The sequence below is a fragment of the Bufo bufo genome, chromosome 1 (genome assembly GCF_905171765.1).
Source record: "Bufo bufo chromosome 1, aBufBuf1.1, whole genome shotgun sequence".
NCBI classification, from domain to species: domain Eukaryota; kingdom Metazoa; phylum Chordata; class Amphibia; order Anura; family Bufonidae; genus Bufo; species Bufo bufo.
This window is the reverse complement of record NC_053389.1, coordinates 662,855,191-662,999,369: the sequence shown is the minus strand read 5'-3', so window position 1 is coordinate 662,999,369 and position 144,179 is coordinate 662,855,191. Positions and strand designations below refer to the sequence as shown.

Sequence of the window (144,179 nt, the reverse complement as noted above, 5' to 3'; positions counted from 1 at the left end):
ACATTACATCGTATTTGTCAGTAAAAGCAAAAAGAGGAAGAGACCACTGTGGTACTCAGCAGAAGTGGCCAAAATCATTAAAAACAAAAAGATAGCATTTAGTAATTCTAAAAATAAAAAAAAACGAGGGTGACAGGCAAATTTATAAGATTAGGCTGAGAGAGGCCAAACAAGTTATAAGAGCTTCTAAAGCACAGGCAGAAGAGAAATTAGCTCAGTCAGTGAAAAAAGGCGATAAGACATTCTTCAGATGCATAAATGAAAAAAGGAAACTAAAACAAGGAATTACCAAAATAAAAACAAAAGAAGGAAGGTATATGGAAGAAGATAAAGAACTAGCTGACTGCCTCAATGAATACTTCTGTTCAGTTTTTACAAATGAAAATTAAGGAAAAGGACCTCAGTTAGGAAGGAAGACTAATGAATCTTTTGATGCATGTGTCTTTACAGAGGAAGAGGTTCTAAGTCAGCTGTCTAAAATTAATACAAATAAGTCACAGGGGCCTGATGCGATACACCCAAAGCTATTAAAAGAGCTCAGCGGTGAACTAACAAAACAAAACAGATTTATTTAATCAATCACTGGCAACAGGAGTCGTCCCAGAAGATTGGAAATTGGCAAATGTTGTGCCCATTCACAAGAAAGGTAGTAGGGAGGAATCGGGCAACTATAGGCCAGTAAGCCTGACATCAATATTAATGGAAACCATACTTAAGGAGAGGATTGTGGAACATCTTTACTTCAGGTAGATCATGTCAAACTAATCTTATAGATTTTTTTGATTGGGTGACTAAAATAATAGATGGCGGAGGTGCAGTAGACATCGCTTATCTGGACTTTAGTAAGGCTTTTGATACTGTCCCACATAGAAGGCTTATCAATAAATTGCAGTCTTTGGGCTTGGACTCCCATATTGTTGAATGGATTAGGCAGTGGCTGAGGGACAGACAACAGAGAGTTGTAGTCAATGGAGTATATTCAGACCATGGTCTTGTTACCAGTGGGGTACCTCAGGGATCTGTTCTGGGACCCATATTGTTTAATATCTTTATCAACGAAATTGCAGAAGGCCTTGATGGTAAGGTGTGTCTTTTTGCTGATGACACAAAGATTTGCAACAGGGTTGATGTTCCTGGAGGGATACACCAAATGGAAAAGGATTTATGAAAACTAGAGGAATGGTCAAAAATCTGGCAGCTAAAATTTAATGTTGATAAGTGCAAGATAATGCACCTGAGGCGTAAAAACCCAAGAGCAGAATATAAAATCAGTGATACAGTCCTAACCTCAGTATCTGAGGAAAGGGATTTAGGGGTCATTATTTCAGAAGACTTAAAAGGTAGGCAGACAATGTCATAGAGAAGCAGGAAATGCTAGCAGAATGCTTGGGTGTATAGGGAGAGGCATTACCAGTAGAAAGAGGGAGGTGCTCATGCCGCTCTACAGAGCACTAGTGAGACCTCATTTGGAGTATTGTGAGCAGTACTGGATATTGATACTTTGGAGAGAGTTCAAAGAAGAGCTACTAAACTAGTACATGTCTTTGTTATTATTTTGTTATATTAAACTAGTACATGGATTGCAGGATAAAACTTACCAGGAAAGATTAAAGGACCTTTACATGTATAGCTTGGAAGAAAGGCGAGACAGAGGGGATATGATAGAAACTTTTAAATACATAAAGGGAATCAACAAGGTAAAAGAGGAGAGAATACTTAAAAAAAGAAAAACTGCTACAAGAGGACAGTTTTAAATTAGAGGGGCAAAGGTTTAAAAGTAATATCAGGAAGTATTACTTTACTGAGAGAGTAGTGGATGCATGGAATAGCCTTCCTGCAGAAGTGGTAGCTGCAAATACTGTGAAGGAGTTTAAGCATGCATGGGATAGGCATAAGGCCATCCTTCATATAAGATAGGGCCAGGGGCTATCCAAAGTATTCAGTATATTGGGCAGACTAGATGGGCCAAATGGTTCTTATCTGCTGACACATTCTATGTTTCTGCCGACACATTATATGTTTCTATGTATTTAAAGAATTTTACAATTTTCTTCTTTTCTACTATTTTATAAAACATGCAAGAGATGAAAGGGAATCTGTCACCTCCATAACTGGTTTCACAGTAAACATGTCGCCTTTCTTGTGAAAATCCAGTCCTCTAAAACCTGAGAAATTCTTCTATTTATTTAACCAAATAAGGTTTTCGGTGCACAATGGGCAGACTACTCGATTTGGTGTACCATCGCTACGCCAGTAATGCCACCCAGAGCATCCTCCTTTGTTTGACTGACAGTACCAGAGATATCAGAACCAGTAGCGATGACACCAGAGAGGCCAGATGGAGCAGTCCTGCCGATGGCACACCAAAAATCTTATTTGCGTAAACATTTAAGATAAAAAGGAAATGAGCCTCTAGGAGAAAAGTGTAAATGTGATCACACCTGGCCCTGTCAAAGGGCAGAGGGAGCAGAGTCTCTAGTTAGAATGGTAAAACCCTTGTCGCTCCTAGAGGCTCATTTGCATATATTCTCAGCAATGCGGCACATATGAACATGGGACCAACACAGATGCCTTCAGCTGCCAAGCGCACATGTAACAGGTCAGCCAGGGTCATAGGTACAAATCTGCTGACAGATGTCCTTTAAAGTTTCAAAAAAGCAGTATGAGGATTATAGCAGAGAAATCCAGGATTTCAGTGAAGGGGATGTCCATACAGTGATGATCAGGAGGAATTGTAAGAATAGTGTATGTACTGTCATAATTATAGTAAAGAATGGTAATTTGCTAGACTGATAATTTCATTTAGCAGTCAGTGATGTATTTTCTTCTCTGAAGCAGCACCCCTGAAACGTTGCCTTTCTTCTGGAATTTTCATGTATGAAGTTACATGAGTAATCTTCAAGCAAAACTGAGGAGAGAGGGATAGGAGGGGGATGCAGCTGTAGCTTCTTATGCAGTTTTAATTAGACTTATTGATATGTTCTGCAGCATCGTCATCATGTATTACTTTATATATTACCTATCAAGTTGACCCGTCCAGGCGCCCGAGCGTAAAACAATGGTTCACAACCAAATTTAGAGGCAAACATTTCCTTCAGCCTCAGCAACCTGCAGATTTTGGAAAAATAGACATTTCAGTGTGGAAATGAAAATTACATGTATAAATATACACAAATGCACAACAGATGAGGCAGCACTTATTCACCCATGAGCAATGTTCCGGTCCATCTCAACAGGACCTTTCTCAAACTTGAGAAAGGTCCCATTAAGAAGGACTGAACGCTGCACATGGGGGAATAAAACAACCATCACTTTTTCACTATACTCTAAAGTGCTGCCTCACCTTATGGATTTTTATTTTTATCACAACGGTCAGTAGGCTTTAGAGGATTGCACTATTTATCTGCTGAAAAAACAATGGAACCCTAAAAGGACAGGTGAACTTCTCCAAAATCCCAGCATTATTTAGTTTACATAGTCCCAGTCGTTAAATAATACTAACTATGTAGGTTTCACTTAATACATGAACACACACGTCTGATTCTTGCATAAATAAGGTTCCCCCCATACAAACTCTGTGCTCTTCATAAACCAATGGGGAGCTCCACGCATACATATCTGAAGTGAAGGGGAGCAAAATAGAAAACAAATATGCAGGAAGCTCCCCCTAGTGGTAGCTAGCCTCCACTTGCCTGCTCTACTTAAGGGCCAGATCTAACCCTTTTTGAGAGGCTGTTCTTGACATGCATTTCGTAAGATATTCTTGGGGAGAACCTCTTGTGATCAGCAGCATTCTTAAAGGTAATCTGTCACCATGAAAATGCGCTATAGGATCATTATAATAATAGCAAAGACAGGTGCACTCTGCAGACTTACTAAGCCCTCAAACTGATGACAAAATTGAGAGTTTAGCCAACATGTCCTACTAGGAGGACATGTCTGAGCCCGAACACCGCGCCAAGGTTTCTCAAGTAGCTCGGGTCCTAACACTCACCTACCTGAGCCGTATGGGCAATACCAGGAGCCAGTGGGCAAATTACAGGAGCGTAAAAGGTCCGACTCACAGACAACTCACCAGTTACCTCCAGCATGAAACGAAACCATGCTAGCAATGGGAGGAGGGAGGAGTCTGCGAGTCCCACTCAAGACTGGCTGATATGGCCCAGTCCTCGCAGGTGCACCTAAATGTATCCTCGTTTGCATAAGCTATAGGCACTAACTTATAGAACAGGAGGAGCTGAGCAGGTTGATATATAGTTGTATGGGAAAAGATTCAGTAAAACCTGTAATTCATTCATTTAAAATCCTGCTCTTTTGACTCCAAGAAGGTGGTCCTATCAGTGATTGACAGCCTTCCCTCTATGACTGTGTATACAGAGATAGCTATCAATCACTGATAGGACCGCCTCCGTGACTTCAAAGTCCAGAATGAGCAGGAATCTCTATGAACCTAATACAACTTATACTGAATATCCCAAAAAAATATATATATAATCAATCTGCTCAGTTCCTCCTGCTCTATAACATGCTGTAGTGTTCCTGTCAATAACTGTAGCTGGTACCTTAGCTGTCATTGCTGGGTATTTTGGCTATAGTTGTCACCATTATTTGTAGGCCTTATTGGCCTAATTTGAGAGTACTGGTTAACATGAGCACCTCAGACACATCTTAAAGGGGTTTCCAAGTTTTACTACGCGATTGCCTATCCTCAAGATAGGCCACTACTAGCTGATCGGTGGGGGTCTCACAATCTGAACCCCAGTTGAGTTAGATGTAGCTCCATCGCAGCTGTCCACTACAAGGCTGACGGAGATGTGTAGGTCCAGTGCAAACTGCCGGTGATGTAGCTACAGCCAAACAGCTGATTGGCTGAGGTCCGGGGTGTTGGACCTCCGCCAATCAGCTATTGATGACCTACCCTGCAGATAGGCTATCACTTGGTGAAGCCCAGACAACCCCTTTTTTTTGTGTGGAAACATGAAGATATGCTGGGTGGAAGTAAATAACCTGTGAGATCATGATGGGCCCATTATCTGTTTTGGATTATGTGCATCACATTCCCAGCCGTATTCATACTCCCCAATTTGTAAGAAATCGGAAAGGTACACTGGATTAGAAGCTTTGAACAATGTCATTTGAGGAAGTAATAGATCTTGAAAAAGCTATTTTGAGTTGATCTGTGCTAGAGATGAGCGAATCAAAGTTGACCGAATGTACTCACGCTTCGTGGTAACGAATCAAATTTTTTCCTAAAATGGCTGCTGCAAGTGTTAGGACATGGAGCAAAGAACTCTGGGAACGAGGGATCACCCATAATGCCATGGATGCAGCCAATCAGCAGCCGGCCAGCCCTGTGATGTCACAGCCCTATAAATAGCCTCAGCCCTCTTGGATTCAGCCATTTTCCAGTGTGATTAGTGCAGGGAGAGATGTCCGCAGGCGCTAGGGACAGTGGGAGAAAAGACTTTAAAACTTTTATTTTGCTGTATAGAAGTTCAGGGAAAGGATAGGGGGGAATCATTCCACAGTAGAAGAACAGGGTTCACTAGGGGAGTTTACAGCCTGGGTAATAGGAACAATCCTATTACACCTTGCTGCACTGACTGGGGATCCAAATTGCCATTATACAGCTCTGTAATTACAGCAAACCGTTCTTGTTATTAGGGTGCAAGTGCTGTTTGATACAGCCAGGGCCGAATCCAGGTTCATGTGGGCCCTTGGGCGGTAAAGTCTTAGTGGGCCCCTTTGTGGCATTTTGCACGGCGCTTACAGCAATGAAACTGCATGTATTATAGATTAAATACCTTACACAGAGCAGGCTACAGAGCGGATATATGTAAATCAGTCCTTATGTGCCTACTTTAATTTTCTACCCAGTGTTTCAGTCCCTCAGGTCTACTCACAGATATTTTCCCCCTCACAGTAGATATGCCAAGATATGCTCCCTTCATAGTAGATATGCCAAGATATGTGCTCCCTTCATAGTAAATATGCCAAGATATGTGCCCCCCTCACAGTAGATATGCCAAGATATGCCCCCTCAAAAGTTGATATGCCAAAATATGTGCCCCCTCACAGTTGATATGCCAAGATATGTGCCCCCTCACAGTACATATGCCAAGATATGTGCCCCCTCACAGTACATATGCCAAGATATGTGCCTTCTCACAGTACATATGCCAAGATATGTGCCCCCTCACAGTACATATGCCAAGATATGTGCCTGCGATCCGTGCCTGCAGGCTGAATGGTGGAACAGGGAGAAGTCTTCCTGCTTCACCATTTAGAGCAGGACTGGCCTGAAGAAGGGGAGGAGCGTGGGATGCTGAGCGGTGAGTGACAGGACCGCAGCAAATTGCGCTCCAGCAATGAGTGCTTCCATCTGTATTGATGGAAGCGCTCATTGCTTCTGGCAGCTGTGCTGTGGGCCCCGTCACTTGTCCGGGTATGCTGGGTGCTTACGCCGGCCTTGGATACAGCCATTAACAGAGTTTATTACAAGGAAATATTTTGACGTCTTATTTGCCCCTGTGCGGTGTAGTTAGGTTCTAAAGCATTTTTTGGCTTGCATTAGTGGGGAAAAGGGGCTTATTAGCCGTTATGTGGTGAAGTGAGAAAATTACAGCCCTTTAAGGCGTGTATTAGTGGCACAAAAATATATATTATTTGCCGTTCAGCGGTGCAGTTATATGTTCTAAAGCCTTTTGTGGCGTGTATAAGTGGAAAAAAGTAAGGGCCTATTTGCTATTCAGCGGTGCAGTTATATGTACTAAAGCCCTTTTTGGCATGTATTAGTGGGAAAAAAAGGGCTTATTAGCCGTTGTGTGGTGAAGTGAGAAAATTAAAAGACCCCAGAAAAGTCTGTAATTTCCTTTTTATTTATTTGATCTAACAGTATGTCAGACAGAGAAGTGCCAGACCCTGCACAGGGGAGTGGCAGAGGCCTAAATGTTTCTGGCGCAGGCACAGGTCGCGGCAGAGTAAGGGGGCGTGGCAGCAGGAGTCGCAGTGAGAAGCCTGAGCTCCCGGTGTCCTCTAGCAGTCGTGTCTTGACCAGCAACCCAGCGGTTCTTGAATGGTTGACTCAGTCATCCACTTCGTCCCAACTGACATCAGACACCCGACACCCCAGTCGGTGGGTTTATCAGACACAACCCTTGGTTGGCTTGGCCTGGGAGCAGGCCCTGTGCCCTCACCCGTCCTCAATCTGCCTCTGTCCTTTTCTGTTCCTTTAGCCAGAGAAGTATTATATGCTGTGGGCTCAGCTCCACTATAAGGCGAGGATGAACTACTAGAGGACAGTCAGCAGCTACTGGCCAGCCAAGATGTGGAGGAGACATCCGCCGCTTCCTCCGGTAGGCGTGCAAGTAGTGATGAGGAGAGTGGCGTGGAGCTGGTGTTGCGAGCGGTAAGGCTCCTGACCCAGAGACCTTTGAGGTCGACATCAGTGACGTGCAGAAAGTACTCGATGATGATGATGATGAAGCTGATCGCACTTGGGAGCTGGGTGAATTAGGGGCTTCATCATCATCGGGAGAAGAGGGTGGCAGCTTGCCTGTGAGGCAGCGGTGGAGCCAACAAGTTGCTAGCGTGGCCCAAAGTAAGCAGGGTGGCAGCAGTGGGAGTTCGGGAGTAGACCACCCGCTTCACAGGAGCCTACCTGCCCGGAAAGTAGTGGTGCAGGGGTTCATGGAAGCAGCGGCGGTAGAAGTCAGTCAATGAGGAGTGTTGGGGGTTAAATCACCTACTCGGCAGTGTGGTAGTTTTTTGTTAAGCCGCCGGAGGAGGTGAACATGGCCATTTGTAGAATCTGTGGGCAGAAGGTGAAGCGTGGCCAGGGTGCCAATGTTGGCACCTGTCAGCGCAATTCATGCGCTTCTCCTTCTTCTTTGTGTGGTGCCAAATCAATTAGAAGTATAAGTATGTGCATGCCATACAGCTTTATAATGAGACCAGACACACTAGGTGGTTTCATGAAAGCATCTTCTCATCTTCCCTGAGCCATGGTAGAAGAGACCCTTTATTCACAGTACATTCACTTAAATAGCAGACATGACATCACAAAGGGGGTGTTCCTTAAGAAGAGACTATTACACCATGGCTCTGCGTCAACATATGCAGCGTCACCATAAAGTGGCCTGGGAGAACCGTAGCTCCGATGTGGTGGTCCAGCCTGCCGCAGCAACTGCTGCATCACCCAGTGGCATGCACCTGATTTCAGGCAGTCAAGGCTCCACCACCTCAGGCGAAGGGAGCTGTCTGTCCTTCCCATCATCTGCTGGTCCTGACTACTCCTCGTCAGTCATTCCGTCAGCAATCGATCACCAAAGCGATTGCCAAGAGACAACGGCGCAGAAGCTGAATGTGCTCCTGGCCAAGTTCCTGGTGCTGCAGTCCCTCCCTTTCCAAGTGGTGGACTCTGCACTTTTCAGAGTACTGATAGCTTGTGCCAAGCTGAGGTGAAGAGTCCCAAGCCGTTATTTCTTTGCCAAAAAGGCAGTACCAGCCCTGCACACGTATGTAGAACAGAAGGTGGGCCAGTCCTTGAGCCTGTCGGTGCATGCCAAAGTGCATGGCAGCGCCGACGTGTGGAGCAGTAACTACAGTCAGGAACAATACATGTCCTTTACAGACCACTGGGTAAATGTGATTCCTGCACAGCCACACCAGCAACTTGGCCAGGTGACGCCGCTTCCGCCTCCACGTTCTCACGCCATTGGTCCTGCGACAATGTCCGCCTCTGCCTCCTCATCCACCACCATGTCCTCAGCCTCCACAGCAGGGACAATTCACAGTGCCCCTCCAGCATACCACATGTGCAGGGCACGGCGGTGTCACATTGTTCTGCACCTCGTTTTCCTGGGCGAATGGAGTCACACAGGGGAGGAACTGCTCCGTGTACTTCTTTAAGAAATCAAATCCTGGCTTTCTCCGCGACAACTCAAAATCGGAACCATGGTGACCAACAATGGGAAGAACATAGTGTCGGTGCTGCGTCAAGGAGGGCTGAGCCAGGCGCCCTGCATGGCACACGTGTTCAATCTGGTTGTCAAGCGGTTCCTGAAGTCTTCCAACCATCTGCAAGACATCCTAAAAATGGCCAGAAAACTTTGCATGTACTTCAGCCACTCGTACACCGCAAAGCACACCCTCCTTGAGCTGTAGCAGCAGAACGGCATCCCCCAACATAGGCTGACATGCGACATTTCCACCCGTTGGAATTCCACCCTCCATATGTTTGACCGACTAAACGAACAGAGAAAGGCCATAAACTATTTGATGATCCAAGTGGACAGGAGTACTCCCGTATGTAATTTTGATGTCAGCCAGTGGCAGCTCAGGCATGACTCCTGCCGTTTGCTCAGGCCCTTTGAGGAGGCCACGTTATTTGTCAGTTGCCAGGACTACGGGATGAACAACGTCATTCCACTGCTTCATATCCTGGAACAGATGCTGGTAAATCTGGCTGGTCAGAGGACTGGAGATGTGGCGCCTAGATCTCCCGGCCACATGAGCCCTGTGGGGGCTGAACTGGAGGAGGAGAAGGAGGACATTGGAGCACAAGCAATGTGTAGCGAAATGGGTGGTTTTTCTACACAGGTGACAAGAGAGGAGGAGCAGGAACAGCCAGAGGAGCTACAGGGCAATGAGGAAGATGAGGCAGAGGATGACACACTGTGGCAGTATGCAGTGGAGATGGAGGCAGGGAGTCCCTCCGAGTCATTTGCACAAATGGCCCGATGCATGCTCACTTGCTTGCGTAGTGACAGCAGAGTTGTCAGCATTCGGCAGAGGGAGGACTTTTGGCTCTCCACCTTGTTGGACCCTCGATACCGGTCTAAAATGGGGGCCTTTTTTTTTTTTTTTACACCCGCTGAGAGGGAGGACAAACTGAACTACTATAGAGACATCCTATGTAGTCAGTTGGCCGCTGCCTATCTGCGCCATCGTCCATCCTCTCGCAGGTCTGACCAGGGGGGCCCTCTGCACTCATGTTCCTCTGCCATGGCTGCTGTAGCAGGGTGGAGGGGTAGGAGCAGTTCCAGCGCCATCAGCAACAACTTGAGTCTAGAGTCGCTGATGAGCAGCTTTCTTCACCCGCCTAGTGAAGAAACTACTCACCAGCAGCAGCTAGACCTGGAGCAGGACCTGAACCCGCAGGTGGTGGCATACTTGGACAGTACCCTGCCACCCCACATTGAAGATCCGCTGGACTACTGGGCAGCCAAACTGGATTTGTGGCCGCAAGTGGCAGAGTTTGCCCTGGAAAAGCTGTCCTGTCCGGCCAGTAGTGTGGCATCAGAGCGGGTGTTCAGTGCGGCGGGGGCCATAGTTACCCCAAGAAGAACTCACCTGTCCACCCAAAATGTGGAGAGACTGACCTTTGTCAAGATGAATCAGGCGTGGATAAGCCAGGATTTCCATCCAGCAATGCCTGATGCATCAGACTAGATCATCCATGGTACCACACCAACACTTTGACAAAAGAGACCGGTTTCTTCTGGCTACCTGCCTCAGCTACTATTCTGATGATGCCACACCTCTGATGCCAAGTGCTCCTTCTTTCATCCACTATCTTCAGCTGGTACTGGTATTGCCACCCACCTGCCCACTATGTCACGGGTCACTCTGTGGTCTCCTGATGCTGCTGCCACCCCCACATTATGTCACCTTGCCACTCTGTGGTCTCCTGATGCTGCTGCCACCACCACATTGTCACCTTGCCACTCTGTGGGGCCCCTGATGCTGCTTCTGACACCTCCACATTGTCATTGTGCCACCCTGTGGCCTCCTCCTGATACTGCTGCTGCCACCTCCACAGTCATTGTGCCCCCCTGTGGCTTCCTCCTGATGCTGCTGCCGCCACCTCCACGCTCTGTCATTGTGCCACTCTGTGGCCTTCTGATGCTGCCGCCACCTCCACACTTTCATTGTGCCACCCTGTGGACTCCTCCTGATGCTGCTGCCAACCCCAGACTCTGTCATTGGGCCACTCTGTGGTCTCCTCATGCTGCTTCCACCTCACTACTATGTCATAGGACCACTCTGTGGACTTCTCATGCTGTTCCCACCCTCACCACTTCATGACTGGGCCACTATTTTGCCTTTCCGCCTGGCTGACATCATGATTTATTTGACGCTTTTTCTGATCTGTCAGAAGGAAGGAAAAATGAGACGCACAACGAATCCTCTCTATGTAACAGCTGTAAGGCCTGCATGACATGGTCCCTATTTTGCATCAGAATTGGCTTATGATGATATGTTAACCAAAATATTCTATTCACGTGTCATCTCTGTTTTGGATCCACTCCTGTTTTTTTGGGCTTTAGCAATACTGATGGATTACTGACCAAATGCTGACCGAGTGAAGGCGGATGCTCCACAGACAGGATCCGTTTTTTTGGGGTTATTGTTGTGACGGATCAGAGGAAGGGCAAAATAATCAGTGACGTCAACACAAACTTACTGCTGACACCCTCTCCACAGTATTTCCACAGCAATCTGTACCCGGCTGGTTCTTCAGAATCATGTTTTAGATGTTATTTGAGTGCCTGTTACAAGGCCTAGTCTGGCTGGCAAATTTAGACTTTCGAGTTACAGGGCACAGCATTGAGGGAATGGCAGCCAATGTGAAATATCAGTTTCTTCTACTTAACTGCTGCATCAGGCCAACTGCTGCGAGCACACTGCAAAACAGTAATTAAAATGCTGCGGTTGGGTGGAAGAGATATCATTATATTGTTATTGAGCAGAATGCTGCCCCAGAATGATTTTTGTATTTACGTCATTCACAAAGACTGCGTGGTTTAGGTGCCAAGAGAAATTTACCAGCTTGTGCAATGTGGAAATCAAGTTACGACAGACGGAAAGTAAAAGCAGACAATCCGAATCACCGACACATTGTGAAGGAAGAAAAGCACTGGCATAAACTTGATAATTGTTAGGTTGTGGAGCATGAGAAATGATTTGCCATTGGTATACACAGAATTAGTAGTGCAAACAGCAATCGTTAGCATCTAACCTACAGACAATTCTATGACTCAGACTGGTACAATTCTGAAGGGAAGCAGAATCTAAGAGACCTTTAGACAAGCAAAGTTCATGTCCAGCGGCTATCTGAATGTAGAATGGACAGAACCTGGACTGAGCATTAACCCCTTAGGCTTGGGCTACACAGCAATCTTCTCCATGACTCCTGTCACACGACCAATGATCTCTGTGTAGCAGTGCGGGCATTGAACTGAATGGGATCGCAGCGGGAAACAACCTGATGCAACCGCAATGCCAGATTCTAGGGAACTGCCACCATTCAGTGCAATGGCGCATTTCCACACAGAAATTTTTAATCATCCGACGAGGCGAAGATTTCTGTTTAGCCCAAGCTTAGCCAAACAGGCAGTAGGCAAATTCTCACGCGCAGTTTTCCAAATGGACCATTGGTCCATACAGAGGGGGAAAAAAATGGCAGCAACCACAATACAGGCCTGATTTTCTTGGAAGCATTCACATGTATATATGCAGAATAAATACGGATAGCACACAAACACCGTCTGTGTATGGTCCATTTAGAAAACTTGTGGTTTTTGTGGTCCTTACATCATGAGTTTCAAATTATATGCAAAATATTGGACTTGCTTCTAGGTTTACAGTGGGGTGGGGGTCTCTTGACCAGTCTAGGGAAGCAGCCGCAGGCTCATCTCTACTTTCACTTCTATGAGACTGACAACCTGTCACCTCTACTGACACATCTGTTTTAGTAACTACTTGCATTCCCCGTGAAATAACTCTGGGGCTTTTCTTATAACTGCATGTTGTGCTGTCCCTCTATCATTACTACTCTAAATATATGATTAAATTGCCAACTGGGTATTACCAGAAACACTCAACTGGTAATACCAGAAACTGGCATAAGTTATCGCTCAAGTCTATGCCAGCTCTTGGCTGGCGTAGATTTAAGTTCTTTTCTCCATTCAGCTTTCCCTCAACCCTGACCAGTCAATCTTTGTTTCATCAGACCAGAGAATCTTGTTTCTCATAGTCTGAGAGTCCATTCTTTTCTTTTTGTTGCAAACTCTGTGCAGGCTTTCATATGATATGTCTTTTACTAAAGCCTCATTCACACATCAGTGTTCCACGTATGTGTGCTGTACGGGTTCTCCACCAACAACACACATTACGATTCATTTTAATGAGTGTATTCACACATCAGTGTTTTAGCATGATCCCTGGGTTTGTGTTTTTAGCTCAGATGTTTTTTATGCTCTAATTTGTCCGTGTTCACTGATCCATCACGCCCATTATAGTCTATGGGTCCGTGAAAACCACGGATGCAACACGGATGCCATCCGTGTTGCATCTGTGTTTCACGGATCATTAGGAGGAGATGCTTTGAAAATTGTTTTTCAGCTGTTCAGTGTCAGTGAAACACGGATGGCACACGGGCAGCAAAAAATGGACACACGGACTCAACACGGATCCTTCACGGACAGCTTCACGGATGCATCACTGACCACCTTCTCACAGATATGAGCATGGACATGTGAATGAGGCTTAAGAGGTATCTTTATGGCCATGTGGAGTGCTGCAGTGATGGTTGACCTTCTGGAAGTTCCTCCAATCTGCACATAGGATCTTTGGAGCTCAGCCAAAGTGTCCATTGGGTTCTTGGTTACCAAGGCCCTTCTCTCTTGATTACTTAGTTTGGTGGCATGGCCAGCTCCAGGAATAGTTCTGGTTGTTCCAAACTTCTTCCACTTAAAAATTATGGAGGCCACGGTGGTCTTGGGAACTTTCAGTGGTGCAGAATTTTTTGTACCCTTCTCAAGATCGGTACCTCAACACAGTCCTGATTTTGAGCTCTACAGGCAGTTCTTTCCTCATCATGTCTCGGTTTATGCTCCGATATACATTGTCAACTGTGACACCTTATATAGACAGGGCTGCGTCTTACCATATCATGTCCAATCAACAGAATTTACCAAAGGTGGACTCCAGGCAAAGTGTAGAAACATCTCAGTTATGATGAAGATAAATGGGAGGCCTCCACAGCTAACTTTCAAGTGTCATAGCATAGGGTCTGACACTGAATACCTATGTTCATTTTTGCAAATTTTAGCTTTTCATTTTTTTAATAAATTGGCAAAAATTTCTAAAATTTTTGTATTTTATTTCAGAAAAGACTGCAACATAACAAAATGTGAGAAAAGTCAAAGGGTCTGAAGACTTTCAGATTGTACTGTACATACATAGGGGGTCATTTATTAGGACTGGCATTTTAGACGCCGGTCTTAATAAGGCCCTGCGCTGGGCTCTACATACAGTTGCAAGAAAAAGTATGTGAACCCTTTGGAATGATATGGATTTCTGCACAAATTGGTCATAAAATGTGATCTGATCTTAATCTAAGTCACAACAATAGACAATCACAGTCTGCTTAAACTAATAACACACAAAGAATTAAATGTTACCATGTTTTTATTGAACACACCATGTAAACATTCACAGTGCAGGTGGAAAAAGTATGTGAACCCCTAGACTAATGACATCTCCAGGAGCTAATTGGAGGTGTCAGCGAACTGGAGTCCAATCAATGAGATTATATTGGAGGTGTTGGTTACAGCTGCCCTGCCCTATAAAAAACACACACCAGTTCTGGGTTTGCTTTTCACACGAAGCATTGCCTGATGTGAATGATGCCTTGCACCAAAGAGCTCTCAGAAGTGGAGTGTTAGTAGGGAATGTAAACTGGATGCTTAGTTCCCTGTGATATGAAACAAGCCATTCTGCCTTGGCCAAGATATTTAGCTACTGGGTCAGGGCAGTGAACGTAAGTGTGTATTTGACCTTACAGAATTTCATGTTCAATAATGATTTCTATTTAATGTTATTATAGGAATTATTTCTAATCCCCCAATAGTGTCCTGTATGAGCCGTCAGCGGAGCCTGTGCATGGAGAGCATACAGGCTGTCATAAACAGCAGCCTATATTGTGTATAGTACAACATTGTAACAATGGGATAACGCATCCACTATTTTAAATTATTAGACGTCATCAGGAGTTCCATGACCTGTTAGAAGTAGGGTTGTTGCGGGTATCGAAATTTCGATACCCAATCAATACTTTTGTCCCGGTATCGATACGATACCGGGATTTAAATTTTTTCGATACTGGGCTGCACTGCTGCGCAGCCTAGTATCACAGAGCATGAGCGCGCTGCTGTCGGCGCACTCATGTTCTCTCGGCAGCACAGGGGAGAAGGAAGCAGTGTCTCCCTCCCCCCTGTATCGCTGCTGCTGCTGCCACCAATGGGTAGAGAGGGGCGGGCGCACTGCGCCACCAATGATAACGACTTTTCCTGGGTCCAGACTTTAAGTATTAGGCTACACAGAGCGGCGCCCAGAGATGTCCCAGCACTAACTATTATTCCTGGGCGCCGCACCGTTCGCCCGCTGTGCGCCTGTGCCCCATTACTGTCTCCTGCTCCATATGCTAATTACTATGGAGCAATGGGGAGGAGACATCAGCTTCTCTCCTGGGCGTTCTTCTCCCTGCGCTGTAATTGGACAGCGCTACAGCGCAGGGAGAAAGAAAGCGCCCACTAGAGAAGCTGATGTCTCCTCCCCATCGATAGTAATTAGCATACGGAGCAGGAGACAGTAATGGGGCACAGCGAGCGAACGGAGCGGCGCCCAGGAATAATAGTAGGTGCAGGGACATCTCTGGGCGTCGCTCTGTGTAGCCTAATACTTAAAGTCCGGACCCATATAAGGTGGTCTTTAACTTTGAATAGAGGAGGCAGGTGCCAGCAGCAGAATCGCATAGCCGAAACCCTGCCTCTGACAGGGAGCGGCGATCATTGGCAGTTAAATTTGGCGCAGCGCTGCGTGGCAACCACCGGCGCCGCAACACCGCACCAGCAGGCAGCGGGACCCAGCATTCAAACAGCGCCCCCGCTGTCTGGCAAAGCCACCCTGGCACTGGCTTCACTAACCCACCAGCACAGCAGGTGCGGCACCTGAGGGGTTAACTGCTGCTGATCTGCTGCCAGTACCCGCCTCCTGTATTATGGGGTAATTATCATTGGTGGCGCAGTGCGCCCTCCCCCCCTCCCCCCTCAACCCCCCCAGTATAAAAATCATTGGTGGCAGTGGCCACAGGGTCCCCTCTCCACTCCCCCTCATTGGTGGCAGTGGCAGCTTCTGATCGGAGCCCCAGCAGTGTATTGCGGGGCTCCGATCGGTTACCATGGCAGCCAGGACGCTACTGAAGCCCTGGCTGCCATAGTCGGCTCCCTGCTGCCCTGTGCACAAAGCACAGGGCAGCAGGGAGAGTGTGAGGTCCTATTCATCCTGATAGAGCTCTATTAGGGTGAATAGCACAAGGGATCAAAAGATCCCAGGTTCTGGCCCCTAAGGGGGGAAATAGTTATTAAATAAAAAGTTTTAAAAAAAAGTAAAAAAAAAAAAACACCAAAATATTAAGTATAAATCACCCCCTTTCCCAATTTCACATCTAAAATATATAAACTATAAATAAACATATCACCACGTCAGAAAAGTCCAAACTATTAAAATATAAAAAAATCTATGCGGTGAACGCCGGAACAGAAAAAATAAATCGCCATTTTTTAAAATGCAGAATGCACGTGGCTTTTTTGGTTTCTTTTTTCACGTGGTATCGAATGGTATCGAGTATCGCAATACTTTTTTATGGTATCGAAATCGAATCAAAAATTTGGTATCGCAACAACTCTAGTTAGAAGGGTACATGATGTAAACTGTAGTGAAGGTAATCTTCTTAACAGTGACTATTTGCGAGTTATAACCTCCCTTCTGATTCTCAGCTGTGTCATGTGACCAACACTCTGACTTTCCAACTGACACAGGACAGGAAGTCAATTACTTCTCTATTTATACCTATGAGACTGACATTGAGGCTCCCATAGGAATACATAGAGAAACTGGCTTTCTGTCTGAGGATCAAAAGGGAGGTTCAGAACTCAGAAATACAGCCACTGTTAAGAAAATTACCTTCACTACAATTTACTTTATGTACCTTTCTAATAGGTCAGAGAATACAAATTTTTGTGGGAGTACATTGTTAGGCTCCATTCACACGTCCGTATAATGGGTCCGCATCCGTTCCGCAAATTGTGGAACGGGTGCGGACCCATTCATTCTCCATGGGGATGAAATGGATGCGGAGAGCACACTATTTGCATTTCCAGAGCGCGCCCCTGATCTTTCGGTCCGCAGCTCCGGAAAAAAATAGAACATGTCCTATTCTTGTACGCAATTGCGGACAAGAATAGGCAGTTCTATGGGGGTGCCGGCCGGGTGTATTGCGGACGTCTGATTGGACCCTTACTCTGATACACCCTTCAGCTGCTGCAGAAGAAATGCATAGGTTTCCATGATACTCTATAGGTCTGGATTTTACCTTATAAATACTGACCCAAAATAATGACATAAATATGCATGAGTAAAATTACCCAGGGGTCTGGTCTGCAATTCCACAATTTTTGGGGATTTTTGGTGGGGGTGACATTTTATCTGTGCTGAACAGAGACATGTTAGCTTTAGGCTTCATGCACACGGCTGTTGTTTTGGTCCGCATCCGAGCCGCAGTTTTTGCGGCTCGGATGTGGACCCATTCTCTTCAATGGGGCTGCAAAAGATGCGGACAGTTGCTCCGTTCCGTGGCCCCGCTAAAAAAATATAACCTGTCCTATTCTTCAGTTTTGCGGACAAGAATAGGCAGTTATATCAATGGCTGTCCATGCCGTTACGCAAATCGCGGAACGCAGATAGACGCCATCAGTGTTTTGCGGATCCGCAATTTGCGGACCTCGAAACACACAACGGTCGTGTACATGAGGCCTTACTCTGTAGGTCATTATCAATTATGTACTTCCCATAGAGGCAGGCTAAGAGCCTGCTATGGCGCCTGGGTAAGGGGCGTTTCTGAACTACCGTAATTCTTCTTTTCCCAAAATAAATTCACAGCATTTTCTGCAGCCACCACTAGGAGAGATCAGTGCAAATCAATGATTCACAGCTCCCATTGATATAAATGGTAACTATAAATGCCTATGCTCCCCCTAGCAGTTTAACAATATACTGGAGCAGGAGATTTATCAATGTATTTATGTCAGTTTTCCAGTGTAAATGAGGGCCATATTTACAAAGCACCTGTTTCACTTTTTCTAACACAGGTGAAGGGTGACTTACCACTCCCCAGCCCTACTGTACTAATGAGCACTTCCATAAAAGAAGTGCTTATTAGTATTAATTTTAAAGGACACACTGACATTTCCACTGACTTCAGGGAAAAAAAGGGTGTCTTATAGAGTGAAAAATACCTATATAACCTATATTTTTTTTATTTCTTTTCTTCCATTATACAAAGTTAAAATAAAGTTTGAAAATACAAAATCTGCTAAGACATGCAATAAAGAGTATACCGTAATTGACACAATACTACAATAATGAAGTGATCTGTTCTGTCTTGGGGGTTCCACAACTCCCCATTGAGCTTAACAGTACGTTTGACTCAGACTTCATCATTGTCTGTCTAGATTCGCTTTCTCCCCCCCATCTTAAACAACCCCCCCCGCACCCCATACTTGTTGTCTCGGTGGGCACCGGAGGTAGCCTCCCAAAGAGATATCCGCTGTCTTCATCTCTAACCCCCCCGTCCGATCGAAGGCCCTATTTTATACAAGCTAATTGTCATTATTACTACTTATTGCATATTCCTCATATTTCTCAAACTTTACTGATAAGTTTTTCCACTCTGTGATTTTGGGTAATCTATCAGAGCCCCACTCTCTTGCGATAATAATTCTAGCAGCCATAAGGCCTCTTGTCCAAGACCTTTTTTTTCTTTTTACCCTAACTGATGGCGGAATACAGCACAACGCGGCTACGGCCAGTTCCAATTGAAGGGATATCGAGGACTCTACATTTAGAACTCCGAAGACCTCTCTCCAGTAAGATTGCACATTTGGGCAACTCCATATCATATGTATAAAATTGGCGGCCTCTTTTTTGCATTTCCAACAATTCGATTTTCGTTCCTTATAAATCTTGGACCTGCTATATTTACGGATGAGCGACTGTATATTTCCCTTTATCCACCGTCTTCTTTGAAGAATTGCAGATTGAAAGATATCCCTCTGGAATCCCACCGACTCCCTGGTGTTGCCGGACACTGGCTGCACTATACACCTTGAGATTTCTGCGAACATCTGAACCTATTACTCATTACAAACTTGGTCGATTGAGGACCATATGAACGGGCCCGTTCACAAAGGACACTTACAGCAATAGAAGCCATCCGGAAAGGTAAAAGGCGTTTTAGGCAGCGGGGTACAGTGGGACGCCACAAATACACAGCGAATCCTTCTGCCATATTGCCTTATTTTATGACTGTTTTACAGTTCATTATATGACCGCTTCACGTTTTACTAATCTGTCCTGGAACAGAGTGGGTATATTCCTGCAGGTGGATGAACACACCTGTCGATTAATTAATTATTGACACTGGCAAACTGAACTTGAGGTGTATACACACTCACCATTTAACCACTTACCGCTACGCTAACGCCGAAAGGCGTCATTGCTGCGGCGCTCCCAGGCTACACTAACGCCGATTGGCGTCATCTCGCGTGAGCTGAGATTTCCTGTGAACGCGCGCACACAGGCGCGCGCGTTCACAGGATCGGAAGGTAAGCGAGTGGATCTTCAGCCTGCCAGCGGCGATCGTTCGCTGGCAGGCTGTAGATGCGATTTTTTTAACCCCTAACAGGAATATTAGACGCTGTTTTGAGAACAGCGTCTAATATACCTGCTACCTGGTCCTCTGGTGGTCCCTTTTGCTTGGATCGACCACCAGAGGACACAGGTAGCTCAGTAATAAGTAGCACCAAGCACCACACTACACTACACCCCCCCCTGTCACTTATTAACCCCTGATCACCCCATATAGACTCTTTGATCACCCCCCTGTCATTGATCACCCCCCTGTCATTGATCACCCCCTTGTAAGGCTCCATTCAGACGTCCGTATGATTTTTACGGATCCACTGATACATGGATCGGATCCGCAAAACACATACGGACGTCTGAATGGAGCCTTACAGGGGGGTGATCAATGACAGGGGTGATCACCCCATATAGACTCCCTGATCACCCCCCTGTCATTGATCACCCCCCTGTAAGGCTCCATTCAGACATCCGTATGATTTTTACGGATCCACTGATACATGGATCGGATCCGCAAAAAACATACGGACGTCTGAATGGAGCCTTACAGGGGGGTGAACAATGACGGGGGTGATCACCCCATATAGACTCCCTGATCACCCCCCTGTCATTGATCACCCCCCTGTAAGGCTCCATTCAGACGTCCGTATGATTTTTACGGATCCACTGATACATGGATCGGATCCGCAAAACACATACGGACATCTGAATGTAGCCTTACAGGGGGGTGATCAATGACAGGGGGGTGATCACCCCATATAGACTCACTGATCACCCCCCTGTCATTGATCACCCCCCTGTCATTGATCACCCCCCTGTAAGGCTCCATTCAGATGTCCGTATGTGTTTTGCGGATCCGATCCATGTATCCGTGGATCCGTAAAAAAAACATACGGACGTCTGAATGGAGCCTTACAGGGGGGGTGATCAATGACAGGGGGGGTGATCACCCCATATAGACTCCCTGATCACCCCCCTGTCATTGATCACCCCCCTGTAAGGCTCCATTCAGATGTCCGTATGTGTTTTGCGGATCCGATCCATGTATCCGTGGATCCGTAAAAAACATACGGACCTCTGAATGGAGCCTTACAGGGGAGTGATCAATGACAGGGGGGTGATCACCCCATATAGACTCCCTGATCACCCCCCTGTCATTGATCACCCCCCTGTAAGGCTCCATTCAGATGTCTGTATGTGTTTTGCGGATCCGATCCATGTATCCGTGGATCCGTAAAAAACATACGGACGTCTGAATGGAGCCTTACAGGGAGGTGATCAATGACAGGGGGGTGATCACCCCATATAGACTCCCTGATCACCCCCCTGTCATTGATCACCCCCCTGTAAGGCTCCATTCAGAAATTTTTTTGGCCCAAGTTAGCGGAAATTTTTTTTTTTTTTTTTTTCTTACAAAGTCTCATATTCCACTAACTTGTGTCAAAAAATAAAATCTCACATGAACTCACCATACCCCTCACGGAATCCAAATACGTAAAATTTTTTAGACATTTATATTCCAGACTTCTTCTCACGCTTTAGGGCCCCTAAAATGCCAGGGTAGTATAAATACCCCACATGTGACCCCATTTCGGAAAGTAGACGCCCCAAGGTATTCGCTGAGGGGCATATTGAGTCCATGAAAGATTGAAATTTTTGTCCCAAGTTAGCGGAAAGGGAGACTTTGTGAGAAAAATAAATAAATAAATCAATTTCCGCTAACTTGTGGCAAAAAAAAAAAAAATTTGATGAACTCGCCATGCCCCTTATTGAATACCTTGGGGTGTCTTCTTTCCAAAATGGGGTCACATGTGGGGTATTTATACTGCCCTGGCATTTTAGGCTGCAAAAAAGTGTCACACATGTGGTATTGCCGTACTCAGGAGAAGTTGGGCAATGTGTTTTGGGGTGTCATTTTACATATACCCATGCTGGGTGAGAAATATCTCGGTCAAATGCCAACTTTGTATAAAAAAATGGGAAAAGTTGTCTTTTGCCAAGATATTTCTCTCACCCAGCATGGGTATATGTAAAATGACACCCCAAAAAACATTGCCCAACTTCTCCTGAGTACGGCAATACCACATGTGTGACACTTTTTTGCAGCCTAGGTGGGCAAAGGGGAGCACATTCCAAAGAGCACCTTTCGGATTTCACCGGCCATTTTTTACAGATTTTGATTTCAAACTACTTTGCACGCATTTGGGCCCCTAAAATGCCAGGGCAGTATAACTAGCCCACAAGTGACCCCCTTTTGGAAAGAAGACACCCCAAGGTATTTCGTGATGGGCATAGTGAGTTCATGGAAGTTTTTATTTTTTGTCACAAGTTAGTGGATTATGAGACTTTGTAAGAAATAAATAAAATTAAAAAAAATCATCATTTTCCGCTAACTTGTGACAAAAAATAAAAAGTTCTATGAACTCACTATGCCCATCAGCGAATACCTTAGGGTGTCTACTTTCCGAAATGGGGTTATTTGTGTTTTTTTTTTACTGTCTGGCCATTGTAGAACCTCAGGAAACATGACAGGTGCTCAGAAAGTCAGAGCTGCTTCAAAAAGCGGAAATTCACATTTTTGTACCATAGTTTGTAAACGCTATAACTTTTACCCAAACCATTTTTTTTTTTACCCAAACATTTTTTTTTTTATCAAAGACATGTAGAACAATAAATTTTGAGAAAAATTTATATATGGATGTCGTTTTTTTTGCAAAATTTTACAACTGAAAGTAAAAAAAAATGTCATTTTTTTGCAAAAAAAAATTGGTATATTTCGATTAATAACAAAAAAAGTAAAAATGTCAGCAGCAATGAAATACCACCAAATGAAAGCTCTATTAGTGAGAAGAAAAGGAGGTAAAATTCATTTGGGTGGTAAGTTGTATGACCGAGCAATAAACCGCTAAAGTTGTGGAGTGCCGATTTGTAAAAAAGGGCCTGGTCTTTAGGGGGGTATAAACCTGTGGTCCTTAAGTGGTTAAACTTGAGGTGGATACATACCAACCTTGCTGATTCTACTACTTCACGTATTTTAACCCCTTCATGTGAGAGGATCAACTGATGTTACATTGCAATATATCGCTACATTTATTTGGATCCATTTAATGCAGAGTTTATTTTAGGACGTACATGTCCGTATTTGTTATATATGTCAGTTTTATATTGCTTTTATTGTGTATGCCTTGCAGAGAATAAATATTATTAATTTATTACCTTATATATGCAGTATTCCAGTATTTGAGTGCTCAGCCCAATCTTTAACTTTCTTTAAATACAATTGTGTTGGTTGGGTGGATCAACGGGGCTTTGTAGCACCACTCCTTCGTTAAAGGTACAGAGAGCCACTGTTACCTTTGTCTTTTCTGCATACTTGTACTTATGGTATATATGAATGTTCACACCCTAATATATTATTTTTACATTGTATGTGTGTGTAAACCTCTGCATGGGTATGATTTTTAGGTGAAATGTTTGTTTTGAAGCATTTTTACATAATTCCTGCTTGTCAAAATGTCATTTGAAGGTGGACATGGCAGTCAACAGTGCATAAAAGCATTTTCTCAAGGTATACAATCCTTGTATTGCACAGGGTGTTACTTTTTTTAAAATTTCCAGCTTAAAATGTCACGGGTTCGGGTCTGGGTACCAAACATGCCGATTTTATTCATGAGTGTGCAAAACACATTAAAACGCTTTGCACTCACGCATTTTCCCGCAACGCACCTGCATCTTGTCCGGCCCTCACACGCAACGCCCGTGTGAAAGAGGCCTTGGGGCATTTTAGGAAGGTGTGGTGTGCCTTGGGGCATTTTATGAAGGTGTGGTGTGCCTTGGGGCATTTTAGGAAGGTGTGGTGTGCCTTGGGGCATTTTAGGAAGGTGTGGTGTGCCTTGGGGCATTTTAGGAAGGTGTGGTGTGCCTTGGGGTATTTTAGGAAACCCTAAAGACAGGTTCTAGCTATGCTCAGTTACCGCTTTGCTAAGACGACTCTTTAAACTAAAAAGGCAGTGAAGTTTCACACAGATTCAGTCCCTATGAATCCACTTCTGTCTTTGACAGAAAAACCTGCAGGAAAATCTGCAGCAAAACTTAAAATAAAAAAAACTGTGTGAAGCGTGAACCTAATTCTACCCTTAAAATATAGCTGAATGTATGATTCTAATCCACTAGATGGCGCTATGGCATCACAGTAATGTATCCCCACTAGCACATTAAAATGCTGTACAAAAAATGGATCTGATGATTAACAGTATGGTGTAAATAAAAACAATATATGAAATAGTGTTGGTCAAAAGTATATCTAAAGTCAAACATGCACCTCGAACGACAGCGATTTCTATCCTAGGCTGCTTTCACATCGTGCTTTGCGGTGACTGTCCGAGGTATACTTCCAAAGGATACCACCACATAGGCACACAGCATTATAAATCCCCATTCTGGTGTGCGCTCCTGTAAGACAAGCAGTACCCAGAACAGAGAATCGCGCTCACACATGGAGCGCGATTTCTAGACTACACAAGCTTATGTGAAACAGCCCTAAGGGGCTGAGATTGTAGTAGTGGGCATCTAGCTGGAGTGCCTTGTGGTCAGTCCGCAAGTTTGCATGGCAGAGTGCTGCTGAGCCAAGGACTGCCTGTTGGCAGTGAGGAGACGCTGTGGTTGCAGCTGGGTCAGCTAAAAGGGGTCCATGTAGAGCAGGGGTGCACAACCTGCGGCCCGGGGGCCACATGCGGCCCTTGATACCATTTTGTGCGGCCCCCAACCATCTGGTAACAGACATGTATGTCTATGTCTTGTGGCTGCTTACATGTAATTTTCATGTATTTCTCCCATTAGATGGGAGTCCTGGAAGTGTAACTAGACATTAATGGTATATAATGTGTGTTCAATATGCCATAAGTACAATATTTCAGTTGTTAATACACTTTTAAATTTTAATTTCGGCCCTCGTCATTGGTTCAGTCTGGCAATGTGGCCCCCAACCAGGAAACGTTGTGCACCCCTGATGTAGAGCGATGAAGTACCACCGCTTACATGGACCTACTCTTGACAGCTGCCACTGACTGGGCCATTTGATTTGATTGCCCAAGGTGACGAGACCGTCCTGAGAAACGCAAGTCAGTGCAGAAAACTGGTAGGCCGAGCCTGATACTCTGGAGGGAGAAGCATCCAGAGATTAACCCTTTCAGGACCCTGCCATATTTCACCTTAAAGGGGTTGTCCCGGTTCGGTGTTTATTAGTAAATAGGCTGCTTTTCACTAACAGCCTACATATATGTGGGTTCTACCTTTATTTGTTTATTCAGACTGGATTTGCGGACCGGAAGTGTGATTTTTTGTTCAGCTGGTGACGTGCCGGGCTCCTTACTGGTGTTCTAAGCCTTGTCTTCCGCAAAGAGCCCGGTGACGTCACCGGCACAGAGAGGCATTCTGGAGCGCTCAAGGAGGCTGTTTTGTAGGAGGGAACTGGCATCGCTGGTTACGTCACCAGGCACAGAGGGGCGTTATTCTGGGCTGAAGAAGGTTGATTTGGAGGCAGGGAACGCTGCTGTTTAGCATAGTGCACGCCTCTCAACTGCATTTACACTCAATGGGGCCACATGGATTATGCATATTCAAATGCTGTAGGCAGGGCCGGCGTCAGCACCCGGAAAACCCGGGCAAGTGCCTGGGCCCACTGCTCCTAGGGGGCCCACTCAGGTCTATGCTGCAGATCACTGTATAGGGAATCCCCCAATGTTACTGAACAGTCAGCACTCTAGTTCCCAGCTTAAGAGTCCCTGCTCTGACTCCATATATAGCTATGTCCATATATGGAGTCAGTGCTATGAACATGAAGGGGGTATCCCCAAGCATTATCAGTATGCTTGGGGACAACCAGTGTATTTAAGTCTAATTTAGCCTATATTTCTGAAATGTTTCTGCCGGGATTTGAACTCACAACCTTCTACATTAGAGGCAAGAACCTTAAAGGGAACCTGTCACCGGGATTTTGTGTATAGAGCTGAAGACATGGGTTGCTAGATGGCCGCTAGCACATCCGCAATCCCCAATACCCATAGGTCTGTGTGCTTTTATTGTGTAAAAAAAAATTGATACATATGCAAATTAATCTGAGATGAGTCCTGTACGTGACTTATCTGACATACAGGACTCATCTCAGGGACAGGACTCATCTCAGGTTAATTTGCATATGTATCAAATCGGGTTTTTTACACAATAAAAGCACACAGAGCTATGGGGACTGTGTATTGCGGATGTGCTAGCGGCCATCTAGCAGCCCATGTCCTCAGCTCTATACCCAAAATCCAGATGACAGGTTCCCTTTAAGGTTCTTGACTTTAATGTAGAAGGCTGTGAGTTCGAATCCCAGCATAATAATTTAAAAAATAGAGGCAAAATAAAACTTAAATAGACACACCAACCTTTTTAATTTGTGTAATTATTATTTTTTATTGGGAAAGGTGGCAACCCCAACAGAACCCCTGCTCCCCTGTGAACACCATAACTTTTTTTTATAGTTATGTCTACAGAGATGTGTGGGGGCTCATTTGAGGGAAATCTGTCTTTTTTTTTACAATACCATTTTGGGGGGTGTATGACAATCACTTTTTATTCAATTTCATTGGGAGATAAAGTGATGAAAAAATGGCAAATCAGCCTTTTTTTTCAATTTTTTTCTGTTACATCCTTCACCATATGGGCTAACTTTTTAAATATTTTAATAGTATGCATGTGACGATGCCCATAATTTTATTTATTTTTTGTTCATTTTTGGGGAAAGTGGGGTGATTTTACGTTTTAGTTTTTTTTATATTTTCAAAACTTTTTTTAAAATTACTTTTCATCAGATTGCAACTTATACAGAATAATGGAAATTGCTCCATTATTCTCTATAGAAATCACTATATTACAGTTTAGTGCTGCCACCTAGTGGCCTGAACTGGGATATACTAACAGTGAGCCTGGAAGCCTAGTACAGGCTGCGGCTCATTTTCAGAACAGGGTGCTTTCCCTGATCTCCGCTGGGGAAAGGCACGTCTGAGCAGGAAGCCCGCGCTTCCGTTTTATAACACTCTCAGATGCCGTGGTGACATTTGACAAATGCCACAAGGGGGCCCACTGAGATTTATCACCCAAGGGCCCACATGAACCTGGAGCTGGCCCTGGCTGTAGGCACGCCTTCCATGTCCTTACAGATGAGGGGGAGGAATGGCAGGAAAAGGAATATTGATTAGAGGGAGTGGTTGGGATTGAGACGTCAATCTACAGAGTCGCACTGCCTTGCAGGACCCATAAGGCAGTGCGGCAGGAAATGACATAGAGGAAGCGCAGCAATGAAAACAATACCAAGAGCAGCTTCGGGGATCCGGAGGAGCCCCGGAGGAGTAAAAAAAAAAATGGGAACCTTCAGGGGGACCTTACAGATACATTTAACAGTGAATACTAAAGACTGAGTTCCCGGACAACCCCTTTAAAGGGGTTGTCTCATCTCAGACAACGGGGGCATATCGCTAAGATATGCCCTCATTGTCTAATAGGTGCGGGTCCCAGCGGCTATATCAAAAATGGACCCCCTGAAAATTGTGGAGGGTGTACTACGCATGTGCAGCCGCTCGCCATTCATTTTCTATGGGGCCGACGAAAATAGCCAAGCGCTGGGGCCATAGAAGTGCTCCCATTCACTTTTAAAGGGAGTCTGTCACCAGATTGTGACCTTATAGACCGCTTAAGGAGCGCTCTAGCATAGCAGTCTTCCTCTGCCCGCCCCGCTCTTCCTTTGCGTCCTCCTTCTCTACAGCGAGATCCCGCGCCTGCACTATCCATTGCTTGGCCGGGGCATGCGCACTGCGATGCCCATTGTGGGTGTCTCTGGTCCGCCTCCTCGCCGTTGGCCGGCGCATGCGCAGTAGCTACTGCGATGCCGTGCCCAAGATGGGCATCGCAGTGCGCATGCCCCGGCCAGGCAATGGATAGTGCAGGCGCGGGATCTTGCTGCAGAGAAGGAGGACGCAAAGGAAAAGCGGGGCGGGCAGAGGAAGAGGCTGGAGCGGGGATATGACGAAAAGAGGCAGAACAGCCTGGGCACCAACGAGGTGAACGCCGCCCTGGGCACTTGCGAGCCCTAATTTACATATGAATAAAAGTCCGTTTTTGCCTTGGGGGAACTTCACAAGAAAACATCAAAGGTACCATTAGAATCATAGACTGCTATGCTAGAGCGCTATGTAAGCGGTCTATAAGGTCACAGTCTGGTGACAGACTCCCTTTAAGGAAATCTGACATGTGTCACTTTATGTGGTTGTAACTTATGAACGCTTTTACTTATCCAAGCCATTCTGAGACTGTTTTCTCGTGACACATTGTACTTCATGACAGTTGTAAATTTGAGTCAATATAAAAAAAACCCACAAATTTACCAAAAATTTGGAAACATTTACAACTTTCCAAATTTCTATTTCTCTGCTTTTAAAACAGATAGTGATACCTCAAATAGTTATTACTTTACATTCCCCATATGTCTACTTTATGTTTGCATCATTTTGTAAATGTCATTTTATTTTTAGGATATTAGAAGGCTTAGAATTTAAGAAGCAAATCTTAATTTTTAAGAAAATTTCCAAAACCCACTTTTTAAAGACCAGTTCAGTTATGAAGTCACTTTGTGGGGCTTACATAATAGAAACCACCCATAAATTACCCTATTTTAGAAACTACACCCCTCAAGTTATTCAAAACTGACTTTATTAAACTTTGTTAACCCTTTAGGTCTTCCACAAGAATTAAAGGAGAATGTAGATGAAATTTCACTTTATTGGCCAATTTTCCATTTTAATCCATATTTTCATGTAACACAGCAAGGGTTAACAGCCAAACAAAACTCAATATCTATTAGGGCTCATGCACACCAACGTATGTATTTTGCGGTCCACAAAACAAGGATCCGCAAAAATACGGATTACGCCCGTGTGACATCCGTATTCCATCCGCTTTTTTTTTTTTTTTGCGGATCCATTGTAACAATGCCTATCCTTGCCCGCAAAACGGACAAGACTAGGACATGTTCTATCTTGCGGAATGGCCATGCGGACATACGGAAACGGAATGCACACCAACTCATTTCCGTTTTTTGCAGACCTATTGAAGTGAATGGTTCTGCATACGGGCCGAAAAAAAAAGAACAGACATGGAAAGAAAATATGTTTGAGTGCATGAGCCCTTACCCTGATTCTTCAGTTTACAGAACCATCCCATATGTGGTTGTATGGGCACACGTCAGAGTGCAGAAGGGAAGGAGGAATATATGGTTTTAGGCCGAATGCACACGGCCGTGTTCCGCGGCCGAGAGCGGTCCGTGGTATGCCGGGCTGGATTTCTGTTCAGAGCAGGAGCGCACGGCGTCATTGGTTGCTATGACGCCGTGCGCTTTATGCTGCCGCTGCACTACAGTAATACACTGTACGAGTGTATTACTGTAGTGCAGCGGCGGCATGAAGCGCACGGCGTCATAGCAACCAATGACGCCGTGCGCTCCTGCTCTGAACAGGAATCCAGCCCGGCATACCACGGACCGCTCTCGGCCGCGGAACACGGCCGTGTGCATTCGGCCTTAGGAGGCAGATTTCACTGGGATAATTTTAAATTGACATGTCGCATTTGAAGACCCCCTGATGCACCCCTATGGTAGAAACTCCCAAAAAGTACGGGATAAGTGACAGTTTTGTTGGTACTATTTTGGGGTACATATGATTTTTGATTGCTCTATATTACGCTTTTTGTGAAGCAAGGTAACCAAAAAAAATGGCTGCTCTGGCACCGTTTTTTTTTTTGTTTTTGTTTTTTCACAATGATCACCTGATAGGTTAGGCCATGTGCTATTTTTATACAGCAGATTTATGCAGAATCAAAAATACCAAATATGACTACTTTGTTGTTTTTTTGTTTTCGTTTTACATAATAAAGCATTTTTGAAAAAAAATCATGGTTTTCTGAGAGCCATATTTTTTTTTATTTTTCTGCCAATCGCCTTGTGCAGGGGCTCAATTTTTGCAGGAAGAGATGGTAACATTTTTGGGTACATGTAATTTTTTGATCATTCAATATTACACAATTACACACATTAATATTTCTGTGTTTTTTTTGTTTTGGTTTTACACAATAAAAGCATTTTTGAAAACCAAATCATGTTTTTGTCACCAAATTCTGAAAGCCATGTTTTTTGTTGTTTTTTTTCGGGCGATTGTCTTATGTAGGGGCTCATTTTTTGATTGATGAGATGATGGTTTGATTGGTACTATTCTGGGGTACATATGACTATTTGATCACTTGGTGTTACACTTTTTGTGATGTAAGGTGGTTATTTTGGCATAATTTATTAAATTTTTTTACTGCGTTCACGTGACAGGGTGGATCATGTAATATTTTTATAGGGCAGGTTGTTACAGATGCGGCGATACCCAATATGTCTGTTTTTCTATTATTGTATGTGTATTATCATGTTATCATGGTAAAGTTTTTTTTATTATTATTAAAAACACTTACGCTTAAGGGGCTTTATCTCACAGACTCCTATAGAAGGCAAGTCCTAATGCCTATGGAAGGCATCGGGCTGCCTTTCATTGGGTCAGTGTCACTGGAACGGGGGGACCTGATGGGGACGGGGAGCGAGCCCGCCCCCTCTGCAAGCCCCCTGCATGCTGCAGTCAGCTTTGACCGTGGCATACAGGAGGTTAAAGGGGTTTTGCAATCTCAGACAATGGTGGCATATCGCTAGGATATGCCCCCTTTGTCTGATAGGTGCAGGTCCCACCTCTGGGACCCGCATCTACAATGAGAACGGAGCAGGGAAATTAATGGAGGGCGCACTGCGCATGCGCAGCCGCCCTCCATTCATTTCTATGGGGTCGGCGAAAATAGTCGAGCTCTGGCTTGGCTATTTCCGTCTGCCCCATAAAAATGAATGGGAGCAGGGGCCGCGTGTGCGCAGTACGCTCCCATTCACTTTCATGGGAGCAGCGCTTGGTGGTGGACAGACCTCAAAAAATCCAGGGTCCTCCAGCCACAGCTCTCCCCGCTCCGTTCTCGTTGTAGGTTCTCGTTGTCTGCACCTATCAAACAATGGGGGCATATCCTAATGATATGCCCCCATTGTATGTGATGGGAATACCCCTTTAATACGCCGGCATCTGTGTTTTCATCAATAATGGCGTATGCAGCAGGTGCTCGGCTGTCAGTGACAGCTGAGTCCTTGCCTTTGATCGGGTGGGCGCAGCTCCTGCACCCGTCCGATCAGCGAGCCGTAGCAGCTGTAACTAAGCCAGTTTTCCTTTACACCAGTTTTGATAAATCTCCCACTGTAACCATATGTTTGTTGCCTCAATCTAAGTAAACTACTATTCAATAAAAATGTGTCCATGTGAGTTACTGTGCCATCCTCAAGAGGGGTACCATGCAGAAGTCATGGGCAACACCCATAAGTTTCTCACCTGTCATCGGTGGTTTGGGGATGATCAAGTCCTGCAAGGCTCCCTCATTACAGAGAAAACCTGGCCCAGGTTTACTAATGTGAGTGCACCGAGATTGCAGCATATATTGTGCCAAAATGTGATGCCATTTGGAACACCAAAGTTTAGAGAAATTTGTCTGCGCCTGTGATGGCAGGAACGGGCCAATAGTTGGTATAAAGTGTCTATCCCTGCACCACACTTATTATCCAGCCTGAGCCCCTGTAAGTCGGTAAGTTTGGGTGGGTTCACATCACGTTTTTCCCATCCGTTTAATGTATACAAAAAACATATACGTTAAACGGATGCCTCACACTCATACAGTGGAATCCGTTCACCATAGAGTTCCAGTGTAAAAATAAAAAGTATACATTTTTTTTTTCCCATTGTAAAAAGAGGTATACTTTTTTTTACAGGACTGTGCAGGATACAAGAATTTGGTGTCCTGCGTTTTTGTATCCCTTTTTTTCGAACATATACTTCAAACGGAGGCATAAAATGTGATGTGAACCCACCCTTTATGCCATGTATAGGATTATTACAACTGCCCCTGTATTTAAAAAATACGAGCTGGAAAAGAGAAGAGTCGTCCTCTGTGCAGATATGTGTCCATCAGGCGACAGGCTCTCTTTAGTACAGAAATAGCGAAATAACATTGGATTAGTGAATAACAATGTCATGCAAATTGTATATACTGTAATATCTATACTATAAAAATCACTGTTTGTCCATCTGTCCTCTATAGACTTCCAAATGCCTGAAATTCGGCACACAGGTACATCGGGTGTCAAATAAGGTTTTCATAAAGGTCTCCGCTCTCTAGGACGTACCATTCTTGAGATATAACCCAAAAATGCACATATAGCACCATCACATGACCTGCATTAGCAAATAGAAGCCTGCAGGTCCTTCAGTCATATCCTAACTTACATACACACTGTCAAATGACCCTTATCAGCCAATTGAAGCTCCCAGGCCCTTAGTCTCCACATACACACAGTTTTTCACCAGGTTTCCATAACAACTCAGCCATTTTTCTTCACATATCGGTCAGTGCTAGGGATGAGTAAACTTCAAGTTTTGAAGTTCGAGTTCGGGTATATGCTGAATTGCGTTATGGATTCCATTACCACGGACCATAATGCAATTCCATCACAGAATGTATAACGTAATGCCTTTAGAGGCATTCCGTCATAATAGAAGTCTATGGGCAGCATAACGGATCCGTCCGGCTTCTGTTATGCAGGACAGGACTCTCTAAAGGCATTCCTTCATGGAATTGCATTATGGTCCGTGGTAATGGATTCCATAACGCAATTCAACATATAGCCGAACTTCAAAATTTGAAGTTCGCTCATCCCTAGTCACTGCTAATGGGGCAGGTTAGTGTGGAGGTCACTGTTAAGCAGGCGGGGCACTGTGGAGGTCACTGTTAAGGAGGCGGGGCACTGGAGGTCACTGTTAAGGAGGCGGGGCACTGTGGAGGTCACTGTTAAGGAGGCGAGGCACTGGAGGTCACTGTTAAGGAGGCGGGGCACTGTGGAGGTCACTGTTAAGCAGGCGGGGCACTGTGGAGGTCACTGTTAAGCAGGCGGGGCACTGTGGAAGTCACTGTTAAGCAGGCGGGGCACTGTGGAAGTCACTGTTAACCACCTCCGGACCGCCTAACGCAGATTCGCGTTCCGGAGGTGGCAGCGCTGCGCACAGTCACGCATATACGCGTCATCTCGCGAGACGCGAGATTTCGCTCCAAGCCGGCCCGCGCATGCGCATCGCGGGCCGGCAAAAGTTAAAGAACAAGTTAGTCACCAGCCTGCCAGCAACGATCATTGGCTGGCAGGCTGGCGATTTTTAAAAAATCCAATCACAAGCCATATAACAGATCATATTAGTAAATATGATCTGTTATATGGCTTGTCTGCTCCTGTGCTGGTCCTTTTCGTCGGTTGGATCCAGCACAGGAGCAGACTTCACAGTGAGTAGCACCAACACTACACCTTAGCCCCAGATCACCCCCCTGCACCCCAATTAACCCTTTGATCACCCCTTTGATCGCCCCTGTCAATCACCAGTGAAAGGAAAAAAAGTGATCAGTGTAAACTGTCACTTTTTTTTTTTCACTAGTATTGGCTGTTAGGTTTTAGGGATAGTTTAGGCCCCTTGGTTAGGTAGTTAGCGTCAGTTAGCGCCCACCCCACCGCACCGCAGTCACTTTTATTCGCTGAATAGCGTATCGCTAATCAGCATTTGTACTTTTATAGTATCTGTAAGTGATCAAAACTGATCACGGTCAGATCTATAATAGTATTAGTGTCACTTTAGTTCGCCCTCCACCCAAAACGCAGTGTTTGCCCGATCAGGCCTGATCGGTCGCCCACACGTGCGTTCACCCACGCCCGCCCCACCGCAGTGACAAAAAATATATATTTTTTGATCACTGCACATTCATTTTACACGCACTGCGGCGATAAAAAAATCAGTTTTGATATTTTTTATCAACCGCAGCGGCCTCCGGTACTTCGCTAGCCTCCCCTTTGTAAGACAGGTTTGCTTTTTTTCTTGGGTAGTCTCAGGGAATACCCCTAAATTTAGTAGTCCAAAATGTCAAACAGGGGGTATTCTTCTGAAGAGGCCTACAGGATTCTGACCCAGTCGGATGAGGAGTGGGAACCCTCATCTGATGAATCTAGCGGGTCAGAATATGAACCTGTGGAAAGCAGTGGCTCTCTGACCCAAAGTTCGGACGAGGAGGTGGAGGTCCCTGGCAGCACCAGGCGTACCCGGCCCCATGTCGCTAGACCACAGGTTATGCAGGATCCGCTTCAAGAGCAGCAGAGTGGGGCTGTCGCTGCCGGATCACGTGGTGAGGCATACACCAGCAGCGCAGCCCTCCCTGGACCTAGTACCAGCACTGCCGTACAACATGGTGACGTGGCGAGCACCAGAAGGGCAGTTGAAGCTGGTACGGTGGCACGTGCACTAGTTACCCCGTCGCAGCCACCGCAAAGACAGGCCCGTAGAGCCCCTAGAATCCCTGAGGTGCTGGCAAACCCTGATTGGCAGTCACCAACTTCAGCCGCACCTGTAGTTCCCCCTTTCACCGCCCAGTCTGGAGTTCGGGTTGAGACGGCTCAAATCGGTTCGGCCCTGGGATTTTTTGAGCTGTTCTTGACTGCGGAGCTCTTGGACTTAGTCGTGGCAGAGACCAACCAGTATGCCACACAATTTATATCCGCCAACCCGGGAAGCTTTTATGCCCAGCCTTTCCGGTGGAAACCAGTCCAAGTTTCCGAAATTAAAATTTTTTTGGGCCTTCTCCTCAACATGGGCCTGACAAAAAAGCATGAATTGCGGTCATATTGGTCAACGCACCCGATTCATCACATGCCCATGTTCTCTGCTGCTATGTCCAGGGCACGATTTGAGGCCATCCTCCGTTTCCTGCATTTTAGCGACAACACCACCTCCCGTCCCAGAGGCCACCCAGCTTTTGACCGGCTCCACAAAATTCGGCCCCTCATAGACCATTTCAACCAGAAATTTGCAGATTTGTATACCCCCGAGCAAAACATCTGCGTAGACGAGTCCCTAATACATTTTACCGGGCGCCTTGGCTTCAAACAGTACATCCCAAGCAAGCGTGCCCGGTATGGGGTCAAATTGTATAAGCTCTGTGAAAGGGCCACAGGCTATACCCACAAATTTCGTGTCTATGAGGGAAAAGATCAGACCCTGGAGCCGGTCGGTTGCCCTGACTACCTGGGGAGCAGTGGGAAGACAGTCTGGGACTTGGTGTCACCCTTATTCGGCAAGGGGTACCATCTTTATGTGGACAATTTTTACACAAGTGTGGCCCTCTTTAGGCATTTGTTTCTAGAACGGATTTGCGCCTGTGGCACCGCGCGAACTAGTCGCGTGGGCTTCCCCCAACGGCTTGTAACCACCCGTCTTGCAAGGGGGCAGAGGGCTGCCTTGTGTAACGAAGAACTGCTCGCGGTGAAATGGAGAGACAAGCGTGACGTTTACATGCTCTCCTCCATTCACGCAGACACGACAATCCAAATTGAGCGAGCAACCCGTGTCATTGAAAAGCCCCTCTGTGTCCACGACTATAATGCGCTCATGGGAGGGGTGGACTTCAATGACCAGATGTTGTCTCCGTATTTAGTTTCCCGCAGAACCAGACGCTGGTATAAGAAGGTGTCTGTATATTTAATTCAATTGGCGCTGTACAATAGTTTTGTTCTCTACAGTAAGGCTGGGAGAACACGATCTTTCCTCAAATTCCAGGAAGAGATCATCGAGAACCTCCTTTACCCAGGAGGTTCCGTGGCCCCATCCCCCAGTGTAGTTAGCCGTCTACACGAGCGACATTTCCCCAGTGTCGTTCCTGGTACCTCAACCCAACCGTCACCCCGAAAAAGATGTCGTGTCTGTAGCAGGAGTGGAATAAGGCGTGACACCCGCTATTTCTGTCCTGACTGTGCTGACCACCCTGCCCTATGCTATGGAGAGTGTTTCCGGAAGTACCACACACAGGTACACCTAGCATAGGGATTGCATCTCACAGGACAGGCACACAGGGCTATTAGGGCCCTTTTACTCTCAGCTGCTGCAAACCTCTCCTTTCACCTGGGATAAAGTGCATAACGTACTTCGCCACATCTTTGGGCGATTTGCGCTTTGCACATTGTCCCATGGGGAAGGAGAGGTTTGTTCTATAAAGGTAAAAAAAACTAAACAAAAAAAAAATTACCGGTAAGTAAAAAAGTTAAAAAAGTTTAAAAAAGTTAATATGTTCTGTTCTAAAGTTAATAAAGTTATTGCTTTGCGGCCTGGTTTTTTCTTTTTTGTTTTGTTTTTTTTACCTTTCAGGTGGACCAACCGATCGACCAGCTGCAGCACTGATGTGCATTCGGACAGAAGCATTGTGCTGCTGTCAGATTACACGCAAGTCGGTGTATGCGGCGCTGCAAGACGAGATTTCTCCTCTGCAGTAAAAGATATGTTTGCCGAGGCATATGAGCTGAGGAGGTGGCGGTGTTCATATACTTTGGCAAACACTTTGTATATATAAAAAAAAAAATCCCGGCAATGATTTATTCATCCACATCGATTGATGTGAATGGAGAAATCTGGTTTGCCAGGGCATACGAGCTGAAGTGGGTATGGATGTTGGGCGGAGCTCCTATGTCCTGGCAGACGCCTTTCCCCTCCTTTTTCTTTTTTTGGCAGAGATTTTTTCATCCACATTGATCGATGCGAATGAAGAAATCTGTGCCGTTCATTTTTTTCTTTCAGCCCAGAGGCTGAACGGAAAAAAAAAATCTCATTACCCGTATGCTCAATATAAGGAGAATAGCAGAAACTCCTAATGCTGGGCATACATGTAATGATTGCGGAGACCCTCAAATGCCAGGGCAGTACAAACACCCCACAAATAACACCATTTTGGAAAGAAGACACCCCAAGGTATTTGCTGAGGGGCATATTGAGTCCATGAAAGATTGAAATTTTTGTCCCAAGTTAGCGGAAAGGGAGACTTTGTGAGAACAAAATCCAAAAAATCAATTTCCGCTAACTTGTGCCAAAATTTTTTTTTTTCAATGAACTCGCCATGCCCCTCATTGAATACCTTGGGGTGTCTTCTTTCCAAAATGGGGTCACATGTGGGGTATTTATACTGCCCTGGCATTTTAGGGGCCCCAAAGCGTGAGAAGAAGTCTGGTATCCAAATGTCTAAAAATGCCCTCCTAAAAGGAATTTGGGCCCCTTTGCCCACCTAGGCTGCAAAAAAGTGTCACACATGTGGTATCTCCGTATTCAGCAGAAGTTGGGGAATATGTTTTGGGGTGTCATTTTACATATACCCATGCTGGGTGAGATAAATATCTTGGTCAAATGCCAACTTTGTATAAAAAAAATGGGAAAAGTTGTCTTTTGCCAAGATATTTCTCTCACCCAGCATGGGTATATGTAAAATGACACCCCAAAACACATTCCTTACCTTCTTCTGAGTACGGAGATACCAGATGTGTGACACTTTATTGCAGCCTAGCTGGGCAAAGGGGCCCACATTCCAAAGAGCACCTTTCAGATTTCACAGGTCATTTACCTACTTACCAGACATTAGGGCCCCTGGAAAATGCCAGGGCAGTATAACTGCCCCACAAGTGACCCCATTTTGGAAAGAAGACACCCCAAGGTATTCCGTGAGGGGCATGGCAAGTTCCTAGAATTTTTTATTTTTTGTCACAAGTTAGTGGAAAATGATGATTTTTTTTTTTTTTTTTTTTTTCATACAAAGTCTCCTATTCCACTAACTTGTGACAAAAAAAAAAAATTTCCATGAACTCACTATGCCCATCAGCGAATACCTTGGGGTCTCTTCTTTCCAAAATGGGGTCACTTGTGGGGTAGTTATACTGCCCTGGCATTCTAGGGGCCCAAATGTGTGGTAAGGAGTTTGAAATCAAATTCAGTAAAAAATGACCTGTGAAATCCAAAAGGTGCTCTTTGGAATATGGGCCCCTTTGCCCACCTAGGCTGCAAAAAAGTGTCACACATCTGGTATCTCCGTACTCAGGAGAAGGTGGGGAATGTGTTTTGGGGTGTCATTTTATATATACCCATGCTGGGTGAGAGAAATATCTTGGCAAAAGACAACTTTTCCCATTTTTTTATACAAAGTTGTCATTTGACCAAGATATTTATCTCACCCAGCATGGGTATATGTAAAAAGACACCCCAAAACACATTCCTCAACTTCTCCTGAGTACGGCAATACCACATGTGTGACACTTTTTTGCAGCCTAGGTGGGCAAAGGGGCCCATATTCCAAAGAGCACCTTTCGGATTTCACTCGTCATTTTTTACAGAATTTGATTTCAAACTCCTTACCACACATTTGGGCCCCTAGAATGCCAGGGCAGTATAACTACCCCACAAGTGACCCCATTTTGGAAAGAAGAGACCCCAAGGTATTCGCTGATGGGCATAGTGAGTTCATGGAAGTTTTTATTTTTTGTCACAAGTTAGTGGAATATGAGACTTTGTATGAAAAAAAAAAAAAAAAAAAAAATCATCATTTTCCACTAACTTGTGACAAAAAATAAAAAATTCTAGGAACTCGCCATGCCCCTCACGGAATAGCTTGGGGTGTCTTCTTTCCAAAATGGGGTCACTTGTGGGGTAGTTATACTGCCCTGGCATTCTAGGGGCCCAAATGTGTGGTAAGGAGTTAGAAATCAAATTCGGTAAAAAATGATGAGTGAAATCCGAAAGGTGCTCTTTGGAATATGGGCCCCTTTGCCCACCTAGGCTGCAAAAAAGTGTCACACATCTGGTATCTCCGTACTCAGGAGAAGGTGGGGAATGTGTTTTGGGGTGTCATTTTATATATACCCATGCTGGGTGAGAGAAATATCTTGGCAAAAGACAACTTTTCCCATTTTTTTATACAAAGTTGTCATTTGACCAAGATATTTATCTCACCCAGCATGGGTATATGTAAAAAGACACCCCAAAACACATTCCTCAACTTCTCCTGAGTACGGGGATACCAGATGTGTGACACTTTTTTGCAGCCTAGGTGGGCAAAGGGGCCCATATTCCAAAGAGCACCTTTCGGATTTCACTCGTCATTTTTTACTGAATTTGATTTCAAACTCTTTACCACACATTTGGGCCCCTAGAATGCCAGGGCAGTATAACTACCCCACAAGTGACCCCATTTTGGAAAGAAGAGACCCCAAGGTATTCGCTGATGGGCATAGTGAGTTCATGGAAGTTTTTATTTTTTGTCACAAGTTAGTGGAATATGAGACTTTGTATGAAAAAAAAAAAAAAAAAAAAAATCATCATTTTCCACTAACTTGTGACAAAAAATAAAAAATTCTAGGAACTCGCCATGCCCCTCACGGAATAGCTTGGGGTGTCTTCTTTCCAAAATGGGGTCACTTGTGGGGTAGTTATACTGCCCTGGCATTCTAGGGGCCCAAATGTGTGGTAAGGAGTTAGAAATCAAATTCTGTAAAAAATGATGAGTGAAATCCGAAAGGTGCTCTTTGGAATATGGGCCCCTTTGCCCACCTAGGCTGCAAAAAAGTGTCACACATCTGGTATCTCCGTACTCAGGAGAAGGTGGGGAATGTGTTTTGGGGTGTCATTTTATATATACCCATGCTGGGTGAGAGAAATATCTTGGCAAAAGACAACTTTTCCCATTTTTTTATACAAAGTTGTCATTTGACCAAGATATTTATCTCACCCAGCATGGGTATATGTAAAAAGACACCCCAAAACACATTCCTCAACTTCTCCTGAGTACGGGGATACCAGATGTGTGACACTTTTTTGCAGCCTAGGTGGGCAAAGGGGCCCATATTCCAAAGAGCACCTTTCGGATTTCACTCGTCATTTTTTACTGAATTTGATTTCAAACTCTTTACCACACATTTGGGCCCCTAGAATGCCAGGGCAGTATAACTACCCCACAAGTGACCCCATTTTGGAAAGAAGAGACCCCAAGGTATTCGCTGATGGGCATAGTGAGTTCATAGAACTTTTTATTTTTTGTCACAAGTTAGTGGAATATGAGACTTTGTAAGAAAAAAAAAAAAAAAAAAAAAATCATCATTTTCCGCTAACTTGTGACAAAAAATAAAAAGTTCTATGAACTCACTATGCCCATCAGCGAATACCTTAGGGTGTGTACTTTTAGAAATGGGGTCATTTGTGGGGTGTTTGTACTGTCTGGGCATTGTAGAACCTCAGGAAACATGACAGGTGCTCAGAAAGTCAGAGCTGCTTCAAAAAGCGGAAATTCACATTTTTGTACCATAGTTTGTAAACGCTATAACTTTTACCCAAACCATTTTTTTTTTACCCAAACATTTTTTTTTTATCAAAGACATGTAGAACTATAAATTTAGAGCAAAATTTCTATATGGATGTCGTTTTTTTTGCAAAATTTTACAACTGAAAGTGAAAAATGTCATTTTTTTGCAAAAAAATCGTTAAATTTCGATTAATAACAAAAAAAGTAAAAATGTCAGCAGCAATGAAATACCACCAAATGAAAGCTCTATTAGTGAGAAGAAAAGGAGGTAAAATTCATTTGGGTGGTAAGTTGCATGACCGAGCAATAAACGGTGAAAGTAGTGTAGGTCAGAAGTGTAAAAAGTGGCCTGGTCTTTCAGGGTGTTTAAGCACTGGGGGCTGAGGTGGTTAAGCAGGCGGGGCACTGTGGAAGTCACTGTTAAGCAGGCGGGGCACTGTGGAGGTCACTGTTAAGCAGGCGGGGCACTGTGGAAGTCACTGTTAAGCAGGCGGGGCACTGTGGAGGTCACTGTTAAGCAGGTGGGGAACTGGAGGTCACTGTTAAGGAGGCGGGGCAATGGAGGTCACTGTTAAGGAGGCGGGGCACTGGAGGTCACTGTTAAGGAGGCGGGGCACTGTGGAGGTCACTGTTAAGGAGGCGGGGCACTGTGGAGGTCACTGTTAAGGAGGCGGGGCACTGTGGAGGTCACTGTTAAGCAGGCGGAGCACTGTGGAGGTCACTGTTAAGCAGGCGGGGCACTGTGGAGGTCACTGTTAAGAAAGGCGGGGCACTGTGGAGGTCACTGTTAAGCAGGCGGGGCACTGTGGAGGTCACTGTTAAGCAGGCGGGGCACTGTGGAGGTCACTGTTAAGCAGGCGGGGCACTGTGGAGGTCACTGTTAAGCAGGCGGGGCACTGTGGAGGTCACTGTTAAGCAGGCGGGGCACTGTGGAGGTCACTGTTAAGCAGGCGGGGCACTGTGGAGGTCACTGTTAAGCAGGCAGGGCACTGTGGAGGTCACTCTTAAGCAGGCGGGGCACTGTGGAGGTCACTCTTAAGCAGGCGGGGTACTGTGGAGGTCACTGTTAAGCAGGCGGGGCACTGTGGAGGTCACTGTTAAGCAGGCGGGGCACTGTGGAGGTCACTGTTAAGCAGGCAGGGCACTGTGGAGGTCACTCTTAAGCAGGCGGGGCACTGTGGAGGTCACTCTTAAGCAGGCGGGGTACTGTGGAGGTCACTGTTAAGCAGGCGGGGCACTGTGGAGGTCACTGTTAAGGAGGCGGGGCACTGTGGAGGTCAGTGTTAAGGAGGCGGGGCACTGGAGGTCACTGTTAAGGAGAACAGGGCACTGTGGAGGTCACTCTTAAGCAGGCGGGGCACTGTGGAGGTCACTGTTAAGCAGGCGGGGCACTGGAGGTCACTGTTAAGGAGAACAGGGCACTGTGGGGGGTCACTTTTAAAGAGCAGGGTGCTGTGGAGGTCAGTGTTATGGAGACAAGTTAAAAAAATAAAATAAACAGTGTGTAACTGCCGGGGTATATAGAGCTACTAGTGATTTCCCCGTTTAAAAAAATTTATATTTTTTTTTTTTAAAAAGAGCACACGAATTGGCCTCCTGGGCACCCACGGAACAAATCCAATAAATACACGATAGACAGAACACTTCATAGTCGGGCAGCGCCGGGTACTTTTCCTAGTATTCTGTATAGTCTCATTACTGCTGGAGTCTCTTCAGTCTGAGTTTCCAACGACTGACTGTTTAAGTCTATGTGGTGATTTTAAGCTAAAAACATGACGGTTGAGCAATATCTGAGTCTTAACAGAAGATCCATTCATACCACAGTCATGTGATATTTTACTTCTTGTCAGCACTCCACGAAAACTGGGCTGACAGTCTCTCGAAGGATAGTATAACGACTCCTAAAATTAAAGGGGTTTTACAGGAATCTAATTGGTGGGGGTCCAATTTCTGCCACCCCACCCCCACTATTAGCAGTTTGAAGGGGCCACAGCACTCTGATGAGCATTGCAGGATCTTCATAGTATACCAAGCATGGCACCGTACATTGTAGTCCACCACATGTCTTACCACCTTCTCCGCCTGAATGCAGTGGTCACCTCATCAAGTGGGATAGGGGTTGGGTGACCCCAGTTCTCAGCAATGACACCAGAAGTAACACCTGCTCCTATTACTCAATTATGGGGTATTCTATGGATATCGTATCCATATGTAATGGGAATGACCAGTTTAACCCCACATCACATAATTATGTACAAGGGGTTGTATGGAGCGAGCTCACTCCATACATGGCAGGCACCTGACAGCAGTGACCAGGCTTGGCAATGATGCCAATCCTGGTCATTTAACCCTTCAGATGCTGTTGTCAATGGCAACCACGGCATCTGTGGGGTTAGATACAGGGAAGATACTCCCTCTGTCCTCCCATCAGAGCCTCTGCAGCAAAATTGAGGGGCTTCAACTGGTTACCATGACAGGCTGGGGGATGGTGAAGGTGTCCAGGCCTTTCATGGCTAGCTGCCTGGTTTTTTTTTCCGTTTTTTGCGTTCCGTATACTGAACAATTCATTTCAATGGATCCGCAAAAAACACCGAAGGTACTCCGTATGCGTTCCGTTTCCGCATTTCCGTTCAAAGATAGAACATGTCCTATTAGGGTCCATTCACACATCCGTGGAATGGGTCCACATCAGTTTCCGCAATGTCCGGAACGGGTGCGGACCCATTCATTCTCAATGGGGCAGAAATGGATGCAGAGAACACACTATCGGCATTTCCAGAGCGTGGCCCCGATCTTCCAGTCCGAAGCTCCAGAAAAAAATAGAACATGTTGCATTCTTGTCCGCAATTTCAGACAAGAATAGGCAGTTCTATGGGGGTGCCGGCCAAGTGAATGGACCCTTATTGTCCACCTACCGGACAAGGATAGTACTGTTCTATCAGGGGCCAGCTGTTCCGTTCCACAAAATGCAAAATGCACACGGATGTCATCCGTATTTTTGCGATCCGCAAAATACTGAAAAAGCCATACGGTCGTGTGCAAGAGGCCTAAAGCTGTGTCTGAGGCACAGATCGACAAGCAGCCTGTCAGAATCCCATAGACTGCAATAGTATTCTATCGCAGTCTATGGGAAAGCAATCAGAAGATCACATATTCAAGTCCCTTATGCGGACTAAAAATTACTGTGTAAAAAATAAAAAAGGGGCCCCAAAGTAAACGAGGGTGCACTGTGCAACCACCCTCTATTCACTTCAATGGGAGGGCCGAAAATAGCCAAGCTCTGGCTCAGCTCTTTTCAGAACACAGGAGCAAATGGAGAACAAGCTGCGCATGCGCAGTTCGTTCTCCTTCACTTCAGGGGTCCCTTATAGAGAAAGGTGCGGGTCCCAGAGGTGGGACCTACACCTATCTGACATTGGCAGCAAATTCTAGTGATATGCCACCAATGTGTGAGATGGGCCAACCCCAGGGGCGGACTGGGAACTTAAAGTGGCCCCATATTGAAAGAAGTGTGAAAGTACCCACTTCACGTGTCATTTCGTTTATTGGCATAAATTACTGTTTCAAAATACAAAACTGATCTCTGCTTCATTAATGAGGCACAAGACAAGTTCTTAATATTTTGATACATCAATTTATGCCAATAAACGACGTGACATGAACTAAGTCTTGGGATATTTGCAGAAACCTTAGAAAGACCTCCGCGGAGGACATACATTTTACAGTAATACGGAGCCCAAATTATTAAGGTAGTTTTTAAAAGAATCAGGTTTGGATAAAGCAATCCGAGCATTACAACGTCCCTGAATCCTGACCTCACAAGATTGGAGCCGTTACTATTCTAGAAGTACTGTACTGAAGCGACCATGACAGGGAGCACCTCATAATACCTGACAGCAATAGTAATACTGGTACTGCAGGGAAAGGACTGGGAGTGACTGCTGAGACTTGTAGTTCAACAAGCTAGATAGCTACAAGCGGACAGGAACCTGTATGAGGAGGATGAGCTCGCGCAGCTACAGAGCGGAGGCCGCGACAACGCCCCCCACCGGCGGCCGCATCACTCACCTGCCGTTCTCAGTCAGCGGGATGTGCACGGTGGGCGGCGGTGCGGAGGCTGCCATGTCTGCTGATCTGCCGGCCAGCTTCTTCCGGCTCCAGGCACCTCACGGAAATCCTGTTCCTGAATACACAAGCGAAATAAGTGCAGGAGGCCGTGTCCATGTGTATGTGCGTGATACCTACATGTCCGTGTGTATCTACATGATACGTGTCCTGTGTATGTGCGTGATATCTACATGTCCGTGTGTATGTGCGTGATATCTACATGTCCGTGTGTATCTACATGATACGTGTCCTGTGTATGTGCGTGATACCTACATGTCCGTGTGTATGTGCGTGATATCTACATGTCCGTGTGTATGTGCGTGATATCTACATGTCCGTGTGTATCTACATGATACGTGTCCTGTGTATGTGTGTGATATCTACATGTCCGTGTGTATGTGCGTGATACATGTCCGTGTGTATGTGCGTGATACGTGTCCATGTGTATCTACATGATACGTGTCCGTGTGTATGTACGTGATACCTACATGTCCGTGTGTATGTACGTGATACTCACATGTCCGTGTGTATGTATATGTCCGTGTGTATGTGCGTGATATGTGTGCGTGTGCATCTACATGATACATGTCCTTGTGTATGTACGTGATACCTACATGTCCGTGTGTATGTGCGTGATACGTGTCCGTGTATCTACATGATACCTACATGTCCGTGTGTATGTACATGATACCATTACCTATGTGTCCGTGTGTATGTACGTGATGCCTACGTGTCCGTGTGTATGTACGTGATGCCTACGTGTCCGTGTGTATGTACGTGATGCCTACGTGTCCGTGTGTATGTACGTGATGCCTACGTGTCCATCTACATGATACATACATGTCTGTGTATATGTGATTGATGCCTACGTGTCCGTGTGTATGTACATGATACCTACATGTCCGTGTGTATGTATGTGATGCCTATGTGTCCCTGTGTATGTATGTGTCCCTGTGTATGTATGTGATGCCTATGTATGTATGTATGTGATGCCTATGTGTCCCTGTGTATGTATGTGATGCCTATGTGTCCCTGTGTATGTGCGTGATGCCTATGTATGTATGTATGTATGTGATGCCTATGTGTCCCTGTGTATGTATGTGATGCCTATGTGTCCCTGTGTATGTATGTGATGCCTATGTGTCCCTGTGTATGTATGTGATGCCTATGTGTCCCTGTGTATGTATGTGATGCCTATGTGTCCCTGTGTATGTGCGTGATGCCTATGTGTCCCTGTGTATGTGCGTGATGCCTATGTGTCCCTGTGTATGTGCGTGATGCCTATGTGTCCCTGTGTATGTGCGTGATGCCTATGTGTCCCTGTGTATGTATGTGATGCCTATGTGTCCCTGTGTATGTATGTGATGCCTATGTGTCCATCTACATGATACATACGTGTCCGCCCCCGCGGAGTACTCCGAGAACACGTCCTACCTGGCGTGCTGTTCCGTAGTTCAGGCCATGTTCACACTGGTCTGCTGACACATGGCTGTTAGGATGAACCCGTCTCTGTATGCCTCCAGTTCTGTGCTGAATGTTAGTAAATAGCTGTCAGCAGTTTTGCAGACACAAGGTGATGTCAGGAAGTGTTTGGGGGGCTTCATGAACAAGGAAGTGCTGAGAGTGTGTGGGCCCCTGGCAGGGGAGATGGGTGGTGTGTTGGACTTGTTTCATATGGTAATGGTAGGTTCATATACAGTTTTTGGGTATGTTCACACTACAGATTTTGGCACTGATTCTCAGACGGAAATGCATACACATCTCCATTGGTTTCAATAGGGAACCCATGTGTCAATTCACTCATCTCTTTTATTTTCCTTGTGGTATTAAAAAGAAGTGACCTGTCCACTCTTGGTGTGGAATGGGTGTCCAGAGTCTTACCGCTATCTCTGTATACAGAGCTGAACCCGCACATACCCACATTTTCACCCAGACAGGCCCTGTGATATGGGCATCGGAGCATTTCATGCTGTGCTGTATTGCACAGGGCAAAGGCTTCAGCCTAGCAGTGTGTCCGGTGTCGTCACCGGCACTGATGGGCGGGCTTTAGCGCTGCCCTAGCCGCTTTCCCTATGGAGAGCCCGGTGCGTCACAAAGGAGAGCGTCGGAACATAAAATGCTCCAATGCTCATATCAGTGGGGCTGTCTGTGTGAAAATGGAGACATGTCCCCTTTAAGCCTCATTCACACGTCAGTGATTTCCATCAGTGACTGTGAGCCAAAACCAGGACTGGAGCCTCCCCAGACATAGGGGTTATAAGAGAAAGATCTGCTCCTGTTCTGTGTTTAGAGCCGCACCTGGTTTTGGCTCAAAATCACTGATCAAACTGACATGTGAATGAGCCCTTAATCAGATACCACCACTGCTGATTTAGGGTCCATTCACACATCCTTATGTGTTTTGCGGACCGCACATCGCCGGCACTCTCATAGAAAATGGCTTTTTCTTGTCCGCAATTGCAGACAAGAATAGGACATGTTCTATTTTTTTGCGGATGCGGACAGCACATTCTAGCCCCATTGAAAATGAATAGGTCCACACCGGTTCTGCAAAATTGCGGAACAGATGCAGACCCATTTTGCAAACGTGTGAATGGACCCTTAGGCTACTTTCACACTAGCGTTTTCAATTCCGCTATTGAGAGCAGTCATAGGATCTCCATAGCGGATGAAAACGCTTCAGTTTTGTCCCCATTCATTGTCAATGGGGACAGAACTGAATGAAACGGAATGCTCCAAAATGCATTTCGTTCCGTTTGGTTGCGCTCCCATTGCGGACAGAATAACACTGCAAGCAGTGTTTTTCTGTCCGCGATGTGGTGCGGAGAAAGACGGATCCGTCCTGGCACACAATGTAAGTCAATGGGGGCGGATCAGTTTTCTCTGACACAATAGAAAACCGATCCGTCCTCCATTGACTTTCAATGGTGTTCAAGACGGATCCGTCATGGCTATAGAAGACCTAATACAACCGGATCCGTTCATGACGGATGCATGCGGTTGTATTATTGTAACGGAAGTGTTTGTACAGATCCATGACGGATCCGCAAAAATGCTAATGTGAAAGTAGCCTTAAACGGGTTGTCTCAGCTCCTGTCTTCAGCGCGGCCTGGCCTTCCTCTGCTCTAGGAGGGTGGCGTCTGCTAACATGACTGGCAGCGCTGGGAAGCTGCAATTCCATCCCCTGGCCTGTCCGTGCACGCTCCCGACGCTGCTAATAATGGGAGGTCCATAAGACAAACAAGGTGACGGGGAAAGGCTCTTCAGATACAGGCAATACGAGGTGGCCTGGGACAGGAGCTAAGCACGCAAGACTATGAGCACTCGCTTCCGTTATCCCAGCCACCAGAAAGGTCGTCTTTGTTCCCTTTTAGAGCACAAGCACAGCCACGGTTGATGTATTCCAGCGGTTGCCGTAACCTCCTAGAGACGAGCATTGTAGAAAAACAAGGAAAACTATGAGAAGTAACAACAGGAGGCAATATGGTAACATACGGGGTCATTTATCAAACCGGTGTAAAGTAAAACTGGCTTAGTTGTCCATAGCAACCAATCAGATTCCACCTTTCATTTTCCAAAAGAGCTGTCCAAAATGAAAGGAGGAATCTGATTGGTTGCTATGGGCAACTAAGACAGTTAGTTCTACTTGACACCAGTTCTGATAAATGACCCCAATAGAGTTTATTGATATTGGTAAGTTACTTGTATTAGGTTATTACATATCATCAATGTCACTTCACGAGATGAGACAACCCCTTTAAGTCTCCATGATCCGCCACCAAGCAGCTTATTTCATGGACCCCAGGAAGCTTGGAGAAGGAGCGTAATCAATAGATGATTTATTTTTTTATGAAAATAATACATTTCCAAATGAAGAATGCCTCCTCTTCTGCCACACACTGTGGATAGTGTATTGGCAGCTGACATCTGTGATAACGAGAGCAGGTCGGCCAAGTCAGTAACAGATCAGGGGGACAGTGGGAGAAAATGGAAAAGAAAAAAATAAATAAAGGTTTTTGTTGGCCGGAGATAAAACCGTAGCATGCTGCGGTTTTATCTTTGTCCTGATCAGTCAAAAAGACTGAACTGAAGACATCCTGATGGATCCTGAACGGATTGCTCTCCATTCAGAATGCATTAAGATATAACTGATCAGTTCTTTTCCGGTATAGAGCCCCTAGGACGGAAGTCTATGGGCTCTTTCACACTTGCGTTATTGTCTTCCGGCATAGAGTTCCGTCGTCGGGGCTCTATGCCGGAAGAATCCTGATCAGGATTATCCTAATGCATTCTGAATGGAGAGAAATCCGTTCAGGATGCATCAGGATGTCTTCAGTTCCGGAACGGAACGTTTGTTGGCCGGAGAAAATACCGCAGCATGCTGCGCTTTTTGCTCCGGCCAAAAATCCGGAACACTTGCCGCAAGGCCGGATCCGGAATTAATGCCCATTGGAAGGCATTGATCCGGATCCGGCCTTAAGCTAAACGTCGTTTCGGCGCATTGCCGGAGCCGACATTTAGCTTTTTCTGAATGGTTACCATGGCTGCCGGGACGCTAAAGTCCTGGCAGCCATGGTAAGTGTAGTGGGGAGCGGGGGAGCAGTGTACTTACTAGGGATCGACCGATATTGATTTTTTAGGGCCGATACCGATACCGATAATTTGTGAACTTTCAGGCCGATAGCCGATAATTTATACCGATATTCTGGGAATTTTCATTTTTGAGAAAAAAAAATAATTCCTACACGAATCTGCTGAAAATTAATATGTTTATTGTTAATGTGTATTTTTTTTGTTTATTGTTAATGTGTATTTTTTTTTTATAAATCTTTTTCATTTATACTTAATATTTTTGTGGTTTTTTTTTACTAACTTTTAACCCCCTTAGGGACTAGAACCCTTGTCCTATTCCCCCTGATAGATCTCTATCAGGGTGAATAGGATCTCACACTGTCCCTGCTGCTCTGTGCATAGTGCACAGAGCAGCATGGAGCTGAACATGGCAGCCAGGGCTTCAATAGCGTCCTGGCTGCCATGGTAACCGATCGGAGCCCCAGGCTTACACAGCTGGGGCTCCGATCGGAGGAGCAGGGGAGAGGGGATCCTGTGGCCACTGCCACCAATGATTAATACTGGGTGGGGGGCGCACTGCGCCACCAATGTTTTTACTATTGGCCGGGATTGGGATGGGGGTGGGGGGCGCACTGCGCCACCAATGAAGATAAGTCTATCGATCATTCATATACAGGAGGCGGGAGCTGGCTGCAGAATCACATAGCCGGCTCCCGACCTCTATCAGCGGTAGCTGCAATCCGCGGCACCTGAGGAGTTAACTACCGCGGACCGCAGCTATTGCTCATAGAGGTCGGGAGCCGGCTATGTGATTCTGCAGCCAGCTCCCGCCTCCTGTATATGAATGAATGAAAGGCTTATCTTCATTGGTGGCGCAGCGGCCACAGCCCCTCCCCTCCTCTTATGTTCTATCCCCTCATTGGCGGCAGCAGCAGCACAGGGGGAGGAGACACTGCTTCCTTCTCCCCTGTGCTGCGGAGGGAACACAGAGAGCGCTGAGAGCAGCGCGATCTGTGTTCCCCATACGTTATCGGTATATCGGCAAAATAGATGCCGATACCGATAACGTTCAAAATCCTCAATATCGGCCGATAATATCGGCCAAACCGATAATCGGTCGATCCCTAGTACTTACCGTCCGTGCGGCTCCCCGGGCGCTCCAGAGTGACGTCAGGGCGCCCTAAAACGCATGGATCACGTGATCGCATGGATCACGTGATCGCATGGATCACGTGATCGCATGGATCACGTCATCCATGCGCATGGGGCGCTCTGACGTCATTCTGGAGCGCCCCGGGAGCCACACGGACTGTAAGTATACCGCTCCCCGCTCCTACTATGGCAACCAGGACTTTAATAGCGTCCTGGGTGCCATAGTAACACTGAAAGCATTTGGAAGACGGTTCCGTCTTCAAATGCTTTCAGTACACTTGCGTTTTTCCGGATCCGGCGGGCACCTCCGGCAACGGAAGTGCATGCCGGATCCCAACAACGCAAGTGTGAAAGAGGCCTATGCCGGAAAAGAATAACGCAAGTGTGAAAAACGAACATGGAAACAAATGCACACTGCATACACTATCCCCAGCAAACAGAATCAAAAAGCCTCACTTGAATGGGTCTGCAATCCAGAAGATGAGGAGCGGAAGGCCACAGAGCACTTCCATGGATTTTCTGACTGTGCCTCCGCACCGCAAACAAATAGAAAATGCTCTATTTTTTTGTGTGGACGGATCGCGGATATATTCAGGTTGAATGGGTCTGTATCCGTCAGCGCAGGCCACACGGGCGGCACACGTTCATGTGCATGAGCCCTTAAGGACTCAGCCAATTTTATTTTTTACTCCCTGCCTTCCTGGATCCTTATCTTTTTTATTTTTCCGTTCACATAGCCTTATGAGGGCTTATTTTTGCAAGACAAGTTGTACTTTCTAATGGCACCAAATAGGGTGGAATTGGAAAAAACGCAATTCTGCCACAGTTTTATGGTTCTTGCTTTTATGGCTTTCCCTATACAGTATAATCGACCTGTTAACATCATTCTCCGGGTCAGCACGATTACAGCTATACCACATTTTTATACTTTTTCTTGTGTTTTAATACTTTCAAAAAAAAACTTTGAACAAAATTTACATTTTGTGTTTTGCATTGCCATATTCTGCCTTCTCCCCCCATTTTTTGCTGGGTGATCTGTAGCATTTTTTGATACCATGGAGTATGTATAACTTTTTTATCACTTTTTATTCATGTTTTAGGGGGAAATGTGAAGCAACAAAAAAAGCTGAGAATCAACCATTCAGATTTTTTACATTACGCCATTCACTTTACACAATAAATATTTGTAGATTTTAATAGTTCTGGTATTTTGGAGCCTTCAAAAGGCCCAAGGCTGCCATAGCAACTGTACAGCTCTCTCAATCTCGGCGCAGGGAAGCCGTTTGGTGCCTGGGAGTGCAGCACTCCTGGGAAAAGACTGCTCAGGTGCCGTGGTCACAATTGACCATGGCATCTGATGGGCTAAACGTCAGTGATTGCCATTTGCACCAATCACAGACTCTGCCTCCAGGTGTCCGCTGTGTAAAATTGCAGGTGGCCACTCTGAAGCCATCTTTAAGGCTGGGTTCACACCTGAGCGTATTCGATAAGCGCTGTTTACAGGCGTTTTTGTATTTTCTTGCTATTGACCACAGAGGCGTACAATGAAAAACAGAGGTGTTACGCACAACAATACGCCCCAAAGAAGCTCCTGTACTTCTTGGGGCGTAGGGCGTTTTACAGCGCGTTCGTACACACTGTAAAACGCTCAGGTGAGAACCATGCCCATAGGGAAACATTGGTTTTTGCCTGTTGAGTGTTTTACAGCGCGTAGGAACGCGCTGTAAAACGCTCAGGTGTGAACCTAGCCTAAAGCGCCAACTTGCACCTTACATGTACAGCACAAGTCTCAAGGGGGTTTACTGCAGCCTCCACTAGGGAAAACTTACTGCATGGGGATTTATATAGCTTTTATTGAGTTCTATTGTAGCTGCATAAATTCATATGTGCTGAGCTCCCCCTAGTGGTAGCCTCAAGCAGCCAGCTCTTTATGACTGGAAGAGTTGGAAAGCCACAAGTAAAAACCTGCAGCATAAATTGACATGCTGCTGATTGAAAACCCGCAGAGCAAGTTTATCCTACAGGTTTCCTCTGCAGAGTGCGGATGGGATTTCTGAAATCTCAGCCACTTTGCTGCTACTGTAAATGCAGATTTTCCACAGGGGAGAATGCACAGCCTTTACGTCACATGAACCCTTGTGTACGCCACATGTCCGCCATAGTTTTATGGGTTTAGCTTTTACAGCATTCCCCATGCAGTAAAACTGACCTGTTCCTTTCATTCTCCAGCAGTGCCTCCAGATGGTGACCAAAATGGTCGCCACTGCAACTTAGAATTGCAAAATGGCGACAAGGCTTTGTTGTCTTGTTGCCATTTGCGCCTAGACCCTCCGCTGCTCTGCCTGGGCTTTCATCCAGAAGACACACGCTGCAGACGTCTGCTGGGTGAAGATCTGCCCCTCACACTGTGGCCAGTGATCGTCTTGATGCCACTGCAGCCAAACGTTTTCATGGAGAAGCCCAAGGAGGCCTGGAAGCGAATGAGCCAGGACCCAGCACCTAGGGATTACCAACGCAAATGAAACATCCGAAGTCGATTCGCATAAAACATCGTTTCAATACTGTATAGAGCGAGCGCTCCGTACAGTATTAGAATGTATTGGCTCGCGAGACTTCGCATAATAACTTCAAAAATTGATTTATAATGTAAAAAAAAAACATTTCCCGAACTCGGGTTCGGTTCCAAGGTACCACTTGGAACCGAACCCGAGTTCGGGGAATGTTTTTTTACAGCATAAATCAACTTCTGAAGTAGTAGTAATAACTTTGGCTCATCGAAGCCAATACATTCTAATACAGTACGGAGCGCTCAGATATTTCATGCGAAGTCGATTCGCTCATCCCTAGATACCACATTTATATAGTTTTTCTTGTTTTTTTTATATTTTTAAAAAAGGGGGGGGCTTTTTTTTTATTATTTACTTGTCTTGTGAGAAAATAATAATAAATGCGGCACTCACCGAATCCTTTTGCAGTTTCTTTTATTTTTGTTTGAAACAATCGCTGGTGCTGGCACTCACTCAGTGACAGGCGACGACAGCCTTTCGCGCTCAGAAACTCACAGAATGCACCCTTTTTGTTATTTTTTTTGCCCTAGATGAATGGGTCTGGTAAAAAAAAAAAACATACCCGGATGCCAAAGGTCGCCTGCACATACTTGCCAGTTTTGTAAAGCTGGTGTACAGGAGAAGTAGTGCATCGTGCGAAGCATGCCGTTAAAATTTGGATGTGGACAAGCCTCTTTTAGAAGGCCCTGCCCCTTTTCCGTATGGTCCACACTTCTTTCCTGACATGTCATGCCCCCCTGAAAGCAGTTATGGGAGCCAGGGCTGTGGCTTATGCATACTTCTAGATGGTACATTTTGGACATGTAAGCACTATCCCCAAGAAAGCCCCAAACACACTGCATACCTTTTAACTTTAGAAAAGGCCAAGGAGAGACAACAGTAGCAGTATGTAATTGTAAAAAAAAAAGTACACTAGGCCAGACCTTTAACCCAACCCACTAACCCATTGCATGTCTATATACAATGTGCCACTCCCCAGGGTCTATCGGGTCCCAGTTTAAGGAATGCCGAGTGGTGTGTTTTGCCCTGATAGTTTTGTGTCACAGTGCTCTTACCTGGATACTGTCACTCCCCGGGGGTTAGGCTCTGTAGCATCAAAGGGAGTTGTAGTTGGTGGAATAAGTCAAGCCCAGACTTGGTAAAGTTTAACAGTTTTACTTGAATAAACTTATGTCATCCAAACAATACTTGCTCTTTCTCTTGGCTCCAGCAGGCTATGGGTAAACTGGCAGGTGAACTTAAATACCTTGCTTTCTCTTTCTCTGCTGTGCTAATATCTAGCTTCCACCTGGTTACTGGACTTTCTAGCAGTTCTGGTAACTTTGAGTCGGGTGCCTTTGGCTATTGACCCCCTCATCATAGTTTATGAACTGCAAGGATTTGTGGTGCTCTATGAGCTGCTTGCCGGAAGACTCCTTCAGTAAGGGGTATGCCCCCCCTCACTGCACCAGGTCTCGTCTTCTTCCAACTCTCAAGTAACTCTAGCTTCCTACAACCCCTCCCTTGCTAGGAAGCTAGAGTTTAGCAAACTTCTGCCCAAAAAGGGAAAAAAGGAATGGCAAGTTCTATTCTATCTAAAGATCTCCCTCTGCCAGATACACTGCCATCTGCTAGACATCCAGGCACAGTGCATGAAATACGATACATAAATTATATAGCAATATTATTTAACGCACAGTATCAGAGGACCTGGAATTAAATACACAGATGGCATTATTTGCTAGACATTAGTGACAGTAGCTAGGTATAAGAATGGTAGTGCCCGCTCTGGGGTACTACATATACACCCCCAGTCCCCCAACATTGTAGTTATGCCTTAATGCTCTCTTCCCAGTAGTTTTGTCCCCTTAGTGCCCCTTCACAGTAGTTATGCCCCCCTTGACAAAAATAAAGCCTGTACTCAATAAAATAACAAAGATAACACTCCCCTAGCCCCATTCCCCCCATGAATGAAGCTCACCCGGCTCTCTCCAGCAACAGGTGTGATGCGCCTGCTAAAGGGAGCACAAAAGTGCATAGATTGAGGGATGAACATCATCCCCCAGCCTGTGAGTCTAGGAGGGACGATATTACCACATTGCCAGGGCCATCTTTAAAAAGGGGTAGCTGCCCCGGGCCCAGTTCCTCTTGGGGGGGGCCAAGGCAACTGCCTCTTGAGCCCCGCTGGCCACTGGAGGACCTTTCATGGGTCTATACTTTATTAACTAAGTAGCAGGACATGTAGGGCATACATGAGGGATGTCCCTGCACTTACTATTATTTCTGGGCGCCGCTCCGTTGTGCCGCTGTGGCCCCCGTTACGTTCTCCGGCGCTGTATGCTAAGTAACAGCATCGGAACACCAGGGAGGAGACATCAGCTTTTCTCCCTGGTCGCTCCTTCTCCCTGGCTGTAGCGCTGTCCAATCGCAGCGCAGAACGTCACAGCCAGAATGTAACGGGGGCCGGAGCGGCGCCCAGAAATAATAGTAAGTGCAGGGACATCCCCCATGTATGCCCTACATTGTCCTGCTACTTAGTTAAGGGTACTTTCACACTTGCGTTGCTGGATTCCGGCAGGCAGTTCCATCTGTATGCAAACAGAAACCATTTGTAGACGGATCCGGATCCGTCTCACAAATGCATTGCAATACCGGATCTGTCTCTCTGGTGTCATCCAGAAAAAGGGATCCGGTAGTTATTTATTTTACATTTTTAAAGGTCTGCGCATGCGCAGACTGGATCCGTCGATGCGGCAACTTTTAAGCCGAATCCGGCACTAATACATTCCAATGGAAAAAAATGCCGGCATTCTGGCAAGTGTTCAGGATTTTTGACTGGAGAGAAAAATGCAGCATGCTGCAGGTTTTTCTCCGTCCAAATACTGTAAAAGGACTGAACTGAAGACGTCCTGATGCATCCTGAACGGATTGCTCTCCATTCAGAATGCATGGGGATAAAACTGATCAGTTCTTTTCCGGTATTGAGCCCCTAGGACTAGGGGTGCACCGAAATGAAAATTCTGGTCCGAAACCGAAAATTCAGGATGCCCTTGACCGAAAACCGAAACTGCCTTTTTGCCCAAATACTTTTAAAATACTTTTTTTTTAATGATTTTATTAATAATTCTTTTTCATGAATGAAATTCATCTGTGGGTGGCGCTGTTATGGAGGGGGGGATATGTGCACTGTTATGGAGGTGGGGATATGTGCACTGTTATGGGCATAACAGTGCACAGATCCCTTTCCCCATAACAGTGCACAGATCCCTTTCCCCATAACAGTGCACAGATCCCTTTCCCCATAACAGTGCACAGATCCCTTTCCCCATAACAGTGCACAGATCCCTTTCCCCATAACAGTGCACAGATCCCTTTCCCCATAACAGTGCACAGATCCCTTTCCCCATAACAGTGAACAGATCCCTTTCCCCATAACAGTGCACAGATCCCTTTCCCCATAACAGTGCACAGATCCCTTTCCCCATAACAGTGCACAGATCCCCCCTCCCCATAGCAGTGCCATAGACCGATCCCCCTACCCATAACAGCCCCGGCCCTGCTGCTCACAGCAGACTAATCACTCACTGCATCTTTATTTTACCTTACAATCCTGACGCTCCAGTAACAACTCTGCAGGCAGAGCGGAGGGCGGCGTAACGTCACTTACTCACGTGACGCACCTGCTCTGCCCACTTTATGAATGAAGGAGGCGGAGCAGGCGCGTCACGTGAGTAAGTGACGTTACGCCGCCCTCCGCTCTGCCTGCAGAGTTGTTACTGGAGCGTCATGATTGTAAGGTAAAATAAAGATGCAGTGACTTAAAGTAAACCGCCCGCCCGGCGCGGGTGACAAATCCCACACCCCATATTTTCTGCCGATATGTACCAATATCGGCCGAAATGGATTAGGCCCATTTTCGGCCGCCGGAATTTCGGTGCACCCCTACCTAGGACGGAACTCAATACCTGAAAACTTTCACTCAAGTGTCAAAGTACTCTAAGGCCTTTTTCACACGGGCGTCGCATGTGAGGGCCGAATAGGATGCGGGTGCGTCACAGGAAAAGGCGCAATTTTTCTGCACGAATGCAAAGAGCTTTAATGCGTTTTGCACGCGCCTGAGAAAAATAGGCATGTTTGGTACCCAGACCTGAACCCGGACTTCTTCAGAGAAGTTCGGGTTTGGGATCGGTTTTATTTAGATTTTATTATTTTCCCTTATAACATGGTTATAAGGGAAAATAATAGCATTCTTAATACAGAATGCTAAGTAAATTAGGGATGGAGGGGTTAAAAAAAATATATTAAACTCTCCTCATCCACTTGTTCGCGCAGCCTGGCTTCTCTTCTTTGAGGACCTAGGAGAAAAGGACCTTTAGTGAACCCACTGCGCTCATCACATGATCCATCACCATCCGGATCTGTCTGACAAATGCCATCAGTTTGTGTCCGGCTTGCCGGTTCTGGAACTGCCTGCCGGAATCCTCTGCCGCAAGTGTGAAAGTACCCTAATCAAGTATGGACCCATGAATGCGGCAGCGGCACTTGTGTTCTCCCTCTTGCCCAGGGTCCAATCAATATTAAACATAGCCCTGCACATGGCACCTGTATACTTTCCAAAGACGTTTCAGTTGGTAAAATCGGAGCGTATAAGACGCGCCCCATGGAGCATCTACTTATGGGTGGGGTTCGTGCTAGCCCTGCCAATTTTTGGCCCAGAACAGTGCAACTATGCGCCTACTGCTGGGGAGAGCACCTGCCGCTAAACGCTTGGGCAGGGAGCTAACCACTCACTTCTTCAAGGAGGCAGACTCATTTGAAAACAGGATAGCCAATGAAATCTGGGACCATCCTGCTAGCTCCAGGACGGTTGGCAGGTAGACACTGTGTGAATGTGGCCTAACACACACAAGACTACCACCTGAGGCACGTGACCTCGACCTCCCGGGAGCCCATACAGTCTAGGCTTAGGAAACGCAACAAGCACTGCTACAGCTTTTCACAGAAGGCTTTATTTCGAAGACTTTTCCGTCTGTGAGCACTACAACCCCCAGCAAGCTCCACCACACAGAGCCCTGCCGCCTGGGAGGCGTTGCTACGCTCCGCTCGCCTCCTCCTTTGGCTCCGCTTCCGACCCGCCTACGTGCGCTGATTATGATCTTCCCTTGTAAACAGTAAAGCGAGAACAATTCGTTCCGGGTAAGGAAATAATTCCGGCAAGCGCAAAGAATCCTGGGAGGCCTTTGGCTCCAATTCCCCGGCCAAGATGTCTGACATGGAGGATGACTTCATGTGCGATGATGAGGAGGATTATGACCTGGTAAGTTTTCAGCACTTGAGACACGGCCGGCGGCGGCGGCGGCTTCTTCCCGCTACTCCGTTCGGCTGGACGGCAACTCTGTCGTGGGACAGCGAGCAGCACCCCCTCCCCCCTCGGGGTGGCAGCAGGGATATCCTGGGCAGTTTGTAGTCACCTGCAGACCTGCCTGGCTAAAGATGGCGCCTCCAGAGCTCCGTCTGCCCCACGGCTCCGAGGTTGTCCCGTAGGCCTGGCTGCAGGCCGCACTCCCAGTCGTGCACACCGGCCATATATATATATATATATAGGCTATTGTTCTCTGTAAGCAGCCATCTCCGGCTGACAGCAGCCTCACATCACTATGTCCATGCTGGCTCTTCTTGTTGTAGCGCCCTCTATAACTGCCGGTAGTCATAGCAGGGCAGGTCTAGAGGAGAGCACCATGTAGCCCGTCTTCCCTCAGGATCTGCCAAGGGGTATTAAAAAAATGTCCAGGGTTGCCGAGGATTTCAATGTTGATGTGCTATCCTCAGCTGTAAAGCTCCGTCTATTGGGTAGTGGATGGAGCTTGTAATTGTGGCGCTGCGGTTACCGGCTCCGTCCTCTACGCACTGGATATATCCTGAGAATAGGCCATCAGTGTTAAACTCCTGGACAACCCCTTGAAATTGCTAAGGCTACTTTCACACTTGCGGCAGAGTGATCCAGCAAGCCGTTCTGTCGCCGGAACTGCCCGCCGGATCCCTCAAAACGTGTGCCAACTGATGGCATTTGTAAGACGGATCAGGATCCTGATCTGTCTTACAAATGCATTGAAATACGGTGTCATCCGGAAAGACGGATCCGGCATTTATTTTTCTCACACTTTTTTCGGTCTGCGCATGCTCAGACCGGAAGGACGGATCCGGTATTTTGAATGCCGGATCCAGCACTAATACATTCCGGCGTTCAGGCGAGTTTTCAGTTTTTTTGGCTGGAGATAAAACTGTAGCATGCTGCGGTATTATCTCCGTTCTGAAAAGTCAAAAAGACTGAACTGAAGACAACCTGATGCATCCTGAACGGATTGCTCTCCATTCAGAATGTATGGTGATAAAACTGATCAGTTCTTTTCCGGTATTGAGCCCCTAGGACGGAACTCAATGCCGGAAAAGAAAAAACTCTAGTGTGAAAGTAGCCTTAGTCTTGGTTTAGGAGTCATGTAGGCAGTCCTACTCAGGGATGACACCTAACTGGCTAAGCATAGAGGGAATTCTGTCAGTCACTGAAAGGACCACTCCCTGGACGCCTAAGTATAGAAATAAGATATGTAAAACTAAACTCCTGGGGTATAACATGCCGCCTGCAATCAACTGCGTTAAATGGAGCTTAACACAAGGACTGATTGACATGCAGTATCATCAATCCGCGCTCATGTGTAGAAGGAATGTTGGGTTGGTCATACACATGAGATACGATGCTGATAACAAATATAGAGGCTGGGCGGCTGTACCGTAATCCCAGAGGTTGGACTGGTGCACACCTCACGGTACCCACAATTCCGTCGGCTAAAATTTGATAATTGTATAGTGCAAAGAGGGGCACTCTGTAACTGGCAATCAGTGGATCAACTAGAAATGTATCAGTGTCATATGACCTATTTAATATTTAGAATGTATCAAATAAATAAAAACATTCAAGTATAAAAACATACAATCGTAAAACTAATATCATGAAACAAATATCTTGTGATGGATGGCGACGCTATATCAAATATCCCCCTATATCGGGGTGTTGCACATGCTGCACAATACACCCCCGTTATTTGGGCAATCCTCCCTTGATTTACATAGATCTTAGGAATCAATTTCACAGATACCCCTCTACTTGTGGGGTGTGATGTTCTCAGCAGATAGCAATGCTGACAGCAAAGTTAGACCACCTGTGGAAAAATCCGTAATTTGGCAACATGTCAGGTAAGTCTTTCTATGTATGAATGCTCACCATCTTGCCTTCAAAGGTTTCAAGTTATACTAGGCTTTGCGCCTTGAAGCGTATGGCTGGTATGGTGTGTGTGTGTGTGTGTATGTATGTATATATATATATATATATATATATATATATATATATATATACTGTAGTTTCAGTACTTTACCGCTCCACGCTATCAGCACCGTCCGTGAAGTTGATTTCTTCTTGCGCTGCCAGGACCTAAGTGGCTTTCCACGTGATCCGCAAGCCTCCACATGGTGTCCCTCGTGATGGAGGCAATGGATATTCTCTGGGTCCTAGTGTACATACCGGAAGGTGTAGTGTTTATTTGCATAAATCTTGTCCGATAACACTTTTGAATGCCTGTAGGATATACTTATATTAGTCCAGTTGTGGTCCTCATGAGTCTCTCACTGTTCTTATACCAGACGCGTTTTGGGGCCAAACATGCCCCTTCCTCAGTGGTTGAACAGTGAGTGTCACAAAACTTCCTTTTGTTTAGTACATGGGAGATAAAGCGGTGCTTGCTGGGCCAGTGAGAGAGACTCAATATATGGACCAGGAATCTCAAGCCATTCCAAATGATATGGAAAATCCAGTATATTCGCGGGTCCAATATATCTATAGATATACTATAATGCTGTGTATTGTCTCTTAAGGGATTCTATAGTTTCCACAACTTTTTATATATAAAACACAATATAATAAACAAAAACACACAAAAAACAACACAATGTAACTCCAAGTCAATCACACTTCTGTGAAATCAAACTGTCCACTTAGGAAGCAACACTGAGTGACAATCAATTTCACATGCTGTTGTGCAAATGGGATAGACAACAGGTGGAAATTATAGGCAATTAGCAAGACACCCCCAATAAAGGAGTGGTTCGGCAGGTGGTGACTACAGACTACTTCTCAGTTCCTATGCTTCCTGGCTGATGTTTTGGTCACTTTTGAATGCTGGCGGTGCTTTCACTCTAGTGGTAGCATGAGATGGAGTCTACAACCCACACAAGTGGCTCAGGTAGTGCAGCTTATCCAGGATGGCACATCAATGCGAGCTGTGGCAAGAAGGTTTGCTGTGTCTGTCAGCGTAGTGTCCAGAGCATGGAGGTGCTACCAGGAGACAGGCCAGTACATCAGGAGACGTGGAGGAGGCCGTAGGAGGGCAACAACCCAGCAGCAGGACCGCTACCTCCGCCTTTGTGCAAGGAAGAACAGGAGGAGCACTGCCAGAGCCCTGCAAAATGACCTCCAGCAGGCCACAAATGTGCATGTGTCTGCTCAAACGGTCAGAAACAGACTCCATGAGGGTGATATGAGGGCCCGACGTCCACAGGTGGGCGTTGTGCTTACAGCCCAACACCGTGCAGGACGTTTGGCATTTGCCAGACAACACCAAGATTGGCAAATTCGCCACTGGCGCCCTGTGCTCTTCACAGATGAAAGCAGGTTCACACTGAGCACATGTGACAGACGTGACAGAGTCTTGAGACGCCGTGGAGAACGTTCTGCTGCCTGCAACATCCTCCAGCATGACCGGTTTGGCATTAAGTCATTAATGGTGTGGGGTGGCATTTCTTTGGAGGGCCGCACAGCCCTCCATGTGCTCGCCAGAGGTAGCCTGACTGCCATTAGGTACCGAGATGAGATCCTCAGACCCCTTGTGAGACCATATGCTGGTGCGGTTGGCCCTGGGTTCCTCCTAATGCAAGACAATGCTAGACCTCATGTGGCTGGAGTGTGTCAGCAGTTCCTGCAAGACGAAGGCATTGATGCTATGGACTGGCCCGCCCGTTCCCCAGACCTGAATCCAATTGAGCACATCTGGGACATCATGTCTTGCTCTATCCACCAACGTCACGTTGCACCATAGACTGTCCAGGAGTAGGTAGATGCTTTAGTCCAGGTTTGGGAGGAGATCCCTCAGGAGACCGTCCGCCACCTCATCAGGAGCATGCACAGGCGTTGTAGGGAGGTCATACAGGCACGTGGAGGCCACACACACTACTGAGCCTCATTTTGACTTGTTTTAAGGACATTACATCAAAGTTGGATCAGCCTGTAGTGTGTTTTTCCACTTTAATTTTGAGTGTGACTCCAAATCCAGACCTCCATGGGTTGAAAAATTTGATTTCCATTTTTTTATTTTTGTGTGATTTTTGTTGTCCGCACATTCAACTATGTAAAGAACAAAGTATTTCAGAAGAATATTTAATTCAGATCTAGGATGTTATTTTTGTGTTCCCTTTATTTTTTTGAGCAGTGTATAAAACACAATACAAAAACAAACACAAAAAATAAAATGCATAATTATGTAAAAAAAAAAACGCATTATGCAATTTTACTCCATTTTTTTAAGTTCCCATCATATCTCACACTGCTAATCATATAGTGCTTAGTACATTTCAAATAAAAACCATAAATGACCATATCAAATACTGTAATGGCAGAGAATGCTGCTGGAGAAAGATATCAAAATATATTACTATGGATGTTTGCGGTAAATAAGAACATTGATTGTAGCCATTCGGGGGGAGGTGACCTACCGGGGAAGGGAGATCGGGGTGCTGGTAAACAGCCTGACCACGATGTCCCGTCCGAGATAGACCACCACCCCGGTGTTCTATAAAAATCCAAATAATTCCAATTCAGCATTTAGGCCTCTTGGAATCAGGGTATTGAAATCAAATATTCTTTTGGATTCCAACCTCGACATGTGAGCGATTTGGTTACCTCTCCTCCAGGGCCTCTTGACTTTTTCAAGTGCCTTTATATATCAAGGTTGATGGGTCACAATTGTGGTGTTCCTTAAAGGGTTTCTGTCACCCCATTAAACCGTTTTTTTTTTTTTTTCTTTAATAATAATCCCTATAGTGCGATCTCATGATACATAATCAAATTAATAATTTTGGTTCAGTAGATTTTGCTAAAAAACGATTTTTAAAATATGCTAATTACCTTGCTACCAGCAAGTAGGGCGGCTACTTGCTGGTAGCAGCCGCATCCTCCGATGGTAATGACGCCCCCTCGGCATGCTGATTGACAGGGCCAGGGAAGGTAATCCTTCTCTGCTGGCGCTGTTAGAATTTGAAATCTCGCGCCTGCGCCGTACCTGGCTTCAATTTCAAATTCTAACAGCGCCAGCAGAGAAGGATTACCTTCCCTGGCCCTGTCAATCAGCATGCCGAGGGGGCGTCATTACCAGCGGAGGATGCGGCTGCTACCAGCAAGTAGCCGCCCTACTTGCTGGTAGCAAGGTAATTAGCATATTTTAAAAATCGTTTTTTAGCAAAATCTACTGAACCAAAATTATTAATTTGATTATGTATCATGAGATCGCACTATAGGGATTATTATTAAAGAAAAAAAAAAAAAAACGGTTTAATGGGGTGACAGAAACCCTTTAAGGAACACCACAATTGTGACCCATCAACCTTGATATATAAGGCACTTGAAAAAGTCAAGAGGCCCTGGAGGGGAGGTAACCAAATCGCTCAATTATTTGGATTTTTATAGAACACCGGGGTGGTGGTCTATCTGGGACGGGACATCGTGGTCAGGCTGTTTACTAGCACCCCGATCTCCCCTCCCCGGTAGGTCACCTCCCCCCGAACGTCTACAATCAATGTTCTTATTTACCGCAAACATCCATAGTAATATATTTTGATATCTTTCTCCAGCAGCATTCTCTGCCATTACAGTATTGATATGGTCATTTATGGTTTTTATTTGAAATGTACTCAGCACTATATGATTAACAGTGTGAGATATGATGGGAACTAAAAATGCGTTTTTTACATAATTATGCATTGTTGTTTTTTGTGTGTTTGTTTTATATATAAAAAGTTGTGGAAACTATAGAATCCCTTAAGAGACAATACACAGCATTATAGTATATCTATAGATATATTGGACACGCGAATATACTGGATTTCCCATATTATTTGGAATGGCTTGAGATTCCTGGTCCATATATTGAGTCTCTCTCACTGGCCCAGCAAGCACCGCTTTATCTCCCATGTATTAAATAAAAGGAAGTTTTGTGACACTCACTCGCGTCTGGTATAAGAACAGCGAGAGACTCATGAGGACCACAACTGGACTAATATAAGTATATCCTACAGGCATTCAAAAGTGTTATCGGCCAAGATTTATGCAAAAAAAACTACACCTTCCGGTATGTACAATAGGACCCAGAGAATATCCATTGCCTCCATCACGAGGGACACCATGTGGAGGCTTGCGGATCACGTGGAACGCCACTTAGGTACTGGCAGCGCAAGAAGAAATCAACTTCACGGACGGTGCTGATTGATAGCGTGGAGCGGTAAAGTACTGAAACCACAGCTAGTATGTGTGTAATATAAATAATATACACACACACACCATACCAGCCATCCGCTTCAAGGCGCAAAGCCTAGTATAACTTGAAACCTTTGAAGGGCAGATGGTGAGCATTCATACATAGAAAGACTTACCTGACATGTTGCCAAATTACGGATTTTTCCACAGGTGGTCTAACTTTGCTGTCAGCATTGCTATCTGCTGAGAACATCACACCCCACAAGTAGAGGGGTATCTGTGAAATTGATTTCTAAGATCTATGTAAATCAAGGGAGGATTGCCCAAATAACGGGGGTGTATTGTGCAGCATGTGCAACACCCCGATATAGGGGGATATTTGATATAGCGTCGCCATCCATCACAAGATATTTGTTTCATGATATTAGTTTTATGATTGTATGTTTTTATACTTGAATGTTTTTATTTATTTGATACATTCTAAATATTAAATAGGTTATATGACACTGATACATTTCTAGTTGATCCACTGATTGCCAGTTAGAGAGTGCCCCTCTTTGCACTATACACATGAGATAGCTGTCAGCCAAACACTTATCTGGAGGCCCTCTCTCTTCCGACCCCCTGCTTGAGTTGCATGTGTTCTTGGTAGTGAGAGTCAAGCAGGCTGCTACCACATAACTTTGGCAGTCTCCTGAGAACAAAAGGATTGGGCATGCTGAAATCCAACAGTCCAATTCTTCCCTCCCCAGAAATTTGGGAGGTCACTGAAATCGGTGGTTTTGGCTGACCCACATCTAGTATGTATGGCCAAGTTTGACCTAATAACATCACCCTACTCCGCTTTCTTTAAAGAGTGTTATCACAATTCATGCGATTCTCATCTTCTTTGTGAGGTGCCAAATCAATTGTAAAAAAATAGCTGGGCACTCACTGGTACTTGGAACCACACAAATTTATTAACAATAAAAAATGCAACAATGGCAAATATTTTTTATAATTTTTTATTGTTAATTTTTTTTTTTTTTTTTTTTATTAATAATTCCCCCCTTTCCCCTCCCCCAGTGAACTTATGGGTCCATTCACACGTCCGTGAAATGGGTCCACATCCGTTCCGCAAAATCCGGAACGGGTGCAGACCCATTCATTGTCACTGGGGCAGGAATGGATGCAGAGAGCACAATATGTACTCTCCGCATCCACATTTCCAGAGCGCGGCCCCGATCTTCCGGAACATGTCCTATTAAGAATAAAATATCAGATTGTCTCTATAACGCTGTTATGGTACTTATCGGCGCTGCGGATCCACCGTGTGAAGTGGGTGAAGTTCACTTAAAGGGGTTCTTCAGTTTGTTTAAACTGATGATCTATCCTCTGGATAGATTATCAGCATCTGACCGGCGGGGGTCCGACACCCGGGACCCCTGCCGATCAGCTGTTTGAGAAGGCAGCGGCGCTCCAGCAGCACCACGGCCTTCTCACTGTTTACTGCTGGTCCATTCAAGTGAACAGAGCTTAGCCGCGCCCAGGCCACTGATACTAGTGGTGACGTCACTAGGCCAGCGGTAAACAGTGAGAAGGCCGCGGCGCTGCTGCCTTCTCAAACAGCTGATCGGCAGGGGTCCCGGGTGTCGGACCCCTGCCGATCAGATGCTGATGGATAATCAGTTTAAACAAACTGCAGAAGCCCTTTTAAATATCCAAAACTAAAATAGAGGTGTTCGCGCTGCCAACAATTGTCAAGTCCAATCAGGAATCGGTTCTCCAGGTCAAAGGTTCCTCACAAGGCAACCACACAATCAGAATCCAGACGTAGAGCGCACTTTCAAACGCCCAAATCCTGGAAAGAAGTTAGGTGCACAATAGTGAAGTTCCACAGGGGATCAATTCCAAGACGTGTTCATTATACTTACAAGATGGACAATAAAAACTGCATATAAAAAGTAGCTTTTCTCATGCATCCACCCGACCTAGGTTTCGCCATTCAGCTTCGTCAGGGGCGGTAATGCTACCCCTCTCAGGTGTGGTATTTAAAGGCAGGGCCTCACATTATGCATCCCGCCCTCTTAATCTGCATGCATCGATGTTCAAAATGAAAACCTTTCCATAAAACTGTCTCTATACATAAAACCATACTTTTTTTAAAACCATTTGTATGTACAACATGAAACAAATGATATTAACCTTCTCCCTTGTATGCGCTTTCACGCTGCGACGCTCCTACTAAATGTACCTCTTTTTCATTCATAAAATTCTCACATGACCCCAGTTCCGGTCACCTGATCCATTATCTCCAATGGCAAACAACTGCTTCATTCATTCATAGACTCAACTCCTCACGTGGTGTAAACAATGATCACATGGCAGAACTCGACCAATAGCTTTCTACAACAATTACCGTTACAGGGTTTCAGATCAAAATCTAGGTTGAACCCATTCGGTTTCAGTGTATCCATTTTGTATATCCACCCCACTTCTCTGCGTCGGGTCTCCGCCACTCCAATTCTCCTTAACCCTTTCTAAACCGCTGAACTTCAAACCAGTAGGGTTTTTGCCATGTACTAATTTGAAGTGGAGGGATACATTATGATCTTCCCGGCCCTTCTTAATATTGCCAATGTGCTCCTGTATTCTGGCTTTCAGTTTCCGCAAAGTTCTCCCCACATACTGGAGCCCGCAGGGGCATTCCAGTAAGTATACCACCCCCATTGTTTCACATGATGTTTCTCCTTTAACCCTATGGGTCTGCCCTCCTCTTGATTTTACTTGTTGAAGATTTTTAATCTTCTGGTCTTCTCTGGCGCGGTTCCTGCAAGCAATGCAGAAACCGCAGCATGTGAACTGATCTTTCTCCTTTTTTGCCACTTTAGTTGGAAGATGGCTAAAAACCAAAGAGTCTTGTAAGTTCGATGCTTTTTTATACATACGGTAACTGTGGGGCGGTCAGGGAGAACTTGCCCCAACACAGGATCGTTTTTCAAAATGGACCAATTTTTATGCATAGCATTTTTTTTAAAGGGCCAACCAACGTATTGAACTGGGTCAAAAACCTAAATCTCCAATCCTTAGTTTCCTTTACATTATTTCTACTACCGGTAATTTTGTTGTCCCACGCTTCCACTTCATTTCTCACTTTTTCTAAATGGTCTCGATCATAACCCTTTTCCAAAAATTTGATTTTGGATTATTAAACTCTGTTTCCTATAATCACCAAGTGAGGTACAATTCCTACGGATGCGAATAAATTGTCCCCTAGGGATATTGTTCTTCCAAGGGGCATGATGGCAACTTGCCATATCTATAAATCCATTAACATCTGTCGGTTTGAAGAACGTTTTCGTCTTTAACTGGTTGTCCTCTACAAATATTGTAAGATCTAGAAAATTTATGCTTCTAGCAAAATCTCAAATTATGATCATTAACTTTAATTTTTTCTATGAATTTTTCTAAACCTTGGCGTTCCCCCTACCATATGATCAAATAGTTGTCAATAAAACGTTTCCACAATAAAAGTTTGCCTCCCCCTGCATAACTAGTAAAAGGGGGTCAATAGCTATTTTTTCCCATGAGGCCATGTAGAGATTGGCGAAACTGGGGGCGTATTTCGCCCCCATCGCCGTTCCGTTCAGCTGGAGATAAAATGTGTCATCAAACCAAAAATAATTTTTACTCAAACAAAAGTTGAGACAATCTAATACGAATTCCGCCTGTAGTAATGGCATGTTGTATAGACATATGGTTGTAAAAAAAAGTATGGTTTTATGTATGGAAAGGTTTTAATTCTGAATAGCGATGCATGCAGATTAAGAGGGCGGGATGCATAATGTGAGGCCCTGCCTTTAAATACCACACCTGAGAGGGGTAGCATTACCGCCCCTGACGAAGCTGAACGGCGAAACCTAGGTCGGGTGGATGCATGAGAAAAGCTACTTTTTATATGCAGTTTTTATTGTCCATCTTGTAAGTATAATAAACACGTTTTGGAATTGATCCCTTGTGGAACTTGACTATTGTGCACCTAACTTCTTTCCAGGATTTGGGTGTTTGAAAGTGCGCTCTACGTCTGGATTCTGATTGTGTGGTTGCATTGTGAGGAACCTTAGACCTGGAGAACCGATTCCTGATTGGACTTGACAATTGTTGGCAGCGCGAACATGTCCTATTCTTGTCCACAATTGCGGACAAGAATAGGCAGTTCTATGGGGGTGCCGGCCGGGTGTATTGCGGATCCGCAATACACTACGGACGTGTGAATGGACCCTTAGACAAAGGAATGCACATGAGGCTCACATATCTGGTTTGCTGGTTTTGCCATCTAGTGGACAAAAATGTGTACTACAGAATGTTTACATTATATATAGAGAAATAAAACCTATATCACAAGAGGTTGTCCAAGATCACAAAAAATCTCAGACAAGCCATGAATGGTCTGAAATAATGTTATACCTACCTGTTATACCCGTCAATCCTGTTCTCCTGCCACTGCCTGTTTACAAACTGGTGCAGTCACGTGCCGTAGTCAGCAATGGCATACAGCGTCACCGCCGCTGTTTGCAATCAGGCAGCGGCAGGAGAGCTGTGCCAACGGCAAAGAGAACGGTGCTGGATCCAGACATTGTGGTTGCTGCCCCGTTGGGGTTGACTTCATGTGTGAATGCGGCCTAGTTTATTTTTCTGCCGCATGTTTGACATACTATATAATGCCATTTCTTCTCAGTTATACATATGGCGGGGTCTTCCTTCTCTTCACCTGGCAGAGCAGCGTGCAGGAGGTTGCATAGAATTTCAGTAGTGGGGAACTGGAGGGTTTCTGTGTGCCACCATAGCATGATCTGTCAGGTGTATAGGATATCTCACCGACAATATAGACCATGCCACCATATATCTCATTCATACAGAATGCAACCTCCATATGCAGTTGGAGGAAAAAAATAATGTTTCAGTTACCGAAGGAAAATCCAAATACAGCTGCATTACGTTACAATTATGGTGATAATTCATATTTTATTATACTTGTATTTTATGTGTAAAAATGTAGATATGGTGTGCCAGAATTCTACTGAAATTCTACACTCATTGACAAGAAAAATAACCTACCAAGAAGTTAGTGGTATCTAATGAATTTTTATGTCTGTGAGTGTAAGGATGAGATATGTAAGTGAATACAACAATATTAGAGCCAAAAGAGACGTTTATTGGGAAAACTGTACAAATAAAAGGAGGCTCTAGTGCCTGTTGGGTCACCTCTAGCCTGGATGAGATATAGTTGGACATTAAGTCATACAGGTTCCATATGGTATTCAGTGGCACATTTGCCAACAGATGTTGCAGCTGTAGATCCTGGTGTCCCAGCTGGTCCGATAAAGGTTCGATTGGCGATAAATCTTCCGACTGGGCAGGCCAAGAAAGTGTTACAATCTGGAGGACACTTTCCTGGGAAACCATTGATGTCTGTGGATGAGCATTCTCCTGATGGAAAATGCCAACTGGAAGACCTGCCATGAGAGGCAAGACATGTGGTCGCAGGATGTGGCTCCCAGATCATCACACCAGCAGATGGGGCAGTGTGTCACTCCACAGCAAAGGCAGGATTAAAGCACTCCCCCCTTCCCCCCTCCCAAGGCCTCCATGCTTGAACCCGCCCGTCATGGGATCCCATATAGAACTTGGATTTGTCTAAAGATGATACAGTTCCAGTCCATAGCAGTGCAGGTTTCTCACTCACGACGCCACTGCAAACAAAGGCCATGGTGACTGGCTGTCAATGGCAGGACACATAATGGGCATGTGATACCAAATTTCCCTCTGCTGAGCACGTGGGAATGGTCTGTGCAGAGACAGAGATGTAAAGAAGGTGCCGCTTGTGTCTGGATGGTGGACAACAAAACTGTGGGAGCTGCTCATGCTTGTTGGTCGTTCAAATGATGTTCTCTACTGGTGGTCTATCTGGGCCATCTGGAGGCTGTTCATTGTGTGAGCCGTCAACCACTGCTCCCAACACCTCCTAACAGCTAGGTCAGAATGCCTCAAAGTCTGTCACCTGGGCCATATGTCTTCGAGTTCATCATTAAAGCATGTCCACTACCCCAAAGTAGCCTCTGAGCCTTTTTATAGGACGCTTTTACTCGCCTTACGGCAAGTGTCTAATCGGACCACACCTGTAATCATTTACATAACTGCCTGAGCCATAACTTTGACAGGTTTTGCAGCAATCCGACATTTCTATCAGGAAAATTTTTGTTTTTGTCAATGAATGTATGAAATTCTATTTAAGGAGTAGACGGCATGCACTACATTTTATTAAATGGTTGTCCAGGATCCCCTTGATTTTTGGCTAGCAAACCTAGTGTGCTTCACCTGGTACAACCTGTGCCCTGGCTCCATTCAATGACCTTCTGGCCCTCAGCCTGTTTATTCCTCGCCAGGCTGCGGATGCGGTCACAGACGCTGCTGCAGCCAATGGATGACGTGTCCTAAAGCATCACATCACAGCTTGGTCACATTCCACTTGGGGATGTGTCACCGCTGAGGCCAGTCATTGGCTGCAGCACTGCATGTGACCCTGTCCGCAGCCAAGCTGGAAGTAAACAGGCCAGGAACCCAGAGGATCACTGAAATGGCAGGGACCAAGCGAGTATGATTTTTATATTAAAGCAAATACACTGGGGGGGGGGGGGGGGGGATGCTAAAAACCCATTCGATCCTTTATAACCCCTTTGAATTTTAGGCACCTTAAATGCCTAATCTCCTTATGTTTTAAAACTGGGGCATGACTAAGAGAAATGCTTAAAGAGGACCTGTCACCGCTCCTGACATGCCTGTTTATTAGCTTCATGCCTTCCCCATGTAATACCAATTCTGGAGCCTCTATTCTTATGGCTCTATGTTCTGCCATTCCTTTATTATTCCTTCTAGAAGTTATGAATGAATTGCTGACAGTGTGCAGTAAGGGTACAGAGGGGTGTTACCAGTTGGGGGGTGTCCCTGCACAGTTTGACGGTGCAGGTGCCAAAACAGACATGGCAGGAGCGGTGACAGATCCTCTTTAAAAGACGTTCATTTTTTTTGCACAAATACTGAAGTACCCGTGCAGCGGCTGTGAGGTGGCATGAAGGGGAAGTGTCTGATGTGCCCAGCAATTTGTCCCAATATTTGTCATGCCACATGCACCAGATTGTTAAGCTAGTCACATTTTGTTCTATTATCGCTGCATGTTGTTTTATCCTATGAAAATATTATTACATCTTTGTATATATGCATTTTATCTGTTTTTCATCTATTGCTCTCACAGGAATACTCAGAAGACAGCAACTCTGAACCCAATGTGGATCTGGAAAATCAGTATTATAACTCCAAAGCTTTGAAAGAAGATGATCCAAAAGGCGCACTCAGCAGTTTCCAGAAGGTGAGCAGGATATATATGTGTGCTTACCACGCGTGCAAGAACTAACTGGCAGAGCCTTGAAGAGGACCGGCCTCTGGCACTCCCTGACTGGAGTCGTTTTTAATCGTCGTTTACGCCTGGAAACGTGGGTAAATGTTAGTGAATTTTCCTGGGCTGAAGGCCCGATCGCCGCCACTCCCCAAGGTCGAGGGTGGCATGAAAATGAGGGTATTTAAAAAGTCCCAAAACGGGGTATTGTGACATTTGTACACCAAAAACAGTTGTAGGGAGGAAAAAGGTGTAAATGTTGGTGAAAAACTACTCTAGTCAGGGGCTGGAGTATTTTTTTTCTTCCAGGCACATAGACTGCCAAAGATGTGCCTAATTTATGATGAGGCGCGCACTTGGTCATAAATTAGGCGCATCTTTCGGCAGAGCATGGGGGTGTCAAAGACCAGCGTAAAGACTCCCGTTATTGCTAAAATCGCTCATACCTACATTGACGCTGGTTTGTAAAGTATGGGGTGTCGGCATCTGAAAGTACACCAGGTTGTTTCACCACCAGCAAGCCGAGATCTTGAGACATTGAAGCACAAGGTATATTAGAAAGTTAGTCTATCCACAGCTTTGAGAAGCCCTCCGTTTTACTTGGGATAGATATTCGCATGTGGGTGCTGAGAGAGTGTAGAACAGACCGCACCTGGACTGACTACCGACCCATTCTAGTCAGTTGGCCAATTCACACATGCAGTTTTCCGCACAGATCATATCTTTGCACAGAGAAAATTGCAATATGCGCCATTTAAGTCAATTTTCCTCCATGATCCGTGAAACACAGATGCAACACGGATGGCATCTGTGGTTTTCACTGACCCATAGACTATAATGGGCGTGATGGATCTGTTAAAGATTCCCTCAATCAGGGCTAATTACGTTTGCTCTACTGCTCCAAATTAGTAATAATCCTAGGATTTTACATGTATGGAGGAACCCACACGGACAAAATAGAGCATGCACCCGAGCTAAAAAAAACGGACCTTGCTAAAACACTGATGTGTGAAACGCATTAAAATGAATGGGGACATGTGCTGTCTGTGGAGAACACGTACAGCACACGTCCGTAAAACAGACTTGTGAATGATGCTTTAGACTGGTTGGCAGACCCAGAGAACCTGAGGAAACCATTTTAGAGCCTCCATCTGTACAGACAATGTGAACCAGTGTTTTCATAGCTCAAAGATGCTTTCAAATGTTATATATCTAAATTAGTTGCATAATGTGTTTATCATGTAAAAAAATAAAATTATAACTTCTTAAAGGGGTTGTCCTACAAGGACATTAAAAAAGCACTCCCACAAAAATGATTATTCTGTCTTGTTAGAACGGTACATGAAGTAAACTGTAGTGAAGATAATTTTCTTACCATTGACTGTATTTGTGAGTTATAACCTCCCTTCTGATCCTCAGCTGTGTCATGTGACCAACACTCGGCCCCCTCCAACTGACACAGGACAGGAAGTCAGTTAATTCTTTCCTATGAAACTGATATTGAGGCTCCCATAGGAATTACTAGAGAAATTTGTTTCCTGTCCACACATAAGATGCTGTGTTATTTGGAGAGTAAGAGGGTTGGTCACATGAAGCAGCTGAGGATCAGAAGGGAGGGATTAACTCACAAATACAATCACCTTCACTACAGTTTACGACATGCACCTTTTTAATGGGCCAGAAAATAAAGAGTTTTGTGGAAGTGCTTCGTTAAAGGGAGTCTGGAAGCAGTTTTGATAATGGTAAACTGCTAGCAACACTAGGTAGGAGCTGGAGAGAACAGGACATACATACTTTTTTTTTCTGCCAGCCTCTGTTCCCGTAAATGCACTGGAAGTGGAGCTTACTGTTGGAGTCCTTTTTTGCATTGAATGGAGTGCTGACATGGCTATTTTTGGAAGTCCCATAGCAGTGAATGGAGAAAGCTGAGCATGCGCAGCATGCTTTCCATTTACATCGGGGCCCCATTCTTGAGATAGTAGTGGGACATTTGACATATTCTATTGATCAGACAACCCCTTTAATACCGTAAAGGGAATGCAGCGCTCGTTAATTTAAAGTCATTTTCAAAAGTTATTTAGGATAATATAAAGTTTATAGTTAATTTAGGTAACATAGTATATAAGGCCGAAAAAATACATTTGTCCATCCAGTTTTGCCTGTTATCCTGCAAGTTGATAGAGAGTAAGGGGGGAAAAAAACCCTGTTAGGTAGAAGCCAATTTTCTCCACTTAAGGGAAAAAAAATTACTTCCCGACTCCAATCAGGCAATCAGAATAACTCCCTGGATCAACGACCCCTCTCTAGTAGCTATAGCCTGTAATATTATTACACTCCAGAAATACATCCAGGCCCCTCTTGAACTCTTTTAGTGAACTCACCATCACCACCTCCTCAGGCAGGGAGTTCCATAGTCTCACTGCTCTTACCGTAAAGAATCCTTTTCTATGTTTGTGTACAAACCTTCTTTCCTCCAGACGCAGAGGATGTCCCCTCATCACAGTCACAGTCCTGGGGATAAATAGATGATGGGAGAGATCTCTGTACTGACCCCTGATATATTTATACATATTAATTAGATCTCCCCTCAGTCGTCTTTTTTTTCTAAAATGAATAACCCTAATGTTGATCATCTTTCAGGGTACTGTATCCCCCCATTCCAGTTATTACTTTAGTTGCCCTCCTCTGAACCCTCTCCAGCTCTGCTATGTCTGCCTTGTTCACAGGAGCCCAGAACTGTACACAGTACTCCATGTGTGGTCTGACTAGTGATTTGTAAAGTGGTAGGGCTATGTTCTCATCACGGGCATCTATGCCCCTTTTGATGCAACCCATTATCTTATTGGCCTTGGCAGCAGCTGCCTGACACTGTTTTTTACAGCTTAGTTTGCTGTTCACTAAAATTCCTAGATCCTTTTCCATGTCAGTGTTACCGAGTGTTTTACCATTTAGTATGTACGGGTGACTTGCATTATTCCTTCCCATGTGCATAACCTTACATTTGTCAGTGTTAAACCTCATCTGCCACTTCTCTGCCCAAGCCTCCAATCTATCCAGATCCCTCTGTAGCAGTATACTGTCCTCTTCAGTGTTAATTACTTTACACATTTTAGTGTCCTCTGCAAAAATTTTAATTTTACTGTGCAAGCCTTCTACAAGATCATTAATAAATATATTGAAGAGAATAGGGCCCAATACTGACCACTGAGGTACCCCACTAGTGACAGTGACCCAATCTGAGTGTGTACCACTAATAATCACCCTCTGTTTTCTATCACTCAGCCAGTTACTTACCCACATACAGACGTTTTCTCCCAGTCCGAGCATTCTCATTTTATATACTAACCTTTTATGTGGTACAGTGTCAAATGCTTTGGAGAAGTCCAGATAGTCTATTTTCCTCATTGAATACAGTGGAGAAAAAAAATATTTAATAGCTTTGCTTTCTGCAACTCCCCCCTCATTACTCTGTAGAGGGCCGACACCTTCAGATTTATACTTTTTATCATTTATATAATTGAAAAACATTTTAGGGTTAGTTTTGCTGTCTTTTAGTTTCTAGTTTGGCTGCTTTTATTTGTTTTTTACATATTCAATTTTTTTCCTTATAGTTTTTCAGTGCTTCCGTGCTACCTCCCGTTTTAGTGATTTAAATGCTTTCTTTTTGTCATTTATTGCTTTCTTTACAGTTCTATTTATCCACATTGTTTTTTTTTTTTTTCTTGTTCCTTAACCCTTTATTCCTTTAAGGTATGTATCTCTCACAATGAGATTTTAAGATGCTTTTAAAAATATCCCATTTTGTGGCTGTATTTTTATTTTTGAGGACTTTGTCCCAGTTAGTTAGGCCTATGGCCTCTCTTAGTTGGCTAAATTTAGCTTTTTTGAAGTTTGGTATTTTTGTTCCTCCCTGTAGAAACGCTCTTTTGAATGATAATTGGAAGGTTATTACTTTATGGTCACTATTTCCCAGGTGTCCCCCAACCTGCACGTCTGTTGTTCTGTCAGGCCTATTGGTTAATACTAAGTCCAGTATGGCCGTCCCTCTAGTCGGGTCCTGAACCAGTTGGGAGAGGTAATTGTCTTTGGTTATTGCCAAGAACCTGTTTCCTTTATCAGATATACAAGTTTCAGTTTCCCAGTCTATATCTGGGTAGTTGAAGTCCCCCATAATAACCACCTCATTATGATTTGCCGCCTCGTCTTTTTCGTTTAGTAGTAGATTTTCTGTGGACTCTGGTATATTAGGTGGTTTATAATAAACTCCTATTAGTATTTTATTGTTTTTTGCCTCCATGTATCTCTACCCACAGTGACTCCACATGTTCATGTCCCTCACTTATATCTTCACGGAGTGTGGGCTTTAGACAAGACTTTACATAAAGGCAGACCCCTCCCCCTCTCTGGTTTTGACGATCCTTTCTAAACAGACTGTAACCTTGTACATTAACTGCCCAGTCATAGCTATCATCCAGCCATGTCTCAGATATTCCCACTATGTCATAGTCCTCCTCACACATCACTAATTCCAGCTCCCAGTTTTATTAGTCAGGCTTCTGGCATTAGTATACATACATTTGAGAGGTTTATGTATATTTTTTACTCTACTCCTTTCCTTCTGAACTGTTCTAGTCCCTCCTTCCATTCCTCCCCCAGTCCCACTACCTTGCCCCCGGTCTCTATCTGCACTTCCCATCCTATAACGTAATTACCCTCCTTAGACCCCTTCCACCCCCCGTCCCCCAGTTTAAACACTCCTCCAACCTTCTAGGGTAGAACTTCCCTGTTTTCCAGGGCTAATCTGATGTGTTGTTTTACAGGATACAAACAATAGTTTTGCATCCTGTAAAACCCAACCACATTTCCTATTCTGTTCAGATGAACTAAACCTTATATTCTTGTTTTTGTGTTTTAGGTTTTGGAGCTGGAAGGTGAAAAGGGAGAATGGGGATTCAAAGCACTAAAACAGATGATCAAAATAAACTTCAAACTGGTAAGCCTTTCTTTTTTTCATTTTGATTCAATAACTAGGTGCCAATACACAACACAAAAGATTGTAAAAAAATAAATACCGTAAAGGCGGAGGGGGTTTAGACACGAAGTGATACGAGCAATAAACTCCGGAAACGTTAATCAGACTAGATTGAGTACTATAGTGGAGGAACTCTAGGGGAAAAAGGTGTTGTAAAAGGGAACGCATCATCAGAAAATTACTTTAAATCATGTTTTTGTGTTTAATGTATTTTTAAACACTTTTTGACGTTTTTTTAATTCACCATGTCAATATCTATATTTAGACAAAACCATAAAATCCTGCAGTTTTCTCACTGGTCACTAAGAATAATAATAAGCGCCACTTCTTGGTCCGTACAGATCACTTTACTGCAGTTACCTGCTTATCTGTCTTTCTGATCCTGTCTGTAATGATATCACTTCTGTGTACAGATAAGGCGTCTTTCACATTAGCGTTTTTTGCGGATCCGTCATGGATCTGCAAAAACGCTTCCGTCACCATAGTACAACCGCATGCATCCGTCATGAACGGATCCGGTTGTATAATGTCTTCTATAGCCATGACGGATCCGTCATGAACACTATTGAAAGTCAATGGGGGACGGATCAGTTTTCTATTGTGTCAGAGAAAACGGATCCGTCCCTATTGATTTACTTTGTGTGTCAGGACGGATCCGTTTTTCTCCCTACCACATTGCGGACAGAAAAACGCTGCTTGCAGAGTCATTCTGTCAGCGATGGGAGCGCAACTAAACGGAACGGAATGCATTTTGGTGCATTCCATTTCGTTCAGTTCAGTTTTGTCCCCGTTGACAATGAATAGGGACAAAACTGAAGCGTTTTCATCCGCTATTGAGATCCTATGATGGATCTCAAAAGCGGAATTGAAAACACTAGTGTGAAAGTAACCTAAGACAGGATCCACCATTAACAGTAGGTACAATTAGCTCTGCACAGGTCACAGAGCATGCCAAGAAAACCCTCCCATAGAAGTCAATAAGGTCCCCTCTTGACCATTGTGTGTGTGGCCCATGGGGCTGCCGTAAACATATCTCTAAATGTTGTTAAGAACATCTCAGGGAAGATGGCCGCCCCCCCCCCCCATAATCATGTTCAGGCAATAGAATAAAGAAATCTGCATTCAGAAAAAAAGGAGAGGTGTTACTATCTGGTTTTAACTGGCTGATAAAATTTCTGGTGACTCGTTTCCTTTCAAGTGAAAGTTATAGAGAAAGGAGGAAGGGAAAGGAGGCTGGGGAAAAAGAGGAGGTCTGGAGGTGTACACTGTCACCATTACTACGAACAAATTGTTCAGGTGTGTGCGCATTGCCACCCTCTATTCACCACTATTGGGTTTCTGAAAATAGCTGATTGCCAGCTCGCCGATTTTCAGATGTCCCATTTATGGTTGTAACAATATAATTTTTTTTATTAGATTTCGATACCATAAAAAAGTATTGCGATACTCGATACCACCAAAAAGCTGCTTGTATTCCGTATCTTATGGACCGTCTGGACCATAATAGAACAGTCCTATCCTATTTTTTGGGGGGGACAAGGTCTTAGGTAGGCGATTTTTGGGCGATTTTCTTAGGTAGGTTATCATTTTTGCGGGATAAGATGACAGTTTGATTGGCACTATTTTGGGGGGCATACGCCTTTTTGATCCCTTGGTGTTGCACTTTTTGTGATATAAGGTGATAAAAAAAAAATTTTTTTTAGCACAGTTTTTATTGTAATTTTTTGGCGGTGTTCACCTGAGGGGTTAGGTCATGTGGTATTTTTATAGAGCCGGTCGTTATGGATGTGGCAATACCTAATATGTCTACTATGTCCTCCGAATCTCCTCCTTTCATCAACGATAGATTGCCGTAATCTCGCGATGCGCAGTGCCGGTATAGTGTTCCTTCCCTGTGCTGGCATCAGCCTCAGGGAAAGAACTGCGCATGCGCGAGCTCGCGCATCGCGAGATTACGGCAATCTATCGTTGATGAAAAGAGGAGATTCGGAGGACATAGGCGGTGCTGGGCTCCTTCACAGGCGGGCGTGGCTGGGCTCCAGGAAGGTTCGTACAGCCCCTTGGACACATACAAGACTAATTTACATATCTCTAAAATCCTTTTTTAAAGAAAATAAAAGCACACAGCCCTATAGGACAGGTATATTGCAGACATGCTAAAAACTTGGTGACAGAATCCCTTTAAGTTTTACACAATAACAGCATTTTTGAAACCCAAAAAAGGTTTGTCTCCATAGTCTGAGAGCCATAGTTTTTTTTTTTTTTGGGGCACTATTTTGGGGGGGGGCATACGCCTTTTTGATCGCTTGTTTTTTTTGTTTTTTTTTTTTACTTGAAACTTTAAAAAAACATCAAAATACTTCTGTATAGTGATGCATTGGCTGTAAGTGTATTACAGACTGTAATACCCTTTTCTTACTGCTTGCCTGTGAGATCCAGGGGGCTGGTCTCCCGGAAGGCAGCCACTATACCTAAGGAAGGCATCGGGCTGCCTCCGGGTCCCTGTCACAGCAGTGCGGGGACCCCATGGCTGCTCTCTCCCTCCCTCCACACATCGGACGTGCCACGGCCAGCGCTGACCGCGGCACATTAAGGGTTAATGCGCCGGCATCAGTGATTTCACCGATGCCGGCGCATGCAGCAGGGGTCCGGCTATCAGTGACTGCCGGACCCCTGCCGCATCTCCTGCACCCGCCCGATCACTGCGCCATACATGTACGGCGCAGGTCCTTAAGGGGTAACAGATGTCAGTGAGTGGCATCCTGGCCCCCTAGACGGCCATGCTAAAATAAAAATAAAAACACAAAAACACTCTTGGCCTCAGTCAGTATAATTGGGGCCTATGCATCATTTTAAGCATGAACTGGAAGCTTTCCCGGCCATAGGTTGAATGTATACTGCAAGGACAATATAAAAAAATCTTTAGTAATGACAGCAATTAGCAAAATAGTCATATGGATGGACCGGTTATAGACTACAGAATGTAGTACACTAAAAGTCCTCTAATCCATGCATGCAGCACAAATAGTCCCATTCAACATTAACAGTAGTGTTTAATCCACTGTCTGAGGAGAGAATACGTGGACAGCAATGCACATGAATGAGACCTAGAACACTGGGAATGATTATCCACATTGAAAACAATCCATATCCTTACCCCTTTAAGGGTAACTGCACACAGTGTAAAATATGCAGTATGTCAATTGTTTTGCTATTCCGCACCATATACAGTATCTCAGAAAAATGAATACACGCCTCACATTTTTGAAAATATTTTATTCTATCTTTTCATGGGACAACACTGAAGATATAACACTTTGATACAATATAAAGTAGTCCGTGTACAGCTTGTATAACAGTGTAAATTTGGTGTGCCCTCAGACGACTGAGTGTCCCGGCCTGAACTTCTACCACTGCTGGGGACACATAGTATTATATTGATTTATGAAGCTATGTAACCCTTAGGCCCCTTTCACACGGGCGAGAATTCCGTGCGGGTGCAATGCGTGAGGTGAATGCATTGCACCCGCACTGAATCCGGACCCATTCACTGGGGCTGTGCACATGAGCGGTGATTTTCACCCATCACTGGTGCGTTGCGTGAAAATCGCAGCAAGCTCTTTATTGTGCATTTTTCACGCAACGCAGGCCCCTAAGAAGTGAATGGGGCTGCATGAAAATCGCAAGCATACGCATGCAAGTGCGGATGCGGTGCGATTTTCATGCATGGTTGCTAGGTGACTATCGGGATGGAGACCCGATCTTTATTATTTTCCCTTATAACATGGTTATAAGGGAAAATAATAGCATTCTTAATACAGAATGCTAAGTAAATTAGGGATGGAGGGGTTAAAAAAATAAATTAAACTCCCCTCATCCACTTGTTTGCCCTGCCCGGCTTGTCTTCTTTCTTCTTCTTTGAGGACCTGGGAGGAAAAGGACCTTTGGTGACGTCGCTGCGCTCATCACATGGTCCATCACCATGGTGATGGACCATGTGTTGAATGCAGTGAAGTCACCAAAGGTCCTTTTCCTCCCAGGTCACTGCGCTCATCACATGGTCCATCACCATGGTGATGGACCAAGTGATGAGCGCAGTGATGTCACCAAATATCCTTTTCCTCCCAGGTCCTCAAAGAAGAAGAAAGAAGACGAGCCGGGCTGCGCGAACAACTGGATGAGGTGAATTAAATTATTATTATTTTTATTTTTTTAACCCCTCGATCCCTAATTTACTTAGCATTCTGTATTAAGAATGCAATTTTTTCCCTTATAACCATGTTATAAGGGAAAATAAAATCTACACAGCACCTAACCCAAACCCGAACTTCTGTGAAGATGTCCCGGGTTCAGGTCTGGGTACCAAACATGCCTGTTTTTCTCACACGCGTGCAAAACGCATTAAAATGTTTTGCACTCGCGCGGAAAAATCGCGCATGTTCCCACAACGCCCGTGTGAAACCAGCCTTAGGCCCCTTTCACACGAGCGAGTTTTCCGCGCTGGTGCAATGCGTGACGTGAACGCATAGCACCCGCACTGAATCTTGACCCATTCATTTCAATGGGTCTGTGTACATGAGCGTTTTTTTTTTTTCACACATTACTTGTGCGTTGCGTGAAAAACACAGCATTTTCTATATTCTTCATTTTTCACGCAGCCCTGGCCCCATAGAAGTGAATGGGTTTTCAGTGAAAAACACATTGCATCCGGAAGCAAGTGCGGGTGCGATGCGTTTTTCACTGATGGTTGCTAAGAGATGTTGTTTGTAAACCTTCAGTTTTTTATCACGCACGTGAAAAACGCATCAAAACGCATTGCACCAGCGCGGAAAAAACTGAACGCAATCGCAGACAAAACTGATTGAACTTGCTTGCAAAATGGTGCGAGTTTCACTGAACGCACCCTGAACGCATCCGGACCTAATCCGTCACGCTTGTGTGAAGGAAGTCTTAGGCCCCTTTCACACGGGCGAGTATTCCGCGCGGATGCGATGCGTGAGTTGAACGCATTGCACCCGCACTGAATACCGACCCATTCATTTCTATGGGGCCGTTCACATGAGCGGTGATTTTCACGCATCACTTGTGCGTTGCGTGAAAATCGCAGCATGCTCTATATTCAGCGTTTTTCACGCAACGCAGGCCCCATAGAAGTGAATGGGGTTGCGTGAAAATCGCAAGCATCCGCAAGCAAGTGCGGATGCGGTGCGATTTTCACGCACTGTTGCTAGGAGACGATCCGGATGGAGACCCGATCATTATTATTTTCCCTTATAACATTGTTATAAGGGAAAATAATAGCATTCTGAATACAGAATGCATAGTAAACTAGCGCTGGAGGGGTTAAAAATAAATAAATAAATAATTTAACTCACCTTAATCCACTTGACCGCGATGCCCAGCATCTCGTTCTGTCTCCTTTCTTTAGGACCTGGGTAAAGGACCTGTGGTGACGTCACTCCGGTCATCACATGATCCATCACATGATCTTTTACCATGGTGATGAATCATGTGATAAATCATGTGATGACCGGAGTGACGTCACCACAGGTCCTTTACCCAGGTCCTAAAGAAAGGTGACAGAAGGAGATGCTGGGCATCGCGGTCAAGTGGATTAAGGCGAGTTAAATTATTATTATTATTTTTTTAACCCCTCCAGCGCTAGTTTGCTATGCATTCTGTATTCAGAATGCTATTATTTTCCCTTATAACCATGTCATAAGGGGAAATAATACAATCTACAGAACACCGATCCCAAGCCCGAACTTCTGTGAAGGAGTTCGGGTCTGGGTACCAAACATGCACGATTTTTCTCACGCGCGTGCAAAACGCATTACAATGTTTTGCACTCGTGCGGAAAAATCGCGGGTATTCCCGCAACGCACCCGCACATTTTCCCGCAACGCCCGTGTGAAAGAGGCCTTACAGTTCTGAAATGTATTAGATGACACTGACATAATGCTGTCAGTGTTATCCAATACATTCCAGAAGTGTAGCAGTTATATAGCATCATAAATCAAGTCCGCTGTGAGACACTTTCACGTCTGAAAGGGGCCTAAGTGAAAATGGGCAAATTGTCCCCAATTAGCCATCTTCCCTCCCCGTGTCATGTGACTCGTTAGTGTTACAAGGTCTGAGGTGTGAATGGGGAGCCGGTGTTTTACATTTAGTGTTATCGCTCTCACACTCTCTTATACTGGTCACTGGAAGTTCAACATGGCACCTCATGGCAAAGAACACTCTGAGGATCTGAAAAAAAGAATTGTTGCTGTACATAAAGATGGGCTCGGCTATAAAACGATTGCCAACACCCTGAAACTGAGCTGCAGCATGGTGGCCAAGACCATACAGCGGTTTAACAAGACAGGTTCTACTCAGAACAGGCCTCGCCATGGTCGACCAAAGAAGTTGAGTGCACGTGCTCAGGGTCATATTCAGGGGTTGTCATTTCAAAACAGATGTATGAGTGCTGCCAGCATTGCTGCAGAGGTTAAAGGGGTGGGGGGGGGGGGGGGCAGCCTGTCAGTGCTCAGACCATACGCCGCACACTGCATTAAATTGGTCTGCATGGCTGTCATCCCAGAAGGAAGCCTCTGCTAAAGATGATGCACAAGAAAGCCCATAAACCCTTTGCTGAGGACAAGGAGACTAAGGACATGGTTTACTGGAACCACCATTATTTGGTTCAGATGGTGTCAAGAGTGTGTGGCGGCAACCAGGTGAGAAGTACAAAGACAAGAGTGTCTTGCCCACAATCAAGCATGGTGGTGGGAGTCTCATGGTTTGGAGCTGCATGAGTGGGGAGCTACGGTTCATTGAGGGAACCATGAATGCCGACATGTACTGTGACATACTGAAGAAGAGCATGAACCCCCCCCCCTATTGGAAACTGGACCGTAGGGCAGGAGGGTGATGGATTACGATTAGGGGGACTCAGGTGCTGCAGGGTGCTCGTGCAAACCAGGAAGAGGAGGGGAGAGAGGCGCGCAGGAAGTTTGAATCTCGCGCCTCTCTCCCCTGCACCAATCAGCACCCTGGACAGCAGCGTTCAGCACCAGGGCCAGCACCGCCTCTCCAAATGCACGGACTGTGATTGGTGGTGTATAATCACACCACCGATCGCAGTCTTTTTCCGGTTCATCGGGTCACTGAATGATTTCAGCCGGCATCCCGTTCCGATTAACCCCCGCGGCACCGGCATCGCGATTTAAAGCCATGACGTACCGGTACGTCATGTGTCCTTAAGGCAGTGCTTCTCAAATAGTGGGGCGTGCCCCCCAGGGGGGGCGCCAGGCTCCGTAAAGGGGGGCTCGTTCAGGGCCGGCCTTTGGGGTGTGCGAATTTCTTCTCTATAATGCCGGCAGGCAGGCCGGGCGGCCGGCGCGTCCCTCAGTGATGTCACGTGCCTGCGCCGCCTGCTTTATGAATGAAGCAGGCGGCGCAGACAAGTGACGTCACTGAGGGGGCCGCCCGGCCCGCCTGCCGGCATTATACAGAAGAAATTCGGATATACGGTACTATTAGGAGTGAGGGGGGCATGTTTAATAACTTTAAACGGCGGCGGCGGGCACACGGAATCTGTGGATGGCACAGTTAAGGGGTGGGGGTCTGTAGATGGCACTGTTATGGGTTGGGGGGGGGCACTGTTATGGGGTGGGGGGTCTGTGGATGGCACATATATAACAGTGCCAGCCACAGATCCCCCTGTAACAGTGCCAGCCACAGATCCCCCCCCATAAGTGTCCCACATCCCCAGATCCCCCCCATCAGTGTCCGTCATCCACAGATCCCCCCCATAAGTGTCCGTCATCCACAGATCCCCCCCATAAGTGTCCGTCATCCACAGATCCCCCCCATAAGTGTCCGTCATCCACAGATCCCCCCCATAAGTGTCCGTCATCCACAGATCCCCCCCATAAGTGTCCGTCATCCACAGATCCCCCCATAAGTGTGTGTCATCCACAGATCCCCCCATAAGTGTGTGTCATCCACAGATCCCCCCATAAGTGTGTCATCCACAGATCCCCCCATAAGTGTGTCATCCACAGATCCCCCCATAAGTGTGTCATCCACAGATCCCCCCATAAGTGTCATCCACAGATCCCCCCATAAGTGTGTGTCATCCACAGATCCCCCCATAAGTGTGTCATCCACAGATCCCCCCATAAGTGTGTGTCATCCACAGATCCCCCCATAAGTGTGTGTCATCCACAGATCCCCCCATAAGTGTGTGTCATCCACAGATCCCCCCATAAGTGTGTCATCCACAGATCCCCCCATAAGTGTCCGTCATCCACAGATCCCCCCATAAGTGTCCGTCATCCACAGATCCCCCCATAAGTGTCCGTCATCCACAGATCCCCCCATAAGTGTCCGTCATCCACAGATCCCCCCATAAGTGTCCGTCATCCACAGATCCCCCCATAAGTGTCCGTCATCCACAGATCCCCCCATAAGTGTCCGTCATCCACAGATCCCCCCATAAGTGTCCGTCATCCACAGATCCCCCCATAAGTGTCCGTCATCCACAGATCCCCCCATAAGTGTCCGTCATCCACAGATCCCCCCATAAGTGTCCGTCATCCACAGATCCCCCCATAAGTGTCCGTCATCCACAGATCCCCCCATAAGTGTCCGTCATCCACAGATCCCCCCATAAGTGTCCGTCATCCACAGATCCCCCCATAAGTGTCCGTCATCCACAGATCCCCCCATAAGTGTCCGTCATCCACAGATCCCCCCCATAAGTGTCCGTCATCCACAGATCCCCCCCATAAGTGTCCGTCATCCACAGATCCCCCCATAAGTGTCCGTCATCCACAGATCCCCCCCCCAGTGTCCGTCATCCACAGATCCCCCCCATAAGTGTCCGTCATCCACAGATCCCCCCCCCCATAAGTGTCCGTCATCCACAGATCCCCCCCCCCCATAAGTGTCCGTCATCCACAGATCCCCCCCCCCCCCATAAGTGTCCGTCATCCACAGATCCCCCCCCATAAGTGTCCGTCAGCCACAGATCCCCCCCCATAAGTGTCCGTCAGCCACAGATCCCCCCATAAGTGTCCGTCATCCACGGATCCCCCCATAAGTGTCCGTCAGCCACAGATCCCCCCATAAGTGTCCGTCAGCCACAGATCCCCCCCCATAAGTGTCCGTCATCCACAGATCCCCCCCCATAAGTGTCCGTCATCCACAGATCCCCCCCATAAGTGTGTGTCCGATCCACATTTCTTTCTTTTTTTTTATTCTCTTATACGTTAATAAGGATACAGTGTTATGCAGAGGTGTACTTATAACAATTTTATAGACAAATGATACTATTTACAGTCGCGCGGGGGGCGCGAAATGTTTTCTTCTTCCTAGGGGGGACATGACAGAAAATAATCGAGAAGCACTGCCTTAAGGGGTTAAAGGGGTATTCTGGTTGCCATAAATGTAACTTATGTTTTAGACTAATTCATCATCAATAATTACCTAATATATTGTAAATGTCACACATTTACCGTTATAAAAGTAGTTTTCTTCCTCTGCTACCCCCTGTGGTTCCTCATAAATTACCATGGCAGCGACCTGTAGTTCTGAGCCTTTGTTAGGTCGAGCATGCTCAGTGTGCTGCTATCAATTCTCTAGTGTCTTGTGAAACAAAGGGCGTGTTAGTGTGCTGGTGATTACCGAGTAGTGGGGGCGTGACCGGACTGTATATCAGGCAGCCAATCAATAAACATCAACTCACAGCAGGAAAGCTCTGCATTGTGGGGATTGTTGTTTTGTGAGGGAAGATCAGGCGCCATGATACTGTGTTGCAGGCTCACACAGGAGCTAGACAAATGGATTACAAGGTAGATTAAAACTCTGGTTATATGTATAGGTGTGGGTTCTGGTTGGGTCACAGCTTGTAGCTTTAATGCAGTTTTTCAAAAATTAAGTTAGTTTACCGGAATACCGCTTTAATAGCTGTGTGTTGAGTTGTTTGAGAGCACACCAAATTTACACTGTTATACAAGCTGTACACTAACTACATTGTATCAAAGTGTCAGATCTTTAGGCTGGTTTCACACTGGCGTTGCGGGAAAAGGTGCGTTGCGGGAACATGCGCATTTTTCCGCGTGAGTGCAAAACATTGTAATGCGGTTTGCACGCGCATGAGAAAAATCGGCATGTTTGGTACCCGAACTTCTTCACAGAAGTTCGGGTTTGGGTTAGGTGTTCTGTAGATTGTATTATTTTCCCTTTATAACATGGTTATAAGGGAAAATAATAGCATTCTGAATACAGAATGCATAGTACAATAGCGCTGGAGGGGTTAAAAAAAAATATATATTTAACTCACCTTAATCCACTTGATCGCGCAGCCGGCATCTCTTCTGTCTTCTTCTTTGCTGTGCACAGGAATAGGACCTTTGATGACGTCACTGTGCTCATTACATGGTCCAATCACATGGTTCATCACCATGGTGAGGGACCATGTGATTGGATCATGTGATGTGACGTCACCACAGGTCCTTAGCCGGCAGCTCAACATTACAGAAGAAGACAGAGATCCGCAACTACGCGATCAAGTGGACTCGGTGAGTTAATTGTTTTTTTTCTTTTTAACCCCTCTATCAATATTTTACTTAGCATTCTGAATACAGAATGCAATTATTTTCCCTTATAACCATGTTATAAGGGAAAATAATACAGATCGGGTCCCCAGCCCGATCATCACCTAGCAACCATGCATGACAATCGCACCGCATCCGCACTTGCTTGCAGATGCTTGCGATTTTTACGCGGCCCCATTCACTTCTATGGGGCCTGCGTTGCGTGAAAAACGCAGAATATAGAGCTTGCTGCGATTTTCACGCAACGCACCAGTAATGCGTGAAAATCACCGCTCATGTGCACAGACCCATAGAAATGAATGGGTCCGGATTCAGTGCGGGTGCAATGCGTTCAACTCGCGCATTGCACCCGCGCGGAATACTCGCCCGTGTGAAAGGGGCCTTAGTGTTGTCCAAGGAAAAGATAGAATAAAATATTCACAAAAATGTGAGGCGTGTGCTCACTTTTCTGAGATACTGTATGTAGTGGTTTTCCCCATAGACATCAATGGGGGTGTTAACGTAAACAAAAAACGCATAAAATATGCACCAAAATAGAGCAGATTTATGTGCGGTTTTCTATGGTTGTCCTATTCACCCTGATAGATCTATCAGGGTGAATAGGATCTCGCACTCTCCCTGCTGCTCTGTGCTTTGTGCACACAGCAGCATGGAGCTGACCATGGCAGCCAGGGCTTCAATAGCGTCCTGGCTGCCACGGTAACCGATGTAAGCCCGGGGTCTGATCGGAACTGCCACTGAGGAGGGGAGGAGAGGGGACCCTGTTGCCACTGCCACCAATGATTAATACTGGGGGGCTTGGGGGGGGGGGGGGGCGCACTGCGCCACCAATGAAGATAACTCTCTCATTAGTTCATATACAGGAGACAGAAGCTGGCTGCAGAATCACATAACCGGCTCCCGACCTCTATGAGCGGTAGCTGCGATCCGCGGAAGTTAACCCCTCAGGTGCATAAACATGTGTAAACAGCGGGCATCATGGCCAGCAGATCTCTGCTGTTTCATACTGCAGAGACCTGCGGCTAATTACTGTGACTGGCAATAATGCCGATCGTGGTAATTAAATGCTTTAGATGCCGTGATCAAGTGAGATCACGGCACCTAAATGCGCAAAATGTGTGTCCAATCCGGGCATAGGTAGTTGCGCTGAATACTGTAAGCCTTACTGAGTAGGCTAACAGTATTCAAACTGAAATTCTTATTTTGGCCACCAGATGGCAGGCCAGGATAAGTAATGAGCAAAAGTGAACAAAATAAGCTAATAATAAATTCCTGATAAACCAAAAAAATATTAAAAATGTAATAAGCTCATATATGAGGCACATAATCACAAAAAATAAAAATGTTAAAAAATATATAAAAGTTTAACTCCTTAAGGACACAGCCTTATTTCACCTTAAGGCCTCTTTCACACGAGCGTGTCCGGATAAGGTCCGGATGCGTTGCGGCAAACCCGCGTCAGTAGGTACGCAATTGCAGTCAGTTTTGAATGCGATTGCGTTCCGTTGTTCAGTTTTTATCGTGCGGGTGCAATGCGTCTTGCACACGTGTGATAAAAAACTGAATGTGGTACCCAGACCCAAACTTCTTCACAGAAGTTCAGGTTTGGGTTCAAGGTTCTGTAGATTGTATTATTTTCCCTTATAACATGGTTATAAGGGAAAATAATAGCATTCTGAATACAGAATTCATAGTACAATAGGGCTGGAGGGGTTAAAAGAAAAATTATTTAACTCCCCTTAATCCACTTGTTCACGCAGCCGGCATCTCTTCTGTCTTGTTCTGTGAGGAATAGGACCTTTTGATGACGTCACTGCGCTCATGATCCATCACAAAATGCCCATACTATTAAAATAGAAAAAAAAATTCCAATATGGCGGAACGGAAAAAAGAGTCAAAATGGCAGATTTGCAATTTTTTCATTGTTTCTTTTACCCCAATTTTTTTTTATAAAATGTGATTAAAAAGTCGCACATACTCCAAAATGGTATCAATTAAAAGTAAAGATTGTTCTGCAAAAAATGAGCCCTTAAAGAGGACCTTTCACTAGAATAAAACCTCTAAACTGACTATACAGACATGGAGGCGGCGCCCAGGGATCCCCCTGCACTTACTGTTATCCCCGGGTGCCGCTCTGTTCTCCCGGTATAGGCTCCGGTATCTTCATAGTTAGGCTCCACCCAGGGGAACCTGCCGCAGCGCTCAGCTCATAGCCTGAGAGGCTTTTTTTTCTCTCAGGCTATGAGCTGAGCGCTGTGATTGGCCAGCGCTACAGCATGGGAGAATGAGACGCCGGCAGGTTCCACTGGGTGGAGCCTAACTATGAAGATACCGGAGGCTATAACGGGAGAACGGAGCGGCGCCCTGGGGAGAACAGTAAGTGCAGGGGGATCCCTCCATGTCTGTATACTTAGTTTAGATGTTTTATTCTAGTGAAAGGTCCTCTTTAAACAGCTCAGTAGACAAAAGTATAAAAAAGTTATGGGGGTCTGAATATGGCTATATAAAAAAATATATAATGTGTTTACATTTATTTTTACACTAGTTAGACATAAAGAACCTATACATATGGGGTATCGTTGTAATCGTACTGACCCAGAAAATGAAGGGCATGGGTCAGTTTTGCCATAAACAAAGCGCCGTGGGAACAAAACCTGTAAAAGGTGGAGGGATTTTACCACTTCCCACAACATTTTATGCATAATTAATGGTGGCATTAGAAAGTACAACTTGTCCCGCAAAAAATAAGCCCTCATACAGCTATGTGACCGGAAAAATAAAAGGGTTATGGCTCACGGAACATAAGGAAGAAAAATGAAAACGAAAAAGCCTCCGGTAGCCAAAGTTAAATATAAGAAATAAGGGTCAGGCTATGATATTACTAAGGCTACTTTCACACTGGCGTTTTGGCTTTCCGTTTGTGAGATCCGTTCAGGGCTCTCACAAGCAGTCCAGAACGGATCAGTTTTGCCCTAATGCATTCTGAATGGAAAAGGATCCGCTCAGAATGGATCAGTTTGGCTCCATTCCGCTCTGGAGGCGGACACCAAAATGCTGCCTGCAGTGTTTTGGTGTCCGCCTGATGATGCGGAGGCAAACGGATCCGTCCTGACACACAATGTAAGTCACTGACACAATCTGGCACAAGAGAAAACGGATCCGTCCTCTATTGACTTTCAATAGTGATCAAGACGGACCCGTTTGGCTATGTTACAGATAACACAAACGGATCCGTTCTGAGCGGATGCCTGCGGTCGTGTGCATGTAGCCTACAATAAAACCAATTCTAAGCTTCTCAATGTGCTTGGCGCCCTCATGGGGGAGTAACATGACCTCTCTAGGGATGACAGGTTGGGTGACCCCGATAGCCAGTCACGGGCTGCTGGACATGTTCTCCAGAATGATAAGATGGCAGCTTGTGATTGAGCAATGCAGAAAATATACGGAGATGGTAGAATACCTCTTTATGTTCTCATTCCCTGGCACCGACACAGGTATTAACCCCCGCTGTTTGTCCAGAACAAGTCCGTGTGACGTATGCAAGGCATAATTATGTCAGAACGGCTTCAAGCCCTAGGTACATCTGGAATCCCTTAAATCCTTATTTACACGATGTCCTTGACTTCCAGTGTTACGGGTCCCACACGTCCTAAGAACTGATGGCTTTTATATACAGTATATAAGCTTGGTCACCTCAGAATTTACACACACAATAGTTACCATCTTGTGAACGGAAATGTCTTTTCTTGATCTTTGTTCTTTGTATGTTTTTCTGTGTGCTGTGCCTCTAATGTCGTTTTGGATGCTCTGAAAGGAAATGTCATGTATTTTATTTTAGTTTCACCTCCGCTGCTCAGGGGTGCTCCTATCCACTACACAGTAGCACGGCTGATGGGCAGGGGTGCGGAGTGTTTGATCCCCACCAATCAGACATTGAGGACCTATCCTGAGGATAGTCCATCACTTGTAAAATCCTGTACAGACCCTTTTAGTATGTGATACTAAATAATAATAGATTTGTCCTTTTTTTGGTTTTAAAGTGTTTGATACTGATGACCTATCCTCTGTCCTCTGGATAGGTCATCAGTATCTGATCGGTGGCGGTCCATCTCCTGAGACCCCCAACCGATCAGGTGTTTAAAGGGGGCAGAACGCCATAGCCTCCTGGCAGCTCATTAAACAGTGTCGTACATTGTATAGCGGCTGTGCGGGGTATGGCATCTCTGCCTCATTCACTTCAATGGGACTGAGTGCTCCTAGGCCATGTGATCGATGAATGTGAAATCATTGGCCTAAGGCTCAATTCAGACGTCCGCAAATGGGTCCGCATTCGTTCCGCAATATCTGGAACGGGTGCAGACCCATTCATTCTCAATGGGGCAGAACAGGATGTGGAGAGCACACTATGTGCTCTCCGCATCCGCATTTCCGGAGCGCGCTCCCCGAACTTCCGGGTCGCGGCTCCGCCAAAAAATAGAACATGTCCTATGGGACAAGAATAGGCAGTTCTATGGGGGGTGCAGGCCGGGTGTATTGCGGATCCGCAATACACTACGGACGTGTGGATGGACCCTAAGGTAAGCCGCAAGGAGGACATGGTGCCTTCTCAAGTAGCTGATTGGTGGGGGTCCTGGGAGTCTGACCCCCACGATTAGATACTGATGGCCTATCATCATCATTTGAAAGCCTCTTTAATCTGCATATGGCTGCCTGCAGTGAAAACCACCAGATTTCATACTGAATAGGCACTGAGAGCTAACTCTGTGAACATGCCCTAAACACCTAAATTGAGAATACCCCTGGAACAAGACGTTGGTAAAGTATACTTTAGACATCGTTAGGCTACATTCACACGTCAGTATTTTTCTATATCCCGATTTTCGGTCCGTTTTTTGCAGATCCGTTGTTCCTGAAAATGTTTCCATATGTCATCCGTATGTCATCCGTTTTTTGCGGATCCGCAAAAAACGGAAACGTGTATAAATTTCAATAAGCAAATAAAGTTGTTTGGATTTCTTTGAAAAAAAAATAAAAAAAATAAAGTGAATAAAATAAAAATTTCATTTCCAGGAACGGAATCCGCATAAAACGGATGACATACGAATGTCTTCCGTTTTTTGCGGATCCATTGACTTTGTATTGTACCAGGATCCGATTTTTGCGGAAAAGAATAGGACAAGTTTTATATGTTTTCGGACATGCGGAACGGAACAACGGAAATGGACAGCACACATTGTGCTGTCCGATTTTTTCCAGGACCCATTGAAAATGAATGGGTACAGAACTGGTCCAGATCTGTTCCGCATAAAACGGAACAGATCAGGAAAGAAAAAACGGACGTGTGAATGGACCCTTATCTTACGCTGCTCGAATATTTTGTAAATGTGAAGCTGTGTGTGTATAATGTATGTAGAGAGATTGCATATATCTTCATATATCTTTCTGTTTTTTTTTCTGTTTTTTTTTTTTTTCAACAGGGTAACTATCCTGAAATGATGAATCGATACAAACAACTCTTAACCTACATCCGCAGTGCTGTCACCAGAAACTACTCGGAGAAGTCTATCAATTCCATCCTGGACTACATCTCCACTTCAAAACAGGTCTGACTTGTTCAGATGGTTTTAAGGTTCAAAATAGAAAGAAAAATATAAAGTAGTAGATCAGTACCACTTTATAGCATGGCTGCCCTCTTTACAGCCCCCAGAAACACATTCTCTACTCGGGGATTATGGTACACGCTCATGACTTTCATATCTTCTTTTTTTTTTTTTTTTTAAATGGCCACTTTAAAGTCTCATCATGGACAATGGGGACATTTCGCTAGGATATGCACCCATTGTCTTATAGGTGGGGGTCCCACCGCTGGGACCTGCACGTATATTGAGAACTGAACCCCGCAAGTGAAGGAGGGCGCACAGCGCATGCGCAGCTGCCCTCCATTCATTTTCTATGGGGCCGGTGAAAACAGTCGAGCGCTGGCTCGGCTATTTCCGTCAGCTCCATAGAAATGAATGGGAGCAGGGGCCGCGCATGCGCGATACGCTTCCATTCACTTCTATGGGCAGCTGGCTTGGTGGTGGCCGTACCGGAGACCTCCAACTACCACTTTGCGGGGCTCCGTTCTCTATATAGGTGCAGGTACTATCAGTGGGACCCGCACCTGTAAGACAATGGGTGCATATCCTAGCGATATGCCCCCATTGTCCATGATGAGACAACCCCTTTAATATGCTGTCTGTTGTACGTGCAAGTCTTCGTATAAATAACCTTCTTGATTTACTTCCTCTTGGTCAATGCAAATGTTTGTTCTTGTAATGTATGGTGGGCGACCACGTCCAGTTATCGGTCAAATTAAAGCACTATGCAGAAATGTTAAATTAGTCATGGCCAGATAAAAGTGTTACTCTGACGGTAGGAACTACCTTTCCAGCCCTCTCCATTAGGGAGACGTGCAAACTCCCCATCCCAACCAGCACTTAGGGCGTCTAAATTGAGAACCTATGGCTGTAGTGACTGTAATAAATTTTAAGGAGTTGTCTCATGATGACAACCCCCAGCCCATATGCTCTATCATAGAAGGGGGGGTTCCGCTGCTTAGGAGACCCCTCTGAGCCAGACCGGAGAGCTGTTCTGTATGAGTGGCCCCCGTGTAGGATGAGTCGATCCATCCTTGTTCTAGTAATAGAGTAATGAGCGAGCACTCATACACTTGGCAACCAAATTGACATGTGCAGAAAATATTTATTAAATCCCCATAAAATACAAGTAATAAAATTTATAAGAACAATGTAGCAATAATATACAACATTACAGTCACATATATTGTGGTAGATATGATCAACACTATATTCATATGACTCAATAGTGTCGATAAATTCAATAATATATATCACACCAAGAAACTTCAAGTATATGCCGTTATTTGGGAAAGAGGGGGTATTATCTTCTAGCGCTCTATCCCAATTTGGGAAACTGAATGTCACAGAAAATGCTGTAGGTGTATTCACTGGGATTGCAATATGTTCATAAAGTGTCCACAGGAATCCTGATAATGTGAAAAGTCTCTTATAGCATATCCTTTTATGGTCGATATGAGCTTTGGATTGAAGAAAACTTTAAATCGATATTTGGCTTACCGTCTAGCGTCTGCTGTCTCCCTATTGCTTCAATGGAGCTTTAAATATTTGCCGGCTTATTCAGTCGCTCCATACAGCAAGCTGGTTTAAATTTCGCGGGAGTTCCAAAGATCGCGGGAGTTGCCACTCTGTTCCGCAATTTCCTTTGGTGCAGCTTTCGACGATAAGAATAGTTAATCCTTTACTGTAGAGATTTTCTTCTGTATGGCCATACAGTATTATCGGAGGCTTTTCAATGCAGGTACATCACTTGTTTCACCATACGCGTTACGGGTAGATTCACTCTCCCTTCCTCAGTGGTCCTCATCCTTGTTCTACATGAACCGCCATTCATCTGAAATATGGCAGCCATGTAATACTATTGACAGGCAATAGCTTCCCCTGCAAAATCGGCTGTTTACTAGGGGTACCGGGAGTGGAACCCAGGGTGAAAAGATGATCGCCCCGGCATCTGCTTTGTGAAAGGGGTGTTTAATAGAAAAAATGTTCTTTAGGCCTCATGCACACGACCGTTGTGTGCATCCATGGCCGTTTCCCGTTTTTTTTCGCGGACCCATTGACTTTCAATGGGTCCGTTGAAAAATCGGAAAATGCACCGTTTTGCAGCCGCATCCGTGATCCGTGTTTCCTGTCCGTCAAAAAAATATGACCTGTCCTATTTTTTTGACGGACAACGGATCACGGACCCATTTAAGTCAATGGGTCCGTGAAAAAACACGGATGCACACAAGATTGGCATCCGTGGTCCGTGGCCGTAGGCTACTTTCACACAGACGGATCCACAGATCCGTCTGCATAAAAGCTTTTTCAGGGCTGAGTTTTCACTTCGTGAAAACTTAGATCTGACAGTATATTCTAACACAGAGGCGTTCCCATAGTGATGGGGACGCTTCTAGTTAGAATATACTTTGAACTGTGTACATGACTGCCCCCTGCTGCCTGGCAGCACCCGATCTCTTACATGGGTGTAATGCTGCACCTGAGGGGTTAATTGTGCTTATCATAGCCCCCTGTAAGAGATCATGTGCTGCCAGGCAGGAGGGGGCACACCCCCCTCCCTCCCCAGTTTTAAATTCATTGGTGGCCAGTGGGCCCCTCCTCCCTCCCCTGTATTACTGTCCATTCATTGGTGGCCAGTTGGCCCCCCTCCCTCCCCTGTATTACTGTAGATTCATTGGTGGCCAGTGGACCCCCCTTCCTCCCCTGTATTACTGTCCATTCATTGGTGGCCAGTGGGCCCCCCCTCCCTCCCCCTCCTAATTAAAATCTCCCCCCCTATCATTGGTGGCAGCGGAGAGTTCCGATCGGAGTCCCAGTTTAATCGCTGGGGCTCCAATCGGTAACCATGGCAACCAGGACGCTACTGCAGTCCTGGTTGCCATGGTTACTTAGCAATTTTTAGAAGCATTATACTTGCCTGCGAGCTGCGATGTCTGTGACCGGCCGGGCGCTCCTCCTACTGGTAAGTGACAGGTCTGTGTTATAAGCAATGCGCCGCACACACCTTTCACTTACCAGTAGGAGTAGCGCCCGGCCGGTAACAGACATCGCAGCTCGCAGGTAAGTATAATGCTTCTAAAAATTGCTAAGTAACCAAGGCAACCAGGACTGCAGTAGCGTCCTGGTTGCCATGGTTACCGATCGGAGCCCCAGCGATTAAACTGGGACTCCGATCGGAACTCTCCGCTGCCACCAATGATGGGTCGGTCATTTTAATTAGGGAGGGGGGGGGGCGGCCGCACTGGCCACCAATGTGTTAAATACAAGGGAGGGGGGGTCTGCCTCCTGCTGCCTGGCAGCAGGGGAGGGGGGGGGGTTCTTTTAGTATATTCTAACTTGAAGCGTCCCAATCACCATGGGAACTCCTCTGTGTTAGAATATACTGTCGGATCTGAGTTTCACGATCTAACTCAAATCCGATGTTATATTCTAAATATACCATCGGATTGGAGAAAACTCTGATCCGATGGTATAAAAGGGACTCAATGGGGGAAGGATCCGTTTGCAATTGCACCATATTGTGTCAACGTCAAACGGATACATCCCCATTGACTTGCATTGTAATTCTGGACGGATCTGTTTGGCTCCGCACGGCCAGGCGGACACCAAAACGACATTTTTTTTCATGTCCGTGGATCCTCCAAAAATCAAGGAAGACCCACGGACGAAAAAACGGTCACGGACCTACGGACCCCGTTTTTGCAGACCTTAAAAAAAAAACGGTCGTGTGCATGAGGCCTTAGGCCCCATTCACACGACCATATTTTTGGTCTGAACCTGATCCACGTCTTTAGCCTCTTCCATTATCTAACAATTGCTCCAACAGTTGATCTATTTTCACCAAGCTGCTTGGCAATTGCCCCGTAGCCCTTTCCAGCCTTGTGGAGGTCCACAATTTTGTCTCTGGTGTCTTTTGACAGCTCTTTGGTCTTGCCCATGGTAGTAGTTGGCGTCTGATTGACTGACTGTGGGGTGGACAGGGGTCTTTAAAGAGCTCAGACAGGTGCTACTAAGTTAGATTAATGAGTGGAGTAGAGGTGGACTTTTTAAAGGCACAGTAACATGTCTTAAAGAATTCTTGCTGTTTTTCAGGTGTTCAAATACTTATGTTCAGCAGTGCAAGACAAATTCTTTAAAAATCATACAACATCATACATTTTTTTATTCTGTGTCTGAGTGGGAATGCACCTACAATGTGAATTTCAGACCCCTCCATGATTTCTAAGTGGGAGAACTTGCAAAATCGCAGGGTGTTCAAATACTTCTGTTCCTCACTGTACAGTTGTGTGACTGCACCCTTAGGTATAATAATTCCTTCGAGTTCAGATTTTTGATCATTTTATTCTACTACAGATAGACAGCAGCTGAAGGTTTATGCATAAAATGCCCTATTGACTTGTCATAAATACATGTCTGAAGATCTTACAATGAAGGACCTGCAACCGTCAACATAGTGTCTGAAGGGACCTTTTGTTACTTTTCAGCATATTAGCTTTGTGTAGAAATCCCCTTTAATAATATGGGGGGTAAAGCCTGTGGCAGCATTCATTGATATGTTGTGGGTCTTTTTCTTCTTTTGTGCTCTTCCCCAAGATGGACCTTTTGCAGGAGTTTTATGAAACAACACTTGAAGCTCTGAAGGATGCGAAGAATGATCGATTGTGGTTTAAAACCAACACAAAGGTAAGGTGACGGCGTGTCTTGTGTCAGTTACCAGCGTGCCAGGCAAAATGCTGGTAACATTTCATGCTTGGCTTTAGGCAATGCACTAAACTGCATGTTACATTTTCCTGATATCCAAACTCATCTGGAGCTTTCTACTTGCAGCTTGGTAAGTTGTACTTGGAGCGTGAAGAGTTTGGGAAATTACAGAAAATTCTCCGTCAGCTACACCAGTCGTGTCAGGTAACTTTTTATTAGTATTTTCTGTGACACAAACATACCTCTACTACTTCCATTGAAGGGGTTAAAAATGGATGACTTATTGTCGGGATATGTCCTCAGTGTCTTCATAGTACACCAAGCACAGAGCTTTACCTTGGATAGTGGCTGCTCTTGGTATTGCAGCTGCGGCCCGTTCACTTGAATGGGACTAAGCTGCACTTAGGGCTCATTTACACGAACGTATTTTCTTTCAGTGTCCGTTCCGTTTTGCTTTTTTTGCGAAGGTGCTCCATGTGCATTACATTTCCGTATGTCCGTATTTCCCTTCCGCAAATAAAATAGAACATGTCCTATTGTCCGCATTATGGACAAGGATAGTACTGTTCTATTAGGGGCCAGCTGTTCCGTTCCACAAAATACGGAATGCACACGGACGTCATCCGTATTTTTTGCGGACAGCAAAAAAAATACGGTCGCGTGCAAGAGGCCTTAGGCACAGAACAATTTCTGGGGCATAGGTTAAACCTATCCACACGCCCCCGTTTCCTTTTGGCTCTCTTGGTCCAGTATACACTGGTATACCTTTATCTTTCTGTATGAAATAGCGCGGTAGACTGCTCTATTCCATACAGAGGTACCAGTAAAAAACCAAAAGTAACCTGCACAGAATATATCTTTCTACACTGGGATCCTATGGGCGCTGGATGCCACTGTTTGCCTTTACAGAGGCATCTGTTGGAGGTATATGTCAGGAAATCCTGCAAATGCAGAAACCATGAGGATAAAAAATGGAGATTAAAAAAAAGTGCATGAGGAGATGAAAAACATGTAAAACAGTTCAGTGTGCTTATAAAAGAGAGCAGTATCTCTCGAAACCCTTCGCACTGTTTTACCTGTTTTTCATTTCCTCATGCACTTAGCTTTTATTGTTTTATGATTTACCAAGTAAACCAGTTTTTATAGCAGCATCTCTCATTTTATCTCCTCGTCGTTTCTGCATTTGTTGGTGGGATTCGATTGTATTCCAGGGAGTGGAACTGCAGCTTTCGCCAGTTTGCCGCTGCCAACATGCGTTGCCTGCATTTGTTCCTGGGGATAGCGCCATATTACCTTCTTTTGTTAGAAAATCCTGCATAAGTATATTGGGCAGACTAGATGGGCCAAATGGTTCTTATCTGCCCACACATTCTATAAGGGCTCATGCACACGAACGTATTTTCTTTCCGCTTCCGTTCTGGGTTTTTTTGCGGACCATATGCGGAACCATTGACTTCAATGGGTCCGCAAAAACAACGGAAGGTACTCTGTGTGCATTCCATTTCCATTCCGCAAAAAAGTAGTGCATGTCCTATTATTGTCCGCAAATTGCGGTCCGAGGCATCATTCAAGTCAATGGGTCCGCAAAAAATACAGAACGCACACGGAACACATCCGTATGTCATCCATATTTCATCCGTATTTTGCGGATCCATACTGTAGAAATGCTATGCCCAGCCCATATTGCTCATGTTTTTGGTGATTGTTACTGTTTCCGATCTGCAAAAAACGGAGATGTTTTGTGAAATAATGGAACGGAGGAGGAAACCTCATACAGAACAATGGATCTGTGAAAAACGGACCGCAAAACAACAGTCGTGTGCATGAGCCCTAACACAGTGAGAGGGTAGCTTAAAAAAACAGCATAAGAATGCAGGGTACTCATATTTTCTTGTATCAGATAACCAAAGGCTCCGTTCACACAGCAGGTTTTATAGTCAGAATTTGGCATTTATTCTGCACCAAAAAGCTATTAGGCGGAAGCTTGGAATCCACTTTACATTGTTCTCAGTGGGAGGCTGTGCCACCATTCATGTGATGGTAGTTTATATCCGTGATACCCTAAAAGGAATATTCTATCAATGTTACTATTACAGTTTTAAGTATTTTTTTTTTAAACTGGTGCAGTTTAAACCTTTACTTTTACAAGAGTATTACTGTTTTTTGGTATCACGAATAGCGACTTCAAGGTCCCCTTCACACCCAAATCTGCAAAAATATTAAACACTGACCATCTACTGATCAGGAGAACTTAAGCATTTGAGAATTGTACTATTACTCCTTGTTCATGTAGACGGATGATGGAGAAGATGATCTAAAGAAAGGAACGCAGCTTCTGGAAATCTACGCTTTGGAAATTCAAATGTACACAGCACAGAAAAACAACAAGAAACTGAAAGCACTATATGAACAGTCCTTGCACATCAAATCTGCCATCCCTCACCCTCTCATTATGGGAGTGATCAGAGGTGAGATGAATATGACGTTTCACGCCAATGTCTCCATAAATATCCCTGATTTGATGTGTACCTATGACCCTGGCTGACCTGTTGCATGTGCGCTTGGCAGCTAAAGGCATCTGTGTTGGTCCCGCATTGCTGAGAAAAATTTAATTTTAATGAGCCTCTAGGAGCAACAGGGGCGTTGCCGTTACACCTAGAGGCTCTGCTCTCTCTGCAACTGCCGCTCCCTTTAATTCAGTTCAGTGGATTTGTCATCAGAATATGCCGTCCTATGATGACCGCTCCTCTGGGCGACTATAACAAAAATCACCCAAAAAAATGCTATTTGTGTAAGGCCTCTTTCACACGGGCGTGTGCACGAGCACAGTCCGTGGGGCAGCCGCAGCGGATCGCGGACCCATTCACTTTAATGGGTCCGCGTTCCAGCCGTTCCGCAAAAAGATAGGACATGTTCCGTTCTGTGCTTCCGTTCCGCATCTCCAGATTTGCGGACCCATTGAAGTGAATGGGTCTGCATCCGTAATGCGGAATGCACACGGAAAGGCACCCGTGTATTGCGGATCCGCAAATCCCCCAACCCCAGTATTATAAAGTATAATCATTGGTGGCGCAGTGCGCCCCCCAACCCCCCCAGTATTTATAACTATTATAATCATTGGTGGCGCAGTGGCCACAGGCGCCCCATTGTTATATTCATTGGGTCACCTTCCCTCCTCCTCATTGGTGGTGCATTGGCAGCTTCTGATCGGAACCCGGGCAGTGTAATCCTGGGGCTCCAATCAGTTGCCATGGCAGCCAGGACGCTACTGAAGCCCTCGCTGCCATGGTAATCTCTCTGCTGCTGTGTGTACTATTCACCCTGATAGAGCTTTATTGGGGTGAATATGACAAGGGATTGAGAGATCTCCGGTTGTAGCTCCTATTAAGTAAAAAGAAAAGAAAAACACCAAAATACTAAGTTGAAATCATTCCCTTTCCCAAATTTACATATAAAATATCTAAACAATAAAGAAATAAACATACATATCGCTATGCCCGAAAAAGTGCGAACTAAAATGTCTCCTATGTGGTGAACGCCCTAACAGAAATTTGCCATTTTTTTTAGTCACCTTGTCCCCCCCAAAAAAATAGGATAGGACTATTCTATTATGGTCCTGATGTTCCATAAAATGCGGAATGCACGCGGCTTTTTTGGAGTTTTATTTTTTTCGAATGATAGCAAAATCGAATCAAAATTTTGGTATCGTGACAACCCTAGGTAAGACATTTGTTTTTGTTTTGTTTTTAAAAAAAATTATACCGTAATTAGACATATTTTAAATTTGCCATATTTGCTTTTTTTTATGGGAATATCTCAGCAACGGTACGTCCTAGAGAGCTGAGACCCGGTCTAAAACCTTCCCGGACACCTGATGTACCTGTGTGCCAAATTTTATGATTGTAAATGCGACAGTGCGGATTCCTGTAGCAGACATACATGCACAGACATACATACATACTCGGCTTTATATATTAGATACACACACATTGCTCTTGAGTGTCCACATATATGTGAGGATCCTGCCCTTCCAGTGCCATAACCCGAATCTTGTATGAGAGTGCTTCAGGTGCATTACTTGTTTTTACATATTTATTAGATATTAAAAATATTTCCTTGATCACTCACAACTTTTAAAATCCTTTTTGTATGGAGCAGCCATCTTGAAGGGGTAGCTATAACAACAGTAGCTACAGAGATTTGTGGGTTGCTGCTATGGTAGAGTGTTTTGACCATGCCCTGTACCTGGTGGAGCAAGACCTGAGTTTCTATTTGTTTGGGGAAGGGGGGGGGGGGGGGTTCTCAGTTGCTTACTGTTATTTGTAATCTGTCTTCAGCTGGAGATGTTATCTTTTATTGTAATTATGTCCCCTGAAGATAATGAGATGACTGCTGACCCTGCCCACAGTGTATACAACACAATTAAAGGGCTTTCCTGGAAGAGGAAAAATAGCTTTCTTTTAAAAACTCCACCGCACCTATGTATTGGCTGTTTATGATATTACAGCTCATCCCCATTCGCTTCAATACAGCTATACTGCAGTACCAGAAACCACCCATGGACAGGTGTGGCGATAGCAGGCATGTTATTATAACAACCCCTTTAGGTTATGGAAAGACCTGATATGGTGGTTCTCACATGTTCAGCCTTTTTCCACAATCCAGTACAGGTAAAATTAAAACCTTTCACTGTGTTGGTTGGTAAAACACTTAGAGGACCTGTCACCTCTCCTGACATTGTTGTAGTAACTACTTGCATTCCCCAATTCTGGAGCTTCTATTCTTATAAGGCCTCAGGCACACGACCATTGTTTGGGTCCGCATCCGAGCCGCCGTTTTGGCGGCTCGGATGCGGACCCATTCACTTCAGTGGGGCCACAAAAGATGCGGACAGCACTCCGTGTGCTGTCCGCATCCGTGGCTCTGTTCCGTGGCCCCTCTAAAAAAATATAACATGTCCTATTCTTGTCCGCACTTTGCGGACAAGAATAGGCATTTATATTGCCGGAGCCCGTTCCGTTCCGCAAATTGCGGAAGGCAACACGGGTGGCTTCAGTTTTTTTGCAGTCCGCAATCCGCAAAAAACAGAACGGTCGTGTGCTTGAGGCCTAACCCTGTTGCGCAGTTCCTTTTATTATTCATTCTAGAAAGTAATTAATTAATTGCTGGCAGCTTGCCTTGAAGGTCCAGATGGGTGTTATTACTAGGGGGGTGCAAGTAGTTACCTAAACAGACATGCCAGGATAGGTGACAGGTCCTCTTTAAATGAGTTGTCAGATTTCAGAAGGAGACCAGACAACGCTGGGAAATTACATAAAAGTGCCTTCCAGCATTTGCATTTCGATTCTCCCAGTTAGACTTTGTTTACCAGCTGCAGTGGTCATATGTTGACAGCATGTGATTGCTGCAGCCATTGGTCTCAGTAGTGTGCAAGGAGAACTGGGGTCCTTTTACACCAGGTACTGATTGCCCAAATGATTGTTAATTTGAGTGCAAGTTCCCAATCATCAAGTGTAAACGTGCAGAGGTCGAGCAGGCGTCAGTAATTTGATCATTGCTTGTCAAGTGCATCTTTTATGCAGACCTAAAAAATTATAATCAGTCAGAAGTTCATTCACTCGTATAAACAGACATCTATAGATGTTAGTAATGGAAGCATAGTCAGTGCTCCAGACTAAAAAAAAAAAAAAATACCTAGTAGCCATTGGCTCCTGAACTGAAAAATTTAGGAGCCAAATAAAATTTTTAGTCGCCAAATCAAAACCGAATCAAAATTTTGGTATCGTGACAACGCTACACCGATCAGATCGGCGTAGGGTTGTTTCGATACCAAAATTTTGATTTGCTTTCGTCACCATAAAAAAGTAAAAAATAACCTCCAAAGAAAAGCCGCGTGCATTTTGCATTTTATGAAACGTTCGGCCTATAATAGAACAGTCCTATCCTATTTTTTGGGGTGACAAGGTGACTAAAAAATGGCTAATCGCATGGTTTTTATTTATTTATTTCTGTTACGGCGCTCACCGCATAGGAGATATTTTTCTCGCCCAGTTTCCTTGGGGGACACAGAAGACCTTGGGTATAGCTCATCTCCATAGGAGGCGTGACACTAAGTGAAAGCTGTTAAGCCCCTCCTCCACAGCTATACCCTCAGCCTGGAGAGAGAGACTGCCAGTTTTTTGCTTAGTGTCCAAGGAGGCAAGACACTCCCTGCTCTGCAGGGCTGGTTTCTCCTTGTTTAAATTTTAGATTTTTACTTTTTTTTTTTTTTTTATTTTCTTTTTGTTCCAGATCATCAGGGATAACAGAGTCGCACTAGACCTCTCTGTTCTCCCGGGGTTGAGCTGCGCCAGTGCCGGTCACCCGCACTGCTGCCTCCCCCACAGAAGGCAAGGTGGATCAGGGCAGCCCAGCTCCCCTACATCCCGCCAGCGCAAGGGTCGCCCGCACGCCAAGTCCCTCTTCCAGCGTCCTGCCACTACGGTGCCAGTAGCTGAAGGGGCGACCCTGCTGGAATGGACCGAGGGTGAAGACGGCTGTGGTAAGAGAGAGGCTTCTCCAGCCCTACGTCCCCGTCCCCCCCGGTCTCCTGCGTGCCTGACCCCCATACTGGGCCTCTAGTCCCCTGCTGGATCTATGCTGGCACCTGCAGAGCGGCAATCTCCTTCTGCCTTACCCCCCCCTGCCTGGCTCCCATAGACATGCAGCCAGTGGCTGTCTCCACAGCCAGCTACAGAAGCGGCAACATAGTTTATTTCTACCACAGGCACCCGGTCTCTGGGTCCCCCCCCATCTCCTACCGGAGTGTTGCTCAAGGCCTGCCTGACGGCTGTGGAGTGAGGCCTCGCCTCCGGCCGACATTGGTACTCTGGTGCGACCGGGCGCCGCAAAAATCTTAGCCCAGGCTCCGCGGCCTGCTAGGCCGCCATTCCGGGTCCCTGACTCTTCCGGCCGGCGGGGTGGGCTCCCGCGGCCGGCAAGCCGCCATTCCGAGCCCCTGACTCTTCCGGCCGGCGGGGTGGGCTCCCGCGGCCGGCAAGCCGCCATTCCGGGCCCCTGACTCTTCCGGCCGGCGGGGTGGGCTCCCGCGGCCGGCAAGCCGCCATTCCGGGCCCCTGACTCTTCCGGCCGGCGGGGTGGGCTCCCGCGGCCGGCAAGCCGCCATTCCGGGCCCCTGACTCTTCCGGCCGGCGGGGTGGGCTCCCGCGGCCGGCAAGCCGCTATTCCGGGCCCCTGACTCTTCCGGCCGGCGGGGTGGCAGGCCCCGGCCTCCCGCGGCCGGCTTTGGGCTTGACTTCAGCAGGCCCCGGCCGACCGTCGGTGCCGGTCGGTGGGGCTCCGCAAATTGTGGCCCAGGCTTCGCGGCCTGCTGGGCCGCAATTCCGACCGGCCCGCGGGGTGGGCACCCGCGGCCGTTTTGATGCGCCACTCCGGTACATGCCGGGCGCCGCAAATTTAGACCCCGGCCTCACGGCCTGCTAGGCCGCAAAATTCCGGCCTCTGGTGGAGGGGGCGGGAACTTCTCCAGGCGCGAATTTTTCCCGCCGGGAGGTTCCTCCGCCCCCCAGGGGATCGCAGCGCCGCCCTCCAGGCCGGATCCATGTTAACCCTTTTGGGTACAGGCCGGCTCCCAATGGGCCTGTATGGCTGGCCCCCCCCTTTTTCCTGACTATCTGTGCCCCTATATGATGGCCCCCTTTAGCCTCAGAGAGGCTGTGTTTTAAATTAAAAAAAAAAAAAAAAAAATATATATATATAATATATATATATAATAACAGATTTCTATTGGACTGCGCAGGACGCTGCAGCCTCATCAGTAGTGCTGCATGTCTGCATGCCCTCTTTCCACAGGCGGCATAGTGTTGCGCTCCCAACCTGCGTCGGTGCTAGGGCATTTCCCCTTTTAGGCAGTTTTCCTGCCCTCTTCCAGGATACGGCGCTGGCCAAGTGCATGCGGCCCTTCCGTTGGCAGCATTCATCATCTCTCCAGTTATGGTGCCTGCCATGTGCATCCCCCCCCTCCTAGGCGGGATACTGCACTCTCCCTGGCTGCCGGCTGGCCATGTGCATGACCACCTTTTAGGCGGAATGCTGCACCTTCACCGGATACGGTGCTGGCCATGTGCATGACCCCCTTCCTAGGCGGAATGCTGCACTCTCTATGTATTTGCTGCCGGCCATGTGCGTGACCCCCTTCTCTAAGCGGAACGCTGCACTCTCACTGGATTCACTGCCGGCCATGTGCGTGACCCCCTTCCATGGGCGGAACGCAGCGCTCTCACTGGATTCGCTGTCGGCCATGTGCGTGACCCCCTTCTTAGGCGGAACGCTACACTCACTGGATCTGTTGCCGATCGTGTGCATGACCCCCCTTTTTAGGCGGAATACTGCACTCTCACCGGATTCGGTACTGGCTATGTGCACGACCCCCTTCCATAGGCGGAACGCTGCACTCTCTCTGATGGGCTATGATGAACTTATGTACTATGTTACTATGCTGCACTCTCACTGGTTCCGCTGCCGGCCATAGGCATGATTCAGGCAGCATAAATACATCCCTCTGTCTGTGGTTGTTTTCTCGCAGGTACGTTGCTGGCCATGTGTAAGTACCCCATACATGGCGGGGTGCTTGCACTCTCGCAGGATCCGCTGTCAGCCATATGCATGACCCCTATTCCGTGGGCGGTGTACGCACTCTCGCTGGATTCGCTGCCTGCCATGGGCATGCCTTCCTTCCTCAGGTGACATACACACATTCTCACTGACTGTGTTTGTCTCTCACCAGTACGTTGCTGGCCATGTGTATGACTCCCATACATGGCGGGTGCACGCACTCTCCCTGGATGAGATGCTGGCCATGTGCATTACCCCCCCTTTTTTCTGGGCGGCATGCTACACTCTCACCGGATACCTTGCTGGCCATGAACATGGCCCTCTAACATGGGTGGAACGCTTGCACTCCCATTGGATATGGTGCTGGATTTGTGCGTGACCACCCCTTGTTCCATGGACAGAAATTGGCACGCTCATGAGATTCACGGCTGTCCTTGTATGGCTGTACTGGACTTGTACATGTCCCCCTTCATTGGCAGAGTAGTAGCACTCTCGCTAAATCAGTGTTGGGTGTATTATTGCACACTCACTTAATGCTAGGATAACCCTGTGCATGTTTCCCTTTCACTAGGTGGACCTCCTGCTGGATTATAGGGTATGTCCTGCTTCTCTGAAGTAGGTACGGCCTTAGGCATCACTCCCTTTTGGGACCGGCCTTTGCACTCTTGCAGACTGCAGTTTGCCAGATACAATTTCCCCCCTTTCGGGGCGGACTGCTTGCGTTCCATCGCATGCTATACTAGGCTTGTGCATAACTCCCTTTCAGGTTGCACTTTGCAATTCCGTACATGCTGTGGCACTCTGTGGCGAGCCCCCTTTTTCGCTGAATTAACCTTTTTGCAGTGAGCGAACGTTCTTGTGCGTTGTTTGGGCCGTTTATGCCTTCTCCTCCTGTAGGTGGGTTGGCCTTCTCACTGCTTACGGGCTGCTCGTACGTATGCCTCACCTGCTTCCTGCGGCATACTTTTGTTTTCTTGGGATACGATGCTGGCCGCAAGCCTTGCACTCGTCTCTAAGGAGTTCATTCTGTCCACCTGACCCGGACGGGCTCTACTTGCTCTCTGCTGCACGGAGCTGGGTGGTACTCATTCATTTAGTTGGCCCTTCATCCCAGGGAGTGTTCGTGGTTCCTAGATGCGTGCCCATTCGTCCTTCCGCGGTATTGCTTCCCTGCGTTAGTGGTCACATGGTCGGGAGTGCTGTTGTCTGGAGCGCCCCTCGAATTCTTCGTTGGCTCTGGCAGGACTGCGGTTCCCTTGCCTGCTGCAATTTCCTCCTCTTCGGATGTAGTGTGGTATGAGTCCTTCCTCTTGGCGCCTCTACGCTTCAGTCTGATCTGCTACCAGGTGCGGGCCGCTTTTCTCGGGGAAAGTCACCCAAATTCTCTTGGGTGCTCGATTACCCAGGTCCGGAGGACCTCCACCTTGGGTTCTCAGGGTATTCGCCTTCTGCGAGGCGGTGAACCGGGCATCTCACAGTGTAGCAGGGTTCTGCTTTTGAGCTGTCCTATGGCTTCCCGGTTGCCCACTCCTCCTTTCGATTGGAGGGTGTTATGCCGGCCTCTGTCTCGACTACCTTATCTCGCCGGCTCTGTTTGGCTCCCGCTCGGTACAGATCACTCCGATGTGGCTTCTGTCCCGCCAGACTTCAGAGGCTGTTCCTTCACTGTCCTCCCCTCTGGGGAGAGCATGGTTGTTCATGTGGATGGTTCCGGTGTTCCTTTTGGTCTCGTACTGTCTCCCTTGTCCACACTGGCTGTATTAGCTGTGCCTATTTACCGAGTCTACCGCGTTCTGTCCTCCCGCTGAGTGCAGATTGCGTGGTCCATTCTAAGTCAATGGTCCTGCTGTAGACTTACCTTCTCGGTAACTTGGGGGGACTACCTTTCGGTCCAGATTGTCCTTTGATCTCCCACACCGGGACTGTAGAACATGGCTACATCAGCATGGACTTTAGCCTGTCTTGTCCTGGCATCTGGCGGATGCTGGGCGGGCCCTTTGGTTCCTTTCAGTCTGTCCTTCTACTCCCCCGCTAGGGTGGATACGGGACAACGTTGCCCGGGGGCCGACGGGACCAGTTTTGTCGACTTCTGCCCGTGTTACTGGTCTGCGCCTGATCACATTGGTTTTTTTCGCCCGCTTGCCAGGCGACTCCAGCGGGTTTGCTACTGTCCGCTCCTGGCTGTATTTCGTCCAGGATCTGTCGTAAGACTTATGGTTCTTTTGTCTGGGGTTCTGTGGGAAGCTGTGCATTCCCCACTCTGACCTTTTCTCTCCCCATGGTTCTGTCTTTTTTTCCAGTCCGGCCTGGACCTGGGACTGGGATTCCTTTACTTGAGGTGTCAAGTGTCAGCGCTGTTCTTCCTCTTCCAGCGTTCCCCGGCCCTCTGGGCCTGTCAAGACCTTCTTACTCGAAATGGCTCTTTGGTTCCTCTGTACTGTCCTTCGGTATCGCCCTGGGAACTACATACTGAGTTCTCGGCGCTCCAATCTTGTCCTTTGGAGCCGTTACAGAAGTTCTCTCTACCCGCCTGTCCTGTACGGTTGTGTTTCCGTATCAGTCGTGTCTCTGACTGGTGCCTGAATGGCCCCTTTTTGTTCTGAGCCTTATGTCTTTTTCCAGGACAGGGCTGTTCTACATCCCGTTCCTTCCTTCTGAAGGTGGTGTTTGCCTTTCGCTTCAACACTTCACCGATTTGGACGTTGTTTGGGCCTTGCCGGTTTTACTTGGAGATCTCCGACTCTTGTCGACGTTTGGTCTCTTGGGTTTCCTGGAGGTCCGCACTTAGAGTTGACGGACTCCAGGGTGGTTTTCCTCCGCCTTATCAGATTGGCTATTGCTGAGGTTACCGCACCGAGGGCAGGATTCTGCCTTTGCTGTCACCGTTCATTTCACCAGAGCGATCGGTGCCTCCTGGGCCGGAGACATTGGGCTTCGGCCATGCATTTGAGCAGGGCGGCCACAGGTCTTCCGTGCACGCTTTACAGAGTTCTACAGGGTGCATACTCTGGCTTCGGCGTATGCTGCCTTGGTCCGCCTGGGTCTGCAGGCGGAGGTTCCTTGATGCCTTCGGGTGCTTCGCCTTGGAGCTGTGGTCCCTCCCCTTTTGGACTGCTTTTGAACGTCCCAAGGTCTTCTGTGTCCCCCAAGGAAACTGGGCGAGAAAACGAGATTTTTGTATAACTTACCAGTAAAATCTCTTTCTCGCTCTTTCCTTGGGGGACACAGCACCCACCCATTCATTGTTTTTCTCTACACGGTTTCCGAGTTTGTGTTACCCGTTGGGTAGTTGGCTTGTTGGTTCCTTGTTGGACTTTGCCTTTTCTCACTGCTTGGACACGCAACTGGCAGTCTCTCTCTCCAGGCTGAGGGTATAGCTGTGGAGGAGGGGCTTAACAGCTTTCACTTAGTGTCACGCCTCCTATGGAGATGAGCTATACCCAAGGTCTTCTGTGTCCCCCAAGGAAAGAGCGAGAAAGAGATTTTACTGGTAAGTTATACAAAAATCTCGTTTTTAATAGTTTGGACTTTTCGGACGCAGCGTTATGTAATATGTTTATTTATTTATTGTTTATATATTTTATATGTAAAATTGGGAAAGGGGGGATTTAAACTTAATATTTTAGGGTACTTTCCCACTAGCGTTTTTCATTTCCGGCACTGAGTTCCGTCACAGGGGCTCTATACCGGAAAATAACTGATCAGGCATATCCCCATGCATTCTTAATGGAGAGTAATCCGTTCAGGATGTCTTCAGTTCAGTCTCTTTGACTGATCAGGCGAAAAAAACGGAAGACTTGCCTGAATGCCGGATCCGGCATTTTTCCCCATAGGAATGTATTGGTGCCAGATCCGGCATTCAAAATGCCGGATCCGTCCTTCCGGTCTGAGCATGTGCAGACCGGTAAAAATGTGTAAAAAGATACAAGATGGATCCGTCTGTCCGCATGACAAGCAGAGAGATGGATTCGTTCTTGCAATGCATTTGTGAGATGGATCCGCATCCGGATGCGTCTCACAAATGCTTTGTCACATCCAGATCGGCGTATTCACCCTTAGGCCCCTTTCACACAGGCGAAATTTCTGCGCGGGTGCAATGCTTGAGGTGAACGCATTGCACCCGCACTGAATCCGGACCCATTCACTTCTATGGGGCTGTGCACATGAGCGGTGATTTTCACACATCATGCTCTATGTTGTGCGTTTTTCACGCAACGCAGGCCCCATAGAAGTTAATGGGGCTGTGTGAAAATCGCAAGCATCCGCGAGCAAGTGCGGATGCGGTGCGATTTTCACGCATGGTTGCTAGGATGAAAGTCTATTCACTGTATTATGTTCCCTTATAACATGGTTATAAGGGAAAATAATAGCATTCTTTAATACAGAATACATAGTAGGTGGTCAATTGAGGGTTAAAAAAAAATGAACTCACCTCCTCCAATTGATCGTGTAGCTGCCTGTCTCCTGTTCTTTCTTCAGGACCTGTCAAAGGACCTGTGGTGACATCACTGTGCTCATAGGTAGCGTAGGTAATGGACCATGTGATGAGCTCAGTGATGTCACCACAGGTCCTTTGACAGGTCCTGAAGAAAGAACAGGAGACCAGCAGCTACGCGATCAATTGGAGGAGGCGAGTTAATTTAATTTTTATTTTTTAACCCTCATTGGCACTGCGCCACCAATGAAGATAACTGACCTGTTAATACAAATACAGGAGGCGAGTGCCAGAATCAAATAGCCTGCACCCGACCTCTATGACAGGGAGCTGCGATCCGCTGCAGTTAACCCTTCAGGTGCCGCTCCCTGTCATAGAGGTCGGGTGCTGGCTATTTGATTCCGGCGCCCGCCTCCTGTATTTGTATTAACAGGTCAGTTATCTTCATTGGTGGCGCAGTGGCCACAGCCCCTCCCCCTCCCGTCTCTCTCCTTATTGGCTGCGGCAGCAGCACAGGGGGGAGGAAGAGACTCCTTCTCCACTGCGCTGCTGAGAAGAACATCGGCGGGGGGGCAGAGAACTATCAGCTCCTATGCCCCGCCACTGTATTCAAGGGCAGTGCTGCGGCGGCGGGTCTAGTCGCAAATGGCGACGAGACTAAAAAGTCTTGTCGCCATTTGTAAATTCTAAGTCGCATTGGCGACCATTTTGGTCGCCATCTGGAGCCCTGATAGTAATAAACAATCTTACAAGCGATTGCAATTATGAAAATTAAATTTTAGCATATAAATGCTAATCTTGCAGTCATTAAATGATCACTGTACTTTCACGCACATTTGCATAAATAAATAATACACACCATTAAACAAAACTTTTTAATATATCTTATCAGAGAAAAATGTCTTATCAGCTGTTTTCCTCCCTCAATGCCCCCCGCCCGTCCAGTATTAGATTAAAAATGTCAGTAGAATTCTGTGAGGAGCGAGCAGGAGCTGAGTGAGACAGGAAAGAGACACACACAGAGACTGCAGCAGCTAAATAGGCAGTTTTTATTTCAGCCCAAGTGCTTTATTCACATCAGTATAGGTCAGTACTGCTCTATAATGTCCTCCATTATCCTGGTGCTGCTTCTCAGTGAGTGAGATTCTTCTTTACTTTCTGTGTGCAGTAGGTCGGAGCTAATCTCCATCCACTAGCTCTAGAACTGCAAACTAGAGATACAGCATGCCCAACTGGTAAAAAATGCCAGATAAAAGTCGTAAAATGGCCAGAAAGTGCTATTACACGTATACATGCACTATACTATTTATGCATAATCTTTTGAAAGGTTTGGTACGCTTTAGACTTGCTGCGTTGTTGATCCACACTCGTTTTCCCCAGCTTATAAGACTCTTACGGCCCCTTTACACAGGAATATTATCAGCTGGATTTAGGGAACAAACATTCATAGGATAATCGGCCTGTGTAAAGGTGCTGCTGTTTACCCGATGAACGAGCAAACACATTGTTTATTGGGTGAATTCATTGTTAATTCTGACAAATCATTGTTTCTGGTTAGCAGATTGTCCTGAGTAAGCAGCGATCTGCTGTCCAAAAAGAATGAATCTGTATGAAGACGAGTGATACCAGTAGCGATTACTGGTCCCCATACAGTGGAAGTGATTGCTGCTTCTAAATGCTGTTCTCACCTACTCTGATGAACAGGCAATTATCGGTTCCTTCCCGATAATTTGATTCTCAGTTGGCACATTTAGTGGAATATTGGGGACATTTGATGTAAGTGGGTAAACTGCATATAGAGAGACCGGCGGCCTTCAGTGCTCACCCACATCAATTGATTTTGTGTTGTGTAAATATCATAGGCTTTAAAACAGAACTTCCTGGTGACGGGCTCATGATGCATTGTAAAGTGTTATCTATAGGAAAAAACGTAATCTAGCATTTTGTGACGTTGGCCACCTATTTGTTTTATTGCACAATAAATGTATATGATCGTGTTTATTTTTTGCTGGAGGGCACATAGAATAATTAAGGAAAGGGAAATGTCATGTGTAACACGGCACACAGCATATACACAAAAGACAAACCTGACAGTAGCTGTTAGCCAACCCCCACCCCCAGGGACCACCCGAGATAATCCCTCCAGTGGTCGCTCATGTCACTTGAAAAAACAAATGTTAGACATGTTGAAATCTTACATCCCCAACTGCTGCCATTGGAGGAGAATCGAAACACCCCTGTACACATTAGGTGGTCAGCTTGTCCCGCTGTAATTGGCCAGTGGTCATCTAATGTGTATGGTCGTTAGCCTACGAAAGAGTGGGTGGATCGGCACCAACTGACTTCTCCTCTGAAGAACTAATTGTAGAGCAGTAATGAGGCCCATTCTATAGAGAGAGCTGATGTCCTGCTTCAGAGGAGTCTCACGTGTGATGTCTCTTGGTTTTACTGTGATGGCTCAACCAGTCTTTATTGGACATATTGCGGACCTTGATGAGATACAGAATAGGTTATAGGGGATACTGCCGAACGCCACAAAGGCCCGGTCAGACAGGGAAAGGTGTCAACCAGAGCCTTCTTCAGAAAGTCATGGGATTCCTTACAGGCCAGCTTTAAATCGGATATTTTCATGGCTAGGCTGATGTCCTATTCATTTTGATGCAAGTCCTGTCAAGGTTGAAAATCTTGGAAACAAAGCCAAATGGACACAGACCTAGAGACAAAGCCCTTAGTAAGGCCACAAGGCTCCCAGTCATGTTATCTTGTAAGATCTCTCCCTAAACTTTTATTCATGTATTTCCTATGGTGTTTTATACGTTGCATAACTAATACCATATGTTTTGTTATTTGCATTGTTCATTATTGATACCGCGCTCAACATGACGAAATGGCATTTTTATTTTCTCTTCCAGAATGTGGAGGAAAGATGCACTTAAGAGAAGGGGAGTTTGAAAAGGCCCACACAGATTTCTTTGAAGCATTCAAAAATTATGATGAATCTGGAAGCCCAAGGAGAACAACATGTTTGAAATACCTAGTCCTGGCAAACATGCTCATGAAGTCTGGAATTAACCCCTTTGACTCTCAGGAGGTATAACGCTTTCTGTGCTCTGGAAGACTATTCCTGAGATGTTGATGTTCCTTGGTTACAATCATTTATCTTCTTTTATTTAGGCTAAACCTTACAAAAACGATCCAGAAATCCTAGCAATGACAAATTTAGTAAGGTAAGCTATTGCCGGCATGTGGCTACCTATAATAATGCGTATCAGCATTTATAAGTAAGAACCATGCTAAATGGGAACATCTGATGCCAAAAGCTGGATGCGTTGTTCCAAGCGCCCCCTTTACCAGTCCATATTCTCTAATGACTACTAGCCAGATAAAGAAATGCTGCAGTCAGCGGTTTTATATATTTTTTTCTTTTAAGGCCTCATGCACACAGCCGATTTTCGGGTCCGCATCCGAGCCGCAGTTTTTGTGGTTCGGACCCATTCACTTCGATGGGGCCGCAAAAGATGCACACTCCGTGTGCTGTCCGCAACCTTTGCTCCGTTCCGTGGACCCGCAAAGAAAATATAGCATGTCCTATTCTTGTCCGTTTTGCGGACAAGAATAGGCATTTCTACAATGGGCCTTTCGTTACGCGGAAGGCACACGGACGGCTTCCATTTTTGGCGGATCCGCGGACCGCAAAAAAACAAAACGGTCATGTGCATGTAGCCTAAGGCCTCATGCACACAACCGTGGTGTGTTCTGCAGTCCGCAAATCGCGGCTATGCAAAACACGGATGGCGTCGGTAAGCGTTCCGCAATTTGCGGAATGGCACAGGCAGCCTTTAATATAAATGCCTATTCTTGTCCGCAAAGCGCGGACAAGAATAGGACATGTTATATTTTTTTAGCGGGGCCACGGAACGGAGCAACGGATGCGGACAGCACACGGAGTGCTGTCCGCATCTTTTGTGGCCCCATTGAAGTGAATGGGTCCGCATCCCAAAACGGCGGCTCTGATGCGGACCAAAACAACGGCCGTGTGCATGAGGTCTAACTGTGTAACCACGGCAGAGGAAAACTAGGCTGGACATATGTGAGCACACCCTAAGGGTCCATTCAGGTGTCTGTAGAATGTGTCCGGATCCGTTCCGCAACATTGGGAAACAGATCCGGACCTATTCATTTATAATGCAGACGGAAAAGATGCGGACAGCATTTCCGGTCCACTGCCCCGAACTTCTGGTCCGTGGCTCCGCAAATAAATTGAACATGTCCTATTCTTGCAGCTGCGGACAAGAATAAGAATTTCTATTGGGGTGCCGTCCTGGTGTTTTGCGCATCCGTAAAACACTGCGGACGCGTAAATGGACCCTAAGGCTACATGCACACGGACATTTTTAACGGACGTTTATTTCACTGGTGCCTTTTCTGAGAAACGGACGTTAAAAATTGACCCATTCAATTGTATGGGGGCAGTCTGTCAGTGAAAAACGGACAAGATAGAACATGTTCTATTTTTTTACGTCTGTTTTTCACTGACAGTCAAAAAAACTGCTGTGTGAATAACCCCATAGACTACCATTTGGTCTTAAAACAGACTTGTGATGGCCGTTAAATTATTTTTTTTTGCGTAAGTGGCTGTAATTTGCCATGTGAAAGTCACAGTAGCAACAAAGAGCCTCTACACCAGTTAGTCTACATGCACGCGACAGTGAAAAACAGACATGTGATGTACATTTTTTTAACGACCATCACACGTCTGTTTTAAGACCAATTGTCTATGGGGTTATTCACACAACAGTCAGTGAAAAACAGACGTTAAAAAAATAGAACGTTCTTTCTTGTCCGTTTTTCTCTGACAGACTACCCCCATACAATTAAATGGGTCAATTTTTAACGTCAGTCTCTCAGAAAGGCATCAGTGAAATAAACGTCCGTTAAAAATGTCCGTCGTGTGCATGTAGGCTTATAGTCATGGTGATGAATGGTGCCATAACTTACTTACCTCTTCTCCAAATGGGACACAGTGAGGAGCAGTAGTGTGAAATACAGGGACACCTATAGTACTGCCTATGAGAGGCTTAGAGCTTAGGTTTGGCTTACTGATACGGTATGGAACGTTTGGAGAGTTTGGGCCATTCGTGTGCAGTAGCTAAAGCCAAGTCTATCTTTGATTTGTACCAGAGTTCTCAGGTTACTATCCCTTAAAACATCCCAGGGTGTTCTCTCTTAAAGTTGATGCCCCATGGATCTTTTAAACCATCCAATTTTCTGGTTGGAGACAAAACCGCTGGTTCCCAGGACGTAGTGCTCGTACAAGGTGCGACCCTGCTGCAGGATCCAATGCAGATTGATGGGCTGTACTTATACTTGTACAGGCGCAGGCCTGCAGTGGGTGGCACTCTGTGCAGCTGGACCGCACACCCTTATATACGTACGTAGCATTTCTTCTACTTCCTGATGGCCAAGCATCTACAGGATTGTTATTTTTTGATGTGTCAGAATATAACATTGTGCAAGTCAGACCTTTTTGGCTCATTTGGCCATTTCATTGTGAAATATCTAATTACGGTAACTGCAGTGTGAAAAATTGGCAGCTAAGTATTTAACGTTCCTGTGAATGGTAAAGCATTGGGCTAAAAGCCATATACGTTTTTATAGGTTTTCATGTTAATTAAAAATGTATGTACTGTTTCTTTTTATCCAGTGCCTATCAAAATAATGACATCACTGAATTTGAGAAAATTCTGAAAACAAATCACAGCAACATCATGGATGACCCCTTTATAAGGGAACACATTGAAGGTGAAGGTCACTTTTCTGTGCCTTAGTATTTTGTATGAAGGGTTAGCCACATATGCAGGATTACGGTATGTTCGTGCAGCATTTTTTTACAAGCATTTCAGTGCAATTTTTATGCCGAAATCTGGATAAACATGTCACATTGATTTAAATGGGAATCCATGGTGTAGTTCATACAGCAAGTTTTTGGAATTTCTATCGCACAAAAAAAAATGACCATGTCTGTTCTTCCCTCAGTCCCTGCGCAGGATTCCTTGCTGTAGCCGCAGGCACATTTGCCCAATTGAATGGTGCTAAATACATAGGCAGGTGCACGGCATGTACAACTGAAAATCCACAGCAAATATTCAAGGATTAGCCTTTGTTTTTTCCTTTTTCATCTGAAAAATCTGCAGTGTGAAATATACCCTAACTTGATTTATTTAGAGGAAAAACACAAATATTACTTGAGAAATACTTCCTGCTAATGTTCATCTGTACAGCCACCACAGCTTTTTATATTTGGACTAGAGCCCATCAACCAACTGTAGGGTTTAGTATTCAATGTATTTTTCTGTTGAGCCCAGACACAGCTTTCTTTAAAGGCCTATTCCCATTTCAGACCGTTATGGCCATATCTACAGGATATATAACAAATGTATGATATATGCAGGTCCCCCTATTGGAGTCATGGAAATAGCTGAAAACAACCGAGGTGTGACTTAGATGGAGGTGAACTGGGAGAGCCGCATACATGTGCAGCCACCTCTCCATTCACTATCGTTGTGGATGCGGGGGCCAGCAGCAGCCTCACAAGGTGATACGTTGGTTAGGGAAACATTTGTCATATCCTTTAGATGTCTAAGGTGGGAATACGTCTTTCAAAGTGGTTGTACGCTCCTTTACAAGTGAAGGCCTATCCTCTAATAGGTGTGTGTTCTCCAGTAGGTCCAGTGGATGATGCTGGTTACTGTTGATCTCTTGGCTGCTTCTCTAATTAGTGCTCTCCTTTCCAGAGCTGTCAGTTTGTGACCAAAGTTGCAGTTGTGACCATCTGATGATGGATTGAACAGTTCTCCATGAGATGTTCAGAGCTTGGGATATTTTTTATAACCTAACCTCCGCAACTTTGTCTCTGACCTGTCTGGTGTGTTCCTTGGGTTTTATGATGCTGTTTGATCACTAATGTTCTCTAACAAACCTCTGAGGCCTTCAGAAGGCAATTGGTCACACTGGATTTTATTTAGGGTTATCACAGTACAGGGGGCTGAATACAAATGCACACCACACTTTTCAGATTTCTATTTGTTAAAAATTTTGAAAACAGTGTATAATTTTCTTTTCATATCGCACATACTTGCTGCTTTGTGTTGGTCTATCACATAAAATCCCAATAAAATACAATTAAGTTTGTGGGTGTACCGTGAAAAAAATGTGGAAAACTTCAAGGGGTATGAATACTTTTTTTCACGGCACTGTATATAGTCCAGACAACACAAGAAAATAAGTGGGAATTATTTTGTGTTCCTTATAATTTTTAAGATCATTTTAAGATTTCATAATGTCACAAGCTTGCCATTAGTGTGAATATATTTGGCAAGGCCTAGCAAACGGTCTACAATAGATAAAAACAGATTTTTCTCTTGTAATATAGAAAAATGAAAGCATTATTCTAGCGTTTATGTATTTTTTAGGATTAGCTTTTAATTTCTCATTATGGCTTAGACATTGACAGAGCCTCTGTCAGCATGATCAATCTTATTAAACCAACTATAAAAACTAAAGTGAGTCACAGCGCAGGAACAAGAAAACAGGGCTATTAGCCATGTCAATCAAAGGGGGCGTATTGTTAGCGGTGCTCCAAGCTCTACTGCCAGCCTCTCGGTGCCCCAACTATGTCATCTGGATAAATATAAAAACTAACATATCGCTGCAGCAGTTGATCGGTATAACCATAAGAGAGAGATCAATTTAATCAGCATGATCAACCCTACCAGGCAATATGCGTTTAATAGGGTTAATCCGTCTGACAAGTGATCTTTAAGCTTTCTTCTTTACTGTGTATAATTGGTATTAAAGTTTAGTTTTTATTTCTTGTAGAGCTTTTGAGAAACATCAGAACACAAGTGCTTATAAAATTAATTAAGCCTTATACAAGAATACATATTCCTTTTATTTCGAAGGTAAGAAACATGATTGTTTCACATTCTTTGTCACAAGCAGTCTTTCTACTCTGATTTTCTTAAAGGGATTGTCCAATAGTGACGTTAATTGCTTATCCATAATACTCCATTTGCTTAATTTATGGCATATCCCCTTCTGTCCTTCGTTTAGCCACACGCACGTCTTTCTCCATTCACTTCTATGGGACGTCTGAAAATGGCTAAATGCGCTCACTTATTTTCAGAAATTCCAGAGAAGTCAGTGGAGAAAGCCATGCATGGCGTGGGACCCATTCCTATCACATTTATGGTGTATCCTGTGGAAATACCCCTTTAATACTTAACAAAATTAACAAGATTTTTATCTGTCCAGGTCGTCTTCCAATCGTGCAGCTTTCGACTTATTTATCATATGGTTTCAATTTATTATATTTTGTCCTTCTTAAACGAAATCCTTGATAGTTTAGACCCACTGAGTATTTTAGCCAGTAAAAGTAAGCCTTAAAGTGGTTTCCAAAAAATTGTCAAAGAACAAGGGGCTTTATGAAGTAAAGAAAAGACCTTCCCTTTTAAATGTCCTCCTGCCCCGACTCATCTGATCCCTGCTGGGCCTGCAGCGGTTAAGTGCTGTTGATTGTTCACATGACTGCTGCAGCCAATCACTGGACACAGCGGACACATGTGCACCACCAAAACCAGTGATTGGCTGCAGTGGTCATGGGAATGATGGCACATGACCGCTGCAGGCCCAGTGGGACCAACACAAAAGGCCCCCCCATGCTCTGCCAATATTTTTTAATATTGGACAACACCTTTAACTAGCAATACTTTACTAATATATTGCCATATTATTTCATTGTACAAATTCTTTGTCTAACAAGTGGCAGGCTTATAACTGTCATATGCAGTGGCTTCGTTCTCTATTCTTTCATTGCAAGATAACCTTTTAGAGCATTTCACCAACGGAATGAAGGCTTTTTAGTAATAACATAAGTAAATATTGCACGTGGTCCTCTTTTGTAGGGTCTCATTTACTATGGCATATTGCATTTATCATTCATGCCCGTTTTCTTGTTGTGGTCACAATCTTCAGATTACTAGGAGTATAAATGGCCTTATTCTTAAACATTTAGAGGTCACCCTCTAAATGAGAATGTACTGGTTTGCTTCGTCCTACGTAGATTTCCTGTTCAGCACAAGTAATTGAACTGTTGGCTGTGCTGCCTCGGGTATTAAGATTGAATGAGGCTCATGTGAAACCCATCAAGTTAGAATGAATGTTTTGTGAAGTAGTAAATCCTGTCTGGGGAAATACGTAGTGACAGCTCAGACATACCTCCGAAACCTTGTGCGCACAAAAAAAAAAGAAACTATTGTTCTTATTTCTAAAAAGGACACCTAGATTAAAGACGTGATATTATTGCTTTGTAGAACAAGGAACTAGAAGAAGAAAAATGTCCACTATTACGTCAGGAAATAATCCTCGAGCTGTACTAAACATAAAATGAATTAGCTTTTTGACACTGCATTTGAGGTACGCCTTAAGAAAGCTCCTAGAGTGCACCTGTCGGACGTACCCATAGGTTCCCCGTCAGGCTGGTGTACATGGGCATACCTCTATATTTTGGCTGTATAGAACAGTGCAGTAGATTGTCCTGTTCCATATAGAGACATCCAATAAAAAGAAAAAAAGTATGCTGTGCAGAGTAAGATTTTATTTTTTTTTTATAATGGGAACCCTGCCTATACAGTGATGTCTATTGGGGGTTTACTACAGGAAAGCCTCCCCACGTATACCACCAACCAACACTGCTAAACACTGGGTGAAAGTAGTACTTATTTGGTTTATAACCTAGGAACCTCGTCTGTTTTTGCTGGCAATGGCCACGTTTTTTCTTCTTCTTTTTTTTTTTTTTTTTTATACAGGTGTAACATGTTAACGTGTTTCACCTATAAGACACTGAATGGGCCCCACCTTTCAAAAAGCTGAAAAATGCATACGGCTTTACAGTGCAGTTTGCGTTGTTTTAGTTTTTTTTACGGCAACTTGTCCCCAGTATGTATGTGGTGATGTAAGGCTTGCATGAAGCTGCTCCGCCATGGAAACCCATGCCATGAGGTTCCCGATGCACAGTTTTTATGCTCATGCTTCTGTCGGAGGAGGTATTGGACTGTACAGTTATTGAGTCAGCAGATTGGTGGTGACTTTTTTATGCACTATGCACCACAGCGCTTGGTGACCTCACTCTGTAAGGCTACTTTCACACTCGCGTTTTGGTCAGAACGGATCTGTTTGTATTATCTTTAACATCGCCAAGACGGATCCGTCTTGAACACTATTGAAAGTCAATGGAGGACGGATCCGTTTTCGATTGTGTCAGTGAAAACGGATCCGTTCTGACACACCGTGTAAGTCAATGGGGACGGATCTGTTTGGCTCCGTTTCATCAGATGGACACAAACGCTGCAAGCAGCCTTTTGGTGTCCGGCTCCAAAGTGGAATGGAGACTGAACTGATGCATTCTGAGCGGATCCTTTTCCATTCAGAATGCATTAGGGCAAAAGTGATCCGTTTTGGACCACTTGTGAGAGCCCTGAACGGATCTCGCAAACGGAAAGCCAAAACGCCAGTGTGAAAGTAGCTTAACTTTTATGTGGTCTCCACTTCATGCCTGAGTTGATGTGGTTCCTGAACACTTCCATTTTCCAATAATATCACTCACAGGTGATCATGGAATATCTAGGAGGGAAGCAATTTCACAAACTGACCTGCTGGCACGGTGACCTCCTTATTACAGGACCTCACTGGAATTCAGATGTTAGTAAAGGCAGACTGCATGTCTTTAGGGCTCATGCACACAAACGTATTTTCTTTCTGTGTCTGTTCCGTTTTTTGTTTTTTTTTGCGGACGGTATACAGAACCATTGATTTCAATGGGTCCACAAAAAAAAACTGAAGTTACTCCGTGTGCATTCCGTTTGTCCGTATTTCCGTTCCGCAAAAACATAGAACATGTCCTATTATTGTCAGCGTTACGGACAAGGATAGTACTGTTCTATTAGGAGCCAGCTGTTCCGTTCCGCAAAATATTGAATGCACACGGACGTCATCCATATTTTTTGTGGATCTGTTTTTTGCGGAAAACAAAATACATACGGTCGTGTGCAAGAGGCCTTAAACAAAAATGCTATAATGTAGGTGTTAATTTTATTTGAAGTAGACCTTTCCCTTCATACCACTCATTATAGCGTGTTCCTCTAAGGTGGGAAGGGTATTGAGCATGTGGTTAACAGCGATCTATAGTGGCTCGTCGAATGACAGTACAGTAAAAACGGTGAAAAGTTGACTGTTTTTGAGCTAACTTTAGACCGTTATGTGAGGAACTCCGTTTTCATAAAGTGACCCAATAAACTACTGGAGAAGCACATGCAAATAATAGATCTGGTTTATATAGTTGTTTGCACAGTGCTCTTGCTTTACCTTCAGCCTTCTGTTCAGGCGGTCAGAGCAGAAATGCTTTGTTGGTAGGTGTGACCAGGTTTTGTATGCACAGTTCTGTTCTAATCCACTTCAGCTACCATAAAATACATAGAGAAATGCCACTCTCAGATCTGGCCTGTAATGTGGACATTCTCCCCGGATGCTGCAGGTTTGTTTTATAAAAAGTACAGTTAAAGTGCATATCCTTTCACCCCCAGGCTTTTAGAACCAAGACCTAACAGGAGCTGGCATAGGTAGTTGAGAACAGGACCAAGCAGGAGTAGTGTAGAACATAACTGGTTTACATGGGAAGAATCCCACAGGGTAGGGGACTTCATGGGACTGTCGGCGGTGGTCATGCATGCGCACTACTGCTCCACATGGGACTGTCGTAGATGGGGCAGAGTGAGTAGAGCGGTGGTCATGCATGCGCACTACTGCTCCACATGGGACTGTCGTAGATGGCGCAGAGTGAGTAGAGCGGTGGTCATGCATGCGCACTACTGCTCCATTCTCTTGATTGCTGGGTGTCCCTGCAATAGCAGGTAGGTGTGTTTTGTGGGAATGCCCTTTAAGTTTAGCTGTACGTCATTGGTAGGTCTTTATGTGAATTGACTTTTCTATCTTATTTTCGTTCAGTCAACTGAGACGATTAGAGACTTGTTAAATTTTTATTCACATTTTTTTCTAGGAGCTTAACATAGATGTAGCGGATGTTGAGAGCTTGCTGGTGCAGTGCATACTGGATAAGTACGTAAGGTTTCTACCTCATTCACGTGTTTGTAATACCCCCTTACATTCTGTCATTTAAAATTGCTGTGTTGCTGATGAGCAAAACCGAAGCCGGAAGGGAGTCTTATTTTATCAGAAGGACCACTTGGAACTGAAAATCCCGATACATTTTTAATTTGTCACCTTCCCAAGGGTCCAGAAAGATGTTAAAATGTCTGGGGTTGTATGTTGCTTTGACCATACCAATGACATATATACTAATTATTACCAAGTTCAGTATGCGAGCTGTCCAGAAGCACCAGGTGTTTAGCAGCCACTTAAAGCACTCACCCTATTAAAACGACATGCACATATACATGTAATGTATACATATATTTATGTATATGCATCCATTTTAATAAAACCAGACCAAAAGAAATTTAAAAGAAAGCAGGAAGAAATATATTTATCATATTTTTGGGCTATGAGATGCACTGGGTTATAAGACACACCCATAATTAGAAGCATAAAAAAAATAGAATAAAAATTCAATTTTAACTATACATATCCTTTGGGTCATATAGAGGCCAATGCCCATAACATTGCCAGCCACAATGCCCCCTGACCATGACAGCCATAGTGCCTCATCACGTTGCCAGTTAGTGCCCCTGACGCTTAGCCACCGTTCCTCCCCACATTACCAGTCATAGTGCCAACTGACAGCCACAGCAACTCACTATATTACTAGCTATATAGTGCCCCCTGACTATGCCAGCCACAGTGACTCACCATATTACCAGCCCTAGTGCCCCTTCACTATGCCAGCCACAGTGCCTCTTCACGTTACCAGCCCTAGTGCCCCCTGATTATGCCAGCCACAGTGACTCACCACATTACCAGCCATAGTTTCCCCTGACTATGCCAGCCACAGTGACTCACCACATTACCAGCCATAGTGTCCCCTGACTATGCCAGCCACAGAGCTCTATCACTATTGGAGACAGCCTTGCCACCTGAGCTTACCTATTCAGAAGTAGTAATAGGATGCGGGAGTTACTGGGCTGGATCTGTCCTGTGCACAGCATGGGGGGGGGGGAGACTACAACGGTCCTGGCATGGCAGACACTGCGCTGTGTGTAGTATTTGCACATTGAACAGTCAGACTTTACAGAAATATGTGTGTAAGATGTGACAGTTTAGTGAGCAGGTAACACACCGGTTATGGACACAGGGCAGAGTACATACTGCAGTAACTGCCAGGACCTGTAAATTACTAACGGAGCCCAGAGTCTCCTTCTCCTAATGCCGGCATTTGGACTATTAGATGCATCAGAAAATAGCAGCACTAGATCGAGGAGAAAAAGTCCGGAAAATAAGTATACATAGAGGTATTCCGGTTATATCAAGTTATCCCCTATCCGCAAGATAGCAGATAATTATTGGATTGGTGGGGTTCTGACCTTTGGGAACCCTACTGATCATGAGAACAGGCACCATGTACCCTGCGGAGACGCGGCTAGTTGAGCATGTGTACTGCCACTCTATTCATCTTTGTGGGACTGAGTGCTGGAGAAAGCGGAATATATGTGTTTGGCCATTTCCGGCAGTCCCAGCAGTCAATGTACTTGATATAACTGGAATACCCCTTTAATGGACTAAGACTCAAATAATGACTCTATTTTTGCTTTTCTTTCCGATAGCACAATTCACGGGCGGATTGATCAAGTTAACCAACTTCTGGAACTAGACCATCAAAAGCGCGGCGGAGCACGTTACACTGCTTTAGATAAATGGACCAATCAGTTGAATTCTCTCAACCAGGCTGTAGTCAGCAAGCTTGCTTAACGGAGAAGCTTTTATGTAATAGCAAACCAAGTACTTAAAGGCAACAGTGCAGTCATGTAACCTTTAAACAGGACTTTGGATTGGTAAAGAGGAACCACTGTTGGTTGGTGTGTGTGCCCTGAAAACAAACGAAAGGAAGCGCTCTCTGATCGGCTGGTATGTGTTTCGCTGCTGCATTTTACCCAAGAGAATAAACAGCTTTAACCTCCAGAAGATAACCAAAATCTCACAAGACCTGTGCTGTATTGTCGCCTTGCCCTGTAAAGTGTAACATTCTAGTAAAGTTTGCCATAGGCAAATCATGTCCTGAGCGAAGGTTTTGTCCCGACTTTTTCGATCTACACTGACACATTACAGTTGGTTCAGTATAAATGCGTTTACCTGAAAGAATGAAAGCAAAAGAAAATATGTTTAAAAAACTGCAATAACTTGAAATGCGTATCCTTTCAACACGTCCTTTGTATATTGACCTGCTGGCTGCATTTAGCAAGGTTACATATATATATATATACACACATTATTTGTAGACAACACTTAGAAGGTGACACACAGTCACTTAGGTTTCAAGCAGCAAAATAAACACCTTGGCTCGGAAAAGAACTTGTGTATTTCTTGCTTCGGAACTCGGCACTGCCATCCATTTGGCAGTACTCGCAGGATGACTTGTTTGCAGTGTTTTTTTAGGTAGAGTGTTAATGGTACTTCCCATTTAACACCGGATATAGCTTCATGTATCTTGAACATACTTGATAAGGTAAACCATGGAAAAACTGAAGCTGAATAAACGAGAAATATTTATTTCTTACCTGTGTCCAATGTGTATTGTCGTCCAAGCCACAGAACATGCTTGTTTTCTTTCCCAAGCTTTTTTTATTTTAACAATTTACCCTGTTTTTGCAGACCATACATTTTTTTTCCAGTTAGAAAATGCTTGCCGGAATCAAGTTTCTGCTGAATAATGGTCCTGTTCTCATTGGAAAATGTTAAATCAGAATCCATTAAAGACGACCTTTCATTGGTTTGAGTATTATAAGCTGGTATCCTCCCCAAAAATGGCTCTCCACAGGGACGCTGTGCTTCCCCGCTATTTTTGGCGCCTCATATGTTAATTTCCACCTCTCCTCCTACACGGAGGAAATGGCAGCGTTTCTCAATGGGCGTCTCCTTCTCCCCACCTGTGACGTCCCATCGCAGCAGAGAGCGTCACAGCCGGGGGGGGGGGGGGGGGGGGGGGAACAATTCGCCGTCTCCCTGTGATGCGCTCTTCTGCGATGGGACGGGGTCGCAGGCAGGGAGAAGAGGACGCCCATTGAGAAAACCCGGCCTCTCCTCCTCCCTGTACCAATGGTGGAAATTAACATATGAGTTGCCAAAAATAGCGGTGGGCGCAGGGTCCCCATTGAGCGGCATTTTTGAAGGAAAAATATAAAAATGTACATGTGGAGGCATTCGCCTATCTGGTAGGCATACCAGTTTGTAATACTCAAACCGATGAAAGGTCCTCTTTAAAATCATGGTGTTAAAATTCCTGATTTTGACAATGATTGATTTTTTGGTTTTAGTTAAAGCCTACCTCCAGTGAAAAATAAAACCATCACTGCTGGATCCTAATGAACAGTACCTTTTGTGAAGCATTTCACCTGAGAGCTCAGTTTGTGCAGGTTGCTATTTCATGAACAGGAAGAGATCATTGTCTGCCATGTTACATATACAGCGGAGCTGCAGCCCAGACACTATCTGTAAGTGCGCTAGCTCACACTACCAGTCCTCCCTTTCCCTTCTCACACTACAACGCAAGAAACTGCTTAAAGGGAATGTGTAATCAGAAAATTACCTGTTATTTAAAGGGGTATTCCGGTAAAGTAAATGAATTTTTGAAAAACTGCATTAAGGCTGTAGGTTGTGACCCAACCAGACCCCACACCTATACATATAACCAGAGTTTCAGGTTACCTTGTAATCCATTTGTCTAGCTCCTGTGTGAGCCTGCAGCACACTGACCGTATCATGGCGCCTGATCTTCCCTCACAAAACTACAATCCCCACAATCCCTAGCTTTCCTACTGTGAGTTGATGTTTATTGATTGGCTGCCTGATATACAGTCCGGTCACGCCCCCTCAGCAGCACACTAACACGCCCTTTGTTTCACAAGACATTTAGCTAGAGAATTGATAGCAGCACACTGAGCATGCTCGACCTAACAAAGGCTCAGAACTACAGGTCAATGCCATGGTAGTTTATGAGGAGAAACGGGGTAGCAGAGGAAGAAAACTACTTTTATAACTACTGAACGGTAAATGTGACTTTTACATTATATTAGGTAATTATTGATGATGAATTAGTCTAAAACATAAGTTATATTTATGGTAACTGGAATACCCCTTTAAAGAAGCTCTGTCAGCATGATCAACCTATTAAGCTAGGCATACTGGCTGGTAGGGCTCATCATGCTGATTAAAATTATATCTTTCCTTTGTGTGATAAACAGCTGCCGAAAAATCAGCATTTTGATTTATATGCAAATGACCATGTTCGAGCACCAGGAGGCGGGGCTGAACCCTTGGAGCACTGCTGTGGAACACCCCCTGTGCTATGCACACTCCCCCCTCCCATTGATTGACAGGGCTAGACATGCTGAGGGCAGAGCTGTGTCCTAGCATCTACATCATATACACTACATACTGTAGCTGTCTTTCTCTGATTATAAAGCTCATCTACATATTACTGCTTTATTCACAGGCATAATATATGATTATACAGACACCAGTAATATATATTAGCTTTATGAGCATAAAAAAGTGTTCTCTATGTGGTAATGTTATAGCTTAGTGTTAAGTGGTTAGTTTTGCATGTGGAGATCTTGAGTTCAAGTCCTATGAAAAAACTTGTTTATTTCTCATTTAACTCTTTACTTTACTATAATAAATAATATAGAATAATAATCAAAGGTTGTACTATGGCTATTTTCACATCTGCGTTTTTACATGTCGTGGTTTTATTCCGGCCGCCTCTCGGCATGTGTGCCATGCTGTGGCCGGACCTCTGGCTCACCCCCATTATAGTCAATGCAACTGGAGCAGACATCCGCAGCAGCACAGATCCGGTAGGCTGTTTAGCCGCTGAAACAGCCTGCTGGAGAAGGCTGCTGCTAGTGTGAAAGTGGCCTAATTCAGGTTGAGATCCTCTGCCGGATCTGTACTGTTCCGGTGGGGGAAGAGCCTGTCGGAGAAGGATGCCACTAGTGTGAAACTAGCCTAAGGCTATTTTCACACTAGCGTTTTTGCTGAATCTGGCAGGGCTCAACAAAAACGCTTCCGTTACTGATAATAAAACCATCTGCATTATGAACTGATCTGGTTCCGTCATGAACTCCATTGAAGTCAGTTTTTTATTGTCAGATTGTGTCGGAGTTAAACAAATCCATCCCCATTGACTTGCATTGTGGGTCATGACAGATCCGTCTTGCTCCGCATTTTGGAGCACTCTGTTCTGTTCAGTTGCGTTTTGTTCCCATTGACAATGAATGGGGACAAAACTGAAGTGTTTTTCTCCGGTATTGAGATCTTATGACAGATCTCAATATCGGAAAATAGAAACGCTAGTGTGAAAGTAGCCTAATTCCGGTTTTGAGATCCTCTGCTGGATCTCAAAACCTGACTCAAAAACGCAGATGTGAAAGTAGCCTAAATTGAGATTTTTCTAATCATAGAAATCCACTCTTCTTAATGTGGTAATGCTATAGTACATAATGTATATGATCTGTACATGCTAGGACACCGCTCTGCCCTCAGTATGCTGATGTAGAGGAGAACTAGGACGTCAATCGCCTTTACAAGAGCATGCCAAAGGGTGATGAGACTGAGCCTCTAGGTGCTGCAGCAACGCCCCACTAGGATTCCTAGAGGATCATTAGCATATTATAAAAGTCTTTATTTTGAGGGAACGGCGGCAGTTATGTTCTGCTAATGTCAGCCAGCTACATAACGATTTTCCGATGACAGAAACCCTTTAAGCCAAAAAAATTCCATGAAAGGTCCTCTTTAAAGGGGTTGTCCGCTTATCCTATATTGATGAACAATCCTTAGTATAGGTCATCAATATCAGATTGATGAGAGGCTGACTGCTGGCACCCCCGCTGATGAGCTGTTTGAAGAGAAGGCAGCACTTGTATTAGCGCTGAGTTCTCTTTACTGTTACCTGCTCACAGTCCAGATTGCAGCGGTGAGCAGTGTAATTACAAGTCTCCCATCGGTTCCTTTCTATTCAAGTGAATATTCAGGCTCATACGAGCGCTGTGTTCTCTTCAATCAACTGATCGGCGGGGAAGCCGGGAGACAGGCCCCTGCCGATCTGCTGCTGGTGACCTATCCTGGGGATAGGTCATCAGTATTACAAAAGTGACAACCCCTTTTAAAGGGGTTATTCATCTTCTGAAGATTTTTAAACAGACTCCCTCCCTTCATGGCCAGACCTTTGGAGGGAAGCCTGCTTACCTGCTCCCCACAGCTGGGCCCCAGTTTCTTCGCTTTCCTGCTGCCAGTGACCCTTGTGTCACGTCAATTGGTCATGTGACAAAAGGAGGCCAGATCTTATTGGCTGTCAGTGTAATACTAACAAGTTTAATGCCCTACAGTATAGAAGCATTGCATTATATCAGCAGTCAGAAGATCGGATATCCAAGTCTCTAAATAAAAAGTTCAGGTAAAAAAATAAAATTACTAAAAAATCACACGTTTCCCCTTATTAAGTTCTTTATAATTGGGAAATAATAAAATATAGTACATATAATTGGTATTGATGTGTCTGTAACAACCCAAACTATAAAGTGACCAAATTACTTGTATGGTGAACTCCATAAAAAAAAAGCTGATCTGATATTGATGACTTATCTGGAGGATAGGTCATCAATATTAAGCCACTGCACCACCACTTTAAAACCTTTATGGTTACCTTTCTAAAAATAAAAAGATACTATGATGATTACATAGGATTCATCATGTATACAAGTTATATCTAAGTAACTTTAGAATTAATTAAAAGGTAAAATGCCCTGTACTTAAAGGGGTTATCCCATGATTAATGTAAAAAAAAATATATAATAATCTGACATCATATAGTACATGACGGTCTCTTTTTAACAAAGCCAGAGCCAGTCCTCTACCTCACAATTAGGGCTCATACACACAAACGTATTTTCTTTCCGCTTCGTTCTGTTTTTTTGCGGACCGTATGCGGAACCATGTACTTCAATGGGGCTGTAGAAAATACAGAAGTTACGCTGTGTGCATTCCGTTTCCATTTGTCCGCATTGGCCCTTCCACAAAAAAGTAGTGCATGTCCTATTATTGTCCGCAAATCACGGTCCAAGGCCCCATTCAAGTCAATGGGTCCGCAAAAATTACAGAACGCACACGGAACACATCCGTATGTCATCCGTATTTTGCGGATCCATACTGTAGAAATGCTAGGCCCAGCCCATATTGCTCATGTGTTTGGTGATTAATAAGTTACTGTTTCTGAATACAATCCGCAAAAACGGATCAAATACGGATATGTTTTGTGCAATAACGGAACGGAAGAGGACTTGAATCGGAGAAAAAAAAAACTCAGATACAGAACAACGGATCAGTGAAAAACGGACCACAAAACAACAACGGTCGTGTGCATGAGCCCTTATCCAGAGTTCTTCCCATTCATTGCTTTGTTAGATTTATTTCAAGGTGACCGCTCACTACTAGTGTTGATCACGAATATTCGAATTGCGAATTTTAATCGCAAATATCGGCACTTCGAGAATTCGTGAATATTTAGAAAATCGCAAAATATATTCGTAATCGCGAATATTCAATTTTTTTTTAAATACCAGTTCATGCGAATTTTCATGCGAATATTTTAGGCGAATTTTATGTGAATTTTCGCAATCAAGAAAATAATGCCTGAAGATCATGATTTCGCGAATTCTCGAATATATGGCGAATATTCGCTCGAATATTTGCGAAATATCGCGAATTCGAATATTGCCCCTGCCGCTCATCACTACTCACTACCTGTAACTACTCCTAAGGCCCCTTTCACACAAGCGAGTATTCCGCGCGGGTGCAATGCGTGATGCGAACGCATTGCCGCCCGCACTGAATTTGGACCCATTCATTTCAATGGGTCTGTGTACATGAGCGTTGGTATTCACGCATCACTTGTGCGTTGCGTGAAAATAGCAGCATACTCTATATTCAGCATTTTTCATGCAATGCTGGCCCCATAGAAGTGAATGGGGCTGCGTGAAAAATGCAATTTCATCCGCAAGCAAGTGCGGATGCGATGCGTTTTTCACGGATGGTTGCTAAGAGATGTTGTTTGTATACCTTCAGTTTTTTATCACACGCGTGCAAAATGCATTAAATCGCATTTCACCTGCGCGATAAAAACTGAACGCGATCACATACTAAGGCCTCTTTCACACGCTCCGTGGCCGTATTGTGGACTGCGTTTGAATGGGTCTGCAAATCCAGAGGTGCGTAACGGAAGCACTACGGAGTGCTTTCGTGGGGTTTCGTCCCGTACATCCCTTCCGTAAAAAGATAGAACATGTCCTATCTTTTTGCAGAACGGGTGGATCGCGAACCCATTAAAGTGAATGGATCCACTGCGGCTGCCCCACGGTTGGTGTTCGTGCATTGCGGCCCGCTGCACGGCTATGGGTCGCACACGTTCGTGTGCAAGAGGCCTAAACTGAATGGACTTTCTTGCGAAATCGCACAGGATGGAACTGAACATGTGTGTCCACAAGACGTTTGTTACTGAGGTGGACATAAAAATAAGGAAAAACAGCAGGTCGTACTATACAGATACATTTTATTGAATAACTTAGAGGCTATACTACATTGTTAATTACATGCAATTACAAACGTATTCACATCCTGGTGCTAGTTTGAAAAATGTACAATATTTTTTATGGGACAACCTTTAGAGAGGTTGTCTCACTTCAGCAAATGGTATTCATCATGTAGACAAAGTTATTACAAGGCACTTACTAATGTATTGTGATTATCCATATTGCCTCCTTTGCTGTCTGGATTAATTTTTCCATCACATTATGCACTTCTCATTTCCATGGTTATGACCACCTTGCAATCCAGCAGTGGTGGTCAGCCTTGCACACTATAGGAAAAGTGCCAGGCTCTCTGGTGGCCGGGACCATGGGAGTTCGCAAAGGTACGCATGCCCAGCAGCTTCCATCCCGGCCACCTCGTATCTGTGCTGTAGTGGTGGCCATAAGCCCTGGAAACGAGCGGTGCATAATACGATTGAAAAATGAATCAAGCCAGCAAAGGAGGCAAAATGGCCAATCACAATTCGTTAGTGTCTTGTGTTAATTTTGTCTGCATGATAAATGCCATTTGCTGAAGTGAGATAAACCCTTTTATAATAGCTTGTGCTGCACAACATAGGCAAGAAGCTAAAGTGCCTCTTTAACCCCTTAAGGACACAGACAGATTTCACCTTAAGGCCTCATGCACACGACCGTATTTTTTTGCGGTCCGCAAAACGGGGTTCCGTTTTTCCGTGATCCGTGACCGTTTTTTCGTCCGTGGGTCTTCCTTGATTTTTGGAGGATCCACGGACATGGAAAAAAAAGTCGTTTTGGTGTCCGCCTGGCCGTGCGGAGCCAAACGGATCCGTCCTGAATTACAATGCAAGTCAATGGGGACGGATCCGTTTGACGTTGACACAATATGGTGCAATTTCAAACGGATCCGTCCCCCATTGACTTTCAATGTAAAGTCAGGAGTTAATATACCATCGGATCGGAGTTTTCTCCAATCCGATGGTATATTTTAACTTGAAGCGTCCCCATCACCATGGGAACGCCTCTATGTTAGAATATACTGTCGGATTTGAGTTACATCGTGAAACTGAAATCCGACAGTATATTCTAACATAGAGGCGTTCCCATGGTGATGGGGACGCTTCAGGTTAGAATATACTAAAAGAACTGTGTACATGACTGCCCCCTGCTGCCTGTAGTTAACTCGTTGGTGGGCAGTGGGCCCCCCCCCTCCCTTCCCATGTAGTTAACTCGTTGGTGGCCAGTGGGCCTTCTCCCCTCCCTCCCCCTCCTAATTAAAATATCCCCCCTATCATTGGTGGCAGCGGAGTGTACCGATCGGAGTCCCAGTTTAATCGCTGGGGCTCCGATCGGTAACCATGGCAACCAGGACGCTACTGCAGTCCTGGTTGCCATGGTTACTTAGCAATTTGTAGAACCATTATACTTAGCTGCGAGCTGCGATCTCTGCGTCCGGCCGGGAGCTCCTCCTACTGGTAAGTGACAGGTCCGGCCGGGAGCTCCTCCTACTGGTAAGTGACATGACCTGTCACTTACCAGTAGGAGGAGCTCCCGCACAGACCTGTCACTTACCAGTAGGAGATCGCAGCTCGCAGGTAAGTATAATGGTTCTACAAATTGCTAAGTAACCATGGCAACCGGGACTGCAGTAGCGTCCTGGTTGCCATGGTTACCGATCGGAGCCCCAGCGATTAAACTGGGACTCCGATCGGTACACTCCGCTGCCACCAATGATAGGGGGGATATTTTAATTAGGAGGGGGAGGGAGGGGAGAAGGCCCACTGGCCACCAACGAGTTAACTACATGGGAAGGGAGGGGGGGGGCCCACTGCCCACCAACGAGTTAACTACAGGGGAGGGAGGGGGGCCGGCCGCACTGGCCACCAATGAGTTAACTACAGGGGGGGGCCCACTGGCCACCAATGAGTTAACTACAGGGGAGGGGCCGCACTGGCCACCAATGAGTTAACTACAGGGGAGGGGGGGGGCGGCCGCACTGGCCACCAATGTGTTAACTACAGGGGGGGGGGGGCTGCTGCCTGGCAGCACCTGCCAGGCAGCAGGGGGCAGTCATGTACACAGTTCTGTTAGTATATTCTAACCTGAAGCGTCCCCATCACCATGGAAACGCCTCTGTGTTAGAATATACTGTCGGATTTGAGTTTTCACGAAGTGAAAACTCATCTCTGAAAAAGCTTTTATGCAGACGGATCTTCGGATCCGTCTGTATAAAAACGAACCTACGGCCACGGATCACGGACACGGATGCCAATCTTGTGTGCATCCGTGTTCTTTCACGGACCCATTGACTTGAATGGGTCCGTGAACATTGGCCGTGAAAAAAATAGGACAGGTCATATTTTTTTCACGGCCAGGAAACACGGCTCACGGATGCGGCTGCCAAACGGTGCATTTTCCGATTTTTCCACGGACCCATTGAAAGTCAATGGGTCCACGAAAAAAAACGGAAAACGGCACAACGGCCACGGATGCACACAACGGTCGTGTGCATGAGGCCTAAGGACCAGGCCATTTTTTGCAAATCTGACCAGTGTCACTTTATGTGTTAATAACTTTAAAACGCTTTTACTTATCAAGGCCATTCTGAGATTGTTTTTTCATCACATATTGTACTTCATGACACTGGTAAAATGGAGTAAAAAAATATTTTTTTTATTTATAAAAAAAATACCAAATTTACTAAAAAAAACTTTGAAAAATTAGCAAATTTCCAAGTTTCAATTTCTCTACTTCTATAATACATAGTTATACCTCCAAAAATAGTTATTACTGTACATTCCCTATATGTCTACTTCATGTTTGGCTCATTTTGGGAATGCAATTTTATTTTCATTTTTTGGGGATGTTACAAGGCTTAGAAGTTTAGAAGCAAATCAAAAGGACCAGTTCAGGTCTGAAGTCACTTTGTGAGTCTTACATAATAGAAACCACCCACTCAAGGTATTTAAAACTGACTTTACAAACGTCGTTAACCCTTTAGATTTTCCACAAGAGTTAATGGCAGATGGAGATGAAATTTAAGAATTTCAATTTGTTGGTAAATTTTCCATTTTAATCAGTTTTTTCCAGTAACAAAGCAAGGGTTAACAGCAAAACAAAACTCTATATTTATTGCCCTGATTCTGTAGTTTGCAGAAACACCCCATATGTGGTCGTAAACTACTGTACGGGCACACGGCAGGGTGTAGAGGGAAAGGAGCGCTGTGTGGTTTTTGTAAGGCAGATTTTGCTGGACTGGTTTATTTTTTAGGGTACATATGATTTTTGGTTGTTCTATATTACATTTTTGTTAGGCAAGGTTACCAAAAATAGAAATTCTGAAATTTTATCTCCATTTGCCATAAACTGTTATAGCTGTTTTGGCACCGTTTTAGTTTTTTTTAACCGTGTTCATCTGAGGGGTTAGGTCATGGGGTATTTTTATAGAGCAGATTCTTACAGATGCGGCGATACCTAATATGTCTACTTTTTTAAATTTATTTAGGTTTTACACTATATTATCCTATTTTAAACAAAAAAAAACATTTAAGTATCTCCATAGTCATTTTTTTTTTAGTTTTTAGCCGATTGTCTTAGAGGCTCATTTTTTGCCGGATGAGAGGACGGTTTTATTGGCACTTTTTTGGGGGGCATATGACTTTTTGATCGCTTTCTATTACACTTTTTGTGATGTAAGGTGACAAAAACATACCTTTTTTGCACCGTTTTTTTTTTTTTTTTTAACCGTGTTCATCTGAGGGGGTTAGGTCATGGGGTATTTTTACAGAGCAGATTTTTACGGACGCTGCGATACCTAATATGTCAACTTTTTTATTCATTTTAATTTTACAAAATATCGTTTTTGAAAAAAAAACATTTTTTGGGTGTCTTGAGTCTGTGAACCATAGTTTTTTTTTTCGATTGTCAGTGGCTAAATGGAAATAAAGGGATTATAAATTTAGTACTCCATGGAAGTGTGGTACTCCCTGAAGCAACCAATAATGCAGAGGCCCGGATGATCGGGGCACGTGTCACACTGAGTGGTGGTCTCCTTCCGTATCCCCCTTCTTTTACACACTCTGCACCTTTTTCCGGGCGCCTCCAGTTCCCGAGGTACTCCGGCCTGCTCTTTCCCGGTCAGAAAAGATCAGGTCCTTGAGGACTGCCTCATAGAACTGAAGGAATTTCCCTGTGTTGCCAGCGCTCTGGGACAGCACAAAAGAGTTGTACAAGGCAACCTGCAACTTTTTTGTACCATGCACGGGTTTTGCGCATGACGTTATATGGCTTGAGGACTTGATCAGAGAGATCAACTCCTCCCATATACCGATTGTAGTCGACAATACAATCGGGCTTGAGGACCGTTGCCGCGGTACCTCGCACAGGGACAGGGGTGATGCCATTACCGTGAATTGTGGACAGTACAAGGACATCCCTCTTGTCCTTATATCTGACCAGCAACAGGTTTCCACTGGTAAGGGCACGGGTCTCACCCCTGGGGATAGGTACCTGGAGGGGGAGGGTAGGGAGGCCGCGTTGATTTTTCCACACAGTCCCACAAGCGGAGGTGGATCTGGCGGCGAGGGACTGGAACAAGGGGATACTAGTATAAAAGTTATCCACGTACAGGTGGTAACCCTTATCTAGCAGTGGGTGCATAAGGTCCGACACAAGTTTCCTGCTAACACCCAGAGTGGGGGGACATTCTGGGTGAATACGGGAATCTCGCACCTCGTACACACGAAACTTGTAAGTGTACCCTGAGGTACTCTCACAAAGTTTGTACCATACCTCGCCCGCTTAGAGGGAACATACTGGCGGAAAATTAGTCTCCCCTTGAAAGCAATGAGAGACTCCTCAACCGCGACCTCCCTTCCAGGTACATAGGCCTCCGAAAATTTGGCCCCAAAGTGATCGATGACCGGCCTGATGTTGTACAGGCGGCACTGTTTTTTTTTTGATTAGGCCCATGTGCAGCATGAGGCCCCAAAACGTCCTCATCTCGGCTGCACTGACCGGAGTCTAGCCACCGTCCCTAGCCAAAAAGGAGCCCGGGTGTTGAGCAATGAACTGTTGGGCGTACAAGTTCGTTTGCTCCACCATCAGATTAACAAAGTGGTCACTGAAAAAAAGACTAAAATTTTCATATTCAGTGAAGCCCACTGTGGGAATCTGGATTCCTGGTTGGCCTACAAAATCAGGAATCACAGGATCAAAATCCTCTGGGGTACACCATGTAAGTTCACCGGTAGGGGGCTCAGGTGGAGTTATCTGGTGTGCCGGAAAACTAGTACGGGCCCCAGAGCTGCTTGTACTAGTGTGGGCCACAGGGTCCCTGGCATGGTGGTCCCCTTGCTCCGCTGCCTTGGGGGCTCATCATCATCGCTAGAGAGCCCCAGTGAGGACGAGGATGACCCCACTTTGCTCTTGTCATCCGCGTCCTCACTGGGGCTCTCGGAGTCGGAGGCAAGCCGAGAACGTCCGGGCCATAGGGGAGTGTGTGTGTGTGCGTGCGTGGAAAACTTTATTTAGCATGTGTGTGGGGGCACGGGTGTTCGCGGACTTTGCACTAAACCTAACAGAAAAAAAAAACTAAATAAAAAAAAAAGTAAAAACCCCAAAAAAGGCAACAAAAAAAAAGATTCAAACTCGCTGATCAGCGGTGGGGTGGGCGATGCGCTAACGGTGGCCGGACGCTAAGAGTGCTGTGGACCCCAGACACCCGATCAGGGTAATGCAACTGCCTAACCTAACCTTTCCCTAACCTGTCCCTAAAGTACCTTTTAGTACCAGATGGCACTGTGGAGGGTCAGAAGATGTGCTGGGCAGAGATGGGGGTGCTGGGCACAAATCCGACGCTCTCTCTCCTCGCTCCCGGACACAGAATGGAGGAGGAGAGGAGAGCTGGGGGCAGTTAACCCCCACCCGCCCGCGCAGCCAATAGCAAGCGATCTTGAGAGGTGATGTCACCATCACCTCTCAGGATCGCAGGATGGTGATTGGTGGTGTATTATCACACCACTGATCACCATCCTATTCCGGGTTATCGGGTCACCAGAGACCCGAATAACCCGGAAGGTCTGAATTGACCTGTGTTTGCTGCGTTCGCCGATAATGGGGGGGGGGGAATGATTTTAGCAGGCACTCTGTTACGATCACGCGCACCGCGCCGTGGTGATCGTAAATACATGACGTACCAGTACGTCATGTGTCCTTAAGTACCAGGGCACCATGATGTACCGGTACGTCATGTGTCCCCAACAGGTTAAAGTTGGGCAGCATTTTAGTTTCACTGATGATTTTTCTTTTCCCTTTCAATTTAATTTTAAAACGACAGTAATTAGAACAGCCTCTATTTATTTAAAAAAAAATGTAAACCGGAACCAAAATCTGCAATCAGTTTGGAAGTTATTGTCCAGTATTAATTTGTATTATATAATAGGATTTAGGAGGAATGGAAGTATTTTATAACTATTATAATGGTGTTTCAGATGTATAGAATATTATTTTCAAAACCGATTTCAATTATCTTGGTGCATTACAGCAAATGTCATGTTTTTTAGGAAGTGTGAACTGTGCATGTTTTTGCATAGAAGCTGCATAAATACAGAGCTGAAGTGAGGAAAATGGCTTATTGTGTTAGGAACAAAGCACTTCTTTATTGGCATTTCTAGGATATCATGATAGGGAGGAAAGTGGGATAAATGTAAATATGGATGCAGTTACATGTCCAAAGAGTTAATAGCTGAATCTGCAGAACTTAAGGAATGAAATGGTGGGCGTCCCTTAACCATGACACAGCCACAAAAGCAGACACTATTTCTGTGCTGTATTGCTGGAAATCATGCTACCCAGATAATCGAAACCAAGCAACATGTGGTCTGTATGTGTCTTATACCTGCATTTCCGAACAGTGTGTTGTCTTCCTGGCGCTAGAGTTCAACACACCGCGGATCGGGTTGACAGATTACTGGGAGGGGCTGGAGAAGATCCAGCGGTCATGGTCCATATCGGAACCAATGACAAAGTTAGAGGTAGGTGGAGAGTCCTTAAAAATGATTTCAGGGATTTAGGTCAAAAACTTAGGGCAAGGACCTCAAAGGTAGTATTTTCCAAAATACTACCTGTACCACGGGCCACACAAGAAAGGCAGTGGGAGATTAGGGAGATTAACAAGTGGCTCAAGAACTGGTGTAGGAAGGAGGGGTTTGGGTTCCTGTAGAACTGGGCCGACTTCTCTATCAGCTACAGGCTCTATCGAACGGACGGGCTGCACCTCAATGGGGAAGGGGCAGCTGTGTTGGAGAGAAAGATGGCTAGAAGGTTGGAGGAGTGTTTAAACTAGGGACTGGGGGGGAGGGTAATTACATTATAGGAGGGGAAGATAGGGCAGATAGAGACCGGGGCAATGTAGTGGGACTGGGGGAGGAATGTAAGGAGGGACTAGAACAGTTCAGAAGGAAAGATGTAGGGTAAAAAATATACATAAACCTCTCAAATGTATGTATACTAATGCCAGAAGCCTGACTAATAAAACTGGGGAACTGGAATTAGTGATGTGTGAGGAGGACTATGACAAAAAAATAGAACATGTAAAAAACAAATAAAAGCGGCCAAACTAGAGACCGAGAGATTAATTGCCAAAGAGAGTAAAACTAACCCTAAAATGTTCTTCAATTATATAAATGATAAAAAGTATAAATCTGAAGGTGTCGGCCCTTAACCCCTTAGGGATGCATGACGTACCGGTACGGCATGTTTCCCGAGTCCTTAAACCGCGATTGCGGCGCAGCGGGGGTTAATCGGAACAGGATGCCCGCTGAAATCATTCAGCGGGCATCCTGTCACAACGCCGAGGGGGTCATGTGAACCCCCCGTATCGGCGATTGCCGCAAACCGCAGGTCAATTCAGACCTGCAGTTTGTGGCTTTAACGGCGGCTGTGCGGCGGTGCCATCGGGTCCCCATGCGGCTGTGGGGGGGAACCGATGGCATGGAAGGCAGCGCGATGTCTAAGGAAGGCATCGCACTGCCTTCCGGTGAAGAGCCTGTGAGATGCAGCCCCCTGGATCTCACAGGCCCCGGAAGCTGTATGAGTAATACACACAGTATTACTCATACAGCCAATGCATTCCAATACAGAAGTATTGGAATGCATTGTAAAGGAATATACCCCCCAAAGTTCAAGTCCCAAAGTGGGACAAAAAATAAAGTGAAAAAAAAGTTGAAAAAATAACGTTTTCCCTCCAAAAAATTTAAAGTTTCAAGTAAAAATAAACAAAAACTTAATTTTCTCCAAATAAAGTTAAAAAAAATTGGTAAAAAATAGGGGGGGGGGGGGGGGGAGAGTATACATATTAGGTATCGCCGCGTCCGTATCGACCGGCTCTATAAACATATCACATGACCTAACCCCTCAGATGAACACCGTAAAAAATAAAAACTGTGCTAAATAAACCATTTTTTTGTCACCTTACATCACAAAAAGTGTAATAGCAAGCGATCAAAAAGTCATATGCACCCCAAAATAGTGCCAATCCAACCGTCATCTTATCCCGCAAAAAATGAGACCCTACCTAAGATAATCGCCCAAAAACTCAATAAATTATGGCTCTCAGAATATGGAGACACTAAAACATGATTTTATATTTTTTTTTTTATTATATTATTGTGTAAAACTTACATAAGTAAAAAAAAATTATACATATTAGGTATCGCCGGGTCCGTATTGACCGACTCTATAAAAAATATCACATGACCTAACCCCTCAGATGAACACCGTAAAATTTTTTTTATAAACACTGCTAAATAAACCATTTTTTGTCACCTTACATCACAAAAAGTGTAATAGCAAGCGATCAAAAAGTCACACGCACCCCAAAATAGTGCCAATAAAACCATCATCTCATCCCGCAAAAATCGTACGCTACCCAAGGTAATCGCCCAAAAACTGAAAAAATTATGGCTCTCAGACTATGGAAACACTAAAACATGATTTTTTTTGCTTCAAAAATGAAATCATTGTGTAAAACTTACATAAATAAATAAAAAGTATACATATTAGGTATCGCCGCATCCGTGACAACCTGGTCTATAAAAATATCACATGATCTAACCTGTCAGATGAATGTTGTAAATAAAAAAATAAAAACGGTGCCAAAACAGCTATTTCTTGTTATCTTGCCTCACAAAAAGTGTAACATAGAGCAACCAAAAATCATATGTACCCTAAACTAGTACCAACAATGCTGCCACCCTATCCCGTAGTTTCTAAAATGGGGCCACTTTTTTGGAGTTTCTACTCTAGGGTTGCATCAGGGGGGCTTCAAATGGGACATGGTGTCAAAAAAACCAGTCCAGAAAAAACCTACCTTCCAAAAACCGTATGGCATTCCTTTCCTTCTGCGCCCTGCCGTGTGCCCGTACAGCGGTTTACGACCACATATGGGGTGTTTCTGTAAACTACAGAATCAGGGCCATAAATATTGTTTGGTTTGGCTGTTAACCCTTGCTTTGTAACCGGAAAAAAATTATTAAAATGGAAAATCTGCCAAAAAAGTGAAATTTTTAAATTGTATCTCTATTTTCCATTAATTCTTGTGGAACACCTAAAGGGTTAACAATGTTTGTAAAATCTGTTTTGAATACCTTGAGGGGTGTAGTTTCTTAGATGGGGTCAGTTTTATGGAGTTTCTACTCTAGGGTTGCATCAGGGAAGCTTCAAATGGGACATGGTGTCAAAAAAAACAGTCCAGCAAAACCTGCCTTCCAAAAACCGTATGGCATTCCTTTCCTTCTGCGCCCTGCCATGTGCCCGTACAGCGGTTTACGACCACATATGGGGTGTTTCTGTAAACTACAGAATCAGGGCCATAAATATTGAGTTTGGTTTGGCTGTTAACCCTTGCTTTGTAACTGGAAAAAAAATATTAAAATGGGAAATCTGCCAAAAAAGTGAAATTTTTTAAGTTTCTCTATTTTCCATTAATTCTTGTGGAACACCTAAAGGGTTAATGACGTTTGTAAAATCAGTTTTGAATACCTTGAGGGGTTTAGTTTATAGAATGGGGTCATTTTTGGGTGGTTTCTATTATGTAAGCCTCGCAAAGTGACTTCAGACCTGAACTGGTCCCTAAAAATTGGGTTTTTGAAAATTTTTGAAATATTTCAAGATTTGCTTCTAAACTTCTAAGCCTTGTAACATCCCCAAAAAATTAAATATCATTCCCAAAATGATCCAAACATGAAGTAGACATATGGGTAATGAAAAGTACGGTAATAACTATTTTTGGAGGTATTACTATGTATTATAGAAGTAGAGAAATTGAAACTTGGAAATATGCAATTTTTTTAATTTTTTGGGTAAATTTGGTATTTTTTATAAATAAAAATTATTATTTTTTACTTCATTTTACCAGTGTCATGAAGTACAATATGTGACGAAAAAACTATCTCAGAATGGCCTGGATAAGTCAAAGCGTTTTAAAGTTATCAGCACTTAAAGTGACACTGGTCAGATTTGCAAAAAATCGCCTGGTCCTTAAGGTGAAATAGGGTTGAGTCCTTAAGGGGTTAAAAGAGTAATGAGGGGGGAGTCGCAGAGAGGAAAATAAGCTGTCAGATGAAATGCTGAATGTAAAAATAAATTCCCCATTAAAAGTGTCCTGTCTGACCCAGGAAGAAGTACAACAGCGACTTAAAAAGATTAAAATAGACAAATCGCCAGGACCCGGATGGCATACACCCGCGTATCATAAGGGAATTAAGTAATGTCATAGCCAGACCCTTATTTCTGATATTTGCAGACTCTATACTGACAGGGAATGTCCCACAGGGTTGGCGCATAGCAAATGTGGTGCCAATATTCAAAAAGGGTCCAAAAACAGAGCCTGGAAACTATAGGCCGGTAAGTTTAACATCTGTTGTGGGTAAACTGTTTGAAGGTTTTCTAAGAGATGCTATCTTCGAGAATCTCAACGGAAATAAGCAAATAACGCCATATCAGCACCATATCAGCATGGCTTCATGAGGGATCGGTCATGCCAAACTAATTTAATCAGTTTCTATGAGGAGGTAAGTTCTAGACTTGACAGTGGCGAATCAATGGATGTCGTATATCTGGACTTCTCCAAAGCATTTGACACTGTACCACATAAAAGGTTAGTATAAAAAAAGAGAATGCTTGGACTGGGAGAAAACGTCTGTAAGTGGGTAAGTAACTGGCTCAGTGATAGAAAACAGAGGGTGGTTATTAATGGTACACACTCAGATTGGGTCACTGTCACTAGTGGAGTACCTCAGGGGTCAGTATTGGGCCCTATTCTCTTCAATATATTTATTAATGTTCAGAAAATAGTAGTGGGTTGTAGTGGCTCACTCCTTAGTAGTTACAGGGTGGTGCTGCAAGCTCATATAGAGGGAATCACCCCACCCTCTGTTAAAAAGTAAATGTAACAATGGAAAAATGGGCGAGCACTCATACACTTGGCAACCAAATTGACATATGCAGAAAATATTGATTGTTAAATCCCCATAAAATTCAAGTAATACAAATAATAAAAACTGTGTATTATAGCAATGACATACAAAAACTACAATCACATAAACTATAGTAGATATAATAGTATAGTCGATATTGTATTGAATGCTAAAATATATGATAATAAAATATTCGATACTAGTCTATAGTCGATAAATTCACTGATATAAATCACACACCAAAAACTTCAAGTATTGTCCAGGTCTTATATATGCTGTTATTGTGAAGGGGGAAGTAATTCCTCTGTGAATCTATCTCAGATTGGGAAAATGAGTGTCACTTTAAATATTGTAGGTGTATTTCCCCTGAGAACGTAGTGTATTCATAAAATGTCCACAGGAATCCTGATAATGTTGGAATAAAAAGTCTCTTATGGTATTTCCTTTTAAAGTCGAGGTAAACTTTAAATCGGTATTTGGCTTACCGTCTGGTGTCTGCTGTCTCCCTGTTGCTTGAGTGGGGCTTTAAATGTCTGCCGGCTTATTTGATCGCTCCTTCCAGCAAGCTGGTTCAAATTTCGCGGGAGTTACAAAGATCGCGGGAGTTGACACTCTGTTCCGCAATTTCCTTCGGTACAACTTTTCGACGATAAAAGTAGTTGTTCCTTTACTGTAAAAAAAAATTCTTTCTCTGTATGGCCATACAGTTTTATCGGAGGCTTCTCAATACAGGTACATCACTTGTTTCACCATACGCGTTTCGGGTAGATTCGCTCTCCCTTCCTCAGTGGTCAAGTGTCTGCCTGCCTGGCCTCCATTTTTATCCCTGATGGTGAAACAAGTGATGTACCTGTATTGAGAAGCCTCCGATCAAACTGTATGGCCATACAGAGAAAGAAAACATTTTTACAGTAAAGGAACAACTACTTTTATCGTCGAAAAGCTGTACCGAAGGAAATTGCAGAACAGTGTGTCAACTCCCGCGATCTTTGGAACTCCCGCGAAATTTGAACCAGCTTGCTGGAAGGAGCGATCAAATAAGCCGTATGTCATTGCTATAATACACAGTTTTTATTATTTTTATTACTTGAATTTTATGGGGATTTAACAATAAATATTTTCTGCATATGTCAATTTGGTTGCCAAGTGTATGAGTGCTCGCCCATTTTTCCATTGTTATATTGATTAATGATCTTGTAGAAGGCTTGCACAGTAAAATATATTTTTTTGCAGATGACACTAAACTCTGTAAAGTAATTAACACAGAAGAGGACAATATACTGCTACAGAGGGATCTGGATAGATTCCAGGCTTGGGTAGAGAAGTGGCAGATGAGATTTAACACTGAAAATTGTA

General features: G+C 45.1%; 2 protein-coding genes across 7 annotated transcripts in view; one reads left to right on the top strand and one right to left on the bottom strand.

The window, feature by feature from the left end:
• The window catches only part of GALK2 (galactokinase 2), a 286,795-nt gene extending 242,481 nt beyond the window's left edge, over positions 1-44,314 (bottom strand). Inside the window, exons 1-2 of the mRNA XM_040414020.1 lie at positions 44,182-44,314; positions 3,020-3,108 (exon numbers count right to left, since the gene is read on the bottom strand). Of these exons, the coding sequence (XP_040269954.1) occupies positions 3,020-3,108; positions 44,182-44,237 (145 nt within the window). The 5' untranslated portion in view covers positions 44,238-44,314. The remainder of the gene's footprint in view (positions 1-3,019; positions 3,109-44,181) is intronic.
• A 13,337-nt stretch (positions 44,315-57,651) lies between these two features.
• COPS2 (COP9 signalosome subunit 2) lies at positions 57,652-125,095 on the top strand. Of its 6 annotated transcripts, none has more exons than XM_040414014.1 (14): positions 57,652-57,807; positions 71,357-71,470; positions 76,413-76,490; positions 80,658-80,711; positions 92,611-92,736; positions 97,366-97,455; positions 97,600-97,677; positions 99,767-99,941; positions 113,434-113,612; positions 113,696-113,748; positions 116,226-116,323; positions 118,400-118,482; positions 122,634-122,692; positions 124,354-125,095. In XM_040414014.1, exons 1-14 carry the CDS (start codon positions 57,754-57,756, stop codon positions 124,496-124,498), a joined length of 1,386 nt encoding a protein of 461 aa, XP_040269948.1. In that variant the 5' UTR covers positions 57,652-57,753; the 3' UTR covers positions 124,499-125,095. The 6 variants fall into 6 exon arrangements, with proteins under 6 accessions (XP_040269948.1, XP_040269951.1, XP_040269949.1 ...); XM_040414015.1 differs by having other exon boundaries at positions 57,706-57,807; positions 71,348-71,470; positions 97,381-97,455; XM_040414013.1 differs by having other exon boundaries at positions 57,707-57,807; positions 71,348-71,470.
• The last annotated feature ends 19,084 nt before the right edge of the window (positions 125,096-144,179 follow it).

Coding starts and splice junctions, on each gene's coding strand:
- COPS2 (XM_040414013.1), top strand. CDS start 57,754: ATGTCTGACATGGAGGATGACTTCATGTGCGATGATGAGGAGGATTAT. Junction 99,942..113,433: donor CATTATGGGAGTGATCAGAG/GTGAGATGAATA, acceptor TTTCTCTTCCAG/AATGTGGAGGAAAGATGCAC. Junction 113,749..116,225: donor GCAATGACAAATTTAGTAAG/GTAAGCTATTGC, acceptor CTTTTTATCCAG/TGCCTATCAAAATAATGACA.